At 42.2% G+C, this 123,302-nt stretch overlaps 1 protein-coding gene across 1 annotated transcript; it reads left to right on the forward strand.

The window, feature by feature from the left end:
- The first annotated feature begins 59,376 nt into the window (after window positions 1-59,376).
- SERPINE2 (serpin family E member 2) lies at window positions 59,377-119,205 on the forward strand. Its single transcript, XM_008145098.3, has 9 exons — window positions 59,377-59,573; window positions 94,533-94,813; window positions 97,937-98,164; window positions 103,918-104,115; window positions 110,366-110,564; window positions 112,184-112,284; window positions 115,206-115,292; window positions 117,571-117,654; window positions 118,580-119,205. Exons 2-9 carry the CDS (start codon window positions 94,555-94,557, stop codon window positions 118,615-118,617), a joined length of 1,194 nt encoding a protein of 397 aa, XP_008143320.2. The 5' UTR covers window positions 59,377-59,573; window positions 94,533-94,554; the 3' UTR covers window positions 118,618-119,205.
- Window positions 119,206-123,302: the final 4,097 nt, after the last annotated feature.

A 123,302-nucleotide genomic window follows, 5' to 3' on the forward strand; every position in this document is an offset into this window, starting at 1 on the left:
TCTACATCTAATGTTAAGTTGCAAATAATAAATAAATATTAGAACATGGATAAACATGTCAAATAAAACTCAAATAGCACAAAGAAACACAGTTTCATTTGAAAATAATCTTAACTCCTGCCACATTATGTAAGTGACTGTTCAGTAACACACTGTGTATGGAGGTTTTCTCTAGTTCTCCACAGGCAGGTGATGCATTTTCGTGTGCAGCCGCTGGGGGGCCCAGTCCACTGTGCTCCCTGGAATCAGAGAGGCTGCCGAAGATGGATTAACATTGATTTAAGCAGTAACATGTTACAGATATTAAGATGGTCCAGTTGTTTGCTATTATTAAAAACTAGAGGCCCGATGCACGAAATTCATGCAAGAGTAGGCCTTCCTTCCCCTGGCTGCCGGCACCATCTTCCCTCTGGCACCCAGGACCTGGGCTTCCCTCGCAGCCCCAGCTTCGTCCAGAAGGTCATCCGGAAGGACGTCTGGTCTAATTAGCATATTATGCTTTTATTATTATAGATGCTGAAAAATATCTTTGTAGTTAAATTATCTTTTCACATCTCAGAATATATTTTTCACTTTGTTTTTTATTGAATTTATTGGGGTGACCTTCGTTAATAAAATTATATAGAATTCATGTATACAGTTCTGCAATACATCATCTGTATATTGTATTGTGTGTTTACTACCCCAAGTCAAGCCTCTTTCCATTATTATTTATACCCCCTTTACCTTCTTCTAACTCCCCCACCTCCACTTCACTCTGGCAATCACCACACTGTTGTCTGTGTCCATGAGTCTTTTTTTAATTTTTTTTTTACTTAATCCCTTCCCTTCTCACCTAGCCCTAACCCCTCTGACTAGCTGTTAAGATTAAATTTCTGGAAGTATATTGCCCTGGCTGGTTTGGCTCATTGGATAGAGCGTCGGCCTGCGGACTGAAGGGTCCCAGGTTCGATTCCGGCCAAGGGCACATGCCTGGGTTGTGGGCTCGATCCCCAGTGGGGGGTGTGCAGGAGGCAGCCAATCAATGATTCTCTCTCATCATTGATGTTTCTATCTCCCTCTCCCTTCCTCTCTGAATTCCATAAAGAAATATATTTTAAAAAATTTCTGGAAGTATAAAAGTTAGAAAAGATTATATATATTAGATAAACATTAAAAATTTTCCCTTCAGAGAGGATGAGTCAATTTATACTTCTGTCAGCAGTATGGAAGAGGGACTGTTTCTTACCCCCTCACCAACACTGGGTAGGATCATTTAAGAGTCATTGGGGGGGGGGGGGAGGAATAAAAATAAAATAAATAAAAAAAATTTAGTGTGGAAAAAAGTGATGGGGGAGTAAAGTACAGCACAGGAAATAGAGTCAATAATATTGCAATAACTATGTATGGTGTGAGGAGGGTACCAGACTTATCAGGGGATCACTTTGTAAATTATATAAATGTCTAACCATTATGCTATACACCTGAAATTAAAATAACATTGAATGTCAACTATAATTGAAAAATTAAAATAAAAAAGTCATTGTCCATTGAGAAGCAAAAAATGCTATCTTATCTTAAATTATTCCTTTGATTACCCATTAGATTCATCATCTTATTTTTTGTCCATTTATATATTTTCTTTATGAATTACCTATTCATAATGTCCTATGCCTATTTTTCTGGCAGAAGTATTAAACTTTTACTTATTGATTGGTATTTATTGATATATAAGATTCTTATTATATAACAAATATAAAGATTATAATATATTCTTAGTTGATTATGTAGATTTTATATATCTATAATAATATAAGAGTACAATAGATATAATAGATAAGAGTATAATATGTCTTAGTCTGCCTTAGATGTTGCAAATATTGACAAGCTTAGTTCCATTGGTTAAGTTCATTGGCATTTATATTCTCCAAAAATTAGTGTTAAAAGGAGCATAAAAGGGGACCTTGATAGGATAGAGACAATATGATACCTAATAAAGTCCAAATGCTTATGAAGATGAATGACAAGATATTACTTCTGGAATTCATATAGTTCAATTTTCTTGATATTTAGGAAGAAATCCATTCCTTCTTCTTCACCTGCCGTAGAAGAAAAAAAGATTTACTTGTTGCTTTGAAAGATTATTACATGCTTTCCTTTCATTTGTACCCATAACAGACAAGAGATAGAAGAAAATTAAGTCCTTAAGTTACAGAAATTGTTCATCTGATCCAGTGAAATAATTTTGTTTTAATTTTTCTTTTAAAGTCCAAATAGGTTTATGATTACTTTTGCACCTTTATTTTTTCCAGATGTTATTTATTCTTTTGAAAAAATATATATATTTTATTGATTTCAGAGAGAGGAAGGGGGAGGGAAATAGATAGAAACAAGGATTGGCTGCTTCCTGTACGCCTCTACTGGGGATCTAGGCTGCAACCCCGGCTCTGATTGGGGGGAATCCAACCAGTGACCTCTTGGTGCATGGGACAACGCTCAACCACTGAGACACACAGGCTAGACCAGATGTTATTTATTCTTGAATTTTCTGTCACCATTTACTGGCCAGAAGAAACCTCAAAAGTGTTGGAATTTCAATGGGCAGCCTCTGTTATTTTCTTTGCCTGAACTGGTTTGTATATAAGAATTGTTTTTGTAAACTGTTCCCTAGGATCTTGGGAATTACTTTTAGGTAAAGTTTTTCTCTTTGTTATACACTCCCAGGATAACAGTAGTTAATTTTGTGCAACTTGGATCTTTTGGTTCAGCAACATTTTTGCTAATTCCTGTTGATGTAAGAAACGTCCAAACCTATTGAGGATTTTTATGAGTTTATTTGAGCAAAACTGACAACAGCCTCCCAGAAGCAAAATTTTAACAGATTGGAAAAAAGTAAGGAGGGTTCCATGACGTCCATTGGTGGCAGATTAAGGAGAAAGGCAAGGGTGGGGGACATTTCTGGCATTAGATAAAAAATAAAATGAAAAGACACAAACTTCCTTTCCATTGGTGGGTACAGGATAGCTAATAATTAACATTTACAGCACATAGAGGTGGTATTGGGGAACAAGCTAACAATGAGAGGTTTTGTTGTCTCGTGCCCTGGGAGGGGGGGGGGGCTGGAAAGGGAGATTACGTTGGCATTTCAAAGTTATGTTATCTTACAAGCAAAAAGACAATAGTCAGGTTCACTTAAGATTGATTTTTGTTAAGAAAGCTACAGGCCTAGCATGTGACTTCCAGCCATGACTCACTTTTAGTTAGGAATTCTTATGTTCAGATGATCCCAAGCGGTTACTTGAGGTCTCTGAGTTTGTAAGGCCCACCAGGCAGGCCTCCCCGAAGCTTGTCAGGTTTAGTATGTGGCCCCTTTCTTGTCCACATTACAAATGTCTTGCTTCTTTGGTACAGAGTCAATGACACATTTGGAGTAATTTTATTTTTTTTAATAGTCAACAAAATACCAATCATGTTTCATAGCTTTCATTCAACATGAGAAATTTACATGCTTCAATTATTATGACAACTTAATTTAACATATATTTGAGGTATTTTAGCACATTTTTTCCAGAGTCAATATATTAACTTTATCACTTTTCCTTACTTTGTTGTGCTTGTTGTCCACCCTCCCCCCACCTCCCCACCCCCGCCGCCTCCTATACTCTGGATTATTTATGTCAGATTTAATACCTTGAATTCACGTTTACATCATTTAACAATGACTCACATGAGGTGAAGAACTGCCCAGTGAGTGTTCATTGGTTAGCCTTGCTATTCTGAATCACAGACCAGCAGGAGCCCCCATTGCCCTGAGCAAGTCACTTCATCCCTGTGAAACATGGAAAAACAAGATTGAAAGCATGAAGAGTGTAATCCTCTTGCCAGAAATTCAGGTCCTTGGGGAAGTTGTGGGTTGACATGCTGTTCTTGGATGCAGAACTCATATGTTGTTGATGTTCATGCAGTACATGGGGAAATAGAGCTCCAATCATATTAAACTTCTCTGTGCTTGTCAATAAACCTGTGACAATCAAATTTATGAAAAATATCCACCATGTGTCATGATGCCTTATTTTGCAACTATTCTTATTTCTCTTTTATTTCTTTTATATTAGCTTTGCCTTTTCATTCAGGAAAGTTAAAGGATTTTTTTTTTCGGTGATATTTGAACTTTTAGATGACTAAAAGTCATCCTTCATCTAATTATTATAATCTTCTTCATAACAATAGTTGATTAAAAACTTGAATCCATTTTTAGTGCCATCAGAATAACTTGGAAAGGGAAAGGAAAAGACTATATATAGTACAGAATGAAAAGTTAGGCTTATCATTTATACAATAGTCATCTGTAAGTTCTCCAGAGAAATCTCAGCTCACATATCCTTGTGTAGGTAACAGCAGGAGGTGGGAAGTAAACCACAGAGGAAGATTGTGTGCCGGGAACATTCCTCAATGGGAATCTGACTCACAGTCCAACTTGCCCACTTGCCGAGGATTGGCCAATTATCTTGAGTAGACCTGGACCAAGCTTCTACTTCAAATCAGAGCAGAGGGGCCATGTCTTCTAGAGTGAAGACTCTGATCTAGAGAATGAAAAAGAAAATGTGATATTTCACAGCACCCAGGCCATTTACTGGCCAACCAGGCACTTGACTTGCAAAGAGCTGAGTGCTCCAGAAGGACCTGCCTTTCCAGACACCTCTCTCAGGAGCCGGACACAGGGCTGCTATCCACCTACGTGGAGCACCTGGAACTCTTAAGGTAGAGTCACTTCTTGGGACCAGAGTATGAATGCTCTATGCCTTTCAAAGATTATATCACTAATGACATAAGCTGCCTGGGTAGCATGGAAGATTTTGCTCCCATCCTTCCTTCCAATTGAAATTAGCAAGTATTTTCTATCATTAGAGTATAGGTCCATGAGAATTAGGACCTTATCTTTTGGTGTTCACTTTGAGTTCCCAGCTCTTATCACACTGCCTGTCAGAAAAAAGGTGTTCAAGGAATGTTGTGGACTCTGTGAATGTGGAATGAACTAATGAATGAATGAGATAATGCATTGAACATTTAGTGTACTAGTATACCATCAAGAATATGCCTTCTGTGACTGATGTTATTAATTATAAGACAACATTCTGTAAAAGGGCACTGCTAACCTGTGTTTACCTCCTGTGGATGCCAAATCAGACTAATAGGTCCTGTCAGGTCCACCCACCCCAGATATCCACTTGAGAGAATGTCTGAGGGAGTCTGAATTTGAGATTTATTACAAAGATAAAAGCCATTGATGAGGTTTGGTGACAATCCCACACTCCTAATGAGAACAAGTTTCAGTATCTTAAATCCAGTCAAACATGAGAGACTATGAATGGCCGACAGTGGGTTTTTTAACGGGTTTTAGTCCCTTTTTACTAACAAGCTGGTACCCAACTTACCCAAGGTGGCTCAGGCCTTATGTAGGTCCCATCTGTATATATTTTTGAGGGTTTCAAGTTGCTTTTGTCTTCCAAGCTCCCCTTCCTTGTATGATCACAGAGTCTTCAGTCTTTGTTAATTGGCTCTCATCGCCCGGAAATCCTATCTGTATGTTCTGAGCCACCCATGGAGAAGGATTTGGTTCTGGAGCCCTTTGCAAGGAGGCAGAAGGAATCTCTTCCCTCTTAGAGTCCTTCAGAGATTGCATTCTGCATTTGTCAACATCATAGGTATCCCCTTTAGCATCCCCCAGACAAGAGCCTCTTGGGCCCTGGTGTTTATGACTTCCACACCCAAAGCCCTTGCTTACACCATCATGTATTACTCTATTTAACCCCTATAATTACTCTGGAGCCAACAATCATTACCCCATTTTTCAGAATTTGCTAAAGGCAAACTCCCTAGGTGTACCCCATAAAACATTAGTCAACCAGAGACTTCACTTTTAAAAAAAGTATTTTATGATCAAGCATGTTTGAAAAAAGATGCATAAATTTCCTTCTTGAGTATTTCCAATGCACATTAATTCTGAAGTAAAGACATTTATTTAAGTTTGTTGAACCCAGGATTTCCCACGCTGTGATCTCTCTATTCTTATATAGCATCTTTGGAAATGCTGGTCTAAATAACAGAATAGGTAAGAAGAAGAGGGAGGGGAGAGATGTAAATATATGGCTTGCCACCCAGTCTACCTTCTCTAGACTAGTTCATTAATATGTATGTTTATCATAATATACACAAGTTTATCATACTATACATAATGTACACCACAGCATACCACAGTGGCTTCTTTCTTTTTACTGATTTATCAATAATAAGTTTATCTGAATATTTCAGTGGAATGCTAAAGGGAGAAACTATGAAACTAAGGAAAAAATGTACAGGACCATTTTGTGAGTAAGAGAGAATAGGGATAAACACACAGAGAGGGATACTTCCAGGCTAAGTGCCTCAACAGTGACTTAGAATGAAAAAGGGAAGTTTGAGGAAGCAGCCCAGCAGACTCCAGATTTTGGGCATTACCATTAATAATACCCTTCACACTTACATGGCACTCTATAGTTTGCAAAGCATCTATAAATGTACCATAAAATGGGATTCTCATAGCCAACATGGCTGGTCAGATTTTGCTGTTATGAATGAGGAAGGAAATTACCCAATGTCCATACAGTTTGTATTCTAGTTGGGAGTTTAACCCAAATCTCACTATTATTTTAAATCCAGGGTCTTTCCAGGGCAAGGCTGTGTGATTGATGAGGAATGAGGCTAAAATGGATAAGGAATAAAATCTGGGGACAAATTAAGATGCGAGGAAAAGCATCTTAAGGTCACTCATTTCACAATTCCCCTGGAACTGGTCACACATTGCCAGCCCATTTGGGGGGCCAGCTCAGAGCTGGTAACCTAGTCTGACATAGGAAGCATATTCAGCTTTGCCCCTGAGAGGTATCAGCCCATCTTTAGCTGAGGCTGATGAGATGTTTGGGAATGTTAAGAATTAAATGGGTTTGAAGTAAGGATTTTCATAGTTTCAAATTGCTCCCCACAGATCAGGCACAGGAGTGTAGGAGAAATTGGAAAAGCTGGTGAATCAAGGGTTAGGGGACAGGAAGAGGGAGGATTTGAGATAATCCTGAGCTAAGAGGGAGAGGCAGCTTGGCAAGGGGTAAAATTAAGAGTCTGTATATAAAAGGGGAAGAATTCTTCAAAAGAAGGAAAAGCAAGTGTTCAAACATCCCAGAAGAAACTTCAAGGGAGTCCTAATTAAATCATGTCGATTGAATCATAAATTATGTCCACAGTGAATACAATGCATTTCCTTCTCTCTACGTCATTTCCTTAGAATTTCTTGTGTGTGCATTTTACTAAAGCACCAATCATTGTGGTAAGATGAAAAAGTGGCTGGTCCCATTGACCATTACGAGAAATGAAGCATAATCCCTGAACCTCACCCCCGAAGGAAAAGATTAGTGATGGAGGCCTTTCTGGTCTCCTGTCAGCTCTGTGCCATGCAAATACCCAAAATAATATTTTATCCCCCCAGAAAATGAAAGATGAGTTTCTAAAATCCTGGCTTCTGAAGTAGGAGTAAATCTTTCTCTTTGTTAATCATATCCAGATTTCTTCCCTCAGTGCTGCAGAGCTCTAACTTCTTCAGGCAATTTCCCTCCAGGACTCTCAGGACTAAGAATTTCTTGACCTTCCTCCAGGAGCCCATGACTCAAGTTAGGATCTAACATCCCTCTGAGCATGGAGTATGTCTATTCATGCTTTTTCCCCAAGGAAAATACTTCAGTGTTTTCCTCACCACCTGCAGGATAAGGTCAGAACTTTTTAGCACAGTGTGCAAGGTCTTCGGGATGTGCCTCAATCTCCATGTCCAGTCTCAACTGTCAACTCCCCAGCTCTCGCTCCATACCTCAGACTCTCTGAGCTGTTTGGCTTCACTCCAACAGCTCGGTCATGTTTTCTCCCACTTCCAAGGTTTGGCTTAACACCTTGCCCTAACCTGGAATGCTGTCACCATAAGCTCCCACCTCCTAAGTTCTTTATTGGGCCACCTTCGTACAATCTAGAATTCAAGTGTCATTTCCAGAAGTTTTTCCTGTATTCTATTCATCCCATAACCCAATATGCCTTAGACAAACACCAGTCTGATTGTCTCCCTACTCTATTTATATCACACAATTATTTTTGAGTGCTTGCTGGATGTTGAATATTCAAAGCTGATTAAAACAAATATCCAGCTTACGTTGGAGAACACCAGTGATCAAATTATCACATAGAAAAATAAAAGCATTAAGTAAGAACTATTAAGTAAAAGGAAAGGATTTTACGGATACCTAATAGTATAGGCTAGGGAAGAAAAGATGAGGAAATAATAACTGGGCTAAAATACAAACCATAAGTAAGAGTTAACTAAGTGAAGAAAGGAGGAAGCATTCCAAATAGAATGGTAAGTCCTGCCTTTATCTTAAAGCCCTGACAGAGAGAGGCATGAAACCCATTTGTTGGGAGATTGAAAGCATGATGAATGAAAGAGGGCTTTAATAAATACATGTTCTATGAATCATCTCATGTCTCTATATTATCAGCCAAAGAACTTAATCTGAAAGGCATTGACTCTTCCCACTGCCCTCAGATAAGGAGAGCTGTTTCAATAGCCAATCCCAAAGGACCACCTGCCACCAAAGGCTAGTCCAGAGGAAGTCAGTAAGAAAACAGCTTCTTGGAAGTGCAGACCAATAGTCTGCGGCCAAATTAGCTGAAAAATAATGGCAATGTTGGGAAAGAGGAGAGGAAGTGGAGATGAAAGATGAGAGTAGGGATCATGCAAAGATAGTCCTGGACCTCGAAAAAGCAGCTGGTGACTTTCTTTAGTTTGGTCGAAAGCCAGGCATAATTATTAAGAGTAAAAACTTATCCTAGAAATGGTGAGAGGAAACCCGAACCCTTGGGCTCTGCAGAAGTGAAGTTTGTTTGTTTTCCCAGCCCAAAGTCTGTGTTTGTTCCCAAGTCTTAGGGCTATCTGTCCCTGTTAGGCCCCGAGGGACTGAAGGAGGAGTTGCCATGGAGAATGGGCCTCTTAGGAGGGAGAATGGCCTTCTAATCTGGAAAAGCATGAGTGCTAGGAGTCAAGCTGGGACCAGTTCTATGTGACGATCTTCCTCCAAGGCCAACTTAAGGAACGTTTGTTTATATTTTTTATAATAAAAATGGTATTATTGTTACCCTAATTTCATTAAGTCCTTTTCTCTTTCATTTTTTTTTTAATTCACTGTGTAGGGAGTTTAATAATTAATTTTCTTTTTCTCTTAAACCTCTAAAGTGATGCCAGGAACAGATATACAACAGTTCCTCTTAGGAGGGAGAACGGCCTTCTAATCTGGAAAAGCATGAAAGAGTTGGTCTCCATCGATTTTTAGTCAGTCATTGTCAACCAACATAATCATAGGCAGCTATCCATGTCCAAGGCAGCTATTTGCTCAAATATGTGCTCTTTCCTGTAGCTCTGAACTTAAGTACTAACCTTCAAATCCATACTTGGCTTTTAAAAGGGATTCTAGAATACCTTCTAGAAACAAGGGCATATAGAACTCACTGGCATATGCTATAAAGTGTCTCTGACTAGAACTCAGCCACTTGAAACCTCAACTTTATAAGAAAGGTTTAAAAAAACAAAAATGAAAAAGAGAACCAGGAAATAAAAGTCCCATGAGCAACCAGAAGCCATAGAGTAAGTTTCATGGATGGAATTTTATACAGATTACTTGAACAAACACGTTTCCAGATCCTCAAAGAAGCAAAAAGATGGTAAGAAAAGAATACTAACTCTGAAGCTACGCAGCCCTCAGTCAAGTCCCATCCTTTCCACTGACCAACCACGTGAATTTTGGTAAGAGGCAGCTCCCTAGACCTTATGTTCTCTATCCATAAATGGGCAAGATAAAACTTAGCTTAAATGATTGCTGGTATGATTAGAAATGAGAACATATGACCTCAAAATTAATTCTGACCTACTTAGCTTTATTTCCAACACCAATGCAGCAGGCTTTCTCCTCTGGACTTCCCCAAGTCCACCACTGAATCAGACAATAATTCAGAGTAGGAAGAAGTTTACCTAGATGGTGATGGTGAGAAATGATCCCTGGTCTGCTGACATCAAAGAAAAAGCTGACACTAGAACTCAAATGATACATCTTTCTGTAGGCCCAGAGTGGGATAAAATAGTCCTACCCTCCTCAGTGGGCCCTGAGAGCAATGTAAAAACTTGGCAAAATAAGACTAGTTCAATATGACAATCTCCGCCCCCCAAAGTTTTCAATTTATCCAGAATGTTGTAGTTAAATAGGCAGGAAGAAATATTTTAAGAAACATTTTTATCTATTATTATTCAAGTTTCATTCATTCAACATCCACTAAATCTTAACTGAGCACCTGTCATGTTCCAGGCACTGTTCTATACTAGGAATACACCACTTAGCAAAACGGACAAAAATCTCTGTCTTTGGGGATCTTAAATTTTTGCAGATATAAACAGGCAATAACCAATGAATACAGCAAATAAGTAAGCAATACACTTATGTTAAAAGGTGTTAAGTGTGTTGAGGAAATATAGGGCAAGGATGATGGAAGTCAGGAGAGATAGGAAAGGGAAGGGACAGATTATGCTTTTAAATGGAGTAGTTAGGGAAGACTCCAAAAACACAAAAGGAGGCTGGTTCTGGGAAAGCTAAAAATAAATAAGTAAAGTACAACTCTTTTATTGATATTGAATTTCTAAACTGAAATTTAGCTTTATATCTCACAACCCAAGTAGACTTAATTTTTTTAGAATGAGCTCAGATGTATCCCACACTGTACCTATAATATCAACAAACATTTACATGCTCGATCTATTTTGATGAATGAATAAATGAATAATGAATAAATGAAACATTCTCTGCTGAGAAATCATAGCTTAATTCACTCTAACAAATTGAACTATTATCTTCCAAGAGGTTTGTTTGCTTATATTGTTCCCCAAAACCTCATTCTCCCTGTTTTTCTCCCTGGTGAATTTCCCAGGAAAGAACATCTATTTTAGCCAATATAGCACTTTTCACTATAAAACTCTACTCTTAGGCAGCATCATACCAAGCTATCTCATGGCTAGATTTCCTTATGATCCTTTTTGTTGTGATGAAGACCAGAGGACCAGTTTGCTGTGGTCAAGGTTGGAGGTTCCCTGATAGACAAGAAGAATTAGATTACAGACTGAGCCTCTCAAGACAGATTCTTTAGAAGGAGGCTATAAGAAGGGCAGCCACATATAATTTATGAACCAGCAGATATAAGTAGTTTCAAGAACAAATTTAAAAATGGGGTGAGTGGGGTTAAAGTTGTTAGATTTACTGTGTGAATCTCTACTTTTTTAAAATTTTATTTTTCAATGAAGCTTACATTAATTGCCGAATGCTTTTTCTGTCTATGGATATGATCATGTGATTTTAAAAAATATGTTTATTTTATTTTAGAGAGAAAGGAAAGGAGAGGGAGGGAGAAAGGGGAACTGAGAGAGAGGGGGAGAGAGAAAGAGAGAAACATTGATATGAGAAACACCAACTGGTTGCCTCCTGTACATACCCCAACTGGGGATTGAACCTGCAACCTGGGTATGTGCCCTGACCAGGAATTGAACTGATGTACAAAGCGACGCTCAACCAACTAAGCCATACCGGCCAGGGCTCATATGATTTTTTTTAAACCTTTTCTTTCCAAGTCCTCCTTTATATTCTTTTAAAACAAATAAAATAAATATTTTTTATTGACTTCAGAGAGAGAAAGGGAGAGGGAGAGAGAAACATCAATGATGAGAGAGAATCATTGATTGGCTGCTTCCTGCACACTTCCTACTGGGGATTAAGCCCTCAACCCGGGCATGTGCCCTGAGCAGAAATCAAACCCTGACCTCCTGGTTCATGGGTAAACATTGAACCACTGCACCACACCAGCTAGGCAATCATGGGATTTTTATTCTTCATTTTGTTTATGTGATGTATCACATGTATTGATTTGCAAATATTGTACCAGCCTTGCATCTCCAGAATAAATCCAATTTAGTCATGGTGTATGATCTTTTAATGTATTGCTGGATCTAATTTGCTAATGTTTTGTTGTGGAGTTTAGCAACTATATTCATTAGGGATATTGGCCTATAATTTTCTTTCTTTGTAGTGTGTCTTTATCTGGTTTTGAAATTAGGATGAAGCTGACCTCATAAAAAAAGCTTGGAAGTCTCCCTCTTGGATTTTTTGGAATAGTTTGAAGAAGATAGGTATGAGTTCTTCTTTGAATAGTTGGTAAAAGTCACCTATGATGGCATCTGGTCCAGGGCTTTTGTTTGCTGGGAGTTTTCTTTTATTACTGCTTCCATTTCATTAGTTGTTTTCTGTCCATTCAGGTTTTCTGATTCTTCCTGATTGAGTTTAGGAAGAATGCATATTTATAGGAATTTGTCTATTTCACTTAGGTTGTCCAGCTTGTTGGAATATAGTTGTTCATAGTATTTTCTTACAATTCTTTGTATTTCTGTGATGTCAGTTGTTTCTTCACCTCTTTCAATTTTTTACTTTATTTATTTGGGTCCTCTCTCTTTGTTTCTTAATGAGTTGGGCTAGTGGCTCATCAATCTTGTTTATCTTTTCAAAGAACCAGCTGTTGGTTTCATTGATCTTTTATATTGTTATTTTATGTTATTTATTACTAGAGGCCCAGTGCATGATTAAATCATGCACGTGTAGGGTCCCCTAGGCCTAACCTGCCATACAGGCCATATCCACTGCCCCGCAAAGCCTAGCACGCTCCGCGGACACTGCTAGCAGCCTGCTCCCCGCTTTTGATGGCAAGGGGTCCGCTGGTGCTGGAGTGGACACACAGCTCCCCGCTTTCGATCGTGGGGAGCTGGCTGTCTGTCCGCTGGTGCACCAGGCCTTTCGAAAGCCTCCGGCGCAGCAGAGGCTTTCGAAAGGCCTGGTGCTGGAGCAGACAGACAGCCAGCTCCCCCGCTTTCGCTCCCCGCTTTTGATGGTCCACAGCAGGACATGGGCTCACTGCCCCAGAGGCCCCTTCTGTGCCGCAGCACAGCCATGGTGCAGACGCTGAGCTCGAGCCGCCACTGGCGACGTGAGCTCAGCGTCCCACTGGCCCAATCAGCCACCCCGGCCACCCCGAGTCCCGCCCCCTGCGCCTCCTGCTGGCCCAATCGTGGGCGTAGCGGAGTGATGGTAATTTACATATTATCCTTTTATTATAGAGGATTTCTGATCTTTATTGTTTCCTTCCTTCTACTTACCCTGGGCTTTTCTTGTTGTTATCTTTCTAGTTCTTTTAGTTATAGAGTTAGATCACTTATTTGAGATTTTTTTGTTGTTTCTTTAGGTAGGCCTGTAATGCTATGAATTTCCCTCTCGTGACTGCTTTTGCTGTGTCCCAAAGATTTGGGGTTGTTTTGTGTTCATTTTCATTTTTTTCCAGGAATTTTTTTTATTTCTTCCTTGATCCATGTGTTTGAATATTTTTGAGTGCTTTTATGGTAGTTGATTTCTAGTTTCATGACATTTTGATCTGAGAAAATGTTTGATATGAAGTCAATCTTCTTGAATTTGCAAAGGCTTATTTTGTGTCCTAACAGGTGGTCTACCTTAGAAAATGTTCCATGTGCATTTGAGAAGAATGTATATTCTGCAGCTTTGGATGAAATGTTCTGTAATTATCAATTAAATCAATCTGATCTGGTGTGTTGTTTAAGGTCGCTATTTCCTTGTTGAATCTTTTTGTCTGGGAGATCTATCCAGTGATATAAGTGGGGTGTTAAAATCCCCTACTTTGTATTGCTATCAATCTCTCCCTGAAAATCCTCCAAGAGTTTTTTTTGTGTGTTTTTTTTTTAAAATATATTTTAGTATTTCTAAATTGGGTACATATATGTTTACCAGGGTTATATCCTCTTGTTGGGTCTATCCCTTTAGAATTATACAATGATCTTTGTATCTTTTATGAACTTTGTTTTGAAGTCAATTTTGTCAGACAGAAGTATTGCTAACCCAGCTTTTTATTTCCATGCCCTTACTTTCATCCTGTGTGAGTCTTTTGTTCTAAGGTGGGTCTCTTATAGATAGCATATTATGGGTCATGTTTTTGGGGGCCTGAAGCGGCGGGGGCCAAACATGGCGGGGGTCTCCCTTTTCCGCGTCCCGCACGGAAAGAGAGATGAACGAACCGGTTCTAAGTGGAGGCGGCCAGGGATTGAGAAATAATAGAAATAAAGAAAACAAGACGCAAAAATAGATTCATGAAGCTGGGGCTGGGTGGGACGCCATCTTTCCTCTCTGATGGAGAGGCAGCATGACGAAGACGACGACGACCCTGAGCCACCCAGCAGGTTTATTTTATATCCCCAAAATCCAGGAAGTAACACCAAAACTTAGGATCAAAGGAGCTTATTTGCATTCTTAACTAGGCCCCAGCATTACTGGATTTACATATCTAGACCCGCCCCTGCTGACACCTGGGCTGCTATGAAGTCAGAACCGATTAACATGTCCAGCCTCATTGGGGAAGCATGTTCCCAGGGCGGGACTCGGCCTACGCCCTGAGTTCAGCTGATGAATAAGGAAATGCCCAGGTGCCTCCCCGGCGGCCCTCTATGTTTTTCTTATTCATTCAGCTACCCTATGTCCTTTGGTTGAAGCATTTAATCTATTTACATTAAGCTTATTATTGATAGGTACCTATTTATTGCCATTTTTATTCTTTAAAAAAATTTTTATTATTGATTAAGGTATTACATATGTGTCCTTATCCCCTCATTGTCCCCCACCCCACTCCTGTTCATGACTTCACCCCCCTGGTGTCTATGTCCATTGGTTATGCTTATAAGCATGCATACAAGTCCTTTGGTTGACCTCTACCCTTACCCCCACCCTCCCCTACCTTCCCTCTGAGGTTTGAGCATCTGATCAATGCTTCTCTGTCTCTGGATCTGTTTTTGTTCATCAGTTTATGTTGTTCATTATAATCTGCAAATGAGTGAGATAATGATATTTATCTTTCTCTGACTAACTTATTTCATTTAGCATAACATCTATGTTCCTCTCCCTATTATATTTCTTCTTATAGCAGTCTTTTTAGTATTTCTTACAATTCTGTTTTAATGATAATAAACTTCTTTAGCCTTTTTTTGTCTGGGAAGCTCTTTATTTCTTCTTTAATTTTGAATGATAACCTTGCTGGGTAGAGTAGTCTTGGAAATAAGAGAGAAACATTGATATGAGGGGGAAACATTGATTAGCTGCCTCCCATATATATCCCAATGGGGCATTGAACCTGCAACCTGGGTATGTATCCTAACCAGGAATAGAACCAGTGATCTTTTGGTGCATGGGACAACACTCAACCAATTGAGCCACACCAACCAGGGCAGCAGCCATAATTTTTCAAGTGCTTACAATGCACCAGACATCATTCTGAGTTTTCTTCAGATATGAACTCGTAAACTTCATACAACTCCATGAAATGTATCTTATCAATATTCACAGGTTACAAAAGGGGAAACTGAGGCAAGAGAAGTTCAGTGATTTGCCAGAGATCACACAATTCTAAGTGACAGAAATCCAAAGAAAACCAGAGAGAGTTGACTCTGGAATCCCAGTGCCTGACCTATAATCTACCCTGCCTTTAAGATGGACCAAACATACTGGTTCTTTAAAACTTTTCTAGTTTTGTGTCCCTCTTTTGTTTAATTACTTGGTTTAGTTCTAGCCTCATAAGTTTTCTTCACCATATGTATATGAACATTTACATACAGGTTCTTATTATATTATACGTAATCCTATACAATAAAAGCCTAATATGCTGAGTGTCCAATCGTCCAGTTGGCCGTTCAACCAATCAAAGCATGATATGCTAATGATATGCTAAGGCCGCTGAACCACTGGCTATGATGTGCACTGACCACCTGGGGGCAGACGCTCCGACTGGTAGTTTAGCTTGCTGATGGGGTCCGGCTGATTGGGAATGAGTGAGATAGGCCGGACACACCCTGGAGTCCTCCCACAGTCCCTTCCCAGCTGGCCAACCTCCCAGAGGGATGTTGGAGAGCTGGTTTCGGCCCTATCCCGCAAGCCAGGCTTCTAGTAAGTTTTATATTTATTATAGTATTAGCCACATTGTATACACATTTTATGTCTATTAGTAAAAGTGGATTTACAATTGTTCGTATGGAAAATAATGCAATAATTAATGTTACAAGAATAAACTCTGTGTTTTGTGTACTCACAACTATAAACCTACTTTGCCCCACCCTTTATGTACAAAATATTTATTCATCTGTTCACACTCTGAGGGTCCTAAGGAAGCAGGAAAACTAAGGTACAGATATTGGCAGCTTTTTGGTGGAAATGAGCCATGACTGGTTCCCAGAGGAGGTGGCCACAAGGGTGTGGGGAAGAGATGAATGTGGCTGTCACGAAGACTGAGAGCTTCTAAGCCTCATGGGTTTTTGGACACAACATGTGCTCTGGCACAAACCACACACTAAGTGAAGTTTCTCAGATTCATCTCAGTGCCTTCTTTCTCTGCTCAGATTCTGGCAACTGTTTCTAGCCAGTCGCTCCCAGGCCATCCTCCACAGCCCAGATCTACTTCAGCAAATTTGGATTTTCCCCCCAAACGGTGGCTCCCTTGGGCTCTCTCATCCTTCCTGCTTCCTCTGCAATCAGTATCTTTTCTCTTTTCTGATGGCTCCTTTATTAACAGGGCCTGAAGGCTAAAATCAGTTTTGTTCTTTTTTAACAAAATAAACTACTTCCATGTTATTTTATTTCATTTCTGAATACTCCCACTTAGGGGTGTTTTTTGTTGTTGTTTTCTGAGGTTTTTTGGTTATTGTTTGTTTAATGAAGTCCTGGCTGAAGGCACTGCCCCTGGAGTCTGGAATTTTCCTTCAGCCCCAGCCAGCCACGCCCTCTGCTTCCTGTGGGCCTGTCCCAGGGGCCTGCAGCTGGAGCAGCTCCGCCTGTCCCCATTCCCTGTTCTCCTCCTCAGGCTCCTGCTCCACTGGCTTCTCTGAGAACCTTGAATACCCAAATTCCCATGCTCCTCCCCAGATACTCCCAGATCCCCAGTCTCCTTGGAGAATATTTCCTATATTTATTTTTCAGCACTTCATAATAGGGAAGGTGCAATTGATTTCTTTCAAAATAAAAATTTTCTGGGTAAGTCTACAAAATGAGCACTCCTATAACATGGTATTTGCCTCACCTTGTCCCTAATTATTATTATTATTTTTAAGTACAAGGTATTATAACCAACACTGAAAACCCTAAAGATTCGAATATCATTTGGATTTCAATAGTCTTTAATTACACTCCACGAAAGCAGAGCCTTTGTTCTGTATACTGGTATATCCCAAGTGCTTAACATTTACTAGGCACTCAGGAAAACATTTTCTGAAGGGAGGAAAGGCCTCATTATTTAAGAACCATTACTAAAGACTAGGAAATACATGAGAGACTCGATATACTCAATATACATATCAATACATTGATAGAGCTTTTTGAGTATAAACATTGAAATAATCTAACCTATACCAATGTCTCATCAACCTGTGCTCACACTGTGAATTTAAGTTATTTTAAGATTTGTCCCACTCTTTATTTTACTGAATTTCAAATAATCAAGGTATCCCAACAGAGAAATAACCCACAAGAATACAAAATTTAAGGATGCTCATTTTTAATCTGAACATTAAATTATTTTTTAAAAATATTCCTATACTGTGATAACATAAAAACATTCAAACCTGTAAATAATTTTTGTGAGTTTATTTGAGCCAATCTGTCAACAACTGCCCGGAAGCAGAATCTCAACAAATTGGGATAATGCTCCGGAGAATTGGCGGGTTACATTTATATTTATACATTGCAATCAATGAAAGGGACCTAGGTGGGTTACATGAAATTCATTGGTGATAGACCAAAGAGGCGGGAGATAGCAAAGTGTGGAAACCCCTGGGACTGGATAAAAAGCAAAATGATGGACACATACTTAAGTGGGTGCAGGAACAATTAACATGATAATGAAGGAATTTGTGGTATCTGTCCAGGCGCCCAGGCACATTGGTTTGTGCCCCAAGGGGTCCAGAAAAAGGGAAGTTACAACTTACCCAGACATTTCAAGGGTATGTTATTATATATGCAAAAAGACAGACAGGCTCAGTTAGGGTAAAGGTTGACCTTGTGAGTGAAGATACTGGCCTAGGATGTAACTACCCACCATAACTGCTTTTAGTTAAAGTTTAATTTCAGACCATCCTTTGTGATTACTTTAGGTCTCTGAGTTTGCAAGACCGCCATGCAGGCCTTCCTGAGCTTGTCAGGTCAGCATGTGGCCCCTTTCATCCACAAGTGCAAATGTTACCTGAGTTTTCAAGATAAAGGCTTTTGTTGATGTTTAGCTAAAGTATATGTAGTAAAATATATTATTTGCTATAATTAATTTCAAGTCATTCCTGGATAGTTCTCTGGCAAGGAAGTCCTTCTCTTTCTTCTAGCAAATCCAATGTTTAAGCAAAAAAAAAGTCTTTGTTTAATATCTTTATATTTACTAGTATAGAGCCTGGGACATAATAGATACTCAATATGTTTGTAGAGGGAATGAATTTATCGATGTATTCCCATAGGGTTAATAGTGCCGTATTTCAAAGGCTAAGTTTGACCAAATGGCCAGTGAGTGACATTGACATACGAACCCCATGGAGCTACCATCTATCTCTGGAACATGTTATTGTCCTATATTTTGAAAGAAGAACTAAAAAGTTGGGCCTAGTTTATCTTATTTTGCAGAAAATGGGGTTCTGAGAGATCTTCACTAACTTCATCAATCTTGGAAAGAGAAGAGGTTGTGGGTGAGATAAAGTGGACTAGAAAGTTCCCTGGGTTTGGAATTGTATAGAATTAACAAACTTGTGTGGTCTTAAGACAGACACTGATATCTGGATTAATAGAGACATGTGGCCCCTGTCACCCTGTCCCCTAGTTGACAGCCAGTCAGCCATCAGACATATGAGGGAGACGATGCAGATTTGCCCAAGAATTAACTGCAGACACACAGTGAGCCTTGCCAAGATCTCCTAAGCCGAGCTGACTGGCAGCTTCACACCATTAGCCCACAGATTTGCAGGCAATATTAGATAGCTGTTTTAAGGAACTGAGTTTTGAGGTACCTAACCAATGCACATCCTAACTAATTTCTATAGATAAGCAAGCTTAGGAAACATTAGCCTGGAAGATATCTGCAACTTTCTTGAAATAAAGAGATAAGTCTGAATGCCAACCTCTATAAATCCCTTGGTATTTGGCTCTTCTGTCCCATTAATTGAACACAAATATAATTAATAAAAGCTTACATTGACTTTTAATGACTTAAAAATCCACTGAAAGCTATAAAAATAACCATATTCCATTATCACCACAGTCTCTAAAAATGTATTTCAGTTTTTCTATCTCTAGAAATAAAGGACACAATTAATGTTTAAAGTAAGTAATGATTCTTGTGTTAATTCTAGAGTACTGAGCTATGGTATCAATGATTTTCAAGTTCATAATTTGGGAGCTTGGAAATAGATACTGAATTCTTTGTGATTATTTGTTTGTTTGTTTGTTTGTTTAAGCCAGTGGTCGGCAAACCGCGGCTCGCAAGCTACATGCGGCTCTTTGGCCCCTTGAGTGTGGCTCTTCCACAAAATAACACGTGCGGGCGCGCACATACAGTGTGATTGAAGGAGTACCCTAATTAAGTTAATAACAATGTACCTACCTATATAGTTTAAGTTTAAAAAATTTGGCTCTCAAAAGAAATTTCAATTGTTGTACTGTTGATATTTGGCTCTGCTGACTAATGAGTTTGCTGACCACTGGTTTAAGCAATAGACACATTCTATACTCCTTCTAATCCCTTGCCTAATAACAACACTATATTTTAATATTAATGATTAATACCTATTGCTGATACATGCTCAAGATTAATGGCTTGAGCCCTAGCTGGTTTGGCTCAGTGGATAGAGTGTCCGCCTGTGGACTGGAGGGTCCCGGGTTCGATTCCGGTCAAGGGCACAAGCCTGGGTTGCAGGCTTGATCCCCAATGGGGGGACGTGCAGGAGGCAGCCAATCAATGATTCTCTTTCATCATTGATGTTTTGACCTCTCTCTCCCTCTCCCTTTCTTTCTGAAATCAATAAAAATATTTCTTACAAAAGATTAATGGCTTGATGACTGGACAGGAAGTCCTGTGTATGTCCACAGGTAAGTTCTCTTAGCTAGTTATTAATCACCAAAAAGTGAACTGTACTGAGTCACAGCAGCAAATGAAAGAGAATAAAAGCTTAGTTATATTGATCATTTTTAATTTGTCCTTAGGCAGCTAGCATGCATAAGGCAAGGCATTATAGGAAAATTATATATAGTAAAAATACCAGGAGTCAAGTTGACTGCAGGATCTCACATTTCATTCTTCTTCAGAGGCTGATGAATAAGCTACAACATGATTCTAATGATCTGACAACAAGGAAAATGAACTAGTTTTTCAATTAACACATTGATTAAAGATTTCACAAGTGCTTTTATTCTCCTTTTACCAGCTAATTAGTTTTCTTATTGAATAAAAAATTAGCAGCCTGGCATGGTCTTGCCTATTATAATATTTTGCTTAGACCTCTGATATTTTGAAACAGTAAAAATAAAATAGCACCATGAAAGTGATTCAAAAAATAACCCCTCTTTGAACAAATTTGCTTGATAGTTACAAAGCATATTAAGTTTTATCTAGCATAAAATAACTATAGAAGAGTCTTTATTTTTTGAGAAATCCTTTATGAGCTAAAATAACCATATATCAAGTGGAAGAAAACTGAGGGAAGAAACTGGCTGTGTGTAGCTTTGGGGCTTCATGAAGCTCTATTGTATGGCTGTGATAGTTTCCTTTGATCCCATCTAAGAAGTAGACAAGGCATTTTTTTTTTTTACAGCCATTGTATAGATGGAGAAAATAAAGTTCAGTGATATCAACTTCGTAATTACTGCACAGGTTGTACATGTTAGAATCAATAATCAAGCACATTTAAAACAAGTAGGAAACTTCCAGTTCAAAGTGGTGTATTAGACATACACATCTCCTACCTGTGCCTCCACTAATTTATTGCAGAGGACTAATAATATTAATTTAACGATTAATATTAATTTTAACTTACAACTAAGAAGAGAAAGGGGTGCATCAGTAGATTTAAAGTTTTAATAAATTTCTAGAAAAATGGAAAGCAGATGCAGGTATTGTGGATGATCCAGGTGGAGGAATTTGTGGTCAAGAATAGATAGAGATGGATGAGCATCTGAGAAGGAAGTTGACCTGCCCTGACTTAAAGAACCACAGACAACCTTGAATTTGGGCATTCTAAGTACAACAGAGGGTCAGGGTGGACCATGAGGTGAAATATGGGATAGAGGACAATTTAATCTATAGAATGCAGGTCAAATCATCCTTGATCCCAAGAGCGAATGCACAAGTAGACAGTCATTCACCCTTTCAGTAAGGACAAGTCTTTTATTAAAAATTAAACAAAAAATTCATGAGAACTAAAGCCTTGTTGTTAAAAGGTACCCCAAGGAAATGGTCTGTACATTCTAACATTAGGGTTTCCAAAGCAAAAGAGCTAAGATACCACACTTTCACCCTAAATTATATAATAAACAAGCTCTCCCCTTCTTCATACAGCTGCTTTCCTTAGAAACACCTCCGGCATATTTGACTTTTTCTTTTTTTAATTGATTTCAAAGAGGAAGTGAGAGGGAGAGAGAGATAGAAACATCAATGATGAGAGAGAATCATTGATAGGCTGCCTCCCACATGCCCCACACTGGGGATTGATTGAGCACAGAACCCAGGCATGTGCCCTGATGGGAACCGAACCATGACCTCCAGGTTCTTAGGTCAACAAAACCGCTGAGCCACACCAGCCAGGCTTGACTTTTTAACTACGCACATATTTTTAAAAGTTGTTTTTATATATGTGGAAATTAAAACCTGAAGTAACTTTCTTATTAAATTCTCTGTCATCTTAGAGCTCATTTCCATTTATGTTTATAATTTCATATTAATTACAAGTTATATAATTTATAATTTTTCTGGCTTAAAAAAACATATACACTAATATAATTTTTTAATAATGTGAATTAGTTACCAGACTGATTATCACAGCATTGAATATTGTAAGAAAAAAGGTGAAAAAAGTCAATATAGAAATGAAAAAACAACTCACTTGCATGAAAAGAAATGCTATGAGGCCAGTCAAATTTTTAAAATATGATTTATTTTCATAAAAATATGTCTATCATATATTATTGAAAACAATTTATAAAATACAGCATAAGGCATTATTAGTTTTATTTAAAAGTTATACTTAACTTTTGAGAAAGTCAAGAAAGATATTTAACAAAATGGTAACTGTAATTGGTACTGGATGTTGAGCTTGTTATGCAAAGTTCATATTTTCTTTCTTTTTTCATGTTTTTAAATTTTCTTTTTACACATGTTATATTTAAATATTTTTATAGTTTTTTTCCTTAGTTTTCTACTTAACATAGTGTAAGTTCAAGTTTTTTTTAAATGGTAAATGCTTTTAGTTAAAAGGTTTTGTCTGATGCACTTAGATTCTTCTCTTTGAAGACATGTACATACTAGCATATTACTATATCAATTTATTTCAACACTTCCCTATTGTTGCATATTTTTGAATTACAATGGATGCTAAAAGGAAAATACTTATTCAAAATCTTTATCTTATTTCTGAGAATGTTTTCCTAGGAGGGAAATTACTAGACTTAGAAATATGAATTTTATTAAAGTTCATGGTACATGTCACCACATTTTACATTTGCAAATATTTCTCCATCTTCAGTTTTTTCATATTATTTCTTAGATTTAACTCTGTCATATTTTTTATAGTTGTAAGATATGACTTTAAATTTAATTTTATCCCCAGGTATTTACTAGTAGTCAATATTCCCAACAATATTGTTCAAAATCATTTCTTTATATTAGGTACAATATCTATACATACACACTCAATTGGTTACAGAACTACTTGCTTTTTTTCTGGTGATTTCTTTACATTACCTTTTGGTGCTAAGAATGATACTGGTTCGATTATCAAAGTTTTGAAATGAGTTTTAATATCTAATATAATAAGCTCCTTTTTAAAAAGTTTTAAAGCAATTCTTAAAGTATGACTTTTCTATTGCTGTGCCATAGATTCAATTACTACAAATAGTGGCTTAAAACAACACAAATTTATTATGTCACAGTTTTTGTGGGTCAGGATTTCACAAGGCTGATGGGGTTTCCTATCTGAGGCTTGGAGTCCTCTGCCAAGCTCACTGGCTATTACAGAATTCAATTCCTTGTGGTTGAATGATACTATTTCCAATAGGAAAGACAGCACAGACACTCCATGGTGTGACCTGGCGATAGAGAAATGCAAAAATCACCACTTAATACTTCTAGTCAACAACTTATAAAAAGCCAGTGTGAAGTGTCACCTAGACATTTTTGTACTTTCCAACATTTGAACATTTTCGAATACTTTCAAACATTTTTGCAAACTAATGACTATAATGAGGTAGGCTAGGTGCTCTTAATTGTGCTGGACAAAGTTAAAAAAATAAAAGGATGAGTTCATGGATTCTAATTCCCAGCTCAGGTGCTGCTGGGAATGGATAAATGACCTGAAAGCTTCAGTATGTGCCCTGAAGGAGACCCTAATCTGCAACCGTAGGGCTGAGATTGCTGAGAATCAATGTGACAGTAGATTTATTATTTAAGATCTACTCAGTCACACTGGGAGGGTCCAGAAGACATAGCTTTCACCACCACTGTGAAAAATAAGCTCATGGGGCAAGTTCTGGCACCCCTGAAGAGTGTGGTGAACCCCCTTCTCTATAGGCCAGACCTTACAGTGGGAGCTGTGTTCACTTGACTGGGAAACCTAAATGCAGTGGGAGCACAGTTGTCCCCTTTTATCCAGTTTCACTTCTCGTGGTTTTGGTTGCCTGCAATCAACCTTAGTCTAAAAATGTTATATATACTCTGCTGGATTGTTTCCAGCTTTTAGCTACAATGAGTTGTGCTGTTACAATCATTCTTGAACATGTGCTTTGAAGGATATATACCTGTGGGGATTTTCAATGGAGTTTTTATTAAATCTATACATAACTTTGGCAAGAATTTAATACTTACCTCCTTTGACCAGGACCATGACAGATGTCCCCATTTATGAAAAATTCAAGTTTCTTTCAGTAATGCCTCTTCCCTATGCACCCAGATTGATGCCCTTTGGCCCTGGCCAAGGAGATGGAAAGACGAGAGGAGCAAGTAAATGCGGCTCTCTCTTTTTTACTTGCTAATGTTGCACCATCTTGGCAGAACATTGGTTTAAGCCATTTTACTTATATTCTGTTCTGAGAATAGGCACGATGCCTTTGATTCGTTCCTTTTTCACAAGTGTTCATTGAGCACAGTCATTAGCTTTCACAACACCATCCTTGGCTTTCATTCTTGATTATCTCTTGCTCATTCAATTTTTTTTGTACATGACCTTTTAAAATGTGCACTCAGTGGAGAGTTCCCTGGGGGACAATTTGGGTTGTTTTAGAGACTTCCTTTTCTGCCGCATGCACTTTTTAAAATGCCCTTCCCTCCTGAGTCATACTCCTGTTTACAACCCATTCTTCACATTAAAAACACTTATCTGCTTCAGTAAAATCTTGGGAATATGTCAGATTCAAGAAGAGAGAAAATAATCTCTGCTTACTGATATGACAAGAGATGTACATGTACAGGTTGGGAAAGAATTGTTGTGCACCATCTTTGGAGACTCACTACCATGGGAAACAAAAGAGAAGTACACACCCTAGGGATCCTTCTAAAACAAGTCAAATCATGCCACTTCTCCACTGAGGATCTTACAATGACCTACAAAGTGCTGCAAAACCTGCTCCAACCCCTGAGCCTCTCTTGAGTCCAAGTTCTTGCGCTCTGTCCCTGGATCATTGCATTCCAGACCCACTGGTCTCCTAGCTGTTTCCTGAACTCCCCAAGCACTTTCTTATCTCAAGGACTTTGCCTTTGCTCTCTTGTCTGGAATGGGAAGCATTCTCCAATTATCCAAAAGATTCCTTTCCTCACTTCTTTTAGCTCTCAGATCAAAAGTCAAGGAAGCTTGTTATGACGGTCTTACATAAAATAGCAGCCTCCATTGTCTCACTACTATGGACTACATCATGCCTCCTCCAAATATGACTGCACTTAAAAAAGGAAATAGCTAATGTTGAATGAGGTTACAAGGATGGGGATCTACTCTGATTATTTGTAAGCACTCTCTCTCTCTCTCTCTCTCTCTCTCTCTCTCTGCCATGTGAGGAAAAGAAGGCAGCTGTTTACAAGTCAGAAAGAGAATGCTCACCAGGAATGGAATCAGCCAATACCCTGATCTTTAACTTCCCAGCCTCCAGACTGTGAGAAATAAAAGTCTGTTGTTTAAGCAACTCAGTCTATGGTATTTGTATGGCAGCTGAAGCTGACTAAGACACCCACCAGCACCCTCTGCCCACCTACCCTGCCTGTAGTCTCTCCACACTGAACTACATACTCCCAGAGGAGAATCTTTGTCTTTTATAAACTTGGTCTGTTGCCCTCTCTCTGATACCTAAAAGAGGGCTGCATAAAGAGCCTACTGATAAATATTTGCTGAAAATTTTGAATGAATGGGTAAATAGGGAATTCTTTAGCCTTAATAAGGGTAGAAAGCAGCATTGTTTTTCACCAGCTAAAAGTATAACATTTCTCCCCTTTCCCAGCAAAGACAGCAGATGTTTTCAAAAGATAGCACAGATGAAATACTGCTGGGATAACACATTATTTAAACCCTATGAGAACAGAGGGGAACAGGAAGTAAAAAGTGGGATGATGCTAGGTGATTTTGGACAGTGCACAGCCCAAAATCTCTAAGGTGGACAAATTTTGTTTTCACACCTGTTCATAAACGTGCATGTAGTTGAGTGCAGTATTTGAGTGTCGTTTACCCACAGGAACCTGTTAGTGCAGCATAGGTTAGTAGATCAGTCTGTCCGCTGGGGAAAGTGACTCAGTTCATTACAGACCCACCATGTGTGTTTTGAGTCTGTGGCAACACCGCAGGTATATCTCAGAGCATCTTCTAAGAACTCTGGGGGTTTGTTTCCATAGCAGGCTTGCTGTTGGTGCCCACTGAGACACTGTGTAATGAGTCTGTGCCCAAATAGTTTAATGCCAGGGCATTAACCCTTTACTGGAGATCATCACTAACTCAGTCACAGAAAAGGGTAAGTCTGCAGCAAGCTCTGGGACAGACTGGGAAGCAGCCATGACACCTGTTCCTTGGGCATTGTGAGTACTTCACTTGTCTGTGACATTTCTTAAGTGCAGACTACTCAGTCTTTCTGGCTGAAAAAAGCAGCTGATAGTGCAGCCTGGTTTACCGACCTGGAAACGGATACTGAATTAATTGCTTAAGGTTGGGTCACAGAAGGAATTAAAGAGAAATCAAGTGGAGGAGTGGAGGAATCAAACTAATGGTCTGGTTTTTAATGCCAATTCCACAGCGAGAACATAAAAGCTACCACCTAAGAGGTCATATTTAAGGGACACTTTTCTAGCTTCCAAACCAGAATATCCAGCTCAGTTTCTCTCTTATCAAACCATTTCTCTGAAAATGCATCCCCAGAAGAAACGTGAGAGCTACAGGAATCAGGTCCACAGAAATGAATTTGCCAGGCACCCTGAATTAGTTTCCTAGGGGGGACATAACAAATTACTGTGAACTTGGTGGCTTAAAACACAGAAATCTATTCACTCATATTTCTGGAGGCCAGAAATCTGAAATAAAGCCTTTGACAAAGTAGATTCCTTCTGGGGATTCTGAGGGAGGGTCCCTTCTGTTCTCTCCTAGCTCCTAGTGGTTCTGGCAACCTTTGGTATTTCTTGGTTTATGGACAAATCACTCCAATATCTGCCCCTGTCTTTGTCTGCCTTTCCCCTCTGTGCCTCTCTGTGTCTTCTTTTCTGTCTCTTACAGGGTACCCATCATTGGATTTGTTGATATCCCCTGGAGATTCTTATCTTACAGATGCAAAGACCCTTTTATTCCAAATAAGATCACATTCTAAGATTCCAGGGGTTAGAACTTAGATGTGTCTTTTGGGGACACTATTCAACCCACTACACACTCTTAACCTACACTTTCAGTAGGCTCCCAGTCTCATAGCCACAAATGTTTGCATTACTTGGTTTTAAAGCACAGATAAGATGAATTGCATCGAGCTTTTTAAACCTGTAATAATCCCTCCCTTCTCTAAAGCCTTATTTCATTCTTTCTTTAAATCTCTTCTCCATTTATATTTTCTCAAACATATTTAATATTTTATAGATTCCAGCCACTCCCTCCCCCAAACCCATTTGCTCCTCAGACATCTTCATTTTTACAAATCCATATCCAGTTACAGAATATGTTGAAAAGCATATGACCCTGACCCTGTGACTTACAACTTCGTCATGTCACATTGAATGAGGTACTCACCGTCGCAGGGTTCAGTCTCCTTATCTGTAAAACAGTGTTGGCCAGAAGAATTAAGGGCATTATATATAAAGCACTCAGTTCACTGCCTTGTTCATAAGTAGCAAGGGCTCGGTCAATGCTAGCCAGTATTCTTCTTCTTCTAGAAAACACATTTTGTCTGTGTGTTATTGAGTGCCTTATCTAGATGTGGCACAGTAACAGGCATTGTGGGGAGGGTTTTTGAGTCCAGAGAAGAAACATCATCACCCTTAGAGAATTCACAAATGGATTGTTTTATGTTCTGAAATTCTAAGAAGCAGAAGGCTCAGTAAAGCCCTTGAATCAGAACACAACCTGCATGGATCATGCTCTTTCTGTGTCTAGGAAGATGTGCACTATCATTACTGATACTAGGTATTTATACTAATTTAAACCTCTTCCCTAGCACTGGCTGGTGTGGCTCAGTTGGTTGGAGTATTGACCTGTGCACCAAAGGGTCACAGGTTCAATTCCTGATCAGGGAACATACCCAGGTTGTGGGGTTTGATCCCTTTGGGGTATGCATACAGAAGGCAACCAATGGATGTTTGTCACATAGATTTTTTTCTCTCTCTCCCTCTTTTTTCCTCTCTTTAAAAAAGAAAGAGAGAAAGAAAGAAAGAAAGAAAGAAAGAAAGAAAGAAAGAAAGAAAGAAAGAAAGAAAAAAGAAAGAAAGAAAAGAGAAACAAATTAATAATAATACAAGCTTACTAAATCTCTCCCCAAAAGAAATTATCTTTCAATAACAACTTTTTCTCTCCTGAAAACTTGCTTTCTGCAGCAATTTCCTGACAAGTCTTACCAAGTAATTTTCCATGTGATTACTAATTTTCAAACATCCAGTCACTTTTTAGCAATCTTTTCTTAAATTGTGGTGTTTTGATTTGCCCAGAAAATTCTACAGATCTAACCTCACCACAGCAAACTCCCTTTGAGCTGCTGCACTATCAGATGAAAAACCTCTACCTGTGACGCCCTTGGGTTTCCCTGGAACAGTGCAACCATTGGCCCAAATGATGCCCCAGAAGCACTGTCAGGCTCCCCTGGTGAATTCCAAATCATTAGACGAATCGGTAATGATCAGTCAAGTCTGGATGCCAAATATATTTCCCATTTCTCTGCCAATTTCATGGGAATAACAAATCTGCATATTGTTTGTAAAATGAAGCTCATGGATTGTAACCATGCATCATAAATCATGGTATTGATAGCCAATTACTCAGTTTCCTGATCTTACTAGATAGCAGAATGCCACTATTTCTGGGAACATTCTAGCCACCACTATTTAAATCTTTTTTTTTTTTCCTAGAAAGTTCCTTTGTACTTTTTTCTTTATTTTATTTTATTTTATTTTTCAATTAGTTTGCATTCAATATTTTTGATATTAGTTTCAGGTGTACAGCACAATGGTAGACAATCATATACTTTACAAAGTGTTCCCCCTGGTATTTCTAGTACCTGGTTCCATATATAGTTATTACAATATTATTGGCTATACTCCCTATGCTGTACTTTACATCCCATGACACTTTTGTAACTACCAATGTGTACTTCTTAATCGCCTCACCTTTTTAACCCAATCCCCCACACTATCCCTCCTCTGGCAACTATCAGTCTGTTCTCTGTATCTAAGAGTCTGTTTCTATATTGTTTATTTGTTTTGTTCTTTAGATTCCACATATAAGTGAAATCATATGGCATTTGTCTTTCTCTGTCTGACTTATTTCACTTAGCATAATACCCTCTAGGTCCATCCAGGCTGTCACAAATGGTAAAATTTCATTCCTTTTTATGGCTGAGTAATATTCCATTATATATATCTATCACCACTTTTTTATCCACTCATCTATTGGTGGGCACTTGGGTTGCTTCCATATCTTGGCTATTGTAAATAATGCTGCAGTGAGCATAAAGGTGCACATATCTTTTGAATTAGTGTTTTGGGTTTCTTCAGATATATAACCAGGAGTGGAATCACTGCATCCTAAGGCAGTCCAATTTTTAATTTTTTGAGGACCCTTCATACTATTTTTCATAAATATCCATGAATATTTAAATCTTGACTCCCTTTTAAGTTCCAGACAAAGGTTACACACTGAAATCCCATGTAACTAATTCAGACCCCAAATGAGTTTTGTTTGGAAGATATATTATAGGCAAATTGTTTGGGGAGTTTGGGAGGGAGTTTGCTTTTAGGGGTCAAGTGCTTCCTGGTTCAACATGGTCCCTACCACTCTATTGCATTTTTATCCATTCACGTTATTGCCTAAAATCATTTTAATTGGTAAACCCTGAAGAAATGTAACAATGTCATTTGATGTGCTCAGTAGTATTGGCTAACAGGTTCACTTAGAGTTACTAATAGCTCATAGTCTGCTAGGCACACCCATGTGGAGCTGGCTGGGTAATCCTGACTCATGGTTTTATATTTCACCCTTAGTCAGGGAGTTAATCGTCAGATTGTTTGATTCCAAGAACCACATGCTAAATTTCATTGAGTTACCGAACTTTGGTATTTCCTAAGCTTTGCTATAAAAATACCAGAAACAATATGCTTGAAAAATTTTCTCAGCAAAATACTTATTTGTTAATTTAAAATTTTAAACAGCATCTAATCTGGCCCAGTAAATCTCAGAACAAAGTTTAAAGTGTTCCCAGGAGCTTGAGTTCATGTGGCAGAGCTAACACCAAATGAACATATCAGTCTTTCCCACATGGAAAGCTTGTCTACTAAAATAGGTAGGTGTTCCCCAGAATAAATGTTCCTTTGTCAAATATACTGGGCCAGCTCTCTAATAAATATAGGTAAATATTTTTTTAATTAGGACATCTGGGTTGTTACTATGCTCCAAGAAGAGCAATAGCCCATGTTATTTCCCAAATTCATTTGTCTAGTAAAATCTTTGTGCACAGAACATCTGTTCACCAGTATTCCAAGGCACATTAAGAATGGCTGAGGCTGACTGGTGGGCAAAATTTGTGAGAAATGCTTAACACTTCCACGTCATCCTGGTGACTGAGCCCCGCCCCCCCCCCCAAAAAAAAAAAGCACAAAAAAATATCAGACCTCTCTGCGACCTTGAGCAGGTTTCAGAACTGCTGTGAATCATTTTCTTCATGGAGGAAGTGACCGTTAAATGCTCTTCCGGTTTGAATAGTTTCAGCTTTATAAAATCTTATGTGGCAATTTTCATTAAATTCCTAAATGGAAACAAAAAAGGGGGTACTACTCTGTAAAACAGTTCCTGGTCTTCCCAGGCCCACCTGATTTTGCACAAATACAGTTAGAATTTCAAGGCCAAATGGTAATTATTTTCCCAGAGACTCATTGCATTTTCCTTAAGTGGCATTTCAAGCCTTTGAGTGTTAGGATCACTGAAACTGTCCACTGTGGCTGCTTCACCAATCCAAGATTCTTTTGGGAAATTATTATCAGAACCCTGAGACAGTCGCACGTGGGTAGGGAAACCAAGAGAGGCTAACAAACTTAATTATTTGGTTTCTTAATTGTGATAGAAGTAGGTGTGAACTTAGACCCCCTTCCGTGTTTCCAGTTTATCCATGTGTTGAGTTTTCTCTCTTTATAATGGGGAACGAGGGCGAATAAAGAGGTCATGGGCACATCTCCTCTCCTTCTGAGTCTTCACTTCCTGGGGTTTAAATCTAATGACTCATCTTCAGAATTGGCTTAAGTGGTCTGGCAGCAACCCACTATTTTCAATAATAATTTGCCGTTTGATGGTTCAGGAATAAGTGGAAGTAGTTAGTACAAATCACAAATACAGGCCACCAACCTCTTTAATTTATGACTCTTCTTTTCAAACCCAAGAAATGGGAAAACATATTTATGCTTGTTTCTCAGCCTAAGAAAAAATAGATTTTCTGCTTATGGATGAGAACAGAGCTTTGTCAAATGGTTCATGAATGGGTGAGAATTCCCACCTGCCCTCATCAGTTATACTTGTAGCATAATGAGCTCAGTTTTCCATATTTTACATGCTAAACAGATGTGTAACTGAAAAAGTATAGTCACATTCAACCACCTGATTTGATGACATGGAAGGTCCTGATCACATTTGAATCCATTGGTCTTCTTCAAATCTGTCCCATTAAAAATATCTCAGAGCCACTGATTTCATCTTTCTTTAATTTTTTATGCTCCCTTTGGGGCATAAATAAGAACACTTTCTTAAAGTTTCAGCCAACCCCACTAGATTCCCTAGTTTTAGACCTCACACATTATGATACATTTTGTAGATAATGAATGTAAACCCATTCTGTCTGTCTGACTTAGTAAATAACTTGACCTCTCAGATAATCTTGGATTTGTCTGCTACAACTTGCCCAAATTTTGGTTGCTCTCCAGCCAGTGATTCTGCTGGAATGGTACTAATGAAGCTGGAGCTACAGATTCAGTTCCCCTGGGGACTAATTAGCTTCACACAGAGGAAAAAAGTCTTCCAAATTTCCTGTACAACCCCAAGCCATCTATTTTGGAAGTACACTCACTGGGGAAGGAAGGGTATTCTAATTCATTCTCCCTAAATCTACAGAATCTTTTTTCTTCTCAACTAAGTTTCTTGCAAGAGATGTTTTAGATTCATTAGCTCTGCCTCCTTATTTCAGAGTTATTTCTTAAATGTCTGGCTTCCTCCCTCCTCCCAACACTCCATTAAAATAATTCCTGCTAAAACCACCAACAATCTGCTAACTATCCTGAGTAAGGACTATTCAGGGCCAATCCATTTCTCCAGGGAGGAAAAACAATGGCAAGCATGGCCCCGCTCATGGAAAATGAAGGAGCCTCAGTGGATGCTGTACTGCCAGACCTCCCCTCCGCCCCCACCTGCTGGGGTGGTTGGGGGCTGAAGGCTCTCAGCTGAATTGCTCTTTGGGAATCCCTGTCAGCTGAAGGAAGCTATCTCTCCCAAAGTCTTATGCCTTTCTGGGAACAGCCAGCATCCAATAGCTGGTTAATAGGAGAGCAAGTATTAAGGTCCAGCCCCCTTATCTTAAATAAAGACAACCCTGAGGGGCCATCCTTATTCTCAAGCTCCCTGTGGAATCTATTGAAACCTTTATTGCAACTGCCATGATATGACACCATCCCTTGGTGAGGCCTACATTGGACTTGTTCACCATGGAAGGGACAGTGTTTGATTCTGACAGGCATATGAACACATTTTGGAGGATCTGGGTTTGACTTTCCTCTCCATTGGGCTTCAGCCAGCAACACTATCTGAGAGTATACAGAGAATTTTAACTACTGACATGATTTCTATATAATGTTCTGTTGGATCAAAGAACCCACATTACAGCAAAGAGATGTGGCAATGGTCATATGACCATAGAATCTACTGGTCCCATTACTTACTGCACCACTCAGAAGCTGCTGGCCTGATAGAGCAATGGGATACATTTTCGAAGGTGCATTTAAGGTGCCAGCCTGGAGATGATAACCCTGCAAGTATGCTACATCTCCACAACTAAGGAAGGATTCAGCATAAATCAGTGATCATTATATGGGGTTAGGTCCACAGAAGATAGAATACATATAACCAGAATCAAGAGGCGGAAGTAGGAATAGTTCTATCCATCATGTCTGGTAATGTGCTTTTGGTATTAATAGCTGTAGTTTCTATGGACTTAAAGGTCCTAGTTCCCAGCAAGAAAACACTAGCTCCAAGAGGTAAGACAGTAGACTCATTAATTTTTAAGCTCCTGGGCTATATCCAGTCACTTCAGTCTTCTTATGCCAAGGGTCTAAGAAAGCCAATCAAGTTGTCTCCAACATGGCAGGAGTGATTGATTCTGCTCATCAGGAGGAGATTAAGGCTACTGGAAAGGAAAGACTATGTTTACCACCCATGTGATCCACTTGAACTTCTCTTGGTGCTCCCCCGTCCAATTTTGATAGTGAATGGATGAATATGGCAGCCATAGCCTGAGAAGGGCATATTGACCAGTGTTCAGAACCCTCGTGGTTGAGGTTCTGGGTTATCTCACCAAGTAAACCACTTAAACCAGCCGAAATGACAGCTGAGGGTGAGATAAATGTAGACTTGGCAGATCACTTGTAGTTTTGAGACCAGCTATAGTGGTGGGGCCTGTCATTTATCCTACTAACCTTTTCTTATAAGTTTACCCAGGGAAAGAGATCGGCCAGGATCCTGGGGAATTGTTCCCAGAAGGTATTATATGAAAAACTTGGATCCAAACAGTGTAAAGTGTAGAGAATAGGGCACCACTTAGATCCTTCCTCTCAATATTAAAGCATGCATTATTCCAGTTGCTGGGAGTATTGACAATAGAAGTCTTTCAGATGAGTTTTCCTCCAAAAATTGTCCTATGTTAAGTAGAGCAACCTCACACAAGGTCATGCCTTCTTCTCATTAGCAGCCCCCATCCAGTGACTGGACAATCCTGGGAGGGTCTAGAGAATCAGGCCCTTTGCATCAAGGCAGGACAACTCTGAAAGACCTGAGTGTCTCTGACTATATTTCCAAGGCTGGCAGATGCCCTCCAGACCTTGAGAACCAGGTCATCCAAGGCTCTAGTTGCCTCTGGTTCCCTGGCTCCAGACTACAAGTGTAACCCTTCTCTGAGATTCTCTGGCCATTCCAGAGAAGCCACAGGACATGAGATCTTTTCTGTACTCACTTAGGCAGCCTGGAAAAAAAAAATGAGTTAAATCAAATCTACTTGGCGAAGCTAATTACTTCATTAAAAACACTTCAAAATGTTTTCTGCAAATTGATGCACAAGTGATGGCTATGTATTCCACAAACATTTATTATCTTCTCTGGTGTGCCAGGAACTTTTCTGGGTGCTAACTCGTGAGAGGTAAGAATGCCCCAGGAAAAGTAATGGTTGTTTTATAAAATGCACATTGACTGAGATCCACATTCCTGCTCTAGACAAGGGCTTTGCTTATGGTTTGTCAGGGTGGAGATGATCTGCTTTGACTCTATTCAGAGTTCTACCCTCTGACCTTTATTTGGGGTATTGCAGCTCATCCTGCAATCCGCTCGGTTCTGAATGCCCTCTTTAGACATGATGTCAAGGGCAAGCGCTGTCTCCAGGAAATGCTGACTTCAGAGGCTGCATCCTTCCTGGTCCAGTTAGTCGAACCTCCTCCAAAACGCTTCCCAGCCCTAGCTGGTTTAGCTCAGTGAATAGAGCGTCGGCCTGTGGACCAATGGGTCCCAGATTTGAGTCTGGTCAAGGGCACGTACCTTGGTTGCAGGCTCCTCCCTGGCCCAGGCCCTGGTTGGGGCTCATGCAGGAGGCAACCCATAGATGTGTTTCTCTCACATTGATGTTTCTCTCTGTCTTTCCCTCTTTCTTCCACTCTCCCTAAGAATCAAATGAAAAATATCTTCAGGTGAGGATTAACAAATAAACCCCTCCCTGCCCCCCCCCCCCAAAAAAAAAAATAACCAAAATGCTTCCCAGACTTTTTTGAACTAAGTAGTCCACTCAGTTATGGTACTATGGGCTGAACCACCCATGCTGACCCAAACATTTATATTATTGCTTAACCGATTTGTTAAGTGTTATCTCTCCAGATAGTGGATGAGCACCTGGAAAGCAAGAAAAAGATCTTAACATTGTCCTAGCTCAGTAAATCTAACAGGTATTCAATAATTTGTTTAAATGAGTACTGAGTGAAATTCATCAACAGTTGGAAAAAGTGAATGAATCTTGACATTTCTCTCCTCAATGCCTGCCATGGCTTCCCATCACACTCAGAGGAAAAGCCAAAGTTATTGTAGTGGCCACCAAGGCCTCTGTGACGCAGCCACCTGCCACCGCCAGGACCTCAGCTTCTCTCAGTCTTCCCCTAGCTCATGTCTCTGGCCTTCTTTGTTCCTTGAACACGCCAAGCATTCCTCAAGACCTGGCAAGGGTTGCCAGATTCAGCAAACAAAATACATCAAGCCAAGTTCAAGTGGAATTTTAGATTAATTACTTTTTTGGTAGTTTGAGTGTGCCTATGCAATGTTTGAGACATACTTAAACTAAACAATTTTTTAAATCTGAAATGTAACTTAACCTGGCATCCTGTGTTTTACCTGGCAACACTTTGTGCTTCTCCCGCTGCATGGATCATTCTGACCCTAGGGGTCTACATGGCTCAGCTCTCACTTCCCTCTGATATTGCCTCCTTAGAGAGGCTGCCCTTAGCACTGTCCAGAAGAGCACAACACCACCATCAACTCTGCTCCTCTCTGTCCCCATTCCCAGACTAATGCTAGCACTTATAGCAGAGTTTATTTTTATAGGCTATTGTCCATCTTCCCCCACTGGCATTGCAACCCCATGCGAGCAGGGACTTGTTTTATTTACTGATACATTCCTCATTCTTGGGACAGAGTCTGGCACAGGGTAGGCCCTTAGTAACTACTTGAATAAATAGATTTATGGCTTAGAACTTGCTTTAAATTGCTGGTTCCTATAGAGACTATTTGTAGGTAAATATCCAAGTTTTAAATTTTAATATCACTCTCCTTCAGGAGTAATATCCCCTCTTATCCTCTGTTTCACCCACTATGACAACCTCTCCCTTAAGAAAACATTTCAAATAAGAAGGGAATTTACCTTGACTCATAGGCTTCTTCTGTTCAGCTTTCCCCACCTTTGTTCCATGATGAATGCCAGCTTGAAGACAGAGATGTCATTTATTTAGAAGTTATAGGAAAACATTAAAGTTCTCAGCCTTTAATTGGCAGAAAGTATAACATCAGAAGTCCCACTGATACTTGAATCAGAGGACTTGTTTGACCTTGAGTTTTTCCTGAGATGATGTGTGGGCCAATTTCTCTGTAATTGACAGTCTGGGGAAGGCAAAAATGGACATTAGTAATTGAGAGAATAACCCATGTTATTCCATTCCATGTTTCATTTTTCTATGTGTCCCTTGCCCAGGGATAGGGAGAGAAATTGGCCTCTGTCTTATTATGAAGTTCAGGTAGAAAGGAAATTGTAGCTGTTGCACAAACCACCAGGTGAGGCAAACTCCTCTCATTCCTATTTCTCAAGCACTTGAAGGATGAGGCATTATTTGTAAGCCTCTAATAGGCAATACCCTGGTTTTTGCCAAGTTGACAACAATGAAAGGGAATCTGAGCTCACCCATCTAGTACCCAACAGGATGGTTTTTGCCTTGTGAATTTTTGCCCAAAGCAAATGCTTGATCCAGGATAGTACAGGTCAGTGTAGACTAAATGGGGCTCAGAAGAACCCAAAGCTCTCCAAAACTCCAGCAGTGAAGAATCTTTGTGACTCTATCCTGCCCCTCCACCACTACCACATTTGGCCAGGCTCCATCACCACGTGCCTGATTCCCTGCCAACCAACACTTGATTCCAGGCCCTGCCTTGGGAATCTGGAGGGCCCTGCCAGGCACTAATCTTCACAATTTCTTTCATTTGTTCAGAAATTGTTAGTGATACTCTAGCTTCAGCCCTGTCAAGGACTTCTGCCTGGCTTTCAAAACCCTCATCATCTACTTTTCCCCCACCCAACTCTCTAATTTCTACCTTCTTTTCTAGTCTGCATCCACCTCCAACTATTCTTTCAGAGTACTCCCTTACCCATCTCTATACCCAGAAACTTGCCTCACTTTCAGTTATCCACATCAGCCTTTATCTACCTCTCTTTGAAGGCCTTAACATTCCAAATGTAGCATTTGATTATGTACTTGCTGCATTTTAAAGTTTGCTGTTGTCTTTTCTCCCCAACTAAGTCGTAAGTGCCTTGAGATCTGGAATAACTATATGGAAAATAAAAACCAAATCTGATTAATATATTTTCAAATGCCCCCAATGGCATAGCACTTAACACCAACACCTAAGTTGGTAGCTATACCTTAGGCCAGTGATGGGCAACCTTTTGAGCTTGATGTGTCAAACTTCGCCAAAAAACTGAGCATAACTCGGGTAGTGTGTCACTTTGAGGAAAAAACTAACTCCAAGACTCTAGTCGCAAATGTTTCATCCTCAGGAGCAGCAAATGTTTCATCCTCGGCATGCGGCCATGTGTCATCAGAAATGGCTATGCGTGTCAGTGCTGACACACGTGTCATAGGTTCGCCATCACTGCCTTAGGCTCTCTTCTATGAGCAAGAAAAAGGATGAGGTCTTTGTTGGCTCAATGGCTTCCTGACAGTGGATATTGGACAAGGTTATTTCAGCAAATTTGGGGAATCTGCAGTATCCTGATGCTGGCTCAATAAATCTGGTCTATAGCTTCTTTTTGAGGAATCAAAAATAAACATCAATGTGCTCAACACTGATGATATATTCAATCCTTACAACAAACTTATGCAAATGGATTGTTATCCTCATGTTAAGACTTTTAAAAACCTTAGTCAGGTAAAAACAACAACAACAACAAAACACACAACAAAAACAAATAAACAAAAAACCCACCCAAGTTCACATAGCAAACAGTGAAGTTGGCATTTAATACAGCCTGAGCTGACTTTCAAGCCCTTGAGTTTTGGCTTCCAGAGCATCTCTCATTCATTCCATAGGTGTTACAGATTTCAAGCACCCACATCGTTAGGATACAAAGGGGTGAACAAAAGAGTGTGTTCAGAGGAGCAATTTATCAAATGTTCAAATAAACTGGCAGCATCATACAGCTAGGAACTAGTCAATACATTATTTCTTTACATTTCCATGGATATTTGAAAACACTAAAACCACAAAGTCTTCAGCAAACACCACATTTGTTCAAAAATTTGACATGCTGAACTTGATAGTGCTCAGAAAATATTAAACACCTAAATATGATTGATTATACTCCTTGGGAGGGGAAAATCAATGTTTTATTTTTCCTGCAGTTTGGTAGAGCTTGTTTTTTTAAGGTCTTCCTTTTAAAATCTAAATGCTTAATTCATATAAGTCCTGGGACCCCACATAGCTCCATCTTACACTGAAAAATGTATGGCTCAATAGCCAAAAAAGTAATTTACTTACATCTCTTATAGCATATCAAGAGGGATCAAATTCTTAAACCACAAGAACACATATCAAAACCTATTTCTTCTCACACCCGTTTCTCTTCTACACTGAAGTTGTTTTAAATTCTCTTAGTTGCAAAACCCCCCAAATTCTTTGAGACTTAACCCACATGAACTCTCTCTCTTCCACTTCTCTCCTCTCTAGTTCATGATTTCTCTCCACATTTTTCTTATTTGAAATTACACATACAAAAAAGACTAGCAGGTTTGTGATATTCTTAAGTGTGGGGAATTAAAAATGACCATAACTTTTCACGCCTCTTTAAATCTATATCTTTGCAAATGTAATTTTGTGGCTTCTACCTTGAGGTTGAAGTGATGGTATGTCTGTTCCAAGCTTAAACTTGAAAAAAAAAAATGCCTTGCCTGTGTCTCTCTTGCACTCCCTCTTTATCTCTCAAGCCTACTGTAAGCTGAGTAGAGAAGAGGCTCATTGATCCAACAGGTATCCCTCCAACTCATCATAGATGCATGAGCAAGCCCAGCTAAGACCAGAAGAACCATCCAGCCAACCCACAAACTCACGAGCTAATGAATGTTGGCTGTTTTAATCCACCGCCTTTTGGATTGGTTTGTCACACAGCACTCGCTAACTGATACATTCGTGAAACAGGGAAAATCAGAAGTGGACGGAGAGATGAAAGAGCAAATACTCACTTATACATACATTTTCTTTCCTTTTGGTAGAAGCTGATATTTATCTGTGAGAGTTCCCAGCAGTCAGTAATACTGGGATTTAATATTATCATTTCCTTCTTCTTTTGGTATGATCTACAAAATAACTGTGGTCAAAATTAAAAAAAGAAAAGAAAAGAAAAAATTACCCATGAACTTCCTATTACAAATGTAGAACTTTTTTTCTAGCCCCTGTTTGATCACAACAATGTAATCTGCAATCTCTTTTATAATCTAAAGCAAAGGTCTTTTTCTACCAACACATGGCTCTGGTCAGAGTCCACTGCTTGAGGGTTTTGCTGTGAGCAGTGCCTACATATCAAAGAAGCATTTATCATAATCTGTGAAAGGTTTGTGTGTGAGCAGCAGTAATGTGTAAGTCATTGGTTCCTGACAGAGCTGTAATGAAATCCACATATTGGCTGCAGCCACTTAGGATATATTCCTCTTCTGAAGATATTTGTTAGCCTTCAGACATTTTGGACCTAAATTGTTTTGAAGTTAAGGTATATACCTCTGAGATACTGCCGAAGAACTGCTTTTATCACACCAAATTCTATTCCTGCATGATATTCTATATCCTGGTTTTTTAAAAAGCAGAGCTATAAATAATAATGATGATAAAGCTTTTCCTCAGGATTTAACAAAACACACATTTCAAGATAAATTGAATTAGGAAATAATATATAATGTCACCACCTGGTGACTTCCTCAAAATGTTACAACTATCTCCATACCAATAATCAACATTTTATTAACACCTTACAGCAAAAGCAAACAAGCAAAAAAGGTAATTTTTAAAAGAACATATGGGAATTGTTCTGTAGTGTTTAATAATCTCATAAAGAAAAAAAACCACAGTGTATCAAAATGTCTTTGGGGGTTCTTTGCTTACAACACAGAAATCAACCGTAACTAAATTAAGCAAAAAGAAACTTATTGGGAAGGATATGCGATGGCTCTCATAATAATAATAGAAAAAAAACCAACAACTAAAAAACAGACTTCAGAAAGGACAAGGAACATAGTAGCTCCAGGTATGAGGTGTCACCTCTTCAAATAGCCTTTGTCGTGATTAAGAATCTTCAGCACCCAAACCACTATGCTCAATTAATATTTGACAAAGGAGGCATGAACATACAATGGAGTCAAGACAGTCTCTTCAATAAATGGTGTTGGGAAAACTGGACAGATACATGCAAAAAAATGAAACTAGATCACCAACTTACACCATACACAAAAATAAACTCAAAATGGATTCAGGACTTAAACATAAGACGGGAAACCATAAAAATACTAGAGGAATCCACAGGCAACAAAATCTCAGACATATGACACAAGAACTTCTTCACTGACACTGCCCCTAGGGCAATGGAAGCTAAAGAGAAAATTAACAAATGGGACTACATCAAAATAAAAAGCTTTTTTACAGCAAAAGAAACCATCAACAAAACAACAAAAACCATAAAAATACTAGAGGAATCCACAGGCAACAAAATCTCAGACATATGACACAAGAACTTCTTCACTGACACTGCCCCTAGGGCAATGGAAGCTAAAGAGAAAATTAACAAATGGGACTACATCAAAATAAAAAGCTTTTTTACAGCAAAAGAAACCATCAACAAAACAAACACTGCATGGGAAAACATATTTGCAAATGCTATCACTGATAAAGGTTTAATCTCCAACATCTACAGGCAGCTTATGCAACTCAATAAGAGGAAGATAAATGATCCAATAAAAAAATGGGCAACAGACCTAAACAGAATATTTTCAAAAGAAGACAGAAGGAAGGCCAAGAGACACATGAAAACATGTTCAAAGTCACTTATTATCCGAGAGATGCAAATCAAAACAACAATGCGGTACCATCTCACACCTGTCAGAATGGCTATCATCAACAAATCAACAAACAACAAGTGTTGGCGAGGATGCGGAGAAAAAGGAACCCTCGTGCACTGCTGGTGGGAATGCAGACTGGTGCAGCCACTGTGGAGAACAGTATGGAGTTTCCTCAAAAAACTGAAAATGGAACTCCCATTTGACCCAGTAATCCCACTCCTGGGAATATATCCGAAGAAACTAGAAAAACCAATCAGAAAGGATATATGCACCCCTATGTTCATAGCAGCACAATTTACAATAGCTAAGATTTGGAAACAGCCTAGGTGCCCGTCAGCAGATGAGTGGATCGGAAAACTGTGGTACATCTACACAATGGAATACTATGCTGCCATAAAAAAGAAGGAATTCTCATCATTTGCAGCAACCTGGATGGAATTGGAAAACATTATGCTAAGTGAAATAAGCCAGTCAATGAAAGAAAAATACCACATGATCTCACTCATTTAGGGATAGTAAAGAACATTATAAAGTGGTGAACAAAAAGATAGATACAGAGACAGTAAAGCATCAAACAGACTTTCAAAGTACAGGGGGAAAGTTTGGGAAAGGTGGGGGAGTTATGAAATCAAACGAAGGACTTGTATGCATGCATATAAGCATAAACAATGGACGCAAAACTCTGGGGGGGGAGGGCATGTGTGGGTGTAGGGTGGGGGGGGGTAATAGTAAGATATGTACACATATAATACCTCAATAAAAATATTTAAAAAAAAAAAAAAAAAAAAAGAATCTTCAGCTATTTTCAGGCTTTTTATGCCATTTTGCTACAATTCCGGTTCCAACAAGAGAGTATCTACTTGGCCTAATTTGTGTCACATACTCAGTCTTGCTCAACGCCTGGGCCATCTCAATTGGCCATCCACCAGGACTGCTTTCAATGGAGCAGAGTGTTTGCGAAAGTCAGGGAGGTAGTTCCCCAGGCAAAATCAGGGTCCACAACCCGAAGAATGAAAAAAAGTTGCTGGGAAATAAAACAACAGAAGTTTACACAAAAATCCATGCTCAAAAGATTTTGGGAAGCTGAATAAAACTCAAGTAAAAATCCCTTCCCCAGCCCTAACCGGTTTGGCTCAGTGGATAGAGCGTTGGCCTGCGGACTCAAGGGTCCCAGTCAAGAGCATGTACCTTGGTTGCGGGCACATCCCCAGGAGGGGGTGTGCAAGAGGCAGCTGATCGATGTTTCTCTCTCATCGATGTTTCAAACTCTCTATCCCTCTCCCTTCCTCTCTGTAAAAAAATCAATAAAAAGTATATATTTAAAAAAATTCCTTCCCCAATTCCTCTATCATTTTCTGCTCTATGTAGTAGCTTACAAATATTGTGTGTGTGGTTTTTTTAAAAAACAAAAACAAAAACAAAAACCAACCCACTCTATGCAGCCCTAGCCGGTTTGTCTCAGTGGATAGCGTTGGCCTGTGGACTGAAGGGTCCCAAGTTTGATTCTGGTCAAGGGCACATACCTCGGTTATAGGCTCCTCCCCGGCCCAGGACCTGGTTGGAGCACATATGGGAGGTGAAAATTAATGTACACATTAATATTTCTCTCTGCCTTTCCCTCTCTCTTCCACGCTCTCTAGAAAGCAATGGAAAAACATCCTTGGATGAGGATAAAGAAACAACAACACTATGCACAAGGTCTGGGTGAAAGTAGGGGATAAGGTATTTTAAGGGTATTTGAAGGAGAGAGGGTATTAGTTTCAGTGTAACTGAGCATAGAGAAGATGCTGTTATAGTCACTAAAGTAAGGTTAAAAATGGAATAGAGGACATGGAGAAGTGAAAAATGAACACAGACAATGAACAACAAAGGGAATGAAATAAATGCATTATCGGGGGGGGGGGGAGCCATGGTAAAGATTACTTCCCTATGAAACAATACAGAATAAACAGACCCAGAATGTATGCTTGCTTTTGTTATCATCACAGCCTTCTACATCTTAAATGTGACTTTAAGGATACCTAGAACAATTCTAATTTTTTTATTTTTTAAGCTGGTTCTACTAGAACTATCTCTGTCTTTTTTCTTTTGGACCTAAACCGACTCTTTCCTCTTACAATGAATTTAGTCTTGTACTATTATTACTGCGGGTGGAGGATAACATGCCATTACCCTTTCTATAAATATATGTTGTATGCTTACCATTTTAAAACTTATCCCCAATCCTGCTATGAATCAAGCTGAATAATCAAACAACCTTCTCCCATCAGGCCTATGTATTTAGCCTTTTAACCAGCTTTTCTGAAAGGAGATGTCACCTTCACTGTGTTCCCAGATGTCTGTTTGTTCTCCACACAGAATGGAAATGATTAAAAAAAAAAAAAAGGAAGAATTATATTGGTCTAACTTGAGGTTGATCCCCCTCCTTCCAAATATATGCATGTGAGTATCTTTCCACATAAATGCAATGGCAGAGTTTCCTATGAGTACATTACTAGTAAGGCAGCTCAACCTGGAGATATGCTAGCATCACCTCATCACAGATTGGCGGAGAAGGGACAGAAGTCATAATAAGAAGGAGCCAGGGCAAGGTCAGGGAGTAGCCCACAACTAAATTAACCAATCATGAAATATAATAATAATATCAGGTAATAGTTATATAGGTCAAGTACTTCACATGCATGATCTCATTTAATTGCCTTATCCACTCTTGATTTAGGGTTATTTCTCCTACCTGCAGATAAAAAGCCTATGGATCAGAAGCTGAAAACATTTATTAAGATTACACTTGTAAGAAGTGTCAGAGCCATTCAGACCAAGTCATTCTGGCCCCATGGCCCAGACTAGAAATCGCTGTCGTACAAGGGTGACATCCAATGCTGGAGGTGGAGACGGAGCAACCAGCCTGAGGGTTCTGGGAGAATGTGTAAGGCAAGTACCCCCAGAGAGGGAATTTGACAAGAACTGGTCAGGATATGGGAAATCCAATCAAGCCTGCCCAGCCCTGCCAGGAGTTAGACCTGGTTTCAAGTCTTAGCAGCAACCCATGTGTGAAACAATGTCTGCCTCAGACATGCCCAGTATAAAAAACAAAGCAGCCCTAGCTGTTTTTTTTTTTTTTTCCAGTGGATAGAGCATCGGCCTACGGACTGAAGGGTCCTGGGTTCAATTCCAATCAAGGGCACATGCCTGGGTTGCAGGCTCAATCCCCACTAGGAGACATACAGCAGGCAGCCAATAAATGATTCTCTCTCATCATTGATGTTTCTATTTCTCTCTCTCTTCCCTTCTTCTCTGAAATCAATAAAAATATATTTTAAAAAAACAACAACAACAGAGTGACCTGTTACTTAATAGGTCAGTCAGGTGGAGCCCAGAGCCAATGGCAACATGTCAGCGGTTGAAAACCATTACCTGGTCCTGAGTGTAGATAAACAATCACCCAAGAGTCCCTGAAATGAAACAGAACCAGAACCTATATACTCTCTACCCCACAACAGCCCCTCTCACAACCAGTATTGTGCATGCGCAGTTGCTGTATCCATCCAGGCCTTTGATCCATTGTTTACTGGACCAGAACCCTTCAAACCTGCTCAGCCCCTTCCTGCCCCTCTCTCTCTCCAGTGACCTGATCCTTGTTTCTCAACCCAGAATCCATTTGTCATAACACTGTTTCATTCCAAATATGTCCTCCTTAGATTCACCAGACATCCATTGACGCTGGCTACCATGACTACACAGTGAACTTACTACTGTACTTTCCGGTCCCCAAACTGGACCACTTGGCTCCTGATGTCAGGCCAGATTAAATGCAGTCTTACCTGGTAATTTAGATGGCTGGCTACCTTCCTTGGGGAGGTTATCCTAAATAGTCACTCCCAATTGTATCAGCACCTGTGGTCCCAGACCAGTCTGAGACAGCTTACTCCCCACCACTCCCCAGCCTGTGGCTGGGGTCCCCACATACTTGGGAAACAAGCTTGAACATATCATCACAACAGGTTGCAAAGCAGAAGCCCGGTTTTATTGACCAGCCCTACATAGTGTGGGGAAGGCTGTGTTCACACGGATTCACAGCAATCACTGCAGTGCAAGTCCCCAGGATTAGGGCCACTATGAGCTACCTGACTTCATACAAGAAGAGCTGGAGATCATGGGGACTGCCATAGCCCCTCTCCCTCTTTCATGTCTTTCTACTTCTCAGTGTCTGTACTTGATGTTCTATTGTGGGGGACCTGCCTCCTCTTACCTCTATCACAGGTTTCCCCAGAATATCCACTGTCTTTTCCCATGTTGAAATTGCATCTCTTTTCTGCTCATTTTTTGGGGGGTAGGGGATAAGAGTAGCTGTGAAAGTCCTTTCTGCAGCTGGCCCCTTGGCCCATCTCCATGCAGATGGAGCTCTGCTCCTTCAGGCGCCGGATCTTAAAGTGATGGCTTCACTCATTTGGGGCAGCATTGAACCCTCCAGGCGAGCCTCACAAGAATAACTTCAGCTTGGCTGCTGCTCAATAGTTACCAGAAGCTCTGCTAGGAGGAGCAGTATTTCCAGAGGTCTGCAACTCTTCCCAGACAGCCAAGACTGTTAATTGAGAATGAGAATGGTTTTCAGGAGTCATTATATATGTATAAAAATGCCTTTTCCTGAATATGCCTTTTCCATAGCTTTGATCAGATTCTCTTCTTCACCCATCCTTCCTACATCCTATTAGTATTGGACCTGGAATATATCTGCACCTGCATTCCTCCCCATCACCTTGATCCAAGCTCTCAGAGCGGCTACAAGCTCCCTCTGGCCTCCTGACTTATGTGCTCTTGCCCACCCCTAGCAATCAGACTCTAACTACAACCAGAATAATCCTCTAAAATGCAGGTTTGACTGGGGAAGCTGTTAACTTGAGAGTGTTCCACCCTTCCTCTCATCCACTGAAATATTTTGCTTTGGCTGTATGTTCTTCCTTGTTTTTTTCTGCCCTCTGTGCATGTTCTGCTTTCGCCAGCTCAGTCTCCACAAATGCTGTGATTTTGAATCAAGACTAATGTTTGGAGAGATGGTACAGAGAGGGATGGGAGAGAAGGTGAGGTTGTGATAAAGCAATGGGCCTGCAAGCTGAAGCTAGGGAAGAGTGAGGGTGAAAGAGAGAGAGGGTGATGAAGAGGTGAGAGGTCCCAGAGCTGCTCTTGAACTGGGGTGGATAGAAATGGTGGTTCTAAGAAGTGCTGCTGTTTGTTACGAATTATATTGTGTGCTAGTCATTGCAGTGGGTCGAATAGTGTGCCCCAACACAAATGTCCACCCAGGACCTCAGAATGTGACATTGTTTGGAAATATGATCTTTGTAGATGTGACTATTCAGGTGAGGTCATACTGGATTAGGGTGGGCCCTAAATCCAGCACTGGTGTCCTTATAAGAAGGCCATCTGATACACAGAGAGGAAGCCTGGGCAAGGATGGAGACAGAGATTGCAGAGATGCAACTCCAGGAATTCCAAGGATTGCCAATTACCGGAAGCTAGGAAGAGGCAAGGAAGGATTCTTTTCTAGGCCTTTTGGAGGGAACAAGCCCCTGCAAATACTTTGATTTCAGACTTCTAGCCTCCAGAACCATGAGAAAATCAGTTTCTCCTGAGAATAATACTCTGCAAAGATCCCCTCTAGAAGTCACACATAATGATCAGAAAAACCTTTGTCTTTCAGGGACAATGTTTTGCATTTGAATGCAGTACTGTGGCAAGACTGAGCCCCAAGGTGCCCAAAAGACACTGGTTTAAGCTTTATAATCATGCCACACCCAGATTATAGCACTTTTTTATTCTCTTAGGAGAGAGAGAAAAATCCTTCTTATGGTCTCCAAGATGGGTTTTATGTCTTCTGGACCTTGCTGACCTCTCTAGACTTAGGTGTGACATTCTCTTTCCCCAGTTTCTGTCCTCCTGTCCACGGGTCATCTGCAGGTTCCTTCAGGGCCTCCTGCTGCTGTTCCCCTCCCTAAAATACCTTCCTACTCCTACACTTGCTTTAGGACCTCAGTTCACATATCACTTGCTGGGTAGTGTTTTACCTTAATTCTATCAATGTAAAAAATATCCAAACCTGTAGAGAATTTTTAATAGTTTATTTCAGCCAAACTGACAGCAATTGACTGGAAGTAAGATCTCAACGGATTGAGAAAATGCTCCAGAGAATGGCAGTTTTGCAGCTTATTTTATGCATTAGAATCAAAGGAGATGTAAAGGAGAGTTACATAAAATCCATAGATGGTAGATTAAGGACGCAACAGGGAAATCTCTGGGATTAGATAAAAAGTAAAATGGAGAGACACATACTTCTTTTACATTGCTGTTAACAATTAGCATTTATAGCACATAGAGATGTATGCGGCAAACAAGATAACAATGACAAAAGATTACTCTGACATTTTAAAGGTATATTATCTTAGATGCAAAAAGTGAATGAACAGGTTCATTAAGGTAAAGATTGACCTTTATCAAGGAGCTGCAGGTCTAGGATGTGACTACCCACCATGGCCTGCTTTTAGTTAAGAATTTTATGTTTAAACCATCCTATGTGGTTACTTTTGGTCTCTGAGTTTATAAGCCATGCAGGCCTCCCCTGAGCTTGTCAGGTTTAGTATGTGGCCCCTTTTCTATCTACAATCCCACCCTTTCCCAGTCTATTCTCACATAGTTCCTTATACTTTCCCTTATTATTTATTATAGTTTGTTTTTATATGTGCATATGATTATTAGATCAACTCTCTCTGTTGCTGCCCTTTCTCAGTAAATATTTATAAAAAAATTAATAAATAAGTGAATGAATGGGTGAACTCTATAAAGGGCCTTGAGTCACAAAAAGTTAATAATTGCCTTAAAATATTCTAAAGAAGGACATATTCAATATGATACTTTTAAGCTGCAAATAAAAGAAAGAATAACTCAAAATTGACAGGATAGTAAAGAATAACTATTATCTATAAGGAAGGGTTTCCTCGGTATGGGGCCTCAAAGCTCAATGACATCATGAAAGAACCAGGTTCTTCCCATCTTTGGTCTCTTCCATCCTCAGCATGTGCCTTAGTTCCTCTCATAGTCACAAGATGACTGCTGTAGTTCTGGGCAACAGGTAGAAGAAGTTATCTCTTATTTCAGAAAAAATCTCTTTTTATCATCAAAGAAACCTTTCTCAGAAGCTCTGTCAGTTGACTTCCCAGCAAAACATTTCTACCTCTAAATCAAGCATTGGTTAAGAGAATGGAATTATAATTGGCCAAGATTACCGAGAATTTGTCCTAAAATATGTACCAGAGAGATAAGATGGATAGATGTCTGAGAAAAATTCAATTTTTTTAACAAGAAAGGCAAATGGCCTTTCCAGATGAACAACTGTATCCACTATACATTGATTGGCAATCAGTGTGCTGTAGAATATCATAAGCCCTCCACAGGCATATTGCCAGATTTTGATCTGAGCATAGAATTTATTATATGAATGCCCATCTTGATATGTTAATAGGCATCCGATAGAAATGCTATATTGAACTAATTGTATGCTGTGGTGTGGTACAGTGTATATTTTCCCGTGAGCAAGAGGTAGAAGGTATCAAATATTACCAAGGTGGGTGTCCTTCAGCACATAAAAACCTTTTCTCATGAGTAAATCAAAGTAAGAGTTCAGGATAATGGAGACATAGGGCTAAAGAGTCTGTTCTTAACCACATAATATCAAGTGGTTTGTAAAATGAGGAGAGTGGGAGGGATAGAGAGAGGGTAGACCTCTAGAGACTGTTTTAATTGAAGGTGGTGCTGGCTGTTGCTCACAGTTGCAGGGTTTGAGGGGTGCTAAAGGAATCCCAGTGCTACTCCACTCGAAAATATCTGCATCACTGAGTGATCCATTGCTTACTATTTAAGGTTTAAGACAGGACAAGATCTCATTAAAATGCAAATATTATTTGGAAGGAAGTGAAGCAAGAGTTGAATTTGATTTATCACCTTAGAGGGATAGTCCTCTAGAATGAGACACAGAGCAGGTGACTTTGGAGGAGTGGAAGGAAGGCCCCAAATTTATCAGGTGTCTCAGGAAGCAGGAAGAGAAGGAGCCCATCTTAGAAAGGCTGTAAGGAGCCTGCATGAGAATGCAAGAGGCCAGGCACCCACAGCCATGAGGACGGAGAGGAATAGAACCCAAAAGCGGAGGAAAAGCACTGGCAGAAGTCTCACTGTCCTGGCTGTTTTTCTAGGTCATCATGGTTCTGCTGGTCATCATGGGCCACCCAAGCTAGGAGGAGTGGGATTAGCAGGAGTCTAAGAAATCTCTCTGCTGTGCCAAATTTTGTTTACTTTCCACTGGAGAGCCCCCACTCTTGTCCTCATTTTTTCAAACCCTAGGATCTAAAGTGGACATATTAGTCTCAAAAAGACCAAATTTATCTAAAGCACTGTTTCCCACTTCTTACATGCGACATGGGATACCTCTGAGGCAGCACAGAATCTGGAAATGGATGTTGGAATCATGATCATAAGATCTGTTTCTAGCTGCTATTAATATGCTTTTTCATTTTATCTTCTCAAGAAGCTTCTGAGGTAGTATGACTACTTTAACAACAAATAATGATAATGAAACTTACCCAAGATTTTAGAATAGCGAAGAGGAAAGCCTAGATTTAAACACTGGTCTTTCTGATGCCAACCGTGTGCTCTTACTCAGTTATCCACGTTTCCTTCTGGTGTTTCTATGTGGCCTTGGGCAGGTTACTTGGGTTCTTGGGCCCCAGCTGCCTTGTAGATAGGTGGGTTGGACCAGTCTTCTAAAACTTTAATGTTTATATGACTCAAGTGGTGATCTTGTTAGAATGTATATTCTGATTCAAGAGGTCTGGGTAGGGCCTGAGATTCTGCATCTCTAACAAGCCCCGGGGTGATGTTGATACTACCTGTCTAAGGACTTCATCTTCAGAAGTAGGGCTTGGGCTAATTCAGTGCTTAGATGTGTGTGTATAAGTGACACTTGGCAGGCATGTTAGAGAACTCAGAATCAAATGAATGCCAAAAAAGTTGATTTTGGAATGGATTCCCAGGTACAGTTTTTTAAATCCTCACTTAAGGATATGTCTTTTAGGGGGGGGGGGGGAGAGAGAGAAACATCAACATGAGAGAGAAATATTGACCAGTTGCCTCCCATATGCAACCCACAACATAGGTATGTGCTCCTTTGGTGTATGGGATGATATTCCAACCAACTGAGCCACCTGATCAGGGCCCATACTTAGAGTTACAGGAGTGCTGAGGGAGGAGACATCATCTTTTTAATAAGAATCTTAAAGATGATCATGCTGGCTATCTTTGAACTACACTTTAAATGTAGTTCAAATGCTAGACTATTGATCTATAAGGTCTCTTTCTCACTCTAGAAATTTTTGAAGATATGTTCAGAGCTAAGATGATGTTGGCATTAACAGCATATGTCAATAGATACAGTCAGTCAAAGTTCAGGCTTACAGACCCCCTCGCTGTTAAGTCGCTTGTTCCTAAATCCTTTAGGGTAGATAGATACAAAGTGTAGATTGGCAAAGCTGAAGAGGGTCCTCTAGTGGTACTTTATGGAATTATTGCTTTAAAAGTGACACGAGATCTCTGTGTCTGGTAGAACTTAATAACTGAATTTTATTCTTTAATAAAAAACAGTCTTTTTTTGAGGTCTTATAAGGATGGGAGTATCATTATCCTCATTAAATCTAAAATGGTGTGTAAGGAGAGGTGATAAGTGGAAGCAGATGAGGGAGGTGGGTCCTTTCCCATGATGGAGACGCTGGTGACCTGGAACATTGGGAACCGCAGCACAAACATAGCAGCACATAGAAGCTGCTGCCCTGTGACCAGGTGCAGAGCATGCTAGGCAGCCAGCCATATTTAAAACTTTTATATTTTAGCTGAGGAGCCATTTTTGAGAGTTTACAAGCTACTTTTTCTTACTCTGGGGTCTGGATGAGCTTTGATAATTTGGGATGGGGGTATTCCTGAGAATTTAGAGACAACCCAACAGAGTTCTCAGAAAGCTTTCTAATCTGCTACAAAGTTAGAAACCCAAGAGAACAAATCCTTTCCTTATACTTAGAGTGGAAAATCTCAAATATTTATCTTCACTTTCTACTCCCCTAACATCTGTTAATAGGGTTTGGGAATAACTAAAATAAATGCTATCATTTATTAATTTGTGACAGGCACTATAGAAGGTGAATCAGAAGGTCCATAGAGCAGAATCAGCAAGGAACCAAGTTAGACCAATTAAAATTAACTGTGTGCTTCAGAATTAACTATAATAGTATCATGACTGAATGTTTGTGGCCCCCCCCCCCCCAAGATTCATATGTTGTAGCCCTAACCCCCAATGTGGAAGAACTTGGAGATGGGGCTCTTATGGAAGTAATTCAGGTTAAATGAGGTCATGAGGATGGGGCCCTTATCCTTTAGGAGTGTCCTTAAAGAGGAGACATCAGAGGTCTCTCTCTCTCTCTCTATCTCTGTCTCTGTCTCTGTCTCTGTCTCTGTCTCTGTCTCTATCTCTATCTCTATCTCTATCTCTATCTCTATCTCTATCTCTATCTCTCTCCAAATGCTCATACATGGAGCACATGGTGAGAAGACAGACATCTGCAACCCAAGGAAGAGCCTCCAATTGTGAGAAAGTAAATTTCCATTGTTTAAGCCAGCCAGTCTTTGGTATTTTGTTATGGCAACCCAACCAGACTAATACAGTTAATACCTGTGAAGCTCTTTGGACTCCACAAACAGCTTTAACCTAGATTATCATTCTTTTCTCACCACAATCCCATAAAAGTATTGTTATTTCTCTTTTAGAGATGGGGAAACTTAGGCCCTGAGAAATCCAGGACTTGCCCATGATCACAATTAAGAGGTGGCAGAAATGGGTCAGGAAACCAGGCCTTCTGGCCCCCAGTGTCCAGCCTTTTGAGTTCTTCCAACACACAGTGGTCTAGAGAGATAGAGGGGGTGGAAGACAGGGGACATATAAGAAGCAGCAAAGCATGTAAGATACCCAGGCACCAAATCTAGCTTGGTCTGCTAGAGCAGTAAAATTAATTGCATTTTTGTTCATTCATAATAACAAACATTTATTATGGCCTTTTCTGTTTAAGGCACTGTGTGAAAACTTAAAGATATTAAAAAAAAAATATGGCCATTGCCTTGAGGTTAGAGCCTAAACCAAACTCTTACATCTGAGGCAGGATGTGGTCATGTGAAATAAGCAACCCATACTTAGAGTTACAGGAGTGCTGAGGGAGGAGACATCAATGTTGGCCTGGCAAAGGGAAAATTGTGAAGGATGAAGATTATTTCAGTAGCAGAGAATGGTGGCAGATTGTGTCCAAAAATGGGCACAGCCATCCCTTCCATCCGGCATGCCCTTTTGCAATGTAACTTTCCCCACTCTTCTTGTTATAGACTGAATTGTGTCCTTTCAAATTCATATGTTGAAGCCCCAACCCCCAATGTATCTCTATTTGAAGACAGGGATTTTAAGGAGCTAATTAAGGTTAAATGAGGTCATGAGAATGGGCTCATAACCTGATAGAATTGGTGTCCTTATAAGAAGAACAGAGACACTGTACTCTCTCACACTGTGCTCTTGGAAGGGCCATATGAAGACACAATGAGAAGGTGGCCATCTACAAGCCAGAAAGAGAGGCCCCACCAGAAACCAACCCTGATGGTACACTGATCTTGAATTTCCAGCTTCCAAAACTAGGAGAGAATAAATGTATGTTGTTTAAGCCACCCAGTCTGTGGTATCTTATATGGCAGCCCAAGGTAACTGCAACATCTCCCATTAAAATATGGAGTCTGCTTCTCCTCCCTGAGTCTGAGATAGCCCTATGACTCCCTTGAATGCAGCACAAGTGACCTTGTGCCCAAACCATGGCTAGTCCTTAAGAGGTCTTGTGACTTAATTTCTGTTTTCACCCTCTTATTGTCTTGAGCCACCATGTACAGAAGTCTGAGTACTGCTGGACAACCCATGCAGAGAGACGCCTTTCACTTTGAAATATGACAAGAGGGAAAAGCCAGTGAAGATGAAAAAGCTGGAGGAGAGAGAAGACCGAGTTGCAGCATCCCGCTGAAGGGCCACACGTGAGTGAGGCCATCTTGAATCCTGCAGCTGCACGAGTGAGATCAGATGACCTGGTGGAGCAGAGAACCATCTGGGCTGAACCCTGCCTGGCAACCCATGGCATCATAAACAAATAAAATGGTCACTTGAAGCCATTAAGATTAGGATAGTTTGCAATTCAAAAATTAGATTACTCATACAGGTGGGTTGAGAGAAGGGTATTCAGAATAGAGAGAATGGTTTGAACAGTGACACAGTGGCAGAATGTGTGGGATCCCTTGTCACGTCCTGCGTGTTTCAGAGATCCCCGTTCAGGTCCGGTTTCTGGAGAAGGCCGCAATCAAAATGAAGAGAAGCTAGAAAAGAATCAATTTGGGAAAATGTGGGGCTAGGCGGGAGCCCACCTCTAGTGGGAGGACTACTACTGCTCTGGCCTTTGCCATCCCTTTTATTGGGGTTCTGAGATACACCCATTGCCCTTAGGCAGGTAATTCCAGTAACAGACAGATTATCTTATCAATAAGGATTTACATGATTGTTTGGTGGGGAAGTTGCCTCAGTTACCATTGTCTCAATTAGATAGGGAGTGGTTTGCTCTGACCTTTAGCTTCAAGGTTGACCAGCCTTCCCGGGTTCCCTTTTCACATAACTACCAAGTGACAATGTTCGGTTTCCGGCAGCAGAACACTACAATAGGAGTGGTTCTGATTGGTAAAAACTTTGGAAACCATATCAGAGAAAATGAGAAGATAAGGCTAGCAAAATGGATTAGAGTTAGATTTTGGAGAGCTTTCATCGTCGTAAATTTTTATTGAGCACTTACTAGGTGACTCTTAGCTAAACCCTTTTCATAGATTAACTACATGATTCTCATATAAGCTTATGAGTAGGTTGTACTATTATTATCTGCCATTTTACAGATGAGGAAAATAAGGCCCAGAGGTTAAATTACTTGGAAAAAATTACATAATGTGAGACTGGAATTTGAACACAGGCAATCTAACTCCAGAGCTTGTGACCAAAATGTCTACAGAAGATAGGCCTAAGCCAAAAAATTCGGACCTAAGTGATAAGCCTGGAATTATTTTAAGCAAGTGGTGGCATGATTGAAGCTGTATTTTAGAAAGATTATTATGCTGACAGAGATGGAGAGAATCTGGAAGTTGAGAGGCTATTTAGGATGTTATGGGAGTGGCCCAGGTATGAAATTATAAGGATCTAAACTTTTCTGAAAAATAATGGGAAAGGGGTGAATAAGAAGGATGTGGGAAAGAAACTAATCCACCGCCCCAGGGTGGATATGGAATGAATCAAGGGAAGGGGAGGAGTCAAAGCTCATCCCCATTTTCCTGGCTTTGATGATGGAGACACAGTCACCCCTGTCAGACACTTTGGGAAGGATGAGACTAAACTGGCTTTAGATTTGTTAGATGGTAGGTGACGATGGGGTACTAAGTGGAAGTTTCTACCAGGCTTTTGAAGATACGTGTGTGGGAACTTAGGACAGTGGTCAAGGCCATCTGTAGACACAGACTTGGAATTCATATAGAACTAAGCCAAGTTACACATCTAGGTGTGTCAGTTAGGGAGTCCTTGGTTGCAAGGAACAGAAACTGAATCTGGCTAGAAGTAGAAAAGGCTCAGAAGAATTGCTGTGGACCTCTACTCAGCAGGGGCAGGGGTCACAGTGGTTCTGGGGGCCCAGATGAGAAGAATTCAATCTCATTAAGCTGGGACAAATCAGTTCCAATGACTTTCCCCACTCCCTTCAGGACTCAGGGTGCTGGGAGGGGATCATATGCTCACCCCCTGGCTAGAAGAAGGAAAGACACCATGACTCCCATTTCTGACGGGGAGACACATAGAGCCCGAGAGCAAATTAGATTCTGAGATCAAGACTGGGGAATAGATGCCGGGTGGCCACAAGCCAGTCAATGTTGCCTCCATGCAGAGTGTGAGGAGGAGAGGAGATAAAGCAGCAGGCAGGCAATTGCATAGCGCCCACATATAGAGGAGGAGGATTTGATGAGCAAAAGATAAAGGCTGGGTAAGGAATTGGAGGAGAGAGACTAGACAAAGGAGTTTCAAAAAAATGGGCAAAACACCAGAGGTAAATGCTGCCCAGACATCAAGGGTGGTGAAGAATGATGAAAACGTACTGAGGCTGGCATTGGAAGTGATTGGTAACAGAGCTTTGGGAGAAGGGTGGGGGAGGGATGGAGGAAGGGAGAGAAAGGGAGACACAGTCAGTGATGCAGGTAAGAAGATAGGTCAGATACTTATGTGGAAGTAGAGAGACAACATCTATTCCTTGAGTGTAAAAGGAAGACAAGCTAGGTTGTTGTTTGAAGGGGTCAATGTCACAATGACCCTCAGGGTTTCCCATCCCTATTTGACCAAATAGTGCAAGTAGACAATAGTACTTAGCCTAGCACTTAGTCAATGTTTTTTCTCTGAAGCGCTTGGTGAAAGGTAGTGACGAAAATGGGGAAGTGTGAATTGATGCTCTGGTTTAATGTTTCAGAAGTTACAGAAAGAAGAAATTGAATTTATTTGAAAGCCAACTTGAAAGGGAAATAAAAATGCCTTTTATAAGCTAAAAAAAAAAAAATCATAACAATGCAACAGTCCCAGAAACTAATTGTCTAAGTGAACTGTTATAACCAGTCTTCTTTCCCCTGGCTGAAACAGTCTTACATAACAGCCTTTGCATCTATAATGTTGTGTAACAAGTCGTCTTGTGGGGTAATGTGTTTTCAATTGGGGGTTAGATAGAAGAGGAGCAACTATTATCTTATTATTGAAACATCAGTCATTTTTCCAGACAATACACATCACCCATTGGAAGCTAAGGATAGTTTTTACTTAAATACAAGGCCATACTGTTAGGGTGTTTGGGGGAGCAGGGGGATGGGGCAGGGGGATTTTCATCTTCATCCAAAGCACTCAACACTGGACCTCTTCCAAGAGAGGAAACGAGACTAAATAGATCATTTGTTTTATTCTGTTTGGGCATTTCTTGCGTTTCTCCCAACTGCGGCTTATGGACACAAAGCCAAACTCAGAGACTGACTGGAGCTGGCTAAACTCCAGGTCACTTTTTTTACTTTTTAAAGGAATAAACAATTTGAAGCTCTCTCCAAGGATTAAGGCAAGCCACACAATTGAAGGACAAAATGAAATTCTGTGGTGAATGTAAAGTTGCGAAGAAAGAGGCAGGTGGGAGAGTTCAATGATTTGGATTTCTCAAACAAAACCAAGGTAGAGAGGCGAGGCACATGCTGCTTGAAAGAGCACATCTGTGAGAAATCGTTTTCAAAGAGGGTCAAGCACTAGATGAGCTGCTCTCCTGGGCACCAACAGAGGTAGGAACGCGGCTTCTTTGGAGCAGCCCCCTAATGATGGGAGTCAAAGTGCCTGGTGACTTGAATGTCGCTTGAAAGCTTGGGAGATTGCTTCTGTATCCTCTTACTGGCATCAGGAAGGCCGGCCAACCCCAGCCATGCTCATTCTATAATAAGCATAGTTGGTATTCCCGGCATATACCGCAGGCAGAATGGGTCTTTGTCTTGAATCATTTCCCTTTGGGAGACACTCATTGGCAGTCCCATCCAACGTCCAAGGAGAGAGAAAGGCACATTAGTGGTTGGGCTTAGTTTAGCATATTAGTTAACACTGCATCCTGTCTGATTTCAGAATCGACAAGTCATGTACAGTACTGCTCAAAATGTTCCTTCCACAGTACTGGATGTAAACAAAAGAGATAAGTTCCAGAGACACCTGATGGTCTTTTAGATATGAAGAATCTGGAATCTAAATACACTCTAGTTGGTAAAATGAAACATTTTTTCCCTTAAAAATGCTGGTTCCATTAAAACAAGAGACTGAAACCCTTTAAAATAACATTTATGCATTTCTTTCAAAAACTTAGAGTATCTTTTACTTTTTTAACTTTAAAGTAACTTTACTAAAAATTTAAAATTACAAATAATTAACCAAAGTGTTTGCAATACACATCAGTATAGCAATGTTAATGTCCTTATTGTCATATTGTATAATTGTTAATATCCTGATTGTGATATTCTAAAATGTTACCGATGGGGGAAACTGGGCAAAGTTTACAAGGGACCTCTCTGTGTTATTTCTTACAACTGCATGGGAACCTATGGTTATCTCTGGAAAAAAAATTCAATTAAAACAAGTGATTGAGATAGAAATGAACATGGGGAATTAGGCAGGCTTTTATCACCTGGCTTCACCCACACTTTTTGGTACTAGTTGCTACACTAGTCCCTTGAATGACTTCCTTCCATCGGGAAGAGGCTATTCCTAGCTTCTCAAATACACCGAGTTCATACCCACCTCTAGGCTTCTCCTCCTCCAGCCTTCTCCAAACCCCCATTATTCTTCCCAGCTCCAGCTTACCCTCCTGACGAGACTGTCTCCAGAGCAGTACTTATCATGTCAATAGCCACCAGGCACTTGTTCACCAACCTTCAACAATCATTTATTGAGCAACTACTATCTCTGTAGAATTGGCTCTAGGCACTAAGGATTGGCTGAGTTGGAAACCATGCTGAACTGGTTTCTCTCCCCTGCTTTCTGGGAGCACATAGTCTCACGAGGAAGGATGGGAGAAAACTAGCCAAGAAACAAGTAAAAAAAAAAAAAAATCAAACCATGACGAGGTCTACGAAGTAAGCAATAGGTTGTAGAAGGGAGGAAGTGGTCAAGTGGTCAGGGAAAGTTAGCTCAAGTGATCAGGGAAGGTTTCCTAAGAAGGTGGCACTTGACTTGTGACCTGAAGTATAAGGAGGCAGTCGCAGTCATAAGATCATGAGATCATGGGCAGGGGGAAGGGGAGCATTTCAGGCAGCGGGAATAAGAAGGCTTTAAATCCTGCTCTGTAATTGGATATAAATATTAGGCTTGGCTGTAAATAACAAGACAGGTTTTTTTGTGCGGACTGTTTTCTTTTTATTTAAGGGCCAAACCTCCCATAGCTCTCTGAAAGGCTGTGAATACCCTTCGGCTAGCCCAGACTTTATACTTAAAAGCGACTTTCTCACCCTAACACATGCACACACCGTCTAGCATGGTCGCCCACGGTTGCCTACGCGCCAGTTGCAGATTCCAAGTTGCTCTCATCTGTGGATACAGCCTCAGCTCAAGGCTGTGTCTTAGATTTATCTCATTTCTTTCGCATAGCTGGGGCCCTGGGCCTGCTGGTGAGGGTTCTGCGCTGTCTAAGGGCAACATAATTATGTCATTAAGTTGGGTCCCCACAAACCTAAATTGACCCAAACGAGGGCTGAATAGGAGATCTGGGTAACACAGCTGGGAGCCGGACGGTGGTGATTTGTCACGGGCCTCAAGGGTCTGCACTTCGCTGCGCACAAGGTCCAGTCCCCTGGGCTGCAGTTGCGGGTTGGGAAGGGCTGAATCCCCAGCACTCTGCGGTTCCTCCTGCTGTCACCGCAGCCAAGGATCCAGTTTTCTGAATTCACTCGTCTGCCTTCCGCTTAAGGCGATGAGCTGCCGCTCCTCGGTCCCCGTGGCTGGAGCAGGCGGCCCTGGGGCGCCCTGAGAAGCACCTCGAGGGGTGTTCTACCCCTTCCCGGCCGCGACCTGGCACCGTTATCCCCATCACCCGGACCGATGGGCGCTGTCCCAGGGGACAGCTAAGACCACTCGCCCAGCGTCCCAGGGACGCGCCGGGAGCCCGTGGGTCCCTCCTCCTCCCACCGACACCCGGATCCGCGCGACCCACGTGCAGCTCGGCCCAAGCAGGCGCCGCACCTCGGGGTCACCGCGTCTCCTGGCGCTTTCTGGGCACAGTGACACGACGGTGACCCCCTTGGGGGCGATATCCGCGAGGCGGCGCCCAAAGTGGGGGCGTCCCAGCGTGCGGGCGCGGGGACACGGCGGCCCGCTGGCACACAAAGGAGGCGGCGGGAAGGCGGGGCGGGGCGGGGCGGGATTGGCAGGAAGGGGCGGGGGCCGGGTGGCCGGCGATAAAGCCCCCGCCGCGGCGGCTACTGGCTAGCGCTCCGGGGTGCACTGGCTGCTCCCGCTACTCGAAGTCTGCAGACGCCACCGCCTCTTCCTTCTCGGACCCTCCTCCTCGCCGCCGCCGCCGCCACTCTCCGGCCTCCGATCGCCCGCCCCGCCGCCACCCGGCTTCGGCTCGCCAACTGGGGATCCCGAACCAGGGGCGGTGAGTACGGGGTGCGCGCCCCGGTCGGTCGTGGGCGTCCAGGGCCGGGAGGGGAGCAGCGGCGATGCCTCTGAGCCGGGGACTGTCCCTCCGCGCGCCGCCGGCTCCCCGCTGCGACCTTGCTCTCGGATGGGAGGCTGCGGGGCGAGCGGGGCCCGGGGGCGGCGGCGTCGGGGCGGAGGAACTTTCTCAGCCGCCCTTAGGCTGCGGCGGCCGGGGCTGCTGTGCGCCCGGCCCCTGTGCCCCGGAACCCGGGCAGGGCGAGGAGGGTCCGCGCCGCTGGGGCGTCCAGATGTGCCCGCAGCTGGGAGTCCTGGGGAATGCGTGGTTTCTGCGGGTCCATCCTAACTGGCCCCCGTACTCCTGAACCCGAGGTGCCCAGGTACTCCTGGGCATCCCCTACCCTGTAGTTTGCATGTGCGCTGCCTTACGAGGAAAGACAAACGGACTCTTGTTTCCATTGCCTGAACAAGGTGGGGGTGATTAGTGGTTTGGGGGGTTGCGGCGTGGGGGGTGGGGGGCTTTAAATTGGCCTTTGGCATCCGTTTTAATCCTATGGAGCAGGTCTCTGCTATTTTCATCTTCTGTACCCATGGGAATTGCGATGCTGGTTAGTGACTACAGGTAAGATGAAAAGTACTCCGAAATTCCGGGCGGAATTGGGTATTTGCCTACAAACCGATTGGGAAGGGAAGGCTCCGATTACATAAGACAGCACTCACTGTACCTGAGGTATTGTGGAAAGTGCTATCGGAGGTTTTAGTATTTTAGTGCAAGAAAAACAATGTTCATGTGTGTGTCTCTCTTGAGAAATCTCAAATGCTGCCGTGTCTTGCTTTGACTACTTTGCAGAGAACATTCTTATATTTAGCATCCACATGAAAAGGTGCTTGAAGGTTTGACTTCCTCTTTCAAGCCAGGAAGCAATTTACTTCTCGGAACTGTTCAGGGACAATGTATGTGATAATTTTTTTTTTTTTTTTTTTTACTTTGGAGATTTTACATCCAAAGTTGAACACAGATAACTGAAAGAAAAGTAAGCGTTTTTGCTAATTTGTCTGTCTAAAGCGCACTTCCAAAATCGAAGACACTTTCGAGGCTTTCTGCATATCTCGATCAGCAATTATGTGCTGTTTGCAGTATTTCAGCAGTAATTTTCTTCAGCTCTGGAAACGAAGGTGTTAGCCTAAATAATCTAAGGTTTCTTTCAACCCTTACGTTTTTATTCTCTATTAAAATAGTGTTTGAAAATAGTGTACAGTGTGAGGCAATTATTGAAGGTCATCAAGATGTCATCTATCTTCTATCCTTTAAAAAATGAATATGTACAGAAAATTTCTGCCTCCCATGAACTTCACATATGGGTGTAATTTTAAAAGGACAAAAATGACTCAGTCTGAAAAGGACATTCATTTTCCGATCCAGACATAAGGGATTGGATACTAATCAGACTGAAGTGGCAGAGTTCGGAAGTGAGGTGGTGAGTTGGCCAGGTCCCTGCTACTCCTCCTCTATGTGGCTTCTTCTGCCATCCGGGCACTCCCCGGGCAGACTTTGGCTGCTGGCCTTTCTTTTCTTTCCTCCAGTCCCAGAGTCCATGGGGGCGGAGGGGTGCTCTCGATCCTTGACGGTCTCAAATCCAGTGACCTCCACCCACTCTAGCTACTTAGTCTCTACATCCAAGTCTTGCCCTCTCCCAGAGATGCTCCGCTTGTGAAATAAGACACTTCAGCGTCTCAGTGTCCCTGAACCATCCTTCCAAGTTGCTGACCGGCCCTCCCGTTACAACTCTTCTTCAACACAAGAGATCTCTTCCCTTCCTCCTTCCCTTTGGGCAGGTGACTTCATGGCCCACTCTACCCTACTATAGGGACCACTGGATTAAAATCCCTCCATGTCCTACCCCATTTCCCTCCTACAAACTTTTCCCAGTCATCCAGGAAATCTCCTTAGGCATCTACTGTGTCCAGGCACTAGTGTATGGTAAAGATAGAAGGTACCTGCTCTATTTGAATTGTCGTTCTTGTGGGAGGAAACAGACAAAGAGCAAACCGAATTATGCTACCATATAATGTCTGATAATAAAACATGAATAGGGTAGAAGAATAGAAAAAATCAAGTTGGAACTGGGAACATCGAGAAGGTTAAAGAGAAGGCCTCCCTGTGGCAGTGCCTAATGTCTCCCTAGGAACTCTTTTCTCTTTTAAAGGTATTTTTAAAATTCCATCCCCTCCCTTATCTCTGTATCCTCACCTCATCTCCAACTACCACCATGTCTCCCCGGGCTTCTGAAATGAGTTAACACCACCCCTTCCTTCTGAGCTCTGTACGAACTGGCCAAAGTCTCCCCAAAGTAGAAGACCCGCAGTTCCTGAATGGGTCACCCTGCAGACGCTCTGCACATCTCCCTGTGGAATTCGATGTGATCTTTGCTTCCTTCCTGGTGCTTTCTTCCTTCCATGGTTGCCATCTCCTCCTGCGTTTCCTTCTGCCTCCCTGGCTTCTCCACTGCCTCCTGGGGAGACTCAGGGCTCTGTCCTTACTCTCTATGTAGTCTTTGGGCGACCATGTGCCCATAGCTCCAACTTTCACCAAGTACAAAGTGAGTCTCCAGCTGGTGACCTACAGGCTGGCGGACTTATCCATGCCCTTTAGGGAAAGCCTACAACAAATCCAAAACTGGTTTTAGTTCTCACCATCCACTCCGGACCCATTTCATCCTTAGCCCAAATTTGTCCTTCTCTCTTTTAAAAAAAAATACATATTTTTTATTGATTTCAGAGAGGAAGAGAGAGAAATAAACATCAGTGATGAGAGAGAACCATAGATTGGCTGCTGCTGCATGCCCCCCACTGGGAATCGAGCTTGCAACCAAAGCATGTGCCCTGACCAGAAATCGAACCATGACCTCCTGGTTCATAGGTCGATGCTCCACCACTGAGCCACACCAGTAGGGCCCTTTTTTTTTTTTTTCCTTTTTTTTTTTTATGGTGGCTCTACCATTCACCAAGGTGCTAAAGCAGGAACCTCACTGTGATGCTAGTCTCTTCTAGAACTGGCCACATCCAGACACCCGCCACGTCGCATTGCTTCTCCACGCTGTGACGTCCTGGAAACCTCTGCTGGGTCACACTGGCCCTGCCCTGCTTCAGAATGTAGAACTGGTAAAATGGTGGCCAGTGTGTCATTTCCAGCTGGCAGATGTGTTGTTGGCCTGGACAAGTATACAAACACTGAGTTATATTTAGAAATATCAAGATGTCATTTGGATTTATAGCTTCTCTTAAACGTCAGAAGACCTGGAACATGAAGCTAACATTCCTATGTGGCAACACTTGGCTGGCATGGAGTTTCCAGTGCCCGGCCACGCTGGAGGTTGCTTGCTTTCTGGTTCCCCCTGGACCTGTGACCCTCACTATGGTAGCTTGCTGGCTCCCATGAGCTCTGAGCTGGCGGCCACAGGCTGCTGGGAGACCATGACAGCCTGTGATTCCCTATTGGCTCAGCCGGTCTGCCCACTCTCTCACACCTGGTTTTGCACCCCTTTCAACCATCTTCCATGGACTGCTCGGGTGACTTTCCTCCTGCCCCTCAAACCCAAATCTGCTGTGTCCCTCCTGAAAAAACACACCCAGTGCCTCCCTCTTGTCTTTGGGACAAACCCAACTCTGAAGAAGTGGTTATGTTGTATCACAGGTTGGGTGTCTCGGATTGAGAGGTGAGCTCTAGCATCTTTCTGTGGCGTTGTACCCAAGTTTCTTTAAGGAGCATGGTTGATACATGAATCTAGTGTTACCTCACCTGTATTGTGATGCAGTCTCTGCTGTTTACAGCCATTTCCATAGACCTCTCCACCCTCCCGCTTTCTCACAACCTTCCTGGGAGGAAGTGGGGCATGGTGGGTTCCACATCCCAAACAGCAGTGGGGGACTAAAAAATATGGAGGCCTGGGCTGCCCCACCAGCTCTCAGCGTCTGGAACATGGAAGGCCCCATTTAACACATGGTACCCAGAGTAAGACAGTATGTTCCCAAAGGCACTCAGTTGCATTGGACAGTTCTGCCTCAAGAACTCCTTAGCACTCAGCCAGGGAACATTCCACAGTGCGCCACTGTCCCCCACACGGACACCCTAGGATGCCAGCCATTTGTAATGACTGACAAAGCCTAAGCTTTCTTCAACCTCTTCCCACCTCCCTGCCTCCTGCCCTTCCCAAAACTTTTGTTTTCTTGCAAAATGGAACTTTCTGCAGACTCCTCGTACCCTCCTTGCCTTTGCCACTACTGAACCACTGCCGAGAATTCTTTTTCTCCATCTTCTGTCTGCATTGATTGTCTGGGAATCTTCCCCCCTTTGCAAGACCTGGGTCCAGTATCACCTATTCCAAAAAGTTCTTCCTGAAAATCACTACCTCCAGCCTTCCATGGCAGATCTATAATGTGTGCACACACACACCCACTTTACCCTGATGGCAGTTTCTGTGTTATAGCAATGCTAGAGGTCCAGTGCATGAAATTCATGCACGGGGGTGGGTGGGTGGGGAGGGTCCCTCAGCCCGGCCTGCACCCTCTCCAATCTGGGACCCCTCGGGGGATGTCCTACTGCCAGTTTAAGCCCAATCCCTCCCTCTCACAATCCATGACCGCTAGCTCCTAACTGCTCACCTGCCTGCCTGCCTGATTGCCCCTAACCTCTCTGCCTGCCAGCCTGATCACCCCTAATTGCCCTCCCCTGCTGGTCTGGTTGCCCCTAACTGCCCTCCCCTGCTGGTCTGGTCACCCCAACTGCCCTCCCCTCTCGGCCTGGTCACCCCTAACTGCTCTCCCCTGCTGGCCTGATCCCCCTAACTGCTCTCCCCTGCCGGCCTGGTCACCCCTAACTGCCTCTGCCTCAGCCCCCACCACTGTGGCTTTGTCCAGAAGGATGTCCAGAAGATGTCTGGTCTAATTAGCATATTACCCTTTTATTAGTATAGATGCTTTACCCACCAAGCCTGCATGTTAATTTCATTTGCACCTGCAGGGGTGCATGACCCAAAGGTATTTAATGGATTTCTGAACTAAACTATATTCCCTTTTGTTATAAGTTTACTACATATTTCATGAAAGAGTGCTTGTTTTTCAGGCTGAAAGGGAGCTCTCCCCCCAGAGCTCCACCCCTGGTTCTGGTACTTCTTTATTTAACATTACAGGGTAGGGGAAAGTAGGTTTACAGTTGTTCATATGGAAAAAGACATTCAGGTTATGATAATTACAATAGCTCTGTTAACTCTGTTTTGTGTACTCACAACTGTACACCTACTTTTGCCCCACCCTGTATATCTTTACATTAAAGGAAATCTTTGATCAGCCATGTCTTCTGAGAATGAGCATTACTTAGAAAAAAGGCCAGAGAAAAAAAGCAGAAGTCTAATACAGAAGTGCTTCTGTGTCTGTGTTCAGTTATCCTCGTCTGAACCTCTCTTGGCTTGGTTCTGTCTTCCTTGAGGTCCGTTGGCTGTGCTGTGTTCTGTATTTCATGATTTGTACAAGGTAGGAGAATGCTTTCTGCTTTATTTCCATTAATCTTCTCAATGATGGTGATGCATGCCCTCTTGCTGCCCTCCCCCCCCACATAGTCCCATAGTAGTTTTTTGGCTAATGTCTTCAGCAAAGTGCGGTGGAAAGAGTCCTGGGTTGGAAGAGGGGTTTGGGCTGTGCCTCCAATGATTTATATAGCTGACCACTTAGAACTTAACTTCTTTGTCTATACAATGGCTCAGTGGGTATGTTGAAATAATTACCAAAAGGTGTCTTATTTTTTAAAAAATGTAAGTTCTAGGGTTATTTTTCTGTCTGATCCCCTTTGCAAGACCTGGGTCCAGTATCACCTATTCCATAAATATCTTTCTCATAAATATCAGATCTAGAGGAAATTTTTTAAACATTTTAAAAAATTTAATTTATTTTTCCCATTCCCATTTATCCTCTCTATGCCCTCTTCCACCTCTACCCACCCCCTTTCATCCTCAAAATCACCACACTGTTGTCCATGCCCATAAATTCTCTCTCTTTTTCCTTTTTGCTCAATCCCTCCACCCCGCCCTGCATCCCCCCATGAACAAAGAGATGTCTGCCTGGTCTCATGTTTATCTACATGAAATTCTTCTTTTTCTTTTAAACCTATGAAATCATTCAGCTTGGCTCTTTAGTAATTAGAAATAGCACTGAAGGCCAACATGAAGATTTATTTAGTTTGTATTCCTACTTGGATGGATTAATAAAAAATATTAAGTAAATTGTGTCCCATATACTTGGCTCTTCTTTGTAAACCATTATCTTCATCCATAAATGTGCCCATCTTTTCTTTCCAAAACCAACTTTCCTCGTAAATAGATTACAGGTCTGACCTGAAAAATCAGTGTTGGGTTTAAACACACACACACACACACACACACACACACACACACACTCACACAAAACCCTTTGGTGTAGAATGGAGTAAATGCAACAAACTACATCTTTAAGTTATTTGTAATCCACAAGTTCACAATTTGCCTATGAACACTGAGAGATTAGTAAGATTTTATTTCTCTTTTGAGAAATGCTGCCTTTCACCCAGCAGGCCAAGTCTATTTACACAGTCAATGATTCTCCCCGTATCCTGGTTAGGTTTCTAGGTCTGGATATAAGCCCAGTTTGGAGAAGTTGGCGTTCCCTCTGGGGCTTTTTGTGCATGTGGATGGCTACTGAGCCTAGGCAATCTTCTATTTGTAATTCCATTCATGCATATTAACAAACATGTCCCCTGTTTCATCCTTGAATTCCTTCAAAGGTTGAGGTGGACACTCCCTCATTCAAGATTAGATCCGGAACACCACATGCTCTTGCTTCAGTTTGACCTCAGACTTTGTCCTTTGCTTCAGAAAATAATTCCAGAATTGGAATCCATGGTGCCTTTCTATTTTTATCAGTTCATTCTTGAGACGGAGAGATAATGTGGAGGAGATTTTCGTTTAAAAGGAGAAAAAAATCCTTTGCAAAGGCAGAAGGATTTGTCGTAGTGACTGGGAATCTTGGTAAATATACTTGGTTTGTTTTTGTAATGCCCTCCTCAGCCCTGCACTGAGAACTCTGGTAACCTGGAGGATTAGCATCAGTATTTCCCCTTCATTTAGTGCCAACTAATATAGTTCTAGAAAAAACAAAACAAAAACATTTGTCTTTAGCCTAAGTTTTTAATGGACCAAATTTTGAAAGTGAGTTTGGGTATGTGAGAGAGTTTAATGCCAACTACAAAGTCTACTTGAAATAAGTAAGGTGATTGTAAATGAAAATAGATTTTTCTTTTTTTTACTTTAAGAAAATGCTGTGTAAGTAATGTAGTGTTTGCTTCCTCTACTAATTTTTTGTTCATTTTTAAAATAAGAAACCCACTTAGGAAGAAATTATGTTTATTGAGGATTTGGTTACTGTTTAGATTATATGAGCTATCAACTAATGCATTATCTTTTCTTAAAAGTGCAGAAACCTAAATAAAAATAATTGACACAATCATGGGGTGCAAGGTGGAGCTATTGGTTTGCACTGCCACCGCTGAGAGATGGCGGAGATGCCTCTGGCCCTGGAGGTGACTGGAACCAAAGACTCAGGGCCTTGGTGCTCTCTTTTCTCCCCCCTGTCTCTTGTGTCTGGAGGTTTTCTTGATTCAGGGACCATGACGAAAGGCAGCTTCAGGCTCACCTCCCTACAGCCTCATGATCAAAGAGGAAAGAGGGGCTTTCTGCCATTTCCAATTGGAAAAATCCTAGGGAGGCACTCTGATTGGCTCAGTTTGGGTCATGTGCCTTTCCCTGGACCAATGGCTGTGGTCAGGGGAATGGGATATTATGATTGGCCAGAATCTGAGTCACATGTTCAAGCCTGTGGTCAGGAGGGGAGGGAGCACTGAGAGAGGTGTGCTGCACAGGCAAGTTACCCCAACTGCCGTTAGTTTTGTTTTCAGCTGGCAGAGGATCTGTGCTGTCTCCCAGAGCCTTGGGTCTGCCTGTAGGACAGAGGCGGTATCCTTTCCACTCGAACAGCTGGGGAAGAGTGTGGAGCAGCTGGAGTGTCCTCGGTCATACATACAACCTGGGTGTGTCAATGCCAGAGCCTGAACCCAGGTCTGTAAATGTGTGAACTGTGAGTTGATACCAAGAATATTCAAATATTTATATCCCATCAATTTTCATAACTTCTCAAAAATAAATTCCTGTCAAATAATATGCCTCCTCTCAAAAGTGCATCTTCTCCCTTTGCTGTGTAATAGCCTTCAATCACACAGCCAAAACACCCGAGACAGGGAGAGGCTAATATTTCTGTGTTATGTTTCCAGTAATGTTTTTATGCCTTGGACCTCCCCTGCCCCAGTTCGTTCCTTAGACACTTGTTTTCTCATGGGACTCAAACTCTAAAATTAATACTGACTTTTGGGTTGAAAAGGTAGAGTGCATTTACCCAGACTCCAAGGGAGTAACTTAGGCTGAGCTGGGTCATACTCAACATGACCAAAGGAAAAGTGGGGCATGATTTTTAAAAGATGCCTAATTAAACTCCACAAACCTATGAAGACTTAGCTTAGACCAGTGGTCGGCAAACTCATTAGTCAACAGAGCCAAATAGCAACAGTACAACGATTGAAATTTCTTTTGAGAGCCAAATTTTTGAAACTTAAACTTCTTCTAACACCACTTCTTCAAAATAGACTCACCCAGGCCGTGGTATTTTGTGGAAGAGCCACACTCAAGGGGCCTAAGAGCTGCATGTGGCTCGCGAGCCACAGTTTGCCGACCACGGGCTTAGACTATTGTTTGAGATTTAACTTTTCCTAGTTTTTATAGTTCTTTCTGTTTTAAATAGTTACCTTTATTTCAAAATTTGTCACATCTAAATAGTATATTTAGTCCCCTTCCTCTTCCCCTTCCTTCGTTTCATGTAGTAATCTGGAGTGTGGAGGATTGGGAGGCCAATGGTTTTTGGTCTGAATCTAGATTTGATCAGTTACTAGTTAGAGGCCAGGAGATCATAGCTCATTTGCTAAACTTTTCCAAGCCTCAGTTTCTTCATCTGTGAGTTGGGCATGAAGGTAGTTATGTGTTAAGTCTCATGAGGATGAGGTAGAGAGTATAGTTCAGGTGCTGAGCACAGGGGTTAGAATGGAGCTGACTTCCAGGGCATGACATGGTGCTGGTGGGGCTTCCGTTTGTCCAGGTGAGCGTTTCATTTCTCTGGGACTCATGTTTCCTTTCTGTCTTTGACCTGGTGAATGAGTGACTTGCTCTGTGTGTTCACATGCTTTGTTTCTAGACTCCTTTCCTGTAGCACTCTTGGTTGGCAGTACTCCCAGTGACTAGTGGTCATCTGTCCTTCCCGCAGGCTTCCAGGTCTTCCAGGACGGCTGTGGAGAAAGGATGGTTCATGCATGAAATAAACTCCCTCTTACCCCTCTTGTGTGAGGGAATGTGAGAGCTGTGTTCCCAAGAGGTCTTTCTAGGGGCACATTTCAGGCTAACACTGTCAGGGTAGGTGTGTTTTCTTTCTTATGTTAGTTACAAAGAATGAATAAAGGTCTATGGAGTAGAAGATACTCTATTTGGCTTAATATTCCTGTCTTTGCAATATTAAACCAAATAATAAAGAGCATCCAGAGTCTTCTCTTTTTTTTTTTTTTTCAGATGTGAAAATGTCATTCTTACTGTATTCAGTGATGTCCAGATACCCAGTAATAACCATTTGAAACACATGCTGAATGTATTTAAAACATGTGGTCATTTAATTATGATTTGATTCCCTCAATATACAAAAGAGTTCTATGAATATTCAATTAACTTCACCAAGCATACCCAGATAGGAAATGTATTCTATGCTGCCATTAATATGACTTTTGGGAAATTTACAGGCAAATATTCATTTGAGATTTTACACAGCACTCAACGCACGCCCACACCTGAACTGTTGCTCGGACAGTGGGATGGTAGATGTCAGGGAGTCTGTGTGATGACTTAATTATAAAGAGAGCTTTCTTTCTAAAGGTGTGGATTTTCGCTTTGAAATTCATTTACCAATAGACTCATATCATCTTATGCCAAACCTATGTTCATTTCTTAATGACATGTTAATTAAAATAGCCATTTGGAGGATTGGCCAGAGATGCCAAAGTATTCAAAGTAAACCTGTTCTTGTGTAGCAAGGAGGTAAATTATGAATATTCAAGTGCTAGTTATACTAATGTGAATTAATTCAGCAAGTCCTTTCAACATAGTTGTTACAATGCGTGTATATTTTATCACTTATTAGCCTAAAATTTCTGTGAGTAGGATAGTATTTTTTTCACATGTACCATGGGCAAAATTATGCTTTTGTCTTACTCTCTACCTTGTGTTCTACTTATGTGTGCGTCTTTTCTGCCCTGGTAGGAGCCTTTGAGGATTGTTTGGTCTGTCTTATCATTCTGTGCTCCTTCCACAGTACCTGCCCAAAGATGCTTGAAGGGAGCAGCAAAGGAAAGATGATGGATCATCAGTGTGTCAAGTACTGTTGGGCACATTTTATATGTCATCTTGTTGAATCCTAACAGCCCTTGTAAAGTAGAGATTGGTACTAGTTTATAGGTGAGAAATCTGAGATTCGGGTGTGTGAAGCACCCTGCTGAGACTTCCCCCCATGTGTCTCTTCCATGGAGATTTTTTATTCTGAAGCATTGTGTTCAGTGGATGACTGAGGCGAAACAGTCATTTAACTTTTCCTAATACCCACAGGTGAAGGGTCGGGACATTGCTGCACAGAGAATGAATTTGAGAGTCCAAGGAACCTGGGTTTAAACCCCAGGTCTATGCTTAGTAGTTTTGTGGACACAAAAATACACCCCACTCTGGGCCCCATTTCTATAGCTAGAGAATGGAGACGATACGGCTGTTACCTTCCATGCAGTGAAAGACAGTGTTGTCCCCGTTTCACAGAAAGGGAGACAGGAAGTACAGTGATTTAGGTCAGTTGGCAAGGTCAGGGCTGTGGCAGGTTGAGAGCTCATGTCTCTGCTCCTGTCATTTGTCACCTCTCCAGATGCCAAGTCTGGGTACAATGTGGTAACAGATCTGCCACCAACTGTCATCCACCCTTGATTAGTCCTCAGAGTACCCCACTGACTTGGGGACAGTTACTATTCATTCTTAAAGCCACTTGGCTGATTCGTGTCTACTTTTCTCCATGTTGTTCACTTCCGTGATCTCAAAGAGGATTCTTCCCAGAGAGTAAAGAGATTCCCCAAGACTTACTCCAGATGAATCTGGCCCACACAGGTCTTCAAAGGACTGGAAAGTGGCAGCCCTGTTGTATTTGGGTGACATTCAGTTTAAGAGCTAGTTTTTGAGCACTTACTGTGTTAACGGGTGCTCTGAAGGACACAGAAGTATCCACAAAACAGATTGACCTTTGAGGATCTTACATATTTAGGTAGAACAGGCATATCTGTGATACTTGAACAATACAACATAGTCCAGAACAGTGGCACACCATAGTGGAGTGAGGGGGGCAATTAAGGGGCGTATTATTTGCAGAGGAGTTAAATTCAACAGTGAAATAACATCACAATTGGTTTGCTTTTCGCTGTCACGTGCCATGTGATGAACTAGTCCTCCAACGGAACAGACCCGTGACCCTGACCCTCAGTACCGTACTGTTTCAGTAATCTTCTGCCAAGTGAGTGCTACAGATGAGATGCTCAGGGGGTCAGACTGGGGTGGTCGGTGTGGACTGAATCGTTGCGAAGCTGCATGAAGTCTCTCCTTTCCCTCTTGGTGTGAAAGGACTCAGGGGGAGCAGTGTGTGACCCTAATGATGGAGCAGTCACAGGCCAACACGAGCTTTGGGCCACAAAAGTTCTTTACAGGCACTGCCTCCTTACATCCTCACAGCGGCCCAAGTTCATTCCGTAGATGTGGGCCAGTGATGGACTATCTCCAGGTCTCATCGTCCTCCCACATGAAATGAGGGCTGCAATTTCTGCTCCCCAGGAGTCCAGGAGGCTCAGCAGTGCTAACACCAAAGCCCCTCACATATAGGAGTTTCTCAAATGTCAGCCATCACTCCTGTAGCGTGTGTGAGATACAGGTCTGTGTGTGCCCTGTGTGCGCTGTTGGCGGGGTCGCTGATAAACACAAGTGCCCAGGCAGCCCTCGTGAGTGATGCAGTCTTTTTTTTTTTTCACATTGTTCTCCACAAAACCCTTTTAGCCCTAAATTTTGTAGGATTGTTGTTGACTTGTATCAATAATAAAGAGTTGGTCATTTAGTCTCTCACATACTCTCTATGGCTAAATTGAAGGAAATAACTTCTTCCAGGGAAGAGATTCAATCCCTGAAGAAAAAACAATGACAGTTTTATTGTCAAATAAAGTTTTATGAAGACCGTTAAAAAGTATCATGGTCAGTGATCCGCTGTGGGGATCCGGAATGTATTTTTACCTCTGAGGGCAGCTGTCCTGATGCGCCAGGAAGGGCTTCTTGTGTCTTAGGATGGATTTTTCAGTGACAGTGTCACACAAGACTTGCAAAGTGCTGTATCAGAGACAACTTGGAAGAGAAGGAGCTGATGGGCTCAGACAAATTGTTAGACAACTCAAACAGCGATGACAGGCATGTAGATGATGCCTGGGAGAACTCTGAATTAAATTGCTTCATGGAAGGTGGGAATGGAAAGAAAAGTACTATTTCCAAATCATAATATGTGTGATTTTTACATATTGGTCATAAAGTTTATTTAGTCTGGTTAACCAAATCTTGGGTGGGAGTGGAGAAGGGTTGTTGGGGATCTTCTCATTGGGAAAAAAGGAAGGCTGTCTTATTTTGGGAATTATCATCATACATTGAAGCACATGTAATTAGAACCTAATCAAAGAAAGAACTTCATCCTGGGAGAAGAGGTGCCCCTTACAGTGTGGGAAAGGGTGGTCGGATGTACTGAAAAGTCTTTTCTGCATCTGGGAACTAAAGTGAAGGCAAAACTTCCAGAGTGGGATCAGTGCCACTCCTGAGGGCTGACAGAGGGAATGGAAAAGGACCTGGAGGAACTGAATAGGGAGAGGCAGGTGACAGAAGCAGAAGGGTCTCTGCCCTTTCTCTGGGAGACATATCTGTGTGGTTTCTCATCTCTTCTTTGCTATGTGATGTGGGCAGATGATTCACTCTGTCTGCATCTCTGTTACCTCAACTGTATCCCAGGCTTAAGTGACATTCAGTGAGAAGGCATGCACATAGTAGGAGCTTTATAAATGTCCCCCCTCACATTTGCTATGCAGCTACTCATCAGCTCTATTGTTGATGAATAGGATATCTTCTCCATAACTGGTTATGAGAAATTGGAGAAATTTAGAATATTTCTCTCCTTATAAAATTTTGACAAAAAGAGGCTGGGCCTCCTCCATCCCTAAAGATTCCTCAGTTGGTAGCTTTATAGCAGTGGTTAGACAAAGGTGACAAGAACTTTCATGAAGTCATTGATTTTTAATTCCAGAAATTCATGTTCTCCTGCCTTAGCTTTGGATGTGGGGAGGTGAAAGGGTTGGTCCTATGAGGAAAAGTCCTGTGGTACCTGAGACTTATGTCAGTTCTCAGGACGGTGTCTCATGTGATCCTTGTAGCAACCTTCCGAGGTACAGGATGGGAGAGGGGACTATCATTGATTTCATAGATGAGGAAACAGAGTCACAGAGCAGGTATGTGACGTATCTTAGGCAGGCAGGCCTAGGACTAGACAACAGGCCTATTCCACAGTTGTGTTAAAGTAGACACAGGTTTTTCATGGGAAATAGCTGAACAGCTCTCCTAACCCCACCGAATCCCTTCAGAAGGCATCAGCGGGGACCTCAGCAAAGAAACTAAGTCAAGCTAAAGGGAGAACCTCAGTGTTGGGTGACTAAAGATGCTTGAAATTGTGCTTCCCATCACTTCAGATGGTTTCTAAGGTTTGCAGAGCTTTGCTGGTCCAATGGTTGTCAGGGGGAAATGTAACTATAGAGTGGTCATGTTAAATATTTCTTTGGGATTTTATTTGTTTACAAACTCTGTACTGAAAGAAGAGAGCAAAGGACCAGAGATAAAAGCTGAGGAGCCCTTCTTAAAGTGGTTACTAATTATCTTATCTTCCCCTTCCCTCATTCTCTCTTCCTACTTTAGAATATTTCCAGATCCTATGCCTAAAGATACATATATCTCTATTTACTTGTTTAATTTACATAGGAGGCTGTTTCATATAATTTCCCATTCCCAACTTCCTCTGCGTAACTATTTTACTTGTAATATGTACCCAAAACTTACTCTGAAGGAGGCGGATGAGCTAAACCTGTTTGCGTCTCTTGTACTACACCTGAGTAGAGAGGGGACTCAATTACAAGAACCAGAATGGGTAACTGAGAAAGAAGAGATGAAAGTATACCTAGGTACCACAGAATCACTTTTGTGGCTGCCAAAACTTAGTCCAAAGCATCCCTGGTCATCCAATGAAAAAATGGAATCCATATTTTTATGTGAAATCTTTAATATAATTGGAGAGGGGGTAGGAAGGATGTTTTCTGTCTATTTATCCCTGAACTTGGGGACATATGTGTGTTAGGAAGCTGAACTACACTGAGCTCTTCCTTTGTCTTCTTCCTTCTCAGGTTATGAAGCACAAGTTCAGTCCTGCCTTCCCTCCATTTGCCCTGGGGAAAAGGTTGTAAATAAATAGTCAGTGGTGCCCCAGGGAGAAGAAAAACCATAGGCGGGGTCATTGAAAGGTGCTGCATTTTATTTGTGTGAAGTCCGAGATGCTGCCTGCTTGGGTGGACTCTCTGGAGATGGCATTGCTTAGGGGCATCCACAGCACGAAACACAGAAGACAAACTAGATTTGTTAGGACCCCCAGGGTTGTTACAGGTCAGAGACTAACAGTGACCACTCACAAGAGACAGAAGAATTGGAAGATGGCCCCTTGGCCAGTTAGCACATTCCCCACATTAACAAGATCTTCATGGGAAGCCCAGTTGTTACTGGGTTAATTGATAAGTACAGTATGAAAGTAAATGAGAGAGATTATGGCTCAAGTCACAGAACTCAACCTGAGTTAGTTCCCTATGGCCTGTAGGGCAGTTCCTACTCAGTCAAAAGAATTCCACATAGTAGGTGCCTTCATCCCCAAATGTTGGGGACATCTACACCTTAGTTATAGATAAGACCTTAGCCCTTGATGACAAGTTTTTGAAACAGATCATTTCTGAGTTCTATCATTATTTCTAATTCCATTTCTTAATTTATGGAATAAAAGCTAAGGGTTAAAGGTTTGCATATCTAATGAATAACACTAAAGTTGTGAATGGTACTTTAACTCATTTGATAAATATGCATCAAGTGTCTACTATGTTTTTTGACTCTAAATTCTGATGCTTTTAATTCTTTGCTAGTTTGATTATCATTTATCTTTTGCCAGAATTGCTCATCGCTCTCTCGTCTTGGCTAGTAGGGTAAGATTTTCACCTCTTACTAATTTGCGGTATAGAGAAACATTAATGATGGAATTTAATGTGACTGCATGTAAAATAAAGGCAACTTGACAGTTTCCTTGTTCGCCTGGAACTCTTAATGCTACCTGCCACGTTCTACCTTGTTTCATAGTCCTTTAAGTACTTCTATCCTCTGTTCATCTACAGCTCAGTGTCAGCCTGTGCTCTCCCTTCATCCTGTAATGTCTTCCATGTGCTTGAGTTGTGGTGCAGGACCTCAGCTGTCGCATTAAACAGGAAATCTGAGTATTGTGCAAGCTCTGAAGCTCTTTTAGAAATGGACAATGATCTTCAATCTGTTAACCCTGAGCCTGGCCACTCCTTCTTTGGTACATGTTACTTTGACAGTCTCTTCCTCATTGTCACAGATTCTGCCAACTCCCATTTGATCAACCGTCAAGAGTACTGAGGCAGCCTTTCCAACTCTAGGGTGGTGCTGTGGGCACTTGACATCACTGCTTGGGCTCCCATGTGAAGGATGTTCTATGTGGTCCCTTCCTGCTGGCAGGCGTTTTGCTGCTGTTTTGGAGATCTTCTCTGGGCCACAGACATTTGAATCAGTCAATTCTAGGAGTGTTTGTTTTCTCAGGAAACACAGTCCTATTAAAGCCATTGTTTTGAAAGTCACCCAGAGCATTAAAAATCTCAGGTCATCAATTCATAGTGTGAAAACTTAGGAGTGGTTGGGGTGCTTCAGGCAAGCAATATTGACTTAAATGCATGGAGCACTTTAAGACAGCATTTGATTGTACATTTTAAAGTGGGGAACACAAATTGAAATTCCTCCTGGGAGCTTTAAATCATGCATTATATGTGCAGTATTTTCAATTAGCTGCAGAAAAAGAAATCTGTTCCGTGTGGCTCTATTTTTACAGCTGGGAATTGCTCTGAGAACACAATTGACTATTTCATACATGTGAGATTTATTTAAATGATTCATGGGGCATTTGCAATTTAACCAACAATTGAAAATATTGTTGCCGTGTGGCAGGTAAAGCCAGGAAGTCATTTTGCATTCCTGAAGAGGTGCTCGAAGCTCAATATACCCTTAGTCCAAGGGGCGGGCATGGACAGGGGTTAGAGCAGTATTGAGATTCAGACTTTCACATTTCATTCCTGGGTTGTGCCACACTGCGGGCAGAAAGAGAATGCTTGACTGCCTGCGGATTCTATGGAATGGTGCTCTCAGGAAGGACCCGAGGCACTGGGCATTCTCCCTTTTTCTCTCCTGTTTTCATGTACCAGACACAGACAAACGATCAAATCCTTTCCCCAGCTCTTCTCTGACTTTCTATTTCTTCCCCTCCTTCTTGCCCCCAACCCCCCCGCCCATTCTTTGCCACCTGTCTCACATCAGACATCACCAAGAGAGATTATTGATGCCGAAAGCTAAGTTGAGTTTTGGGATGGACCAACCATGCCCTACATGGTGGTTCATAAACATATCTAGAAGTTAGGAATGCATGTTCCCACTGAAATGATGCTATAAACAGTGGTCAGTAGACACTTGATGTTAGGAGATACTGTATTACCGCATTATTGCTCAAGTGATTCAGACAAAGGTTAATCCATCAGGCATTTTGTGGGCAGAATTAAAATCATAACCACCAGTTTTTAATTTTTCTCTGGATCAGTGGTTCTCAACCAGGGGTAATCCTCCCTCTCTCCTCCAGGAACTTTTGTTGATGTCTCCAGATATTTAATTTGGTTGTCACAATGAGGAGAGGGGGAAACTACTAGCATCTAGTTGGTTTAACCAGAGATAATGCTAACCATCCTATAATACACAGGACAACCCCCAGCACACAGAATTACACCCCCCCCCCCCCCCCCCCCAATGTCAGTAGATCTAATGCTGTGAAAGCTTGCTCTAGAACTTCTTTTAACAAATGACTTCCCCAAATTTATATCCCAACCTGCTTATAAGATGGTGGTTTCTGTAATCAAGGTTAGTACCGGAAGTGAATCATGTTGATTGTTGAAGCCTGCTTTCTTCATCAGTGCCTCGATTACATAGAGAGCACCTCGATGTCCCCTGTGCCATGTTAGATACTGAGAAAGAGTGGTGACAGGACCGATATGGTCCCTGCCCCACCCTCGGGCACAAAGAGAGGGGGAGGAGACAAATGTTCTAGTCTGAAGGAATGCGCATATGGAGGGCTGAGGCTGGAAAGGTTCTGCGACTTCCCAAGGGGAGAGTGTATATCTAGAAGGAAGAAATCCAGCCCAGGAGGCCAACTCACAGGCTGCGGGATCGGGTTTGCATTTCCTTGCGAGAGCTTAGGGAGGCCACTGGAGGGTTTGAGGCAGGTCTTGGTGCCAAGGGGCATGGTCAGCCTTTCCTATCGGCAAGGTCACTGGGGCAGAGCAGACTGTGAGTTGGGTAGAGGATACTAATGTCCTCTTCCAGGAAGTCTGGTGGCTGGACTGAGGGCAGAGGAGGTGGAAAGAGTAGGCCATGCAGGAACGCTCAGAGGAAGAATGAAAGAGTTTGCAAGGTTTCTAATGGGGCAGGAAAAGGATGAAGGATGACACCCAGACTTTCTGCTTAGATTCTTGGGTGGATGGGATGCCCACTTTCTGAGATGCAGAACCTGCAGGAACAGTGAGCCCAGAAATGAGGAGGCTTTTTTCTCTGATCCTAACATTTCTGTGAAAAGGGATAAGGGGACTTTGATATCTCTCTACCCAATCTTTTTTTTTTAGAAAAATAAATTCAAGGTTTTAGAGTCTGCTCTACTTACTAAAATTCAGGCTATTTTTCTTGGATTGCCCCTTCTTTTCAGTTACCATCACAATGGGCTTTCCAGTTATTTCTAAGTGGCTCCCTTGTGCAATCATCAAGCATTTTCTGTGTTAGATATTTCCTCCATCTAAGCAAATAACACAGTGATGAGACTCAGCTTACAATCCAGACTCTACCATTGAGTCTCTCGACCACTGAGACAGGGTTTTTTATGGGCTTTGTCGTACTGAAATGTTTTAAAAATTGCTTTAGTCTAATCATGCCTTATTTCAGTTTATGCTGCTCAGAAACACTTTTCCTTATTCATGAGCCTGGCCATGGCTTGGAAAGAACACACGGAAAACCAGCAGAGCCTGAGGCCCATTTCCTAATTCACCCAGTGACCATCAGTCATTTTCTGGTCCTGTCACCAGGGCCATTCTCGAGGCTGCATGGGGCCCTGCTGCTTCTCCCCCCCGAGGGCAAGGCCACTCAGGTCACCTTCCCTGAGGACTTGTGACCAGAGGTGAAACTCTGATAAAGTCACATACTAGCTAGAGCCTTGAACCTTTTCTACAACAAAGAAATGAAGGGAATGGGCCACAATGGTAGAAAAGACCACGAGTAAATAGAAAAGGCATATTTTAAAATTCCTTTCAATTTTTAGAACTTGGAATCTGGGAACATTTTGCCTAGTTGAAGGAACTGTTCAGATGGGTTGGCGAGTAGACCCTAAGAGGCTGAGGATAGAGACCAAGGATGCTTCAACCCTCTGTGATAATGGTGGTAAGTGGCAGAACCAGCTTCGAGTGACCCTCAGTGTATTCAGTAACTGGTGGAAGAACCTGAGATGGATTCCCCCTTTTTATGCCTCTCAGCAGTCTATAAGGCCGGGGCTACTATTATACCCATTGTACAGATGCAGAAACTAAGGCACAGTGAAGTAATATTAATATACCTGTTTAAATCACACAATTAATTGGTAGTGGACCTTGGGTATGAACTTGGGTGGTTTGTCTCAGGAGCCTACAGAAGCTAAGAATTGAGGCTGTCACAAATTTGAAAAGGCACAATTATGCAAAAACATTAATGGTATTTTTTTAGAAAATTTACATTTCTAGTGTAGTTGTAGGATGGGGAAAGGAATTAAAGTGAATAAAAGTCTTAAGGTACATTTGTTTGCTGACTACAATTTTAAAATAAGGGTTCTTTTTGTTTTGTTGTTTTTACTTTTGATGTTAACCGAGTTATAGATTCCTGTCCAGTTATAAAAAAAAAATACAGAGAGATCCTATTTACTGGTCACCTAGTTCCCACCAACAATATATACCACAGCTAAGAAATTGGCATTGGTACAATCCACCCACCTTATCAGATTTCAGCAGTTTTACATGCATTCATGTGTGTATGTGTTTGTGTGTGTGTGTGTGTGTGTACTTATTTCTGTGATGTTTTATCACCTGTATATTGTGTGGCCACCTCCATAGTCAAGACACAGAATAGTTCCATCACAAGGCCCCTCATGTCACCCTTTTACAGTCACATCCATCCCTTTCCCTCCCATCTCCCCCAATTCCTCGTAAACTCTATAATTTTGTCATTTTAAGACTATTTTATAAATTGAATCATACACTATATAACCTTTTGGAATTTACTTTTTTTTCACTCAGTATAATTGCCTTTAGATCCATCCAAGTTGCTGTGTGTATCTGTAGTCCATTCATTTTTATTGCTGGGTACTGGTCCATGGTGTGAATGTGTCATAAGTTGTTTAACCATTCGCCTATTGAAGGACATTTGGATACTTGCCAGTTTGGGGCTATTGCGAATAAAGCTGCTGTGAACATTGGTGTATAGATTTTTGTGTGAACATGAGTTTTCGTTTCCCTGAGATAGATGTCCAAGATTGCTAGATCATATGGTTAAAAGCGTGTTTAGATTGGTAAGGCACTGCCAAACTGTTTCTGCAGAGTGGCTACACCATTCTACATTCCCACCAGCAATGCGTGGTACCCGATTTCTCTGCATCTTCTCCAGCATTTGGAGTTATCATTAGTTTTTATTTTAGCCATTCTGATGGGTGTGTAGTGGTTTTAATTTGCACTTCCCTAATGGCGAATGATGTTGAACATCTTTTCATGGGCTTATTTGCCATCTGTGTATCCTCTTCAGTGAACTGTCAGTCCGTGTCTTTGGACCATTTTCTGATTGGATTGCTGTTTTCTTTTTACTGTTGCATTGTGAGAGTCCTTTGTATATTCTAGCTACTCGTCTTTGTCAGATAGGTGGTCGGCAATATTTTCTCCTAGTCTGCAGTTTGTCTTTTCATCATCTTTGCAGAGTCTTTTGTGGACCAAATATTTGTAATTTGATAAAGTCTGACTTACCAGTCTTTCCTTTTTTGGATCATGCTTTTAGTATCAAGACTAAGATAGTAAAAGTAGGATTTCACTTCCTGCCTCTTCCAGTGTGCGGTGCCTGGTGGTTGAGGAAGAAGCCATCAAGACTAAGATAGTAAAAGTAGGGTTTCACTTCCTGCCTCTTCCAGTGTGCGGTGCCTGGTGGTTGAGGAAGAAGCCGTGGGGCAGGGTGGACACGGGTGTGAATGCATCTTCAGCTTCTGTCTAGTTTGGACTCTGGTGTGTGTCACCATGAGCTGTTTGTCCTCAGTGGACCTTGTCTCAGAAAGACTCTAAGGTGGTATAGTGTTAAAATGAACACATTTCCAGAATCTGTTTCCAGGCCTTTTGGTGCTTGAGATCCTCTGTCTGGGACACTGGGCCCTGTCCCCATTCCTCTGCCCCTTTCTCTCGTCACATCCAGCTCACCCTCCGTGTCCGCCTGCGTGCCCCTCCTCCAGTGCCCCCTTCAGCCCTGTTGATGTTGTGGAGCAGACCGTCCTTCCTGGGCCTTGCAGGATGTTGAGCAGCATCCCAGGTCTCTGCTCACCAGACAGTAGCACCCTCCCCACCGGTTGTGACAACCCAAAATGTCTCCAGATGTTGCCAAATGTACCCTGAGGGACAAACCTGCCCTGATGAGAAGCCAGGCTCTAGACCATTGGCTCCAGGAGCGTGGGGCCGGGTCCACTTTTGTGCACGCTCCCACCTCAGCACCCTGCCTGACCCATGGGTGCTCCCCTAGTATTTGTGAAATAGATAAATGGGCAAACTGTACCTACCACCTAACAGTGTTTTACATGGCAGCCTTGGAAATAGCACCCCGATTTCCAAAGGACCAACTGGGTTTAATTGTGAATTCAGCCCTAGAAATGCTGGTCCCTGTCGACACAGTAGAGTATTGGTGCCCTGGACCTTCTTCTGCCTGGCCGACGGGGGAGGCTGCCTGAGTCTGGAGGTCCAGCCTGATAAAGCCCACATCCTCTCCTAACCCTGCCAAGCAGGGGCCCTCCCCACCTAGAGGAAGAACCTCCATCCTACACAGGCTCCCCCCGACTCCCAGCTCTCCTTCTGAGAAAAGGAGGGCATCGCAGCAGGCAGAAGGGGACCTCCCGCAGGTGGCATTTTGGAGATAATTTGTCGCAGGGTGATAGTGGAGACCCAGTTCAACCTTCACCTGCTGAGTGTCCTACCTCTGTCGCTGGGCCCTGCCCTCTTTTCACGAGAGAAGGGAGGAAAGTAGGAGTTGGGGCTCAGTTTTGCGTAACTAATTAGTTCAGAAAGTTCCCAGGGAGTAAGTACAGTGGACGTAAGAATAATGAGGGTATATGAGCGTGTTTGGGGGTTTTCTCTTTATACCTGGCATTTCTGTTCCCTGAACCTGAATGAGAAAGCTAGCTTTGGTTCAGAAAACAAACACAAAGGCCATGGTGGGGGTGGGGGAGCAACCAGGCGATGGGAGGGGAGCGGGGCCCACAGGAGGTGATGACTGGTTATGTCAGCCGTTCCCTGCTGCTGCTGCTGCTTTATGGGGAAGGATGTCAGTGGTACAGGAGGATCCGCAGCCTCAGGAGTCTGGGCCAGGCTTCCTCCTCCGAGGAACAGCTGCCTGATGAGGGGGCCTGGTGTGGACAAACACCCGCCCTGATGCTCGGCACAGGAAGCTCCGGGTAACGCAGGCATCCCCACTTCTTCCAACAGGCTGTCCAGGAGCCTGATTTGATAGGGGGGCTGATGCTCAGAGCTTTCATTACTGGTCACTAAACCCTCCCTTCTGGGAGCCCCTAGGGGGAATGGGCTGGGTTCCTTCCTCTCCCACATAGAGAAGCCTTGGATGGAAATTCCAGGGGGAGCCACGGTGACAATTGGCATCAGTGCAGTAGTTGCTTTGACAAGAAGCAGTGTGTGACTTCGGACTGGAGCCTGGATTCTAAAGTAAGGAAAGTCCACGGGATCTTCGTGTGCCACCTTGGGGGGGAGTTGGAATGTGCACCTTCCTGTGGGTCAGCGGGGTTTCTCATCCTTGGCACTTGGCACTGACGGACGTTTTGGGCCGGATAATTCCCCGTGGTGAGGAGCTGTCTTGTGCATCATGGGATGTTCAGCAGCAACCCTGACCTCAACCCACGGGATGCCAGTAGCACTCCCTCCCAGGTATGACAACCAAAACGTCTGCAAGTGTTGCCAAATGCCCCCTGGGGGCCATGCAGCCCCCTCCGAGCTAAAAACCACTGCACTGGAGTAACAAACATCCTGTTCCATTCTTGTTCCTTGTAAAGCTGTGGTCACTTGTTTACTCCGAGTCACTGGTGATGTAAGCACGGGACAGAGAGGTAGAAAGAAGTCAGTGTTTCCTCACTTCTTCCTCGGTCAACCCTTTAAACTCCATCACAAGGAGCATTGTGACATACCAGCTAAGAGTTCGTATTCAGACACCTCTTCACCTTGTATGATCTCTATGGACTGGGCAGGTTTAATTTTTTCGGACCTCTGTTTTCAACATCTATAGCATATAAATACTCATGCCTACATCTTAAGTCAAGGGTTCAGCTAGATGTTGAATATATAAGGCTCCAGGTACAGGGTCTGGCACATGATAGACATTCCATAAACGGTGGCCATTAATTCTGAGTACTTGAGAATGCATTCCACAAGTTTTAAGCAAGTTGGGATTTTTTTAAAGTTAGCAATAAAAGTTGCTGCTGCTTAAAATAAGAATGAAGTCAGTTAATTTCCACTGAACTACAATTTATTTCATAAACTATACTGAGTTTCTACTATATACCAGATACTCTGCTAAACTTGGGGAATAAAAAAAAAATGAATAAACTATAATCCTTGCCATTAAACATCTAGTGTGTAGATGTAGTCACATGAATGGTTCCAGTCATATGCATCAAAATAGAACCACCACTTATTGAAAAAATCTCAATATGGAGTGGTCTGTGGGTTGTAATGGGGTGTGACATTCATTTTAGTGTATATAAAGGGCTCTCACTATATTATTTCTCAACTCTCTGTTTTTCTAGCAACTGCACTTTTTATTCCAGTTTTTACGATTCTGTTATTGAACCACAGTTCTTGTGCTCTGTAGCCTTTTCTGCTCCTCCTTGCTACCCATTTCAGATGATCTGAGTTCCTGCTGCTGAGTTTTTATAACCAGAAAAGGGCTGCTTGTTTTAAGTAATGTGTTCATTGTATACATTTTGTAAAATATCCAGAACAGTATAAAGAATAATATATTCATATTTCTACCATCAGAAATAAATATAGAGATAATATCTTATATCCATCTTTCTAGTCTTTTTTTTGTGCCTGTGTAGAATTTTTGCATAGTTAATTATAGCATAGTTTTCTTTTCAATTAAGATATATGCAGAATATATTACCATATCTTTATGATATTGTGTTAGAGGGATGTCATGAACTGACCCTTACTGTTGGATGTCAGAGGTCATGGTCTCCCAGACGAATTGCTGAGCCAAGAATAAAGTGCAAACCATTCATTGAGGAACAGTCCCCAGGTGACAGAGTAAAAGAGTGGGGGAAGTGGGTGTTAGAAAGGGGATCAGCCAATCAAGGGGCGGGAGATATCAGGTGAAGGCCCACACTCAGCCTGATCCTGGAGAGTTCTGTGCCACCTTGAGGCAAAGAAGCTGGGCTATCATACTCCCGGACCAGTAGTTAGTCAGTGGCTGTTGGCGTCTGGGATAGAGGAATGGTATGTGTCAACTCCCAGCCACTTAAAGTCCACTAAGAGAATGGGCTGCAACTCCCAGTAGCAATTCTCCTAAGGTGATAGGTGCAAATTATTGGTGTCAAAGCACCCAGGAGCCAGAGGAGAAGTGCACAAAGCTGGTGAAAGATCACCCACAGTGTTCCTTCTCTTGGAAATTGAGGTTGCAAATGATAATTGCTATGCAATTACTTATTGCAAGAATATTGTAATGATTTTGCTACTAGAAATAACTGTACAGTGAACATGTTTACACCCAAATCTTTTTTTGTTATTAACTTAGGGTTGACTGGTAGGAGGGGGTGTTACTGTTCCAATAGGTAAACACATTTTTAAGATTATGCATATCAAAAATTGCCTTTCAGAAAGATTTTCATCAATTTACACTTCTAACACTTACTCCTCATTTTTTTACTAGCAGCAATCTAGAGAACATTGATTTCTCACCTATCAATTGGGGATCCATCAACAGCATCAGAGTTATTCTAAGGGGCCAGAAAACTCATGTTCATGGTTCAGCTTTGAGTACAGACTGAATATATAATTCAAAATATGATTTTTGAAATGTATCAAGATGCTGTTATAGATAAAATGAATTTGTAGTTTATAAAAGTGTTTCTGAATGTGTGGTAGTTTTTTTTATCATGTATTCTTTACAAGTACTAAAAATGGAATTGGTCATGAAGTGTCCAATACTTTTTTTATGCCAAAAAAGGTGATACCTTCTTTTAAAGATTGAGAACCACTGGTCAGTATCACCATAATGTCTTGAGTCATCTCTGGACTATCGATTAGGAAATCATCTATTTGAACTATTGCACTTTAAAGATTTGTTAATAAAAAAACCTATAGGACTTGATACTATTAATAAAACAGATTTAGTGACATAAGTCAGTAGATTAAAAAACATATCTCAGCACCATTAAAGGTTTTTGGAACATACTCACCCACCTCCACTGCCATCATGATGCAACTCCTCCTTTCTCTTATAAAGACATCAAAACAGACCAACATTGTCTCAAATATTCGAAGGAAGCTATAAATATACTTTTATTAAAATAGAAGTGCTGCATTTGATCCATTTTCTTAGCTTGATCTTTGAGATGTTCTAAATAGATGTGGAAATTAAAAAAAATTAGGAACTATTTCAGGTCTTGACTATTGAGGAAGACAAGGGGAAAAGAGCCACCATTTACTGAGCACCTTCTCTGAACTAGATACTGTGCTAGTTGCTGACTATCTTTCTGTTTGTGCTTATGAAATTCCCATGACCACCCTTGAAATTTGATTCCTAATATGGTACAAGAGAAAGCTGAGGCTGATAAAGATTGTGACTTGCCCTGGATCTCTTGATTAGTTGATAGTAGAATGGGATTTGAACCTTAGATTAATTTTCCCTGACACTTAGAGGAAAATAGAATAAATGTCTCATAAGGTTGCATTTTAAAAGGCAACTAACAAAGCCCCAATTACCTTCTTCTTCCTCATAGCCTTCCTCCTTCAGCCCAATAGAGATTTAAGAATGAATGCTAGCGCAACCAGCATGGCTCAGTGGCTGAGCATTGACCTATGAACCAGGAGGTCATGGTTTGATTCCTGGTCAAGGCACATGCCCGGGTTGCAGGCTCGATCCCCAGTGTGGGGCATGCAGGAGGCAGCCAATTAATGATGCTCTCTCATCATTGATGTTTCTGTCTCCTTCTCCCTCTCCCTTCCTCTCTGAAATCAAGAAAAAAAAAGAAAAAAAAAAGAATGAAGGAAAAGGAACCCTCATGCACTGCTAGTGGGAATGCAGACTGGTACAGCCACTGTGGAAGACAGTATGGAGTTTCCTCAAAAAAGTTAAAAATGGAACTCCCATTTGACCCAGTAATCCCACTTCTAGGACTATATCCCAAGAAAACAGAAATACCAGTCAGAAAGGATATATGCACCCCTATGTTCATAGCAGCACAATTTACAATAGTTAAGATTTGGAAACAACCTAAGTGCCCATCAGCAGATGAGTGGATTAAAAAACTGTGGTACATCTACACAATGGAATAATACACCGCTATAAAAAAGAAAGAACTTTTACCATTGCATCAGCATGGATGGAACTGGAAAGCATTATGCTAAGCGAAATAAGCCAGTCAGAGAACAATAAATATCACATGATCTCACTCATATATGGGATATAATGATCAACATAATTTGATGAACAAGAATAAATCCAGAGACAAGTGGCAGAGGGGGGTGGTTAGAGAGCAACCAAAGGACTTGTATGCATGCATATTAGCATAACCAATGGACAGAGACACTGGGGCGGCAGTGGAGGCTTGCCCAGGGTGGGAATGGTTGCGGGGGGGGGGGTGGGGAGGGTGTCAATTGGGGAAAAAAGGAGACATGTAAAACTTTAGACAATAAATAAAATAAAAAATAAAAAGAATGAATGATGGGAGACATCTGTAATACTCTCAGCAATAAAGATAAATTAAATAAATAAATAGAGAGAAATAAATAAATAAATGTGGATAAAAGGCATTTGGCTGTCAGTTCAAGTATCTTACCTAATAATAGAGAAACATGTAAATTGACCGTACCTCCACTATGCCCACAGCCAATCAGAGTGAATATACAAATTAACCTAACAAAGATGGAGGTTAATTTGCATACATACCTGGGTCTCAGGAACCTCCTCAGCACCCAGGTCACTCCCAGCTGGCCATTGGGTGGAGGCTTTAGGCTTGGGAAGGGGCCAAGCCTGTGATTGGAGGTGCGGGTGGAGGAACCCCTTCCCAAGCCTAAAGCCTGGGGCAGAGGCTTTAGGCTTGGGCAGGGGCCAAGCCTGGGATCAGAGGGAAGGGGGAAAAATCAATGGAAACATATCCTCAGGTGAGGATAAAAAGAAAAAGAAAGAAAGGTCATATCCTATGAAAGACACATCTTGAAAATGCTTAAAGAAAGTTGTCATTTTTTCATGGTGAAGGGACTGAAGTCCATGTTGATGAAAATACCTTGGCGGCTGCGGTGACTGGCAGTGGCTGCAGCAGCAGGGTGATGGGGCTGGTGCCTTCCCCTGATCAGCCCGGTTGCCTCCCGAAAAGGAAGGCCAGACTGCGGCTTAGGTCCGCTCCCAATGGGGAGCGGGCCTAAGCCATCAGTAGGACATCCCCTGAGGGCTCCCAGTATGTGAGAGGGGGCAGACTGGGCTGAGGGACCCCTCCCCAGTGCACAAATTTTGTGCACTGGGCTCCTAATATTTAATAAAATGTATGCCTCTTCATTGGAGAAACCTTTTAAGCATTGCTGCCATACACCTACACCTCTGTGGCTGAGCATTTCTTTTTTTTTTTTTTTTTTTTTTTTTTTAAATATATTTTATTGATTTTTCACAGAGAGGAAGAGAGAGGGATAGAGAGTTAGAAACATCGATGATAGAGAAACATCGATCAGCTGCCTCTTGCACAACCCCTACTGGGGATGTGCCCGCAACCAAGGTACATGCCCTTGACCGGGATCGAACCCGGGACCTTTCAGTCCGCAGGCTGACGCTCTATCCACTGAGCCAAACCGGTTTCGGCTAAGCATTTCTTTCCTGAGTCTTTTTAAGTTCATTTTTGGCTACATTAATTAGCATCATAGATCAAGTACACACTTTGAGGTCTTTAAGCCTCTCCCCAGTAACCTGAAAGAACACATTTAAAACCACCACACTGCAGTCACTTTGATCAGTTAGCATTTCCTGTTTCTTCTCTGAAGTTTTAAAGATGCTGACTCATTCGGATACCACTCAGTACATTTCCCAGGGTATCAAAATGCACTTCACTTTTGCTTGTTCCTCTAACTTTCTGCCTTAAGAGAATGTGGAAGATGTTTGGAAAATGAAGACAGGGTTGGGTGAACATATCTCAGGGATGTTTGTAGAGGCCTGAGAGACCAGAGTCCTCTGGCCATTCCAGGACCATATTTGAGGCTCAACCTCAACTGTTTGTGCATTAACTCCTGTCGCTTTCCCGGGTCAACCCCTGAAGGTCTCTAGAATGCCCCTTGCCAGACACCCTGAAGAGTTAGACCTTTGCCTGTTGGTAAGAGTATTGGTGAGAAGCATTTGGCATGGCTGCTAGGCAGGTCAATCCTACTTAAGACCACTAAGTCTCAGTTTGGCAGCCCAATACCTTTCCTTCACAATTATTTCTTTGAGAAGAAAAAATGTCATAAAAAAAAACCTGTTGGGGAATCTGATGATTCTCATATAATCCGATGCACTGTTTTTTTCTCTACCTCCTGTAGCCCCTCTAGAAGGAAGAGTTAGCCCAAAGACAGAATAATAAAGGGTTCTAGGTACTAAGAATGAGGATCCTAGAATCACAGAGACCAGAAGGATATCAAAGCATTCTCAGTGCTTGATGGGGGCAGGGGCTGGTCGTCATACCGCCCTACCCCCTCCCCCCCGCCCCGAGATAAATTAGGGGACTTTCCTTGTCATACTGTGTGCCAGTTGTTCATTTCAGACACTTGCATTGTTAGCATCCCACTTTTAGGATGAGACTCACTGCCTTCACTTGAGGATTTTCCATTTGATATTCTAGCCTAACTTCAATGCCCAGCTCGCTCCCGCAGCTTTTCATCATCCAGTGTGCCTCCCCTGGGCTGTATTGCCATGGGAAGCAAAGCAATTCATAAATAAACAGTCTATCTTTCATAATTTGAACTTCAATATTTGGATATAGTCCAGAGAGTGATGCAAATGCATTTTGGACTTTCCCCATTGGCAAGGCCCAGTATTCCCAGAGCTAATTTAGAGTTTATTAGGTGAGCATACACAGATTGTGTTCTCTAAAGTCTGTCTCCCGCTAAAAGGAAGCAGAGCCCCCTAGAAAAGTGGCTGATTCCTCCTGGGACAGGAATGGGCAAAATGAGCCTGGAATATCTTGTCAAACCAGAAAACAAATCTAATGAGACTGCCGTTGTATGAAAGGTTCAGGAGCCAACCTGAAGAGGCTCCTCTTGAACATCAATAAAGATAATAAAATTTCAGTAGATCAAAGCCCTTAAAATATGTTTAAAAACATGAGTTTGTAATTATACTAAGAAAACAATCAAACAAACAAAAAACCCCTCTGGTTAACTCTAAAAATGCTGGGTAACCAACATATTGTTTTGAGAACAATATAGGGAATGACTCAAGCATTTATCCTGCCTTTGCTATACAAATTGAACCTCGGGATAACCATGTCATTGGTTATGGACATTTACTTCTTATAAAAGTGTTCCAACTAATGCAGAGGGAACATTAGACTTACAATAGCACCATTGGGCAACCCCTAATAAAACAATGCACTTAAGCAATGATTATGAGTAGCTGCTAAGGTAACCAAAAAAAAAAAAATAGAAAGAAAGAAAATAGCATTGTTTCCTTCTTTCAGCACCGGGTCCAACACCTGAATGAAATATTCCTAACAAAAAAGAAATTTGAATCTGATCAGCCCCTAGAGCAGAGGTAACAAATTTCCTGCAAAGAGCCAAGTAGTGAATGTTTCTGGCTTTGCTGGTCACATGGTCTCTGTTGTAGCGAGGCTTAAACATAACCACAGACAAATCAAAGTGTGGCCCCCATCTTACCCACAAGCATGCAGACCCCTTCTCCGGGTCCACCAATTTACAGGAAGTACAGAAGACGCATCATGTGAATGCAGTTAGCAAAATCCAGACTGTGGGAAACTCGACAGGACAAATAACCTGGTTTCTTCAACCAAAAGTTCCAAAGAAAAAGTTAAAAATAAAGCAACTAGAGGAAGACTTTTTAAAAGACAAGAGACATATCAACCACTTGCAATGTGTGGACCTTATTTAGATCCTAATTCAAATAAATTATTTTAAAAAAAAGAAGAGAATCAGGGAAATTTGAATACCAACTAGATATTTAACATATAAAAGAATTATTCATTTCAAGTGGGATAATAATGTATGTGTGTATATATTTTAAAAATATGTATTCATAGTCAGGCTTAGAGTATGTGTTAGAAATATTTAAAATTATATGGTGTCTAGAATTTATTTCATAACAACCTTTGATTTTAAAAGAAATAAAATAGGCCATGAGTTGATAATTATAACATGTATCACTTTAGACATTTTTAGAGAATGAAAGGGATGGAGTACTTTCCATTATTAGACACTCTTGGGCCTCCTAAAACAGATGTGAATCATCTGGCTAAGAGTTGGAGCCTGAAGAGTCTTTCTAGTGTTTTTCCCCCAAAACTATTTACATCTTATTTGTTATAGTAAATAGAGCTGACAGATATCTCATTAGCTCATATGTCCCATATAAAATACGTTTTATTTTATTTTGTAAACAAGAATTTATTAGGTTGAAACTAAGGTTCTTTTGTGACTGGCTCTCCTAGTCTCTCATTGGTCAATGGAGTGGCATTCATTCAGAGCAGGGGTCTGGCCACAGTGCTTTCCCAACCTAGAGGGATGACGTCAGTGATGGTAACAGGGAGTGAAGGGAGCTGAAGCTTATGGGAAAGCAGGCACCCAGCCCTGAGGAGTGGTTGCTATGCAGGATGTTTGCCTGAGGAATGAGAACTCCGAGTTACTGGAACTCCCATTCATTTTCGTTTTTCCTGAGAATAACTCTAAATCTAGATGGTATGTGACATTTTCTAACTTTTAATTGCTTAAATATTTTAATAATCCCTTGTATTCCAAACCAAACAACTGGAGCAGCTGCAAGTCCATGGGTCAACCCCTGGTTTAGCATCTACCAATGGTAGGGCCCTGAATAAGACCCTGTGGGCACTAGGATTATAAAGTCCCATGGCCCTGCTTTCTGTGAGCTGTCAGGGAGGGAAAATACTTGAAAAAAAAAAACAAAATGAGAATGCAGATAGGAAATTCTAGGGAATTCAGAGAAGAGGGTGAATAACCCTATCTGGGGCAATCAGGGAAACTTCCCATAGTGGAGTTGGGGGAGCTCTGGTGCTTAGTAGGTAGAGGGTAAGGGAGAGAAGCAAAGGCCTGGACATGGGCAAGACCAAGGACTAGCAACAAGAAGTACCACCCTATAAGGGTTGGTAGATTTCACAGGCTAGAGTTTCTCAGGCCAAGATATTGTCCTGAGCAATCAGGTGAAAATATGCAGCAAACAGTTGGAAGTATGGCACTGAAATTCAGCTGATGATTTGAGCTACAGATTTGAGCATCATCTGGTAGAAGTGACGACTGAAGTCATGGGGTCTATGGGAGCGGTGCTCTGCCTACCATTGACAGGTGGTGCATTTATAGATGTAGAGATGCGCCAGGAGTCTGGCATCTGGCACTTTAAATCTCCTGTAAAACTCAAAGCAGTACCCAATTATATCAGAAACATTCCCCACACCACACTGAGAAGGAAAGCTTTGGAGGAAGAGAAACTAGAAGTTTGTGGGGAAGGAGAAACCCACATTTGGAAGGACATGCCTGAAACTATGGCTTTATTTACAAGCTTATGATCTTCCTCCATTGATGACTTAAACTAAGAATCTTTTTCTTTTTTACTGTTATGAAAAGAATATTCAAGAAATGGAAACATATGGATGCTATGTAGTACAGTTGGGCAACATCTTTATTCTTCCCCTCTTCCTTGAAAGTTTAAAGTGTAATTTCTTTTAAAAATAAACAGGAGGTTACTATGTTCTTCCCAAAATGAGAATCTCCTCATCCTCTAGAGGCTAAGAATTTCAAAGCCTGAACTTCAATAGTTATTCCATGTAAAAGATTGTCTATTTGGACACGAATAGGTATCTGTAGTAGGAATTTTACAAGCCTAAAGGATTCGTGCATCAATAGCCACTCTCCTAGCTACAGAACTTTGGAGAGAAGTAAAAGCGTGGTCTCAGACTTGTACATAAGCCAGGTGAGTTCAGACGAGTGAACGTTTACCCTAGGAAACGGAGGAAGTGATGCCCAGAACATCAATCAAAAATAGCTCTGATTCCAAGTTCTGCACAGCTCTGACACTGTCCTGGTGCACTAGCATCTCCCAGAAGTCCCTAATCCAAGAAACCAAGGAAAATACCAATGGCAGCCTTCCCCCACTTCATAATGGAACTGTTCTTTTAGAAAAAAAAATCATAACCGAGCAAAATTCTGCTAAATAAGATGGCTATTTATTCGGAAGGTTGTCTTTGTCGACTCTGAGACATTGGAGCTGTTAAATTGCCATCTGTTACTGATCCTTTATACCCGTTTTACAATCTTCTACAGAAATCCGTAACATTTAAGTGAATCAGCTGTAAGCTATCAGAGGCAAAACTAATTTGATGTCCTTTATGAGTGTGCAGATTCAAACATTTATTCTAATATTTGCTAATCCAGGAGGATTTCTTTGGGAGGCTTGGGTGTATAAATTCTATGGCATGCTGTAGGCAAAAGCAAGAATAGATTACAATGCAAGGGTCAACAATTCAGATTGATTTGGCTCCAGTCACCAAATTTGACCATTTGTAACCAAGATTGTACAAATAGTTTTATACTTACCACTAGAGGCCCAGTGCACGAATTTGTGCATGGGATGGTGGACCGTGGGTGGTTGGCCGGCCGCGGGAGGTTGGTTGTGTTGAGCGTCTGCCCCCTGGTGGTCAGTGTGTGTCATAGTGACTGGTTGACCGGTCGTTCTGGTTGTAAAGGTCATATATATATAAATATGTATATATATATACATATATATATATATATGTTTTTAGTCTATTTCATTTTAAAGAGGAAATTTATCACCAGAAAAATAAAAGAAAGGAAAGAGAGAGAGGGAGGGAAGACAGACACAGTGTCTAATTTTTAGATAAAGTGAGCAAAGCTTCCATAATCAGGATTTGGAAGCTCCCCAATGTCCAACCGGTGGAGAGAAACTCAGGAGATTGTAGTGGTATTAGAGCCAGTCCTAGGTGCCAAAGTCAAAGTAGGCCACGCTGGCCATAGGAAAGCCCCCAGAAGGAGCGTATGTAGGCCAGTTAGCTGTTTTGAATGTAGAAAGGCTGCCTTTATGCAATTACTTTACTGTGAAGCTCTGGAGAAACTCTGAATCTCTAAATTTTTAAAAATGAGTGAAAAAAATTGCAACATCGCCTTGAATGATGGCCTTGGTGTTCACCTTGTGGCCCTATGTGTGGAGGTGGTAGGCGGGAGCTCTTGCTGCCAGCCCTCTTCCACCCCAAAGAATTTACCCTCCTTGGAAAGTTTTGGGCGCTAACAGTGACTCAACACAATCATTTTCCCAGTCACAGTCAATAAATATGATTTTGATGCCATGAAAAATAATTAGAAAAATTAGGAAGTATATAATCCAGCAGGTTTAATCCCACATGTATTTATTGGCCATCTACTATGATCTAGAAGGGAAGGAGACACGTACATAGAAAGGAAAGTGAGGAAACACCAAATGCCCATTTGCTTAATGCTGCCCTAATTTCTCTTCCAAATTAGCCATAACACGATTTTTGCTTTTGTTTTACTGGCTGCCACTTTGAGGTTCTTATTGAATGAAAGTATTTGCTTTTCCATAAACACATGTACCACTCCTCATATTTCACAACCCAAGAGAGCTCAGTAAAGGGTAATCAAGGAAGAAATCACATTTAATAAAATCACGATCACTGATAATATCCGTGTAATAAAATCACCATATCGAGAATACCTGCCCCATTGTATATTTAAGAATGTCCCTTAAATTTATTTTAATCAACAATTCTTTCATTAAGAAAGGAATATGTCCATGTGAGAAAATCAGGTATGTGGTGTATAGTTAGTTATATGATAATCACAGCCGCTTGAGTGGTTTCTTCCTTAGAATGAAATCCAAGAGCCAGATCAGGCTCTGCAGGGCCCTCAGAACCTGCCCCTCCTTCTTTTCACCTCCTCCAAGTTCTTTATGTCTCAGCCACCCTGTCCTCCAACACCAGGTGTGCTCCCACCTCAGGGCCTCTGCCCTGCCATCCGCCTGCCTGACAGATCCTTCGAACCCTGCTCAGCGCCCTGCTGGGCCTCTCATCGTCCAGGCTTCGCCACCTGTGTTCCCTCTGCAGAGGAGGCTTTCTGGATAACAGCCCTGTCTAATGTTGCCCGCACCAGCCTGTCATTCGCTGGCATCACTGTGTTTTCTCGTCCCTGCCCTGATCCCTCTCTGACTACTTTATTGCTTCCTGTTTTATTTTCTGTCTCCCTCTGGAGTGGAAACTCCAGGAGAGCAGGGGTCTTGCCGACCTTTTTTATAGTTGTATGCCTAGTGCTTAGACGTGGGCCTGACACACAGTAGGCACTCAGTAAATGTTGGTTTAATTGGATGGACAGTGGTTCTGAGTAATAAATAACAATTAGTATAGTGTCTGGCGCTTAGTTGTCCCTCCCCATCCCCCTAACAACATACAGTCAAAATGAATGTAATCTGTGTTGTTCTTTTTTAACTTTATTAAGAAGGGATTCAGTTATACTGGGTAAGGTAAATCACATCTGGTTGAATACAAAGTAGTCCCCCAAAGTGCCCATTTCAGGAGAATTTAAATGATCTTTTTCTAATCTAACTTTCAGATTGGCCTTGCGCGCAGGAACCATGTCTTGGCATTTTCCCCTCTTCCTCGTGGTCACAGTGACTTTGCCCTCCGTGTGCCTCCAGTTTACTCCTCAGCCTCTGGAGGAACTCGGCTCTGACATCGGGATCCAAGTTTTCCACCAGATTGTCAAGTCCCGGCCTCAGGACAACATCGTCGTCTCCCCCCATGGGATCGCGTCTGTGCTGGGGATGCTGCAGCTGGGAGCCGATGGCCGAACCAAGGCGCAGCTCACCTCCGTGATGAGATACGGCGTGAAAGGTGCGTGCTATGGGCTCTGGCCACAGGGCCTGACAGGAGTCTGGGGATCCCCTGCTGGGTCTTAAAGCCCCAGAAGCCAGCAGAGCAGCCCTGGTGACATCTGGGGCTTAGGCCATCTGCTCTAAAGCACAGGTGCTGCTGTGTTGGAAGTTAGGAGAGCTGGATTCCAGCCTGTGGCTGTAGGGCTTTGGGTCAAACCCTCGACCTTTCAGTTTTCTCATCTCTGAAGAGAAACTGCCCACCTGCCCCACCTTCATGGGGTACAGGGCTAAAGATGCCTTATGGCTGTGAATGCACTTTTAACCATGTCAACTGGGAAGGTGGGTTGTGCATGGCCATGTATGGCAGCACGAGGAGCCTTATGGTGATGGGACCCTTCTGTGTCTTGACTGGGGTGATGGACATGTGAATCTACCTGGGGGATAAAATTGCATGAAGATACACGCACACACACACACACACATACACACACACACACACTGCCATCTGAATGAGCTCTGTGGGCTGTCCCAATGGCAAGTTCCTGGTGGTGGCATTGCCATACATAATGTCACCAATGGAGAAACTGGGTGAAAGGTACGTGGAACCACCCTATACACTGTTTTACAACTTCCTGTGAAGCTATAATTATCTATCTATCTATCTATATATATATAAAAGCCTAAGCAACTGAAAGACCGAATGACCAAACAACCCGTCAACCGGTTGCTATGACGCACACTGACCACCAGGGGCAGACGCTCAATGCAGGAGCTGCCCCTGGTGGTCAGTGTGCTCCCACAGCCAACCTCCCATGGCTGGCCAACCTCCCACAGCCCCTCCCCTGGCCGGCCGCCACCCCCCCCCCCTCCATTTCCACCCCCTGGTTGGCCCCGATCGCTGGCCAGGCCAAGGGACCCCACCCATGCACGAATTCATGTACCAGGCCTCTAGTTTCAAACTAAAAGGCTCCAAAAAAAATTTCTTAAGTGAGGCCCAGTTCTTAGAAAAGGCTTAGTTCTTTTCTTTACCTGTTTTTAACAAATGACTTAAACCTAACCTAGAGCTTTTATGTCCCATCATTGTTGTTTTGCTTTAGCGCGGGTTTTCTCACCCAGGGTTACCTGCCTCCTCCACGCTGCAGGGGACCAGGTGCAGGACCAGCTTCGGAGCCTTCCGGGCATTGTGACCTTGAGCCAGTCACTTCTCACAGCTTAGTGACTTTATTGGGAAATGACCCTTTTTTCTACCCATGCTCCTCCACCTCTGCTGGCCTTGACTGAGTTGATGCCTTCAGCTGGAGAGGAAGATGAGTGAGGTGGAGTCTGTGCACTTTGGGTCCCGTTGGCGATGGTCTCAGTGTGGCCTCCAGCACTACCGGCTCCAAATGCCTGACCACCTGCCGGATAACACAGCGTTAACGTTCTGCACAAGTTTGCCGTTTGTTCACCTGTCGGAAGCAGGGAAAGAATAATACTTGGGACACACTGTTCTGCTCAGGAGTTCAGAAACTCTTGGTGGCTTAGAACTTCACAGTGAATCACGGCTAGAATTTAGGGCCTTTCCCAGGGCAATCTGTCTGCCAGTCCAATTCCAAAACAGCACTGGACTTTGGTTGTTGGTTTTAATGCTGAGCCATGCTCATTTTAAGCAGTACTTCTAAAGTTTTGAGGATATTGGCCTTTGGGCAGCACCGCACCTCCCACCCCTCACCCCACTTTTTCTTCCTCCCAAACCTCTGTGACGTCCGTTGACATGACACACTGATCCCAAGGAGCCCAAGTGGTTGCTCAGTCCTTACTTCCGGCTCCGCCTCTGGGAACTCACAATAGTGATGCTCTCATTGAGGACGAAGGCAGGACTGTGTGGGGCCAAAGAGGAGAGATCTGCTCTGATCTTCTCCCAGCAGGAGATCAGGACGTGTGGAGGAGGCCTTGTGTCTGAACAGGACAGAGTTGGGACATGGCCTCTGACGTTTGCTGCTCCCTGACTTGTGAAATGGGCCAGCCCCCTCCATCCGGTCCTGCCCCACAGAAGGTGTGAGGAGTAGAGTCCTGAGAGACCTGACCAAGGCCTTAGGACCACCTCTTCACGGAGCCTGGGCGTCTCTTCCCTGCCCTGGTTTAAAGGGCCAGAAGAGGAGCCTGGCCGGTGTGGCTCGGTTGGTTGGGCATCATCCCATGCACCAAGAGTTTGCAGGTTCAATTCCCAGTCAGGGCACTGCCCAGGTTGCAGGCTCGATCCCCAGTAGGGGGCGTGCAGGAGACAACCAGTCGATGTTGATGTTTCCCTCTCATCAGTGTTTCTCTCTCTCCCTTCCCCTTTCTTTCTCTCTGAAAAAAAATCAATAAAAAATTTTTAGTTAAAGAGTCAGAAGAAGAAACGCTCTCAGAGTGACAAGACTTGCAGGGCATTGTTAGGACAGTGTCATTCTGCAACGTGAGTGAGAAGGATCTGTAATACAAGCTCTCTGTAGAAACACATTGCATCCTTATAACTTATTCTCCTCTTTCCCATGCTCTAAAACTGAGTGGAGCGCATACGGATGGCTTGTGTAAAATAATGCTTATGTTGCCATAAAATTAATCCCTTTACTTTTTGAGCCTGATATCAAGTAAAAATCATTGTTCTTGGATGATGGCACATGGTCAATTTTTAAGCATTTTCAAATGCTTATTTTATTCTTTTTTTCCCAAAGTAGAAAAAGGTAATCATGTTGTTAAATCTTTGGCAGGAAAGGAAATAGCAGTCACGATTGTTAAGTGAGAAAAGAGAATGGGTTGGGAAGATTCCTTTCATGTATCCCTCCATAGCTACATAATTGAGATGCTTACCAATCTTTCTGTCAACCTGGTACCAAGAAAGTCCCCCAGGAGAATGAGGTCCCCACATGGGAAAAGGTGTTGAAAATGCCTTCAATGTGCCTGATTTGATGCTCGGAGCATAACTGATTTTTAAGACCCATTAACAGTTGTACTGTATTTAATTACCCCTCCCCATTTTCTTAACACGAGGACACTGAGAACACTACTAATATTATCTTGCTTATACTGTTGTTATTGCCATAAAATAGAAGATACTTTGAAAAATAACTTCTCAAAATTCTTGTGGAAATAGTGCCATGTTTTCTCCTTTCCCCTCTAGGAGCTGGTAAAACGTTAAAGAAGATCAACAAGGCCATCGTCTCCAAGAAGAATAAAGATATTGTGACGGTGGCTAATGCAATGTTTGTGAAGAATGGCTCTAAAATCGAAGTGCCTTTTATTACCAGGAACAAAGATGTGTTTCAGTGTGAAGTCCAGAATGTGAACTTTAAGGATCCAGCCTCCGCCTGTGATTCCATCAATGCGTGGGTTAAAAATGAAACCAGGGGTGAGTGGTCACGGCTCCCTGGGCAACGTTTTGTATGATTTCACACTTTGTGAATGAAAGCGTGAGTTAGACTCTAAAATCCTAACACGTGTCTGCAAGTCCAGTGGCCCTTCTGTTGGCAAAGGCCAAGACCCCACTGGCTGGTCTGTCTGTTCTTTCTGAGCAGGCCCCACAACTCGGGCTGTCTTCCTTCCCTTTTCGTGCCCCCACTCGTGTCCCTTGGGGATTTTTTTTCCCTGTGGCACAGGCAGCAGAGCAGAATACAGCCCTGCAGACCCTCTTCTTTCCTTCCCGCATCTCATCCCCAGAAACCTCATGCACTGGCCCTTGTCTGTTTTGAAATTTTTGCTGCTCATTCCTTCCTGCCTGTGTATCTGTTGTCTCCATTGCGTGGGATGTCCTTCGCAGCCTTTAATATTCAGAATTGGTCTCTCTCACCTTCCCTGACTCTTGCTCTGTCATCTTAGGAAGCAGGTGCCTCCTCTCCAGTTCTGATGGGCATATGATTGTGCCTCTTCTATGCCCTTCATTATAGCACTTGCCACACGGCATAATGATTACTTGTTTACCTGCGTCTCTTCTCCCATGAAACTGAGCCAAATCTGACATTGGCGTTTTAAACCTGTTCATTTGTAAACTGGAGTTCCAGAGGAAGAGAGGTAGGTCCAGGACAACAGAGAAAAGTGAAGTGTAGAAACGTAGATTTGGGAACCATTTTTCTTTTTTTTTAATTTTATTGATTTTTTACAGAGAGGAAGAGAGAGGGATAGAGAATTAGAAACATCAATGAGAAACATCCATCAGCCGCCTCCTGCACACCCCCTACTGGGGATGTGCCTGCAACCAAGGTACATGCCCTTGACCGGAATCGAACTTGGGACCCTTGAGTCCGCAGGCCGATGCTCTATCCACTGAGCCAAACCGGTTTCAGCTGGGAACCATTTTTCATAGAAGGGAGAGTTAAGGGCACAGGAGTGGAAGCAAAAGAGACTCAATAGAAGAAGCTCAAAGAAAAAACTTGGGGAAACTCCAGCTTTCAGGCATGTTTCTCAGTGTGGTTCCTGACAAACCTGCATAAGAATTACCTGTGGCATATGTTCAGATCACTGGACCCCAACCTACTGAATACTTCCCTTCCCCTGGTTAATGCCTATTCATTTTCACACTGTCACATGAAGAGCAGAACAGTTAAAAGAGTATGTTCTGAGTTTGAATCTCAGTTCTGCCCTTTATTGGCTGTGTATCCTTGGGCTAGTTATTTAACCTCCCTGTGCCTCTACTAGAATAGCTATAACAATGTTAAGGTTGTTATGAGGATAAAAATAATACATGTAAAGCATTTAGCAGAGTGCCTGGCACTTGGCAAATGTTCAATTGTGAGCTATTTTGATAGCCATTAGCTCAACTAAGTAATACTTCCTCAGGGAACCCATCCGTGCCTGACCTCGCCAACCAGGTCAGATTCCCCTTATTTTCCCTCACATCCTTGAGTGCTTTCACTTAAGGTAGCTGTTACCACTGCAGTTTTATACTCTTCTGGGTTTACTTATGTCAGCCTCCACCTCAAGGACACACAGCTCTTCGAGGGCAGGGTTTATTTATTTATTTGTTTATTTGTTTGTTTGTTTTGTTTTCTTATCTAAAAGAATACGTGGCACCTGATAGGTAGGCACCTAAGGGTGGATTGGGCCAGGCCAGTGTTGCTCAGTGGTTGAACGTCGACCTATGAACCAGAAAGTCACAGTTCAATTCCCGGTCAGAGCATATGCCCAGGTTGTGGGCTCGATCCCCAGTGTGGGGCATGCAGGAGGCAGCTGATAAATGATTCTCTCTCATCATCAATGTTTCTATCTCTCTATCCTTCCCCTTCCTCTCTGAAATCAATAAAAACATATATTTTTAAAACAGATGAATAGGCAGGTGGATAGTGAATGTATTGGAAGACACGTGGATGGACAATGGATGCATGTTTATGGCAGTTACTGATGGCAGGTGTCCTGTGTGCCTCATTGCCTCTAAGCTATGCATTTCTTGCCTTTCTTTATCTTTTCTGTTTATTTTTTTTTTTCATGTCTCCTTACAATATCTTAGTCCTGCTAGTGGCAATCAGGTTTTATTTATCTTAGCAAAAAAAAAAAAAAAAGGTTGAAGAGATTTCTTCAGACACTTAGTGAGCACTGACTGTACGCTGAACACAGAGCTAGGCGGGATTTTAGGAAATGAATGACAGTGTCCTTGTTCTTGCACAATTCGTGGTTCAGTTGGGGGAGACAGACACATTACATTTGTCTGGAATAAAATACCTCGATGTCATGGTGGTGCTGAGCATCGGGCTTTATGGAAACTCCTGGGAGATGAGTGGGAGGCTCAGAAAGGTGGACAAGAGGGACCATGGAGCTATGTCTTTAAAGGCAGGTAGGGGCTGCGCTGGGATGTTCCCAGCAAAGGCAAAAAACAGTCACTATGGGGGACCCACTCTAAGGAGCTTGCTATCACTGGAGCACAAAGCTCTAACTTCCTTCCTACAGTCTGTTCATAGAGGCCGTCCTTGTATTGAATAATGGCTATTTAAAACATTTATTTTCCTTCAGATCCTAAGCTAAGGTGGCGTTGGTGCCCCCTTGTGGAAATAGGGAGCAGTGGTGAAACTGTCAGGGAACCCTGGGTCTGCTTCTCTCTGGTGATTTAGTTATGTTTGTTTATTGTACATCAGAATCTTCTTGCGCTTCATTTAAAACGGCTTAAATCTCTCCGTTGAGTTAGACATTCTTGCTTCTTCAGAAACTCTCGCCATTTAATACATTATAACTTGCATTTATATTATGCACTTCTTTTTTTTTTAAAGCTGCATTGAACTAATTTTTAACAGCTTTGGGTATTAGTGATCTCTCTTGCACGTGTACACACACACACGTGTGCGCACACACACACACTCAGCTGAATCTTCCAATATGAAGCCAAAGGAACCTAAACACCTAAATGAAAATCCAAAGGGTGAGGCCCAGGTAGCGCTTTGCAGGATCCTGTGGCTTCATGGAGCCTCCCGGGACAAGGGTGGTTGCTCCTTCACTCCTGACACAAGCGAGGTGGACCCTCCCCACATCTTGACGTCTGGGGAAGAGCGTTTTCCTTCCAAATTAGAAGTTCTGGGAGAGAACTCACTTCTTTTCATCTCTGTAATACTAGCACCTAGCTTGATCCCTGACCCATAAATATAGACACCGATTTTAACTTCCACTCTTCTTTACACACAGATTACAAACAATGCTCAACATTTCTAAAAATCTTAAGAGAACTTCGGCATTCACCTTTGATAACACTGCGCAGGATAAAGTGTTTCTTTATTTTGACTGTGATTAAATCAACTCAGTGGTTCAAACAGCCCGACTGCTTATCTTGTGCTGACCAAAACCTCTCACTGGTAATCACACGTGTTCGTTATTAGCCAAAATAGGGAGCCTAATTAATAATTAAATACTGTATAGCTTATTTGGATGAGTAAATTTTTCTAAAGCATGGGACTGATAGGGACTAGCTATAAAAGAATTTCTTGAGGAGGAACCAAGATGGCGGCATAGTTAACTAATCTGCTGCCTCACACAACAATTTCAAAAATACAACTAAAAGACAAAAACGTCTACCACCCAGAACCACGGGAAAGCTGGCTGAGTGGAAGATTTACAACTAAGAAGAGAAAGAAGCACAATCGCTGAAAAGCTGAGGTACGGAGGCACTCGAATCGGGCCGGCGGCGGGCGGCTGGGTGCGCGGCTTTTCTTCAACCCGCAGGGAGACAAGCTCCCGATCACTCTGAAATCTAGTTTCTGGGGACACTCGGGGGACCCAGGCACCTACAGGGAGAAGCTGGACTCTCGGCCATCGGGTCGGAAAGTGAGAGTGACTTTTTTGCAGTGGTGCGCCCAGCAATCAGTGTTTACTGCGCTGGAGCGCGGGGCGCAGGGACTTGGAAACGTGGAAAGGCAGAGAGGGCCACGCCCCAGCCTAGTGACACCCTGAGACCCCACCCAGCCCTGAGGCCCCGCCCCGCACATTCTACAAACCTGCCCCGGCTCCACACAGCGGCTTTTGCATATAAATGGCCTGTTCTGGAGCAGCTTAACCAACTGCAGCTCCAGTCAGACTGCTCCAAAACCGCCCAAGCAAAGGAGGAGAAAACTAGCCCTTGCTGTAGCTCCTGCTGGGGGACACACAGTACACAAGGGTACACCAAGAGTGTCCACCTCAAGTAACTGGGAGGCTGACCCGTTGAACCAATAGGACACCTAGTACACAAAACTACCCTACCAACTTAGGGAAGCAGAGAATATGAGAAGGCAAGGAAACAGATCACAAACCAAAGAAATGGAGGAGAACAAGCGACTGGACATAGAGTTCAAAACCACGGTTATAAGGTTTTTCAAGAATTTCATGGAAAAGGCCGATAAACTCAATGAGGACCAACTAGAAATTAAACATACACTGACTGAGATAAAAAATATTATACAGAGACCCAAAAGCAGACTAGAGGATTGCAAGAATCAACTCAAAGATTTGGAATACAAAGAGGCCAAGGACACTCTTCCAGAGAAGCATGAAGAGAAGAGAATTCAGAAAGTTGAAGATAGTGTAAGAAGCCTCTGGGACAACTTCAAGCGAACCAACATCAGAATTATGGGGGTACCAGAAGAAGAGAGAGAGCAAGATGCTGAAAACCTATTTGAAGAAATAATGAACGAAAACTTCCCCCACCTGATGAAAGAAATAGACTTACAAGTCCAGGAAGCGCACAGAACCCCAAACAAAAGGAATCCAAAGAGGACCACACCAAGACACATCATAATTAAAATGCCAAGAGCAAAAGACAAAGAGAGAATCTTACAAGCAGCAAGAGAAAAACAGTTAGTTACCTACAAGGGAGCTCCCATACGATTATCAGCTAATTTCTCAACAGAAACCATGCAGGCCAGACGGGAGTGGCAAGAAATATTCAAAGTGATGAATAGCAGGAACCTACAACCAAGACTACTCTACCCAGCAAAGTTATCATTCAGAATTGAAGGGCAGATAAAGAGCTTCACAGATAAGAAAAAGCTAAAGGAGTTCATCACCACCAAACCAGCATTATATGAAATGCTGAAAGGTATTCTTTAAAAAGAGGAAAAAGAAGAAGAAAGATAAAAATTATGAACAACAAATACATATCTATCAACAAGTGAATCTAAAAGTCAAGTGAATTAAAAATCTGAGGAACAGAATAAACTGGTGAACTTAATAGAATCAGGCATAGAATGGGAGTGGATTGATAATTCTCAGGGGGAAAGGGGTGTCTGTGTGGGGAGTATGGGAAGAGACTGGACAAAAATCATACACCTATGGATAAGGACAGCGGGGGGGGGGAGGTAAGGGAAGAGGGGGGGGTAGGAACTGGGTGGTGGGGAGATATGTGGGGAAAAAGGAGAAACAATTGTAATCTGAACAATAAAGATTCATTAAAAAAAAAAAAAGAATTTCTTGATGAAAAGTTCAGTAATCCCTACATAGAGGATCTCTAAAGTCTTTCCTGGTCTCTGATTTTTAACTTGTTTTCAGCTTTACTTTTTAGTGAGAAAAAGAATCAGAAAGTATACAAGGGTGGTGTAAAAAATTGCTTTTCAAAATCATTTAAGAACCCCTTTGATTTTCCCATTCTCCTGACCCAGCAGCTGCCTCTTGCCAATCCTGAGTTTCTTCCTTGTTTGTTCTGTGACTTCACAGGTAAGATCGACAATGTGCTCTCCCCTGACCTTATCGACGGCGTGCTCACCAGAATGGTCCTGGTCAACGCCCTGTATTTTAAGGGTTTGTGGAAATCACGGTTTCGGCCCGAGAACACAAAGAAGCGTCCGTTTGTGGCAGCTGACGGGAAGTCCTACCAAGTGCCCATGCTAGCCCAGCTCTCTCTGTTCCAGACCGGTAAGTTCACACGTGCAAGCCTCCTTTCTAATATACGGTTGATTTCAGACAAGCTATAGAGCAATAGATGCTGAATCATCCCATTTGTATAAAATACTTTCTATATATCCATACGTCTCCGGAGACCTGTGTTGGAGGATGTTCAATTAAATGTTAGCAGAGGTAGTATTTCAAATGATTCTTTTTCTTTATTTCAATTTGAAATTTAAAAAAAATATGTATCCATTTTGCAATCAGGGAACAAAAAAATGGCCCACCTCCGCTGCCATTACCACAGCATAGATAACTGAGTCTGGTGGTTGCATTTTAAACCTGGTTTTATCAAAGCATTGGGGGTCCGATGGACATTACTCTTCTTTTCACTGTATAAGTTAGCCTTGATGTCTCTAACCTATACCTGGACATGTGTTTTCCAAGTATTTCCTTTGTATATTCACTATGTAGTAGCTTCAAGCATTGCTCAACACTTCACCAGCTGCCTGATTCTTTAAATTAGGGAATGACTTACATGAGGGATGCAATAAACAAAGTCACTTTCCTCTCATTTATTATTCATCATCCTTCTTGGTAAAATGTTGTCATTCACTCAATAATTTTTTAAAAAGATAACATATATTTAAGAAGTCCTGCAGAAACATATCATGCGAAGCAACTGAGGATAAGGAAAGGCTCCTTTGCCCCAAAGTTGCTATCAAGAAGACTAGAGCAGAATGCTAGCATGGCCACCAGCTCAGAGCCCAAGTGCAGCTGTGTTATCTTAAGGTCAATCTTTGCACACATTCTAACAAAATAAAAAGTGAGGGGACCTCATTTACTGAATGTTTCTATTGAAAAAAATAAAAGACAAATAAGTCAGTAGTCAAATATGAAAATGCAAGGAATTCCACAGACATTCCCAAAAGATTCAAATATGTGTGTTTACAGGAATGAATGTAACCCACTTTTCTTGAGTATATAGGATATTTCCAGAAAGGAAGCGACATATCCCGGGGAGCTTTTCCATTAAGAACTGCTTTGTCTCAGAATATACGTGTATGTTTTCCAGAAAGCAGTACACAAATACATCCTCGTCATCAAAGGTTCATTCTCTGTGGAACTATAGTACTGGGCCCCTTCCCTGATTTGTGTCCTCGCTTCTCCACCCTGTTCGGGCCCACCAGGAGGCTGCATCTGTGGGCTGCCTTGCCCTCTGGCTTCCAGCTGGGTTGGCTAGTGGGGAGAACTAGCAGATTGTAGGGGCAAGGGAGGGGAGAGGGGTTAGGCTGCTGACTTCCCAGCCCTCTCCCTGCAGTCACTTAGGGCCCTGCCTCCCTCCACCAAGGTCTTATTTAGCTCCTGCCATCAGGGCGTGCCCAAAAGCTCCGGGTCACCTCCTTCCCTTCACCCCTCCCAGCTTAAGGCTGGTAAGGGTGCCCAACTATTTGTAGCCTAGGGTACCGTCCTAAATGGTTTCTCTGTACTCTGCCCTTGCCTTATAAGCAGTCCCTTCATTAAAGTCTGCTTTTCACCGAAGGACAGGGCAGGTTTGTCTTGTTGCGGCTGTGAAGGGAGCACAGAGCTAGCTGTCTGTGGTGGCCCCAGCAAGCATTCGTCTTCATGACTACAGACCGCTTAGCCGGTCTTGCATTTTCTGGTGTCTCCTCGCAGGCTGGCCACCACGACCAGCCAGGGCTCAGGGCTGGGCAGTCCCGGCTGAGACAGGCCAGGCTGCTGGCCTGAACCCATGCACACGGCCTCTGGTGCCACCAGCCCCACGTTCCTGGGCCTCCCCAAACCTCACTGTTCCTGGTCACTTCGCCGAAGCATTGCCATCCCATTTATCAGTCTTGCCGTCTTTTCCCCCTAGATGTCATCACTTAGTAACATTAAGAGAGAGGGGGACAGTAGGAAAGGAGGGGAAAATTCTCTTGACTCTGTCCATTAAGTATAGCTCTTCGATGATAGAAACTTTTCTATTAAAAAAGCCTGAAAAATCCTTTTGTAGTAGAAGTATAATTCATGATCATTGCAAAATCCTCAAATCGGACATATATAAGGCAAAAGTAAATGTTCCCCTACAATTCCATTTCCCAGGATAAAAACCCCTATTAAGTGCCAGGGATAGCATTTGAGACTTTTTCTATGGCTATCTGAAATATGTCCGTGAAACTTTTTCACATACAAAGAATTACACCGTCATTTCTATTCTATAATCTGCTTTATTCATTAGACAGTATATCATGGGAAACTTTTTGATGTCAATGAGATCCTTTTATCAGCTGCATTATATGCCATGGCATAAATGTTTCATAATATCCTATAAACGGCCATTGACTTTTCCCCCATAACACACAGCATGGCAGGGACCATTCTTGTACATAAATGTTCAGATACTTGTACCAGAAGTTCTAAAGGTAATTTCCTTGAATAGGAATTGCTGAGTCAAAGCAGTTACACATTTCTTGTGTTTATGGTTATGAATTTAGACTTAGAAATTTTTTTAAAAGGCCACAAAGAATTCCAGAAATACATATGCATGTTTGTGTGTTTATCAGTATGTTTCTAGATTCCACTCTCCTCTGAGCTTCCTACTCATATACCTATTCATTTTACTTCTCTTTGGTCGTCTATTAAATTCTAGTTCCGTAGATAAGCGCATTGTGGCCCTCACTCATCGAGTTCTCTCTGCCCCGTGTTCCTCAGCTCAGCAAATGGCACCAGTTCTCACCCAGCTGCTTAAACCATCAGCCCTCCCCATCAGCTCTCTGCAAACTCCCTTTGTTCCATCCTGAGTACAGACAACAGGCCATGGGTCTACTTGTTGTGTAGATATTTCAATATCTACTAAGTATAGCTGAATAGTTCCTTCAGAACCCAGGACATCCATAGTTACTTGTAGTAGAAGGTAATTTGGGTAATGCTCATCTATGAGGCTTTCCTGATATTAAATATTTAAAATGTTCTCTCTGATTGTACAGACTGTTAAGAGTTTCTTAACCTTTCATTGAGCCTACGTACTATTTCCTCCCTTATAGGACTTCAAATAGGAATCGGAGCACTTAGGGAGCTTTCCAGAAAAACTGGCTCATCCCCAAAGCACCACTGACAGAAAGTCCTAAATCATCTCTAATATTTTTACTATTTGGTTTTCTGCCTTTTATCTCTCCCTAAAGGTTTGGTTGATCACCATTCATCTAAGAGAAAAGGCTGCTTTTCCCCTTTCCACATCGTCCCGTCTCTTCAGAATGAAGGACCCTGCTTCATGCACATGGTTATGTTCTCCAGAAATCATCCTCATTAAGCACGCTCAGTCTGCTTCCCAGAGCTGCGGGATGCAGGGCCTCGGGCAGGACACTCAGGGGAAGCAGTCTGGGACCCTGCCCCACACCAGGTCCCAAATACCCTTTCTCTGTCTGATTCATCCTGCCCAGGAGCTGTGCTCTACTGCAGCTCATGGGGTTTCTCTTGGTGGATCAATTCTGTTTCAACTGCTTGAGCAGCAACCTAACACTCAAGAAGCGAAGTGTTTTACAAAACTGCTGACATCAGTAGATGAAAGTTTTTCCTTCGTGCAGCCCCTGTGCTGCTGAGCACTGTGCAAATATATTCTCATTTTGTTTTCACAGCTCTCTAAGGTAGGCGCTGTTATCCCATTGCACAGGTAAATAAACTAAGACCTGGATAAGGAATTTGCCCAAGTCCAAGAGCTAGTGTGTGTCAGAGCCAGGATTTGAATCCAGGTCCTATAACTCCAGATCTCGTGTCTCTGACCTCTGCGCTTGCCCTTCATAAGGCGACACTGTGAAAGCAGTGCTTTAGGGACCAAGTGGAAGGAGAGGACACGTGTTATTTTTGTCTCCTGGCTCCTCAAGCCGCCAAGTAAAGATAAGCATGGAAGGGGTTTGTTCTGAGGGATCCTCGCTGACATTTGTCATCAGCTCCTGCGATCAGAAGCAGAAGCAGAGCCAGGGAGAAAGGAATCGTGGGGCAGACGTGAGTGACTGGATGTCAAATGGTTAGTTAATGATGTCTCCAGTCGAGGCTGGATTAACTGGCGGAAATAGAGGCTGTCTCCTTGCCTCAAGCACACTCAGCTCATAAGTTTTTATTATTCATGAACCTAATCCTTATCTGAACATTAAACACTTCTAGAAGTGGTTAATGAATACCTCCAGGTGCTTACTCCTCGCCCTGGGGTAATCATTTATTAACTGCTTCCCAAATTTCAGTTTCTAAAAGTTAGCTCTGCAAGAGGAGGGACCTAATATTTTCTTTGAGGATTAAAGGGATTATTAGGAAGTGATTTTTTTTTTTCTCACGTTCCCATGGATTTTTTCAGTTTCTGCTGAGACCATTGTGTTATGCAGGGTAAAAGTAGAGATGAGGGTCCCATGTTTGAATTGTAGGTAGCCCCAAGACAAACCCGGGCTAGCGTGAGCCTGCACATGCACAGATTGCCACATATTTCTTTCTTAAGAGGAACCTGCAATGTCACCCTGTAGTGTCAGCCATTCTGATTGCTTCACTATTTTCATCACATTTTATAGTTAAAAAGTGTTTGTTATGTAACAAAGACAAGTTCACTGTCTCTCTCCCTCCCTTCCCCCATCTCTGGAGACCAGATGTGGATATTATATATCTCCAGTGCAGTGATTGGCAAGGTCTTCCTCAAAGAAAAGACAATCATGAGAGAAATCACTTTCTCTTTTCTCTTTTCCTTAAATATGGTGTCCTTCTAGGTCATTCAGAGGAGGAGGAAGAGGGGGCCAGTGCTCAGTGGGCACCCACCCTGAGCCAGGCCCTGCTGAGTCCCTTACATACATTTTTTTTCACATTCAATCATCTCAACAACCCCTGGATGAGGAGTTTGCCCAAGTCCAAGAGCTAGTGTGTATCAGGACCAGGATTTGAATCCAGGTCCTGTAACTCCAGATCTCCTGCACTGGTGTCTCCATCCTCCATGCTCAGAGGCACACAGAGGTTAAATAACCTCACCGAGGTCACCGAGTTCTTCTTAAAAACTTTGAGATGTGTTTAATAAAACTTTTCAGAAATCCACTCTAAGTCTAGAAATGCTGGTTTTCCATTCACCACATTATTTTTCTAACCCAGTACATGCCGAATGTAGAGGTTTCATGGGATCCTAAAGTGCTCTGTCGAAGACTTTCCCCAGGGGGCTGGTAGCCTCTCTGGGCCTGTCCCCATGAGCTGGGCTTCTTGCCAGGGCCCATCATGACTACACTTTTATTCACTCTAATCCGAGATGCTCAGGCATGCTGCTCCGTTGCTAAATGTTTTGAATATTTTACATGGGATAAAAGGGTCCTAAGGCTCTAAGATCAGATTAGTTTGGGAGATCTGGGGATAACTAGAGTTGAACAGTTTTCGTCAGAGTATCTCAGAGCCTTTATAATGTTGGTATTATATTCTCTGCAAGAGGCAGTGGTCCAGGACTTCCTAAATTCACTGGGTATGGAGCCCAGTTTGTCCACCGAGCATCTTGCCAGTTGCCAGAGTTCTCTACACGACGTTTTGACAAGTACTGGTTAAGTCATTCTTGGTTTGTTATGAGTAAGCACAAGTACCATAAATTATCTAAGAGCCCTAATGATAGTTATTAGAATGAACGAAGAGTGAGCAGGGAGTCAGGGTAGTGACGTAGGAAGATGGTCTTTGGCATGAGGCATACTGACCCCAAGTCCTGGTGCTCCACTTCTTAGCCATGTGTCCCTTGGCAAGTTACCTAATTCCTCTAATGGTAGCTTCCCTAGTGGTGACATAGATGTCTTATACCTACCTTATGGGACACTGTGTTTGTAATTGTGTGGAAATGGTTGGTATGGGCTGGCACAGATTGGGCCCTAAACAATGGAAGCAGTTTATTCCTTCCCTCCCTTCTCTTCAACATGCATGCGTAGTCTTGGCCACAAGAATCCTTCTCAGGCAGCTCAAATTCATTTCTTTATTCATATGATAAGGATCAACTTCTTGCAAAGCACTGTATTCTCAGTGCCTTCTGACCTAAATTCCCCTCAACAGAATTAATGTAATTTTAGTGTCACCCAAAGGCATTCTGTTTAGACAGATCTAGACTAAAGAAAGGGAATTCTTTACAAAGGAAGGAAAAAATAACTGTCCTTATCTTTGTCCTTCTAAGGAAGCTATTTTGCATGGCTCTCTTTCTTCTGACTCTACTGTGGTGACCAGCAGTCACTCCCACCACATTTGGAAGTCATCAAGGGCCTACTGAACCTGCCTCTGATTTCTTTAGGGGCAGCAAACACCCCCAATGGCTTATGGTACAACTTTATTGAACTGCCCTACCACGGGGAGAGCATCAGCATGCTGATTGCACTGCCGAGCGAGAGCTCCACCCCACTCTCGGCCATCATCCCTCACATCAGCACCAATACCGTAGACAGCTGGACCAGCATGATGGTGCCCAAGAGGGTGCAGGTCGTCTTGCCCAAGTAAGTGACTTCTTTCCCTGAAGGAGAAAACAACGGAAGTGCTCCATTCTTGATGGTTGATGGTGATTGTGCCAGATACCAGACAACACGAGGCTAAAATCTGGCCCATCACGAAGCCCACTTTATTGTGCAGAAATCACATGGTCAGAATGCAAGGCTGTGCTTGTGGGAAAGTTTGTTGTTATTCCCATGCTTCTGGCATGGCCAGCTAATGACAGTGGAGGAGAGAAAGCAGATGGCCTCGGAGCCTCTGCAAAATCCCAAGCTCCAAACATGTCTCATTTGTTCAAAAAACTGAAAAACACATGCATGTCATCCTATTACTATGATGAAATTATAGTAAAGTTTAGTATCGTTCTGTTCTTTGATAAGGAGCTTAATTTAGTTATGTTTTAGCTGGAAGTTACTGAAGACCAAGGCCCAGAAGGTAGGTGGTAAGGAAATATTTTGAAACCACCAGGCAGAATTCATACATTAGTATCTAGGGCAGTTTTTCTGTTATACCCTGAAAGTATAAGACAGATGGAATTTGGGCTGTTAAGACTTAAATCCAAGGAAAAAGTCATCTCATATTCTGTCTGAATCCTGAATTTCTAACAGAGAATGCTTGTTTTGCCTAGATTGTGAAGGGGGCAAATGATGTCTTCCTTCTATGAACTTTTTAACGTAAGTGTTGGGCCTATCTCTAGGGCTTTTAACCACCCAGACCTCATGGTGGTAACTTCCCATTCTAGTAGCTTTTAATTTCTAGTCACTGAATTAAGAAATCAGAGAAATACATTGATAATAAGTATTAGTAATCTTCCCAAGATTATTTTTTGTTGTAAAATAAGCCTTTACATAGACAATGCTTGGTATAAAGGAATGAGATGGTGACATTGTGGGTAAATTACAATTATAATTAATGGCTAATGGCCATTACTACCCATCTGTGATGAGAATCCATTCACCTACCCTGTTGCTCTCCCACAGGATGTGATCAAATCTGGTAAAATATCCCCTGATGACACATTGAATAGCTGACATGTGGATGCTATAAGGCCAGATAGCTACACATATTCAAGAAACCAGTATTACATCCAAACACAAAACCATGACTCCTATTCCCAATTTTTGCTCTCATTTTAACATCCTGAGATGCTTTCAGATCTCTCCATGAACCAGCAGGAATGCATTTCCTCTCTTTTGACCATCCCCAGTCCCAGTGAGGATGGTGGCTCTTACGGCAGCCAAGGTGATGGCTCTTTGGTTGGATGTGGGGAAAGACTGTAGACATTGCAGGGTGTACACACTTGTCAACACCCGGCATCTCCCGTGCACACAAGAGAGGTGCTCCTGTGGATCTCCCTGAGACTGGAACGGGGAGCCTGTTGCATGTGAGGATGAGAGAGCCCCCACTTGCTGTTACTATATGTGCTGCTAATGCCAGCTGAGGGCCTGAGGGATGAGTTGTTCTCTAATTACCTTGGGATTAAGATTGACAATGCAATTTAGATTGTTGTTCAGAGCGTGCTTAAACAGAAGCTGTTGGTAAACATTTTCCCGCTGGCACTGATTATATCATTTTATATCATTCATAGCCCCGTGATTTTTCCTCCTATTTTCTGCTTTCATGCTAGGTTCACGGCCACAGCAGAAATGGATCTGAAGGAGCCACTGAAAGTTCTTGGCATCACCGAGATGTTTGATCCATCAAAGGCAAATTTTACTAAAATAACAAGTATGTTCAGTTTAAAATGTATTTTTAAACTTGAAGACTTTGTTACAAACTGAGTCTCAGATTTGTTCAGAAAGGAAAGGTCAAAATTACGAATGTGTTGACCTAAAACTCTCCAAGGTTTAATTTGATATATCGACCAGTGTTGCTGTTGATCCTCAATCATTTCAGTTAGCATGTCAGTCATCCCTGCATTTCACGTGTACTTTTCCTGTGAAGCCCACGTAACTCTACACAGGTAAAGAAGTATTTTGTGTATTGTCTCTATTACCGAAAAATTTGGCCCTTACTTAGGTATTAGTTGTTATTTTTTTTCAAATGCACACTTGTCTCCTATGTTGGAAAAATCAAGATATTTGGGGGCTCTCAAATACTTATTCCCACCAAACAACAGCAGGCATGCACAATATCCAGATATGTATTTTGGAAATTCATGCCCATTAATCTGAAGTCATGTAAATCCAAAGGAGTCCGATTAGAATTTTTCTTTGCCAAAACTTCTAGGATACATCTGGTATGACATCCCTTCTTAGCCCACATAGGTACCTGGAGCTATGTGTGACTGGTCATTCCTTTGTCTTTCTTAATTTGGGGCATAGCAACCTCCTCCCATAGCAAAGTCATGGCTTAAACACTACTTGCACTGCATTTTGTATTTTTCCCCTTGAGTGCAAAGGTGCCTGCTAGTGAACACTTGAGTGCCTGTCCCGGGGACACACTTGACCCCCCTGGGGAACCTGCAGTGCCATGGCTGTCCTGATGGTCTCCTCCTGTGAGCCAGACACTCAGCCCGGTCCAGCGGCGGCCCCATCACCTGGGAGCTTGTTTGAAATACATGATGTTGGGTCCAACTCAGACCTACTGAATCAGAGTCTTCGCTTTACCAAATTCCTCAGGCCAAACACATTTGAGGAGCATGGTTTTAATCTGCACTTTCCCCTTCAGGGTTAGCCTGTGTAGCCTAACTGCTACCTAGTGTCCCCAGGGAGTTCACAGGTGTTCAGAGGGAAGACCAGGCTCCCCCAATTCTCCTGAGACCTTCTGTTTAACCGTGCAGGTGACATGGCCCTGCAAAGGGGCCCCTCACTCACCATCGGTCACATTAGAGCCAAGCATCGGTGCAGCCAATTTAAAACCAGATGGGGTGGTGAGCACACAGTACAATGTACAGTTGGTGGATTGTAGAATCGTACACCTGAAACCTATATAATTTTATTAACTAGCTAGGGGCCCAGTGCATGAATTTGTGCACCTTGAAAGGAACTGTGGGTCATGAGGCTGCAGTGGGCACAGGGGCGGGTCTCAGCCCATCCTCCACGCCCTCGCCCGGCCCCTCCCACTGCACCCCCAGTACCCTGACTTTCTCTGCCACCGCTCCCATGCACTGACAGCACCGGCCCCGCTCTCACCCACTGCCAGCGTGGAGCACTTGGGGCTGACACCAGCAGCAAGTGCGAGCAGGGCCGGCGCTGTCAGCAGGTGCGAGAGGCGGCTGCCGGCCTCGATCGCCCCTCAGGAGCAGAGGGAGGTGGAGAAGCCCTGAGGGGCGATTGGGGCCAGCAGCCACAGCTTGCACCTGCCGATGGCACGGAGTGATCGGGACCAGTGCCTGGCACTGGCAGCGGGTGCAAGCGGTGGCTGTGGTGCCAGCAGCAGGTGCGAGAGGCGACTGCCAGCCCCAGTTGCCCCTCAGGAGCAGGGGGAGGTGGAGAAGCCCTGAGGGGTGATCGGGGCCAGCAGCTGCTGCTCACAACCACTTATGGCGCCGAGCAATTGGGGCCAGCACTGGGCACCAGCAGCGGGTGCGAGCGGCAGCTCCGGTGCTGGCAGCAGGTGCGAGCGCCAGACGGGACCGCGGTGTGTGGGAGCAAAGAATTTTCAGTAATCACCAGAGGCTTGCCCCAATGACAGCAATCGGCACCCGCCTTGGTCTGGCGCCCCCACTCACCTGCTCCACCATCCCACAGCAGCCAACGCCCTCCATGTTCCGCGCTCTGCCACCTGCTGCCAACGCCAACCATGTTCCGTGCGCATCCCCTGGTGGTCAGTGTACATCATAGCGACCTTTTGTTCAGTTGTTCACTTGTTCAGTTGTTCTGCCGTTCGGTCTATTTGCATATTAGGGTATTATATATATACATGTCACCCTGATAAATTTAAAATGAAATAAAACCAGATGACACAAGAAGCACTAGTTCCCTTTGCATCCTGACCCATGTCCAGTCAAGGCTACCATTAACCTCTGTTCATATTGCCCCTGAAAGCTGCCCCCAGTGGGGGTTGCTGGAATGGTAAGGACTTGCTGAGAAAGGAAAATGAATTCACTAGAAGGTTCCAGGGACAAAACTGCGTTTCTGAGTCTGGCCCTCACAACAGTCTGACTGGTCTCCTGCTTGACCCTCTTCTCTTACTAATACACCCACGAGATGAGTGGCTTTTGTTGTGAAAAGCCAGCACCTACTCTGCCACTAACTTGCCATGTGATTTCAGGGCAGACTTTTTTTTAACACTCTGGGCCTCAGTTTCCCCATCTGTCAATGCCATCTGAAATCCCTCCTGGATCTGACATTTGTAAGTGAAAAATAATGTTGGCTTGCTGCTTCTGGATAACTGGGCTTCCTTCTTCAGGCTCCGCTCTTTTTATTGTTTATGAAATTCTCAGTGATTGGAGTTGAATGGCTAGCAGCACTAACTATTTGGGGTCTGGGACTCCCTCCTCTGGAGTGATATCCCGGGTCTCAGAGCAGACACGGCAGGTGGCAGGCCTCCGACAGCCTCCAGTCCCCGGGACTATGAGAGGTCGCTTCTCCTCTGACACCTTTTCAGAACTGGACTTGGCCATGGCTGAGGTTCCTTTTCCAGCTACACAGATGGTCTGCATAGCAAACAAACGCTGTTGTTTTTGTCTTATTTTCTGGAAACAGGGTCAGAAAACCTTCATATTTCTCACATCTTGCAAAAAGCAAAAATTGAAGTCAGTGAAGATGGAACCAAAGCTTCAGCAGTCACCAGTAAGCTGGGGCCCTGGTGGGGCTGGTCCTGGTGCGGGGGTAAGGGGTGAGGGGTGATGGGCTTCCCCAGCTCACTCGTGGACTTCCGGCCAGGTGCTGTGAGGTGACTGTCCAGACACAGTGGGAAATGAGACATATTGAGGACCGGTGCCCATGGGCCTCTGAGTCTGTATCATTAAGGAAAGCACTTCAATGAGAGAAATTCCTCCAGGACAAGAGTTGACAAACGCTTTCTGTAAACTATGTATTTTCTACTTTGTGGGCCCTACCAGCTCCAAAGCAGCTTCTCCACTCTGCCATTGAAGCGACAAAGCAGCAGAGATGATGCAAGCCAAAGGGCCTGGTAGTTTCTACAAAACTTGGTGAAGGCAGGATCTGTCCCCACACTTGGCCTGAGCACAGCAGTGTGCTGAGACCTGCTCTCAGCAGGACAGAGAAGACCAATCTTCAGATAGAAACATAACATAATAGCACTTAATTCATAGGAAACGAGTCAATCGGGTTTACCCAGGATGAAGTGAAGAACTAGCACGCAGCTGCTGATTGGAGCAGGATTGCCGTGCAGCCTTTCTTGATCATTTGAATATCCACATCTGCTTTCCCCTTGATGGCTCATATAATGAAGGAGGAAATGGAACAATCTTAGGTCGTTTCCTTTTTACCCCTTGATTTTCCACATGAGATTGCTTGAATAGATATGACCAAGCCCTGTGAGCGCATAAAGTGAACCATATCTCAGCTGCACTTGTAACTGGGTCAAATATTAAAAGTACCATTTATATCCACAGTAGACATGTTATTGCCTTTCTAAAATAAACATTTAATATTTATTCCTTTAAAATAGCATTTGAAACAAAGACCTAGAATAAGAGGGGTTGGAACTTTTTAAATGCCTCCTGCCTTTTCTGGGTGATTATAAGTGACATATACGTTTTTCCAAAGTTATTGACCCGTTTTGCCAACAGCATAACTATCAGGACTGGCTACATAATTTACAGGGTTTTTTGCAAAATGAAAATATGGAGCCCCTTGTTCAAACCTGATTGAGAATTTGAGACATCAGCAGCAGGACACTAAACCACGTGCAGGGACCTTGTGAGTGTGGGGCCCTGCGTAACTGCCCAGGTCCAATTCTCATGAAGCCCAGCCCTGCTGTATTAGTCTGCTCGAGCTGTCATAACAAGTCCAACAGAAATTCATTGCTCATACTTCTGGAGGCTGAAGTCCAAGATCAAGGTGTTGGCAGGGCTGGTTTCTCTTCAGTCCTCTCTCCTTGGCTTGTGCATATCTGCCTTCTCACTGTGTCCTCATATGTGTGTGTCCATCCCTGGTATCTCCCTCTCTTCTCATAAGGACCCCAGTTTTATTAGATTAGGGCTCTACCTTCATGCCCTCATTTAAGTAAATACCTCCTTAAAGGCCCTATTCCAAATACAGTCAAGATGGAGATGAAGGCTTCAACATATATGTTTTGAGGGTATTCAATTTAATCCATAACACTTGTTATTGAGTTGTTATTAATAACCCTTTGTTGAATGATTTATCCCAACATAGCTGCAGATGTTTTCTTTATAATATCAAGCCCAAGTCATTAATGCTTTCTGGGGCTTGAACAAGAGGACCAGGTCAATGCAGCAAGCATGGGGCAGTTATGCCTGGCACTACCACGGGCTTATTAAATTGAAGCCACTGTTGGTAAGCATGGCAGAGTAAGCATGTCTAAGACCATGAACTAAAGAAGTTTGCCTTCTAAGTCCAACGTCTACACCAAGATGTGATGGACAACACATTAGGTCCCAACGAGTGGTCTATGTTGACAATGGGAGGGAAACCTAGTTGTGCCAGAGAAAGAGGCACAGACTCAGAAGCTGAGCATGAAGCTGGGCTTTGATATGCAGAAGGGATTTGAATAGGCTGAAAGGACCAGCTGCCTTCATCAGAAAGGCAGATGGAATAAAAAGAAAACAGCCACTAATGATGGTGAACAAACCATCATTATAATATGTTTATGTCCTTTAACCCCCATAGAAACCCTACAAAGAGTAAGTGTTTTTATTAAAGGGTGGTGCTCATGTAGACTAAATGAGATGGTAAATGCAAAGGGCCTAGCCTATGGTAGCTGTTCAGTACATGGGGACCATTGGGCCTGTAGTGATACATCCAGCCCTTAGAACAGGAATTAAGTGTGTCCCCAAACACCGGCATCCAGGCTCCATCGGGCCAGCTGCCTCGCTGGCCACAGGCTGGGTGCACAACATGTTTCTTTTCCTTCCCACAGCTGCGATTCTAATTGCAAGGTCATCTCCTCCCTGGTTTATAGTGGACAGACCTTTTCTATTTTTCATCCGACATAATCCTACAGGTAAGTGATTCTCCTCTTCCATCAGTCACAAGTTAGAATTCAGAAACGTGGATTGCCATTGTAGTTACACCCAGTGGTGTTGCTCTTAGTCTATTTCCCATGAGGCAACAATCCCCAGCACTTCAAATAATATAACCACACACGTTGAAGAGAGAGGAAAATCAGACTGTGTTTATAAAGTGTGGTGGAATCTTTTAAACAAGGACAAGATTGTATGTTTGTGTTGTTTTGACTTGTTTTTTAACATGTAGAGAGCTCTGCCACCCTTTGGGCCATTTTTAACATCTATTGACTTTCTTTTAAATAAATGCAGTAAAATTTTACAAGAAGCTAGATGTCATCAACCTCTGTAAGCCCACTCCACAATTAGGACTTGAGATTTGTTAATTCAGTGGATCTTGGCTCTGTGAGTCATTGGTTCAAACTTTAGCTCCATCTTTAAGGGTAACAGTAGTTCCTATCCCCTAGTACAATTCTGAAGAATAAATAATATTGTCTTTGTGGAAATGTTGGCTTCATGTTGGCACAGAGTAGGAATTAATACATTTAACTTGTACCCTTTTTTAAATCAATAATATAAGCTAGTTCCTTATCCTCTTGTCTCATTGCAAGTTCAATGTCATAATTAGTGTGCGGCCTAATCTCTAGCCACATGTGGCTATTTCATTTCAACTTTCAACTCATTTAATGTTATTTCATAACATCACATAAAATATAAATATATTTCAAGAGTTCAGTAGCCACATGTGCCTCATGGCTGCCATCCTGGACCATGAAGGTATAAACCATTTCCATCATTGCAGAAAGTTCTGTTGAGAGCTAGTAACTTAAACTCACCCCAGGGACCTTGCCTTAAATGTGCCTTCCATCTCATTTTTTAAAAACTGTTTTTATAGTAATGCATTGTTTTCTTTCAATTCTATAGGTGCCTTCTTATTCATGGGGCAGATCAACAAACCCTGAAAGGTCCTACAGAAGAAGACATGCAAAGCAAACCCAACTTTGCTATGAAGAGAAGACTCCTTGCCTACATCTCTCATAGTTCTGTCAAATATTTTTTTACATTACTTTCTTTTCAAAACTAGTTCTTAGGAACAGAGACTCAATGATGCAAGCATTTCTATTCCAAGGTGTGTTAAAGGCGGGAAAAAGGGCAGGATGGCTGGAACACTGTACTGAGCAATGACTAGAGGGCTTCCAAATGTTTAAAAGAGTCTTTAAACTACTGAGTGGTTACCTAGGTAACAACCCTCTTGAGTATTTACTGTCCAGTTCAGGATTTTTGTTTTGTTTTGTTTAATGTATGGCTTTGCAGAAGACATTGAATCAGTGTGATGGGGGGAAAAGACAGTTTATCGTAGCTTTTACATTTTTATGAAAAAAAATATTATTGGCCTTTTAAATTTTTTTTTGGTCTTATCCAAAGTCTTGATAGTAAGCGTTCTTTGCGGGGTAGAAATAGCGAAATCTCTAGCCTCTTTGTGTTTTTGATGTTGTTGTTGTTGTTTTATATAATGCACGTATTCACTAAAATAAAGTTTTAAAAACTAATGTCTTGCTAGACAAGGTTTGCTGTTGTGCAGTGTGCCTGTCGCTACTGGTCTTCTGTACTCTTTGGGTTGCATTTTTGTATTTTGTACAGAGTAAAAATAAAGTGTTATGAGTAGTAAAAAAAAAAAAAAAAGTTATTGTCTACTATTTGAAAGTACAACACAAGAAACAGAGACTTGCCTGAGTGGCATGGCTCAGTGGTTGAGCATCAACCTATGAATGAGGAGGTCACGATTCAATTCCTAGTCAGGGCACATGCCCAGGCTGCGGGCTCAATCCCCAGTGCAGGGCATGCAAAAAGCAGCCAATCAATGGTTCTCTCTCAATATTGATGTTTCTCTCTCCCACTGATTTTAGAGAGTAAGGGAGAGGGAGAGAGAAACATCAATATTGAGAACCATTGATTAGAACATATATATATACATATATATATATATATATTTTTTTTATTTATTTTTATTTTTTTTTAAGAAACAGAACCTTTTGAAAGGACTTCAACCTCTTCTAATAAACCTTTGCATTTTGGTAAACTGCAGGAAACCCAAAGCCACTGGCTTTCTCCTCTAAACCTGGCAATCAGACACTATTCCCTGCTTCACCCCTTCCGTCTGTAGATCCCTTCAGAGGAAGAACTATCTGGTTAAACGCACCGCTCATCTCAGCTGCCTGTTCACTCAAGTGAGGGCCAAGTATTACCAGCTAAAGGGATTTGGTAGCCAGCGCAGAAAGAAGCCCCTGGGGACTCATGTGTTTGGAAATCGGAGTGAATGGTGGGTGTGTCAATGTGTTGTTTGGGTGGCAGGCTGGAGCACTTCTTTTGTGAAATGACAAGATTTTTGTTTTGATTTTTTGGATAAGTAATCACAATTCTAATGTTACCATTTTTTAGTTGCCGAATTTTTGTTTTGTTTTGTTTTGTTTTGTTCCCACTAATTTCTCCAAGATTTGGGTAGTCTTATCTAAATCAGAATGATTTCAAATATTTTTTTTAATCAAAACTTAAAAACCTTTTCTAACCCATGAACTCTACTCTTTACATATTAAAACGTCACATTCAACAATCCACCAATTTGCCATTTATAATTCTTATTTGTCAAGTGGGCTGAGCTTTGCCTAAGTTTGGGTACTTTGGTTAACCCCGAGAGAAGGGAGAAAGGGGGAATTTTTTTCCTTAGCTAAAATAAGATGCCACTAAATTATTTTTTAAATATGTTTTTATTGATTTCAGAGAGAGGGCTAGAAACATCAATGATGAGAGAGAATCATTGATAGGCTGCCTCCTGCACGCCCCCTACTGGGGATTGAGCTCAAAACCCAGACACTGCCCTGACCATGACCTCCTGGTTCATGGGTCGATGTCAAGCCCAGCACAGCTGGGCTCCAAAAATTTATTTTGAACAGTTACCTCAGAACACTAGCAAACATGCTGGTACAGTTAGTTATTAATGCCTTTTCGAGTTAGTTTTACTGGTTTTTCAGTTTTCCACTTATATTACTTTAAATAGTTTAAAATAAGAATAGTGTAATCAGTAATCCAAAAATTGTGCACTCCATTCACTCATTCATTCAACTACCTTTGGGGTACCAAGTACCAGGGGGTACAGAGATAAATATTTCTCTACGCAGTTTAATTTTAGAAGAGAGAGAGAGAATCCTAGCACATCGAGGTATCTGACTGTTGCAGTGTGTTTACATGATAAGAATGAAGACCCAATGGGCATTAGTCCAAGAGTAAAGACAAAAAGACACTTGCAGGGCCAAGACTAACTCCCTGGGCTCTTGACTCCAGCACTGCTCATTCCAGAAAAGACCAGAAGAGTTCACCTTTTTATTACTGCCCAATAGAGTAGCTCTGTTATGTGACACAGGTGGGCAGCTCCCCAATAATATAAATCAGCCACATTTTACTGGGCACATTAAAATTGAATATCTGGCCCGGCTGGGGTGGCCCAGTGGCTGATTGTCAACCCATGAACCAGGAGGTCATGGTACATTGTTACCAGGTACATTGTTAGTGTTTGCAGATTAAATTGAAAATCAAATAGAAAAATAAAAGTGAACTTTTATACTTCTTAGTGGTATACCTCCTCCATCTGAAGTTTATAATCCCAGCTACCAAAGGCAGAGAAGGGTGATACCCCTCTTGCTTTTCTTTGCTAGACAGGAAAACGATCCCAGGACTAAGAAGTGAGTTCTAGTGGCAGGTTGTCGGGACCCCTACAGACATCATCATCATGTTACTCTAAGAATGGTCCCTTATCCTTGACTGTATTGGTCTTATTAACTAAACTGTGTACTGATGGTATCCTCTGGCCCGTACTGTTTTCTGACTGTGGAGATGACAACGCTCTAAGTTGTGTAGAGGAAGTGTCGTCAGAAAGTCAAGCAAACCCCTCCTCCTCTGACTGGAAATATCTTTCTCTGTCAGTGACCTCATTACTCATCTCTTCTGCAAAATTCATTAGATCAAATTCATCAGTTCTTTGCAATGTTAATGTACAACAGATGTGAATAATCATTTAATGGAGCTCTTCCTCAACGGAAGGGGAAATAATTTAATGTTTTTAATTTTCTCAATTGATTTTCTGTCAGATTTTTCTGAAAACTTCAGTCTTCGGCCTCTAGTGAGCACGGACAGGCAGTCAGGTACATGAACAAGAGCAAGCGAGTGTTAGTGAAAGCACAGACAGTTCCGACACCAACCGGCTTGCTTTTTTTCAGAAGTGTATGTGCTTGTGATTATAATTTTTGATTGCATGACTTTTCTCCTGGAAAAGTTCATAGTTTGCAAGATGGGATTCCATTTAGCCATCACCTGGTATTCTTTAGAGAGAGCCAGGACTTTCAAGTGCTCTGCTTGCCAAAGTTGGGAGCTGCAAAATGGTAGAGGACTTTACCAACAGGGTTGGAGACAACACAGGGGCCAGCTGAGGGGAGAACAGAATGGGCTTAAGGATGCAGATGTGGGCAGCTTGCTGCCAGCAGGGCATCCCTCAGCTGAGGAATTTGTGAGCTGGACCCCTGATAGATAAGAGGGATGTCCACATTTGATTTTACAAACTGTCAAGATGGACACTCTGTAGTCAGTGCATTTTCTTCCATCATAAAAAAAAAAAAAAAAAAGTAGAAAAAATATAGCAAGAATTGGGAAAAAAAAGTCTTTATCTATGGAAGCTCTGCCATTTTCCTTCTTTCCAGTAAATATAAGAGCTAAAACATCCAGACCTTGGCATGAATGGATCTTACATGAAATTCTCAACTTTACATCCAGAGGGAAGAGGTATGTTAACTTCTGCACACATATTCATTAGAGCTGTAAGGGGCCTAGAAAAGTCATGTCACTGTAATCATATACCCTATACATACATACATAGTCTCCCGTATTGGGATAAAAGGCAGTGTCTCACATAATGGCACTTTGCATACTACTTACTGTAACTGTGACGTGGGATTAGAGCACCATCTCGTGGCCAAATCCTATATAAAAAGAGCTAATATGCTAATTAGACCTGATGGCAGATGGAACTTCTGACCAGTGGGCTGGCCCCTGGTAGCAGCAGGGGTTGCAAGGGCCAAGGCAGCCAGGGCTGCAAGGGCTGAGCTCCTTGCATGAATTTTGTGCATCGGCCTCTAGTATATATAACATGCTGAACACAATAAACAGCCCCTATTTCATTCTTGGGAGTTTATTTTTAGTAATATACTTAGTTCACTTTCTCATGATCACATAAATCATTTTGAGAATAATATTCCCTATTTTATATATACAGATAATAAGAGCACATGTACTAAAAAGAATAAGGCTTATGTAATTGAGTCTGTAGACATCAATCTTACATTTTTGGCTAAGTAACCTTTTTTGTTTTTGGCGCCATTATGTTTTGGGCTTATGGAGTGGAGTGGAAAGAGGTGAGAAAGGGTGTCAGAATTTCAAAGTAAATAACTCTAATGTCTTTCTCCTATGCCAAGTTCAAGTATCAATACTTTTATATTCCCATCAATTTCCTATGGTCATAGCAATTATCTTCGCAACACGGATTAGATAATCAAAAACCTAGTCCTCCAAATGGTCACCGAATGCTGTTACACACCCATTT

Source organism: Eptesicus fuscus, chromosome 11 (genome assembly GCF_027574615.1).
Source record: "Eptesicus fuscus isolate TK198812 chromosome 11, DD_ASM_mEF_20220401, whole genome shotgun sequence".
NCBI lineage: Eukaryota > Metazoa > Chordata > Mammalia > Chiroptera > Vespertilionidae > Eptesicus > Eptesicus fuscus.

What these genes read in the sequence shown, in the direction of transcription:
- SERPINE2 (XM_008145098.3), top strand. Translation starts at nt 94,555, where the DNA reads ATGTCTTGGCATTTTCCCCTCTTCCTCGTGGTCACAGTGACTTTGCCC. An exon ending in GCTCTCTCTGTTCCAGACCG is followed by an intron (nt 104,116 to 110,365) that starts GTAAGTTCACAC and finishes TGATTTCTTTAG; the next exon opens with GGGCAGCAAACACCCCCAAT. An exon ending in AAATTTTACTAAAATAACAA is followed by an intron (nt 112,285 to 115,205) that starts GTATGTTCAGTT and finishes TTCTGGAAACAG; the next exon opens with GGTCAGAAAACCTTCATATT.